Raw genomic sequence first — 110,214 nt, 5'->3', positions numbered from 1 at the left:
TCAAAACATTGGCTAATAAAAACTCTGCCGCAGGGGCATATTACATTCTGTTAGTCCTACATCAAAGAACTGCTGTCAGCTGCGGCTGGTTTATCCATTAATTAGCATCGGAGTGGATGGAGCACTCCTAGAAAAATAGAGACAGGCTGTCATTTCCTTTGGCCAATTGACTTTTTTGGAGGGATGCTGGTGTCAAAAGAATGACCGGATTTAAAATGTGAATGAGTTGCAGCTCCGGTTCAGATAATGATAGTGTCATGAAGAGTTAGCCTTTTCTGGCTTCAGTTTTTAGCCACGTAGCATTTTTCTTAAAAGATGACCATGCCGTCAATCATCTTTTTAATGAAGACAGCAGCTTCTTAATGGGGGTATGCCAGATATTGATAATTTGTTTATGCTTATTATCATAAGACAACAGCTACTCTCTGCTTTGACATTCATTATGAAAACATTTTCACACTACTTAAACACAGCTGTCATGCTGAGTAGAGAAAGGAGCGAGACAGATGGTTATTCTGAACTAAAAGAGAGTAAGACAGTGCCATTGTCCACACAAGATTATTCGTGATACACATAATTGTAATTCAAGATTTAATTGTGTGTTTCTCTTCATTTTTGTATGCCTCTATTATCAGATTGGCCTTATCCTATTTTAATAAATATACACCTTACGAAGAAGAAGACCCATCTATTGGCCTTCAACAGTGGAACTTCGATCGCTAACTTTTTGCTGCATATCTGACGGATTATTATTCGACTCTTAATCGACTAGTCACAGTGTCTGCTCGGTGCGTCACTCTGATGACGGTGGTGGACTGACGATGTTCTAGCTTTACCTGCAGAGTTTGAACGCACCTCATCTTCATTTATGTTGTGAAGGACTTCCGGACAGAACTTTTTGACGGCTGTAGTCATCTCCGCGCGTTTCTCCGGTTCACACTGTGGCTTCTAATCTCACAGTGCCAAACAGTTTTACCTGCGACGCTCTGGAGCCTGACAGCAGCGTGTTCTTCTTCTCCTTATGTTGTTGAAATAGCGGTTCCCAGACAGCTTTTAGGTACATTACCGCCACCTTTTGACAGGAGTAACACATTACCACGAGATGCGGTAAAAAGGGGAAACAAGGAAGAATGACAGCTGTATGTACAAATCTATTTTTTACATTTCAATGACTATTTGAATATTCAAAAATCATGTCCCAGCCTTAATAAATATTGAAATATACAAAGCTTATGACTGAAAATACATAGAAATTACTGATTACTGATGATGGCAGGTACCAATAGTCAAAATAGAAAAAGTACTATGGGAGCACAAACTTTCCACTCATGTACCCTTAAATTAGAGTAGAATTGGGCACAATGAAATGATGTCATTAAAGAACACAAGTCAAACGTCTAATGGGAAAATTATGTGAATGGTGATATGGAAATATGTCATATTTGTTAGTTTGATCCAGCTGATTTTATACAGATGAATGGAAACAATTCTAAAATGCATGTAACATGATTGCAGTTGGCTAAATTAAATGCCATCAGGCAATCGTGTAATAGTTGTGACGGGCCTAGCCGCAGCAGCACAGCATAGTGTATGTACTGTACCGGAGGAGGCAGCGAAGAAACAGATGCCAGATGCAGACAGCAGTAAACTAGAACAAGCAATGCAAATTTGTGATGGTTTGTTTTGGCCTCAATTCTCTTTGATATCGAGAACGATGCCATACACCCACTGAAAAGCAGTGTAAAGCCAATTTGCATTCTAATGTGCGTATTAGTGCGCACATACACTTTGAGAAAAATTGCAGTTTCAACAGTATTAATCAGTTACAGCCAGATGTTAATCATTTTGTGCACAAAGCTGTCCTATTTTTGAATCATGGTGCAGTTGTTGTATCCAGTGCGACAAACGTCTAAATACTTTGTCTGAGAATTTGTGTTTTTTTTGTGCCATGGCAGCTTCGCTATGCAGATCACACAGGCGCTGTAAAGTGGGCATGAATTTCAACCATTTAGAGCTGGCACACCGAGCAAAGCCGACTACGCCGATGGAGAGTATTACCTTTTCTACTGGAAGGAGCTGAGACATTTATTTGATGATTCCATCTGTGCCAGCAGGAAAGTGTCTAGTTTAAGTCTCTGATCAGTTCAGAAACATTTCACAAAAACAAAGCCCACAAGAACAAGCTTTATATCATAACATTGTGCACTAATTTAAACAAAATGTATGAATGTAGTTCATGTTGATTGCAGTTGAAAGCCCTTCTTATGATTTGTACTTACACCACAATCTTCAGTACCTTCAGTACCATGCTGAAATAAATGTTCATGTCTTGCTGTAAGGAAAAAGCACTATCACACAAAAGAGTGCTTAAACATGAACCAACACTGTGATCTAAATATAAAAAGCAAACGAGCAGGAACAAAAAACACATTATTTTCCTGTAGAAAATGCAAAAGAACAGTGTCACATGCTGTCACCAAGGTTTCACGTGAGCTCATCAAGTCACATGATATTTTCCTGATGATTTTGTCATTGTGCAGATGGCTGACAGCCCCGTCACCCGTAACATCTACCCAGTGGGGATATGTGTGGAGTAAGAATGACATTAACAGGACCCATCAAAAGGCATTTGTCAGATGTAGCACTCGTGTTTTTCAAATTGCAAAATCATGTGACATCACTGTTGCTTTGTCATCATTCAGAGTGCCTCTGTGATGGAGCACAGAAGCCGAGGCAATTAACTGAAAGACATAGCTTTTTTTTTTTTTTATTATTATGGGAGATTAATTAAAAGATATCTGGTTGAATAGCCACAAGATGGTCCCAGATGCACTATGCACCCCGACAGGAGAAAAAGAGGAGGCCTTTCCTCTTTGTCAAATTAACGGCATGGTTGAATAAATCTTAGTGAAAATCAGTTCTCCATTTCTAATTTAGTGAAGAAAGTCCCACTGGAGGTGTGCCTGTGTAATAGCTGACAATACCCACAAATCAAGGAGCCTCTGACAGCTGAGCCCTTACAAAAATACATGCACAGACACACATACACAGACAGGCACAAGCACACACACGCAAACTGTGACAAGGACAGGGCTGGCTGCCATCGGTGCTACGCAGTGAAAACACTAAAACCACTACTTTTCTGTCTGCCAGATTGTATGTGATTTTAGTGAGATATTTTTGAATTCAGTAGAGGTAGATCTGAGGTCTGCATGCTCAATATCAAGCAAACACCAGCAGCCAGTTAGCTTAGCTCGGCACAAAAATGGAAATAGGAAAAAGAGTACTGCTACCGAATACATGGGAACGACGCTCCGCTACGTCTTTTTTACCAAGTCAGGAAATGGAAAGTTTGCAGTTCACATAATTCACTAGAAATTCATTTTTTTGAACGCTTCAAGAGCCAATCAATCAATAAAGTGTATGACATACAAAAAAGCCAATAAAAACAAATGAAATGGTTAATGTCGTCATATTGACATTCAAGGTGTACGAGGTAAACTGATAGATTCACAACAACTTGAGTAATATGTAAGAAAAAAATGACGATTAAAGATAATAAGCGGCAAAACATCCTTTCATTTCTTGGAACAGCTAAAGGGGAAACTAAAAGTTTATGATGATGCAAATAAACAACAATAAAAACTTACTTGGCACCAGACCTATGTTCGGGCTATTTGAGAGGATGGCTTAACTAGTGTGAACTAAAAGGAGCATTGATGACAATAATATCGTATTCATGTTGACGTTTTTCTCATTTATTCATTCCTTATAGAGTGACTGTTTACCTCAAGGTAACGGGCCTTTTCCTCCCCCTCATGTTTCATGACTATGACTGTTTGTATGTCATTGGTACGAAGCCTCGTTTGGATCTGCTCCCGTTTGCCCTGTTAAAGTTATTAGATTATGTTGTTAGTACAAACTCAACATTTCCTGTATCCTTTTCAAATGAAAAGCCTTTTAGCGGTTCAATGGACAGAAACCCTTCATTTCTTCAGAATGCTTTCATTTGCAGGATCGTGATGAGGAACACTCATTGACTTGGAAGGTTTCTATACTGAACTTGGGATGTGACCAATGCTCTTTTGTAGCACTTGTACTTTGCTATAAGATACAGTTTGGCTGAGACATTAACATATTGTCCAGCTGCTGTCACTGAAATCATACAATAGCACTTTAGATGAGTTATCCAGAGCAACTTTTGAAAATAACATTATTATGTTGAATTTATTAAAGGGATGGAAATATAGGTTATTGACTATAAAAACTTGCCACAGTGGTTTCATGACTTTGGAAACAAGCAACACACTCGTGTGTGTGCTTGTGAACATGTGTCATAAGTGCGCTCCAGTATTTAAACAAATAGCACTACACCTCTGATCCAAAGTTTAAAAACCCCGACATAATCAACACCTTCAAGGCTTATGAAGTGACAAGTTATATCTTATTTTTCCATTCATTCAAAAACAAAGTGTAGAGAATGACATATTGTCGTGGATACCTATTTAACGTCTTTATGCTAAGCTTAGCTGACCAGTTGCAGTCTGCAGCTTCATATTTATCATACAGACATATAAGTTTATATCATTTTCTCAACTAAGCCTCAGAAGAAAGCAGAAAAATGTCAGTTTAAATTGCCATTCTGTGTGAAAACATTCTTTAATTTAGATTGCACCCTGCCTCATCAAGAACCAAGGTGCTAATCAAGACGGCAGCATATTACGGTTTCACAAGAAGCAGATTTTGCAGCCCATCACAATTTAGCAGCGGGCCAATGAACAGCACATCAGTGGACTGAAGGATTCACTAAACATTATTCATCATCTCCTGAGGGCCATCACAAGTCTGCTATCAGGGGATTTGTTGCTTGATTAGGTGATGTAGAGTGTGGACGCAGGAGATACGACGGATGAAATGTCATTATGCAACAAATGTCAAAACTTGAACCAGCGTCACTTGATGAGCCCACAATCGCCTTCATCTGACGAGCCACCAGCAAATGACCACTGAGGATTTCTAAGGACTTTTTAACATGAATTTTATTCCTCTCATTTGATGTTCAGGAATACAAATTGCACTGCAGTCCCATGATAACATTGGGATGTAATCATGTGACCCCGAAGAATCAATACCAGGGATGTGACTGCCTGCGGCAAAAAGCAATCTCTATCGCCACAGAGATCCCAAAGTCCGATCTCTATTTGTGAGGAGCGCTTGTGCATCAGTAAAATGTGCTGTTAACCTTTATAACTAAATACATCCTATAATAATGTTTTGTGGATATAAAATTGAGAGGCATGGCGATAAGACAATGAAAATAAATCATTTTTTATCAAAATTAATTTGCATTGAAGGTCTGATTTTGGCTCGTAAAGAAACTTGACACCTAAATTCCTTTCATAGAAAACATCCCACTGCCTCATGGGACAGCCATTGTAAGAATCCTTTTGACCCTCACTGTTTCACAGGGCCTCAGGTGTCTCGGTTGTTTATGTTTTCCAACAAAGCTTTTGTATAAAGGAGGTTTGCAGCACGTTTGACAGCTCTGTAGTTCAACATGAGAGCTATTGCTCTTACTCCCACAGCTCAACAACAATGTCAGGTGAGGTCACATTTGAGCACCTTTTTGAACAAGATCCAAATGGTAATCAAATTCTTCAAATATTTGAGTTTGTTAATTTATGTAGTGAACTTGATAGATCCGATGAAATGATTGGTTTTCCGATAATATTTTCCAATGTTGTCCACTTTGTTTTTAATGGGGAACTCCAAATCCTGTTACACTGCAAATACGAATATCCAAACTTAGCTTGAGGCGACATTAGCTGAGTCTACAACTGAACTCTCAGTGGTTTGAGTTTCATTGTAGGTAATGTACTGTAGGTGCTAGGTTTTGACAGGGAAGAAAGAGGTGTGGAAAAAGATATCTCTTGTATTTGTTAAAACCTAAAGCTAATTTTTGAAATGTTCAAATGAAGAAACATAACTATATTCAGTCAGTAACAGCTCCACAACTGTCAGGACAAAGTGAACAACCTTAAGCTTTGTGGATAAGAGACACTTGGAGACAACTTAAATACACTGAGTCTCCTTGTCCCCATGGCCAAAGTGAGATTTGAAAAAGTCTTTCACCTAAACAAAGCTGTGAATAAATAAATAACAGCCTTACAACAATGAGTCAATTAAACACTGGTGTCATTGAACCTTCTCTACAAATTCAAAAACTGCAACTGTACCAACTTTGATGCAACAATGCTGCGCTCATTTTATCATAATAAAACGAGACGGCCTCACTTCACTGATGGTGCCACACCGGGAAGCCGTTGCAAATTGTAGCAGGTTGCGTTTTGATAGGAACAATGAAACAGATAGGTAGGTAGGTAGGTATTTACTTTATTAATCCCAGAGGGGAAATTTTTTAAATACATTAGATACATTACATACATACATTACATACATTAGATACAGCCTGGTCTCGGTTCAGGGTCCTCCAGGATGCAAAGGGTTAACTGTATATTGTGAGTTTGAAAATGTTAATGAGTGAAGTTAAGTGCTTTGTCAATATAAAAAGGATGCCACCTTTTGATCATGTAATTATTATCTGGATATTATTTCATTCTCCTCAAGATGATTTTTTTTTTCCCCGACTAATGCAGGTGCTTTCACAGAATCGATGCTCGAGGTTTAAACGCTCCTGGAAAATAACCCCCATTGATTTTAGGAAAACTGGGAGCACTGCTTAATGAGAAGCAGTGAACAGCTCTTCCTCTCTGCCCTCAACCAGCACTTAAACAATTTAGGATTGATAATATTGGTGATGCTTTTTAGGGTCAATGACTGTCATTGTCCTTTTGTTTGTTTGTTTTCACTCATCTTTTTGCCGAAAAAGCAGGCAGCAACTTTCTGATTGAACACTGCTCCGAAAAATCAGGTGAAGTATTTTTAGATGAAAAGCCTTTTGCTGTGGTGAAACTGTTGGTGAACTTTCTGCTCCCAAGAGATCGCCACATGAAAGTGACATGACTTAACAGCCTGATCTGAATTAGCAGAAAAAAAAAAGGTACACGAGTGCGAGCATGATTCGCCATGACAGTCGGCAGTGTCCGTACAAGGAGCACATTTCTTATCGCAATCTGAGAGAGCAGTTATGCAAGAGTTTTCTTACTCCGGGGGTCTGCTAAGTGTCAATTTCGAATGCACTTGAGCAACTAATAAACGTGAGAACTCCCCTCACCCTCCGCACCCATAGCCACGTAAACCAGCCGTATGTTACGCAACTCCATAAGCATTTAACAATGGGATCACAATAGGAGGAAGAAAAAGATAGAAACCGAGGGGAAAAAAAAACAAAAAACAGGGATTTGGGGTAAAGATTATGGACTTGGCAGAGCGTGTGGTGGAGGCTGTCAGATATGCCTTCCAGAAGCAAGGTGCTCATTAGCATACTTCAGTCGTCTAAATATAGTCCTAATCCAATGCTGAAGGGCAAACAAACAAATCACAGCATGCGCGTGAGTGTATTTGTGTGTGTGTGTAAAGGGGGCATATTACTGATTCTTCACCCTTGGAGTGTTTCATCATGACAACAACATGCACAATTTGTATAAAAATCATCAGATGCCCACCTCTAAAGGTTGACATACAGTTTATGACCCTTTTGGAAACGTTTACTATGCTGCTTGTGACAGAGCACACTGCAAATGACTGCAGGCTTCAGTGACGCCGGGGGAATCTGTTAAAAGGTCACAGGCAAAACAACTAGCTTGGCTGGAGGGAGGACATGCACTGACAAGGAAGCACGTGTTGAAGATGCATAACGCTTGTGGGACTTCAAGAGTCTTTGAGACTCATTGGCTTAGTTTCATTGAAGAGCTAAGACACGCAGAGCGTTTCTCATCAGCCGCGCGCTCCGAGTGGCATTCGGTGAATGCATGGGAGACGGCGGCGATGTTTATGCAGCGCGGTATATGCTTGATGTGATTATAGTATGACTCAAAGGAAGGCTGCCTTATGCATGAAGAGTTATAGTACAAAGCAGTTCGCAGATGCATGTTAATGCCAGGACCCAAAGGAGACAATAACCCCTGTTGAAAATGCTTCACTTCAGCCCAGTTCAACACGGCATAGTTTAGTCACATCTAAAAATATTTGATATTTCTCTCCGAACCCAAACAGCCCCTCAGAAGCTGAAGTGACTTTGTACTGTACAAGCGATGTGATTTGGTGGCATGAGTAATAACCGTGCATGTCTTTTAAGAGGCAAGGATTTGTTAGGCGATACACTCACTCTGTCAGCTGCCGGTGTTCTGCATTTTGTAACACAGGCTGTAAGCACAAGCACTAAAGAGACTGTTCTGGAGCTCACGGAGAAATTGTACAGTAATAGCTGCTTTATTACATGGCAAAAAATGTACATGGCTTGTTGTTGACTTTTGATATATCTAAATTCTCTCAAAAGCAGAGTCATGATACATTATAAATTCACTATTGATTTCAGTGATGTAGGTGGTAATTTTGCAATTGCCTCCATGCGTGTTTGCGTGTGCTTTGGTGATCTATTTGCCCTGAAACAGGTTCGTCATCCACAGACAGGTAAGAGCCGGACAGCGCTCTTTCCTGTTCTAGTATTGTTTTGGTGCGTAGGAGGGAGAGGAGTCATGAGGGTTACCAACTCAATGAGCAAAAGAGATGGATCGAAAAGAGAGAGAGAGAGATGAAAAGATAAATATAGAGAATACGAACTTATCTCTGCATGAGGTAATTTTGTTTCCCACAGCTGCCTTTTTCAGACACGGGTAAACTGCACAGTTTGCAGTCTCACGCTATCTCATGATTTAAAGTGCTGCTTTACTTTAAGCACAGTGTCATCTCTATTAATTGCACATAAAAGTATTTGCATTGGCTCTCTAGCAATTTGATGATTTTCTCAGATAAACCCAGAGTTAGTTTTGCTGCAACATCACTTGCCATCCTCACTGCGGGGGATCATGGAAACATGAATAACTTTACTTGCAGGATCGGAGACATCTTTCAAATCACTTTTAAGAAGCTGTTAATTAATTCAAGCACATTGTTGAGGGTTCGATCGACAATGTCCCAGGGCCACCAAAATATCATGCGAGGCCATTTCGGGCCAGTGGCTGTTGGCCAATCGGAGTCTGTAATGTGAGCATGTTATAAGAATCGTGATCATGATTTGTTGAAATACTCGTGGGGAAGATGGCTGCATTATAAATTGTGCTCTCAGTCTCTTACTGATGTTCAAAAAAAAAATGTGTCCCTAAAGAAACATACGAGGAGGGCTGTCTACGTTTACAATACTGTAGGGTGGAAAACAGCAACTGTTGTATGTATTGTACACTTTGCTGGTGCTTACTTGCAAAGACAAGCTTTAGTGTCATGAAACGTATCAGGATGGACTGATGGAGCCACGTCAGCGTAAACACCGTGACGAGACGGCTCTTCAGCGGTCCGCCCAGATAAAACCACTCTGTTTCTCTTTAGGTGAATCTTGCGTTAGAACGCCTCGACACTGGTAAATTGTAACAGTAGAAAATAACCCGTCTTACATTCCCCCCCTCGAACTGCATGAGTCTCTGCTTGAACATCGCTCACACATTGTGACACCCACCACCGCAAGTACATTTTCAACTTGTGGGAACCACTGAATCTCTCGGCATTGTCTCCATCCTTGAAAGAAGAGTTTAGTATTAAATCCATACTCACTGAAATGTTATCATAAATTCAGATTTTATATCATAAACAACCAAATCTGACTACTGTTGTTGTTTTGTCTTTGTTTTCTCCTTTTTTTCCATTTTATTTGGATAATTAAATATCGGATTTTATTTTCTTCAATCTTAAAATGTTAAATCATAGTTCTTTCATAAAAGGGACTCTTAACAGTTTGAAAAGTGCTGTAGACATAAAGTTTAATATTATTATTATTATTAAGATATTATAGATTTTATAGAGGCGGCGGCTGCTTCATTAGCTTAAACATTGTTTCATACACTGTTAGTTTCTGAGGTTACTAGATCAATAACCCCTTAAACTGACTAAAGGCATGAACTTTATCCGTTTCCCATTGTATGCTGTTTATGGCATCCTTTAACATACATGAAAGGTTGCACCTTTCCTGAACAGCAGACTGCCTGCTGCTATAACCTGACTGCTGCCATGCAAAAAAAAAGGTTTAAGATCTTTTTGAAACAAAGTGCTTCTTGGTAACAGAGCTCGCAGACAAAGCTAACCGATGCCTTGATTTGGAGCCATTGTGTGCTACTATTGATTTATCTCCATCATTGATGTGGGATCTCGCAGCTCCCAGACTTCTCTCGCTTTCTCCTACACACTCCAAGCTTCTCAAGTGGGCTTAAATCCACCATGAGTTCAAAAGCCCACATCAGTTCCACCCTATTTTCTTCTCTGTACTTACCAGAGCAATATTTCGATTAGAGACAGAGAAAAGTGTTTAATGTCATAACAGGCTAAAGAATGTTTCAGAAAATGAGAAGTAGTATAAAAACAGCCTGACGATGGTGCCCTAATTAAAAAGTATAGCTCTTTGTGTATGTATACTTCTCTCCGCCTGTGAGAGGTTTTTAATGGGTAAAAGAGGAATTAAAGCTAAAAAAGAGATAAACTACAGTGCTTTTCATTTAAAAAATGTCTTTGAATATGCTAAAACTGAAAGGGAGAAAGTCGTCTTTTGCCTTTATCATCTAGATGTTTTTACCCCTTTTTAGCTACTACCCTTGTTCTTACTGAAAACACTCTGGTTGTTCGTCAAACAGCCGAATGAAGGAAACGCATAGAAGTAAAGAAACCTCCATCATAATCTCTCAGCTTTTTCAAATTCCTGAGTATCATAACATCCCGTATTTGCTGTATTGCTCTGTGCTGTACCAGGATGAGTCGGTAAGATTGCAAAGTGGTGGCGGATTACAAACTCCTCTCTCCAGCTCATGCAGGAGCTCTACATTCAGTTCATGTTTCACTGCAGTATTAATGTAGAAGTAATGGCTGACTATGATGCGAAAAGGTCAGTGTTAATTAATCCAACCCTGCATGCTCAACTGGCTTGTACAGCTTTAAACGAGGCCTGGGGTGACATAATTGGCTCACAGAGCATTCAAAGAACAGCAGCTCAACATGTTTCTGACATGAGATGAAGCAAATTGCGTAATTTCCTTAATAGGTCCTTATTGGGTTAGCTTTTTACATGGGAGACTGTCAGAGCAATATATTTTGGGGAATTGGTTTGTGAACTGCCGCTTTGAAGCCTCCAGTCTGGTATTTTGGCTGTCCCCATCTTGGTTTTTTGGAGCCAGAAGTGACCATGTTTAGACGACCAGGTGAGGAGCGAGGGGGGTATTTGATTGAGAATCTGAGGACACTACACCATCTCCTTATACTGAAAGCCTGACGACTGCACCCCAGGCATGTTAATCAAACCAGGCATGCCCCCAATCATACCTCTCTTTGAGGCTAAATATCTTAATTAATTTTGGAATTATTTTCAGAATTACCACCAGAACACTGATCAAAAGGAGTGAATTAAGCAAATGACACCATAATAACTTGCGGAAATAATTTATTGACTTGGTTTATCATGAGAAATGTTGATGTTTTGAATGAGAGTTTTTTTTAAACCAGAAATTTTTTCGAGGCAGCCCTTAGGGGGCCCCTTAGTGGAATTGCTCTTTAAGGCACTTTTGTATCCGCTTCACTTTTCAGACCCAAAGAGCATTTTTTAAATACAGTAAATGGCTTTAACTTTACACCTGACTATGCAGTTCCTTTAAAAGTCAGGCTCTCTGTTGTCTGCCTGTGCTTTTCAACAAGTGAAACTCAGCCAGCTCAATTTGAAGCCACAGCCACTCTACAGCCATAGAAATCCTCATCAAAGGCTGCCATCGTCGACATCAAAGAGCAGACCTCTGTCTGTTGGCTGAGAAAAGGCAAAGGTTTCTCTCTCTGTACCGCTGTCTGCCTGTTCCATTCAAAACTCAGGAAAGACATCCTTTATCAAGCAACAACCCAACAGACCTGGCTCGCAGTGCTAGTGGTTTTCTCTTTGCATGCTTTTAGCCACCATTTTAACATTTTCTGCTCTCACACGTCAGTCTGCGACGTGTGTGGTGACAATGCTGTCCTGACTAACGTTGATGGATGAGTTGCTCCCATGTGGCTTCTGAAATAAGCTCTGAAAAAATGTTTCTTCATTCACTTTACTGCAGCTGCTTCAGACTATTTAACCAACCTGCTCCACAAAAAATGTCAGCATGAGCAAACAGCAGACTGAAACATGTCACCTCACAGCTTGTTGGTTCGTTTGCTCTGTGTGAAAGCTGTATTACATAAGGTTTTGTAACATGTTCACTGCTGGATTCCTGGAGGCTTACAGCTTCTCTTCAGAGAAACACTGCAGGGATAGATTCTCAGGAAACCAACCAGGTCTTTGCAAAGCTGCATCTGAACATGCGTGTGTAAAATTGGCTAATACAAACTGAGAGGAGTTAAATTGCAAGCTTTAACTAGAGAGAGAGAGAGAGAGAGAGAGAAGAAAGAAAGGAAATAAATGACAGACATTAAACCTTCTGTTTCCAGTGGGAGCTGTAAGGGAATGAAGACAGGGGGGACCATTACATTACTATGTAAGAGGAGATTTGAATGCTTAATAAGATATCATTCCAGCACGGAGGCAGAGTTGTTAAAGAGGGCACAATGGGGGTTTAGGAGCTTGCCTTTTACTGTTTGGATGGATGCTGAAGAAAAGCATTGCCAAGCAGCAAATTAGAAAAAGTACTCAATCACTTTGCTCATCAGTGGCACGTTCCAGGGGAGCACGAAATGTTTGACTTGGGTCAACTCGCAACAAGAACAAAATATGTAGAGGCCAAGATGGATGTAGCAAGAATATGGAATACTAATGTGCAATTCCTCCCACCTGCTTTTTTCCTCTGAGTGTAATTCCCTTTTTTATGCAGGATGTTTTACTCTGACTACACAGTTGTTAATGGCCTTTGTCTTTCCTTCTTCGTCATAAGCATACATTATTTAACAGAGAAGGGAAGAGTATGAGCTAGCCATGACAAAGGAAAGAACAATAGCTAGTTACTCTGTTGGTGTGGTGCCATTAAATCAGCTTTAGAAATGTTGTCGGTCTTTGTCCTCTGCCTTTCAGAATTTTCTCTCGGTAAAAAGGGCATGTTTAACTTGGCAAAGGCCAAAATTGTTTTGTGTTTTTGTGTGTCATTGTGTGGACATGTGGCCTGTTGGCTTGAGGTTGTGATGACTGATTGTGTCTGTCCCCCTCTCTCGCACACACACACACACACACACACACACACACACACACACACACACACACACACACACACACACACACACACACACACACACACACACACACACACACACACACACACACACACACACACAGCCATGCACCTGCCTTTGGTACCTATTTCAATGCACCATTCAATGGATGCATTATATTCATCATCGTACATTATTCAGATTTGAATCAGGGTCTGTCAGCTTGCTGACGATTCAGCTTCCAAATTTAATAGCTCGGACAAGAATAGCCTTGACAGCACATTGCTGTGATTCAGTGAATGTCTGTGGCACACCAAATGTAACATCATGTTTCATTTTTCTGGTACTGCCGGTGCTTTGTAGACGCTGGATAAATGCGATCACCCCTGTGACTTGTACAGTGTTTTCTCTGTCGCTAGTTAATAGCCGCGGTGGTTGTCTTAATCAGTCTGCCAGCTGTTTTCTGTAATGCGTCTTCCTCTGTGTGCACAATTGTGTCTTGTAATTGCAGGCTGTAAACACACAAAAGCAGATTCAGGGATATAGTTTAGGTCCTGAGGACTCCAGCAGCCACAGTCATGTTCATCCATGACAAACCAGTGGTTATTTTAATTCAATCATTTTAATTCACAATGAAGGGGTGCAGCACAGTGCTTGATATTATCTTTTCCTGTTTCCTTATCATGCGTGAAGTAGTTTTTGCCTCGAGCTTTAGTGCAAGACAAGATTGTTCTGTGCTGATAATTAAAGGTTGCTGAAGTTTCCTTTTCATGATTTGATGCACAGCTAATCAAGCTTAAATGTTGCATTTGAATAAGTTGTTTCATCCACAGCCACGTAGGTTCAACTGCTCATTTTGTGAGGATACAGCTGATAGAGTGCATTGTCTCACTCTGAATAAAGCTACTTTCAAATCCTTAGTTGCAAAGTTATGTGTAAAATGACCACATTCACACACCTTCGTATACTCGTTCATGCATGTACACATTATCTTAACAGAACATGTTGTTCTTTCGGCCATATTATGTTTATTCCCATGAGAACACAGAAAACAGATGACATTCCAGCAATGAAAGATGATCTTTCTCTAACGACAAACGTATCGTTTAGCAAATAGTATACATAGTAAGGTGCTAAAATGTCACAGTGAAAATAAAAACATTGAATGGACAAACACCTGTAAAAAAAACAACAGTCTAATACTAAATTAGAGAAGGGGAGCTTAAAGTATCAGGAATCTCATTTTCTTTCAACAAATGATAATTTGGTGTTAATACATCATCTGATAATATACTGTAGAAATCTCATAACTTGCATGCCTAGAAAATACCCTGTATTTCTTACTGTATTAAACTTACTCTAACAATAGGGGGGAATAAGGGTTGATTCATGCATGCAAGCTCTGTGTCCTTCAATCAAAAGTCAAAGAATATTGTAGGTCATGGCCCTCATAGGTGAAGTGTTAGCTTCCTAAATGAGAAGCCAAGGGCCTTAAAATACTGTATAACAAGCAAAAATATCCAAAGGGTGGTTTGTGTAATAGGGCCAAAGTGCAGATCGAACCAAGTGTGTGTGGACAAAAGAGACTTCAAATCATCAGGCTAAAGGTGACGTTCAGAAGAGATAATAACAAAAAAAAAGACAAGCTGTGACTTGGCCAGATATTGAACCCATGAGAGAAGATAGCAAATCTGTTCCAATCATTAGTACACTCAGGTTTTATGCAACTGAAAAAAAATATCAAGGTTGAATACCTCTTTAAACATTTAAAACAAAACAAACAGAACAACATAGAGTTTCTAGTTTTTGCCTGTGGAACATTTGAAATATTCATATGTATGGTGTATAAAAATCAAGAAAATTTCAAATAGAAGTTGAGCATAAATATTTCATATAAATATTCAAATCTACATTTGAATGTCACTTTTAACTAGGACTGACATGCATCAGCCTGAAGCGGAGGCTAGGTGGGTGGTTAGGCCAGTGTGGAGTCCCCTCGTGGGATGTTGTGCTTTATGTACCAAGAAAAGGGGTCTTGGAATTATTGTTTCAGTTGCTGCAATGAGAAGGGGAATTAAATCTTTAACCAGCCAAGATGTTTTTGTCAGTAGTATAGATAGCTTTTACCAGCATTTGCCTATTTCTTTTTGTTAATTTAAAACCTTGAAAATAAATGAATATAAAAGGAGGTACTAGCTGGCTTCTTTTGGGTCAAGACTACCATTGTGTTGGGGGCATAATCAGACACGCACAATGAGAGTACTTATGACAGCACAACCATAAGGACAGGTGTGAACAAAGAAAGCCAATCTGGATTATGGTTGCCAGTTTTGTGTTGCCTTTTTATAGAATAATTTCCTACATCTTCGCCTTGCCTACGCAGACTAGAAGCCTTATATCTTTCCTCCTAGGTGAATGGGATTTCTGACACAGAAGAACAACACAGACAGAGAAAGGAAATCATAATCTCCCACATTTAAAAAAAACAAAACATTATCAATAGCAAGGTTCCATTTGCACGCAGAAGCTGCTGTCAGACACATGAGCTGAGTTGAGACTCTGGTCGGATGAAGCTGAGTTAACACACTCTAAAATGAGAATATTGGAGTTTCCATAATAAGCCCATGGTATGCTGTCATGGCTACCAGTTCCAGCTCAAGTTTACATAATACAACTTGAGCTGCTGAGTTATAGCAGTAAGTGGTTGTTACGATTATAAAAAGACAATCTGAACCACCAACCTTTGAGTATAGATATAGATACTGTACAAGTGTGTCTGTGTATGTGTACTTACTTGTCTACAAAACCAATCTATTCTATAGATTGACACCCTAGTAGAGGAGTATTGCATGATTTGGGGGGCTGGAGACGGATGCCTGGTATCTCCAAACACTGCAATGGAACAAGCTGGCCATTGACTAAATGAAGCATTATACTGTCACATCCTCTTGTCCAGTCTTTCCTGGGTTTGTAGCTGATGTGGCCAATCAGTCAGGCAGTCCATCAGCAAGAGGCAGCTCCTCCAAAGCAGCAGCCGAGCCATTGGTTGCCCCTCTGTCGTCCCCTGAATCCTGCTCCTCCTGCTCCTCATCCTGGCTTAGTGGATCCCGTTTCGATAGGCGATTTAGGGGGTCAAAAGTATGCATTTTGGGCTCTGGGCTGAGGAGCGAAAGCTGTGGCAACAGGGGCCCGTCCCGAAGCTTAGCGGCTAGCTCCCTTGCGCTGCAGGCTGGGGTGTTGGTCTCATAGATATCGTGGAAGTTGTTGTAGTCTACCTCGTAGAAGCCCTTCTCCAGGGATAGAACCGGTGTGAAGCGGTAGCCCCACAGCACCTCTGTGTCCAGGTAGGAACTTCTGGCCTGACACGTCATCCCTGTCACAGGTATATGCATAGGCGTATGTGTCCACACACACACACACACACACACACACACACACACACACACACACACACACACACACACACACACACACACACACACACACACACACACACACACACACACACACACACACACATCATCAAAATGTAGCACGTATACAGAAGGTATGAAAAGATGCACGCATACAATCAGAGTGGACGGGTAATCAAACACACAAAGATGGAAAGAAGTGTAGGGAAAAAGAGAGAGTTAGCATTAGTTATTCATTCGTGGTTGTACAGGAACTAAACACAGTAAGGGCTTCACTGTGTTTTTTTTACAAACCTCCATCGTGTTTGTGAAAGCTACACTAATAATGTAAAAAGACAGGTTTCCTTTTCATTCTTTCTTTTCAGACGGCATGAACTGTTAAAATATGTGCCAAATTTGTACACAAATGTCAGTACTTATTTTCTTGGGTGTGTTTTTGAGTAAAAATAGCACATTTGTCAGCCCAGTCTCGCAACTGCAATTTCTTTGGATGTGGAAAGACAGAAAGGCTTAGCCTCGAGTAATGTAAACACTAAAGGCACAGCTTTACCATAAGATTTGAGTTTTTTTACTCAATCACATATGCATTTTAACACATTAAACAATGCCTTGGGAAAGTTTGTGGGTGTAACACAGGTGCGTCATTTTGAATGTAAGGTGACAAAAATCAAAGATTAATAATCGCTGAATTGCATTAAGTGTAACAGTATGCCTTGTGAAGCAGACGTTTTGGCTTGTAATGGCTGTAAAAGCATTGTCACATTGCATTTAGGTGAGCAGCGTCTTGGCATTGTGCTTGTTTGGTCATTGGCGTGGTTTACTGGAACACGCAATGGAATGGTGCCATCGTTAATGAAATTTGCGTCACCTTTGCTTTTCCTTTGGTGGTGCCAAATTTTCTGTACGCATCTAAAATTATACCGTAGCTGTGAAATTGGCCAACCTAATCAAAATGCAGTCGTTATTACTGTTATTAATAACACGTGTTTTTCCTGCAGTGACAAAATATCTGGTGTGAAATGGTTTAATACAGCTGAAAGTTAGCTGCGCAGCCAATGGCTTAGTTTGAAACAAACAGAATTAAGTACTAAAGTAACAAATAGCAAATATACAATCACACCATTAATCGCAAATAAGAAAGGCCGTTGTTACTGCAAGGTGTGAATCTAAGGTTTAGTCCAAATAATGGATGCTCTCATTAATGGTTTGCAAGCTTGGTGCTATCTTCTGTCATGTGGTTTCAACATTAGCATGAATTATGTAAAATACATGTAGTGCATACTCTCACCTATAACTTCCTACAAACTCTAAAATGCCTAACTTCCTAAGAAGATACATGACGTTTTTTGTTTTTTTTCCCTATTTTTCACTCTACTTTAACCTGATTATCGCCAGCTCACACAAGGTTTTTTATATTTACCGTAGACAATTGAACCAATAGCTAATAATCTATGTAAAGATATATCTGCATTTGAATGCTGAAGGTGGAGGCAACGGGACAAGATTTTAGTTCCAGAAGAGTTCTGGTTTCTGTTTGGAGTTTGTTTTCCTGAAACATGCAACCAAAGCCCACTCAAACGTGATTGATCAATACTACTTTGACAGTCCGTGTCGACAGCGAAGGTCACCGCATTGGCTAATAGACTGTAAACTGGCCACTTGTGAAACTGTCTGGACGTAAACGTCGTCTCTCAACTTGATTATTTGTCTCAAACTGCTAATTGGACTGTAAACAATGACCGTAGCATTGAAGAGGAAGTCTTTGCCTGGATATCTGATGGCTACACCGGAACCTCTGAAATACCGGCTGTTGCCTTCAGAGGCTAAAGTATCTTCAGACAGATAGACAACAGGTTCTGAGAACTTGCAGCTATTCCAGTTTCCACAAGGTAAACACGGCCACAATGTTATCAGCTGGCTGCCTTTCAAGTGTTGTGATATGATGCTTGATCACTTCAAACCGCAAACACCTTACTTTCGATGGATGCCTTACTCACCCAACTGTTGAGTTACATAATCTGTAAATATGAAACATCCCCACTAACATCAAGCATGTGTTCTCAAATAGATGTAGATGCCAAATTGATATGGTATCTGATGTCACGGTGAGAGGAGGGGGTGTTTGCACATTTTCTTCAGCTTTCCCTCTGGATATGAGTGGCCTAATTTCCACATTTAACTTGCAAAATGTTTGTTATTTGTGTGACTAGATCATCAAAGGCAATATTGAAATGTTCACTTTCAAGTGACAAGGGTGTCTATAGTGTCTATTAAGGTTATTGGCATATTATTTGAGGTGTTGTCTTTAAATTATTAGTAATGAAGCCAAAATACAAAAAGCTGCTTTGTGAGGATCTATAGTATTTTGTCCTATTAGCATTTAAAAGATGAAGCACCCAGTTTGATCATTTTTATGAAGGGTTTGTCACATTATGAGAGTCCAATTTCTTAAAACTTTGAGCGTCGAGACGTCCTGTGGAAGACAGACACTTCAATGAAAATACATTTTAAGGGCAGTTATTTCCTGAGGAATAAGATGGAAAGATGTGCTTGTTTAACTGACTGAACCAATGCACAAAGACAAATAAGTTCTGCCCTGCCATTTACCACACACGCATACACGGGTTAAGTTTTTGGGATACTACAGATCTATAGTTGAAACGCACTCTCCATTTTCACAAGCTGCTCCACAACCCTAAATTGGTGGTTTTTTTTTGTTGTTGTTTTTTTTTTTTTTTTTGTTACTCTTGCATCTTTTGAGAAAAATGTTTTTATTTTAATTTTTTTATACATTTGGTCTGCAGTAGTCTGCTGTGTGCGTAGGAGACGCTTGTACTGTGCTGTGTTCATGTGCTTCAACACTCGAGAGTTGGCATATGAGCAGCAGCCATTGTAATAAGTAAAGGTTACAGAATTCAGTTATATTTATTCCCGACAACCGTGTGTGCGCATGCATGACCTAAGTGCAGTCAGTTTGCTATTATTGCTGCTGTCTTCACCAGACACACAGCGACGAAGCAAAAAAACAATAAGCAAACGTCTTAACCAAGATAAAGTGAATTTGGTTGATTCTTGCATCAGAGAAGGCACAGCTGAGCGTTTCCATAGCACACAGTTTAGTGTCGCCTAAACAATCAGAGCAGCCAGAACACTTTTCTCTACAACAAAAGTACCAGCATAATCCTGCATTCACAACTTCGTAACCAACATGCATTTCTTACAAAAGGCAATTTTAACTTGTCGGACACAAGTGTATTTGTATGCCCTTATGATGGCTGCTCTATGGGTTGTGTTGTTGTGCACACTGCGGCACTGGCACACAAAATGGAAAAGGGCTCTCATTGATGTTATTAGTTCTGCCTGCGTCTTACACATGTTGACATGGCAGAATGTCAGAGCGTCACTGCAGGTGTACAGTATATGCTACCATCACATGCTGATACCATTGTCCTCATTGCCGCGGCGGCTGTTTTTCATATTCATAAAACCCCACCCAGCACCCACCTGTATACCCAGACTCTAAATTCTCCTGGAGCAAAGTTTGTGTTGTTGTTCCCCGATTACTGCAGTGCTGAACTTGGCATTTCCTTGTAAGCAGTGACAAGGTTGGTGCTTTAAAGCAGAATATTACCTGGACATAATGTGCATTCGTGTAATATTTGGGTTCTAGTGAGCTATTATTACATCTGTGCATATTCTGCAATGAAAAATGTTTCCAGACCGTTTTTTGATCATTTGTATCGACACCTAATTCATTATTGTTCATTTGCTGTGGATTACAGAGTTGTTTTTTAGTTGGCTTCCTGTCCATGCTCGCATGTCCTGTGCTGACTAAGTGAGACTTCGCATGTGATCAGGAAACTCAAATCCTTGTACTCGGATACTCGAAACAATGATGCTCTGGGCTTGTCCTGTGACTTTTTTTAAAATGTTTTATTTGTTTTGTTCTATGGACTGAAATGAAACCTGATGATAATAAACAACCATTGTACCCAGACTACATGGGCAGTCTGGGATGACACTTAGATGTGTAAACTCTTCTCAATTTGTGGCTAACAATACGCTATGGTGAACAGAACTCGTACCCTTTGCAAGCTTGAATTGTGAATTAAAATTGCTAAAGAGCAACATTTTTAGCAGCAGTAATTTTGAAATGTTATTCTCAACTTATTTATGTTAAACCTTAATATTTTCATATTAACATTGCTGTTGTTCCGTTTGAAAAGCCTGTTAGCCCTATGCATTTTGGTATCTGATCTGTGGCCAGCTCAGACATTGTATAGTTATAGTTATCCTGACTTTTCTCTTCGAACAATCCTCTGCTAGTAACTAAAGCTTACTTATGTGACCTGCTACAGGTGTCTGTTTCAGTGGAGAGTAAAAAACCTAAAGCGGCAGTGCAGACGCTCTTGTTTACACAGTAACAGTACTGATGCAAGATGCATTCCGTATTCTGAGAAATGGCAGAAAACAGACCTCATTTTATTAAAAATGGAAAAGCTTTAATCAGCCGTCTCCATTTAAGAGACACTTCAGAAAGCAACATTTGTTGTCGGCAACATGGGGCACGTTACACTGCCTCTGGCACAGCAGAGCAAGTACTGGAAACTTTAAAATAACCTGCAGCATAATCACCGTTTGTATTGAACAAAATTGTGATTAGCTAACATTATAAAACAACTTCTTCAGGATTATACTGATAAATAAAAAGCACAGATCAAATAATGTGGGAGTGCCTGTTGTTTGTGATTTCAAACAGCCCGACTCACAATTATGCTAAAAGCCACAGGCTGATTTTCAATGTAGCAAACAAGTAATGGCTAAGCAGAGAATGAAGCCATTTCAACACCCACTTATCTGTCACTTCCAAAACAAGTGACAGCATCCAACTCAGAAGGTGGTAGATATTTGGTTCAATAGTGAGCTTTTACTCACAACATTTAAAGCTTATTCAATTCATGGACATCTTCAGATGCTATTTTTGATCCGTCTTAGCTGAATTTAGTTCATGAGCTCATTACTTGCTTAATATTGGTTGATGTTTATTTCCCCCAGAAAATATATTTTCTGTTGGATCAGATAAAACATTTTTTGTGTACCAAAGCATTGCATCCATTCACAGATATATAGCTCCACTGACCGGGGTATCATCACTTTTGAAATAGTATTAGTATTAGTATAGTATAGTATTTTTGTGACCAGAAGTACTTTGAGTACTTTAGTAGTAAGCTTAAATTCCAAGAGTTTGGGGTATTGTCTTTTTTGTAACATCCTGACTTTCTTATTTGTGTCAGGTGGAAGTATTTTAATACAGCTGATGACAAAATAGTTGACAAATATTATAGCAAAGCCAGTTGAAAATGCTGTAATTTTGTTGTCTTTTAATTTACAGGCGTACACGCTGTATAATTTCTCCTTAGGTTCAGCAGAGGAAGGAGGTGAGTGGACGGTCAGATTAGTTCACTGCCTAGCGGTCAAGGACAGTGACGACATAACCCCTGGGATGCCGTGGGTTTGTGCCAGTGAAGTAAAAGGTGGTTTAAAGCCTGAGTCAAGTATCCAGCAGCATGAGCAGGAAGCATGATGACTGCTGTGGCTTTGAGGGAAGAAAGTTATGTATATATATATATATATATATATATATATATAAATAAATAAATAAATAAAATTAAATAGAGCAGAATTGTTCAGATGAATGCAAAGCCATGCCTGATTACATTTGGGAGTTTGATGGTTTGTTGTCTCCTTGAAAACTCATGAGTGTCACTAAGATTTAAAGCTCCTAATCAACCAGTGCGCCTCATTTACTATTGTAAATTATAATGATATCCAATAAATTAAATTAGTATCATGTATAATGCATTGTATTTAAAATGAGTGGATTGTAATTAGTTCTTCAGCAAAGGAGATTCAACTATAAATGCGTAGGAACATAAACAATACCGGATTCAGCCAACACCAAACAGAAAACCGATTAGAAGAGCAAATCAACAGCTAGCTGTAGGCTGTCAGGCTGTCAAGGTTATCGTAGTCCGAGCATTATAATGACGAGAAAGAGATTAATTTCATTTTTTAATCACAAAACACTAACTTTGGCACATAATCATGATCATCTGCTGTAATCTCCTTTTGAAAGTTGCTACATTTTTCCACTTTGAACTTCGACTAAAGTCTCAAGCTGGGAAACTGGAGCTTTGTGGAACTTTACAGAAACACCTGGTCATGTCTGCCTCTTAAATGTAACCAGCCTGGGGGACTTTCCAGGACTGCTCGGCCTTTACCCAAAACACAGACCAGCGGTGTGGGTAGCTACACTTCATTCATTTGGAAATAAACAATATCAAAGACAACCTTGACGTAGCAACAGTGGAAATGCGAGGTGCACCGAATGCACAGAAACATTAGCAAGGATGTTATAGCTTGGAGTCGTCTGCCTCAGTTATAGTAGCAAATACTTAATGTGTAGATTAAGATAGAATTGCAGTTGTTGAGTGCACTGAAAGGAACAATCACCAACTTCCTCAAAAACATTTGTCAGCAGTTATGAAATAAGTGAAATAAAACTCCTCATTTAAACCTGTTCTAACGCTGAACTGAAATGCATTTATATCTTTTATGTCTCACTTAGAGAGTCAATTAGTCTCTCTGTCTTTCCATCCATTACAACATTTCCAATCTGCAGCACTTACAGGTACCCCATCATTATGCAATGCGTCTTTCCATGGAAGCCTCTCCTGCCTTTCCATGCATTTATCCATCCTCCATTCCTCCCACTCAGCTCACTTCTTGCGTCCAACATTTCCTCAGTCTTTCTCTCTATCCATTTATCTATCATCCATATGTCTTCCCATCCTCTTTTTCTCCCTCCCTTTATTTTGATAATCCAACCCCCCTTCATACCTGTGGCCTCCACCATGCCCTCAAGGATAACCACAATCTCGAACTCCTCCTTCTCCATTTGCGCCAGCGACATCTCCCAGAAGGGGCTTTTCTCGTTAATCTCATGAGAGATGATGAGTGGCGACACCAAGAACAGTCGGTCGTCTCCCGTGTCAAAGCCGATGTTGATGTCAGTCTGGTTGAGCGGGATGAACTCCCCCTCCTTGGTCTGCTGTGAGCGGATCAGCTTCGCTCTGATTGATGCCTCCACAATATGAGAGTTTCTCAGGTCCCCCACCCGAAACATCAGGCACATCTTGTTATCTCGCACCGATATGACAGCCTTGTGTGAGAACATGAGGGTCTCGGCGCGGTTCTTTGGCTGAGAGATCTTGACAAACATGCAGCCTACCATCATGGCGTTAACAATGGAACCCAAGATGGCCTGTATCAAAAGCAGTATAATACCTTCGGGGCATTTTTCTGTGATTACACGATAACCGTACCCAATGGTGGTCTCCGTTTCAATGGAGAAGAGGAAAGCTGAGACAAAACTGTTGAGGTTCTCCACACAGGGGGTCCAGCCCTCCTCATCACCGTGCACCAGATCCCCACGGATGAGCGCGATCAACCACCACAGAAACCCAAAGAAAAGCCAGTTGACCACGTAGACCAATGTGAAAATGAAGAGACTAAGACGCCAGCGTAGGTCCACCAGCGTAGTGAACAAGTCACTGAGGTAACGGTAGGTCTCTTGCACGTTTCCGTGATGAACGTTGCACTTGCCGTCCTTCTGCACGTACCGCTGACGTGGCTTCTTTGCCGGGTCGGAAATCAAGTGGGTTCGCTCTGTCGAGATCTGAGCCTCCCTCAAGTGTTTGGGAAGCTTCTTCACCTATGTTGAAGAGGAGAGATAAACAGAGGGAGTGGCAAAGTAAGAAAAAGAAGGGGGTGAAAGAAACTATCAGCAATTACAATTTTGTATCCACATGGGTGCATTTCACAGTACACACACTGATTCCTTTCAGTAAATATTTTCTTTGCAGCTATGCTGAGTTTGTGCCAGAGGATGTAGGTGTTAACCTTTTTATGTGAATTTCTTTCAGCCATTGCAAAGCTGCTCTGCGCTGCTGGTGGGGAGGCAAATCAAATTAAGAGACGTTATTAAGTCATTTCTCCGTGCTGCTCGACAATGACATTGGCGCTGTCATTGTATGTATGTGTACGTACAGGGCAAAAAGGAAACCGAGAGGAAGGACACAACAAGGACACCCAGGTCTTGGTCGATGTTGGCCCTGCTCCAGCGGGGCGATCTGGCTCCACAACTGTGCCCTGCCTCCCTCCCTATCCCGTGTCCCTCCCCAAGCGCCCTAGGGGACAATGGCAGGCCCGTATAGGAACACATCCTCCACCCTTTCCCAATACACCCTGATGATATCCCTTTAAAAAAAATAAAAAGTGTTATTTGTCTGGGGAGGCCCCCTGCACTTATCTAGAAAGCGGCTTTCATACACATGCATACATGATTATAATATTGTATGTTTTAGTGCATTTAGTGTAGTGAGAAACAATGAATGCCTCGCAGTCTGGCAATGTAGTCAAGCAAGAGCAGCATAGAATTTGTTCAGTTTCTTGGCCCTCTTCTTGGACGGACACATCCATTCATGCAGACATAGTATACCACGACAATCACCAGGACAAAGTTGTAAGGCACCTTTCAGACAGCCCAAGGGCACTTTAGCAATACACTGACACCTTTCAATCTCAGTTGATAATTGAACAGCATTGTGTGGAGAAAAAACCCCCCGATCTCCCCTGTCCTTTAAGTCTCACGCTGCTAATCGGACACCTGTGATCCATTTCTCTCCAGAGCCATGCTCACATCACCGAGAAAGTTACATCCTATTGTGCTTACACTGGCTGCTCCTCGGCTCTAAGACGATCACTCTCACAGTTCAGCCGGGGAGGAACATAATCCAAGACATTACAATGCCCTCGCAGTGGCTTCCATTGTAGAGCCTGCCAAATAAAATCGGACGAGTTCGTTAACGATGGTTTCATTAAGATGTCAGGTGCTCTTTCACTGCTGCCCTGTGTATAAGCATATTCAGTCAGGTCTGCATGTACAGGATTGATCTTTCAGACATTGATTTGGACTGATCCTAGTTTAAGGAACGTTTTGACAAAGAAGAATTGAAAGACGATGCTTATTGACCTGCATTGCAATTAGTGCCTTAATGACAATGCCTTCACTAAATGTCAATGGGCTCCCTTATCACAGACCACGCTCAGGGATACTGGAACGGATATACACTCAGAGCACAGTCCAACTTTCAAACTTCCTCACTGACAGGAACAGTTAATGCGCGCAGTTGTTCTTTGAATTGTTGTTAATCACTATGACACAGCTTTTATAAACGAATGATGGCCAAAATGTGCCCATTCATTTCCACTCTTTGTGCTGTGCTAATTGAGTGATAGATGAAGCTGTCACAAGCAGTGCTGCCCAATCTTTGGCCTTTGCAGTCAGTACCGTCCCTGGGGGTGATGGGCCATAAACAAATTCATTAGCCGTCTCTGCGTGGCAGTAGCAAGTGGTGGAGGTTTTCTCTCATTGAGCCTTTGTGGTCAGGCTTGAGTAAACTGTATAAGTTCCAATCAGCTGGGGAGTCAGGACAGATAACAAGCACAACTTCACCATCCTTTATTGGAAGGGAGTGAGGTGTCTTTTCCTTATTATCTCCACTACCTGTACTTATCTCAACTTCAGAAACAGATTTTGTAACACCTTGTAAGGCTTATTTCATAGTACGCAGTGCGTATTTAATCTATAAAGTATCTGTATGGGAGATCTACTGTGCATCCAACAGTCTTTTTACCTTTCCTACTCCCACAATTTTAATTTTCTTTCACATGCACACATCTCTGTCCCCACTAAGCAGTCTCATCTCTGTGTATCTTCTCCATCTATTTTTCTTCCCTTGCTCCCTCAATGAAGCGACACCATCACACTACCTTTCTCTCTCCTTGTCTCCCTACCTATCACATCTCACAGTTGTGCAAACACTCCAACCTTCTTTCATCTTAGACACTTTCATTTTGCCAAAGTGGGTCTGCGAGCTGCTTGTGTTTAGTTACATTTATTCACATAGCTGGACTCCACCCAAGCCAGCTGAATAAGCTTCTTTTATGTGAACAATAACAAATTGATAATCTTCACACACATTTTGTATTACAACAGCTTAAATTTAGCAGCCTGTGCATACTTTCTTCTATATGCATTTCTTTACATTACATTTCTTCACGTGTGTGTGTGTGTGTGTGTGTGTGTGTGTGTGTGTGTGTGTGTGTGTGTGTGTGTGTGTGTGTGTGTGTGTGTGTGTGTGTGTGTGTGTGTGTGGGGTGGGTTGGGGGGGTTGGGGTGGGGGTGTGGGGTAACCAGGATAATCCAGTGTTTCCCCACATGTCTAGGTCAAAACCTAGTTCATGGCTTTAACTGTGTGAACTGTGTGAAACTAGAGGGGGATTTTAATTTGAAAAGTAGCCGACCTGCAGTGTAACCTTCATCTCTCACTCACTCAGTGACAGACTCTCTTATAGCTCTGCCCCCGCTGTTGCGTTACAGCCAAAAAGATTGCATATATGTTATTTACCTAATTTATGAACACCCGTTTCTTTTCAGCTCAATTTGGGTCTCTGCTCTGTTTCTGTCCTCTGATCTCTGTGTGTCACTCAGGGTGGAGCTCTGGAGGGGATATTATCTACTCGTTAATCGATCACGTTGATAGCGTTGTTCTCTCATAAGTTAAAAAAAATAAAATAAATATAAAATGCTGAAATTGATCGGCAAATATACTTTGGCAGCCATAGACACACCGGGGCCGCCCGCCCAAGTAAGTCTATGTATAGGAAGCACTGTTTGAGCCTTTTGTGAGCTACTCAGAAACGAGCTACGACGGGTCGGAGACCCCCGCTGTAGTAAATAGTGAAGTTTGGGCAAATATAGTGTCTGTGCAGTTTACCTGTGCAGGTGTGACTCCTATCTCCATGTTGTGGTCCATCAGGACTCGGGAATCTCCTGCCATCCTCAGCTGAGGCTCACCTGCAGGACATAAGAAAGAACATTCCTATTTGTAATATACATCGTGGGAATTTTCCGTATCATAATGATGTTCAATTAGTTGATCACCAACATTAAAATGAACCAATATAACAAGACAATAAAAGGTCAAAGCTAGATTGCACAGCAAATATTCAAGCCTCGTCCATTGGGCCTCTCAACCTTTCAACCCCCAGCAATCAAAATTATAATCCTGTTTGAAGTACTGTCTACGCTACCAGCATTGTGTTGATGTATAGCATAACCCACCAAGCACTTTATTTTCTACCTGTCATGTAAATTGCTTCAATTTGTCAATATGTCAATATTTGCCTGCTGCCGTAATCAGAACTCACAGAAACCCCTGAGGTCAGTTTGAACTATGAGGTTTGAAAGGTCAGATGTTTGGATTTGTACTTGTTGTAATATTGTGTCTAAATAAAGATTTTTGTCACACAGGCATGTCCAGGGCCGTAGGCGAATCCAGGAAGTTGCTATTATTGCCACGACAGCTCACTTGTAAACTCAAGGGATAGGATTGTTGGGTAAATAAAGAATTTAGTTTTGAACCCCTTTTCTTTAACTTTAACCAACATCACTTACATTTTATGCTGTAATCAGCTGATTCAACAACAGACACATAAGAAATGCGCAAACCTCCCATAAGCCTCTCTGTTCATCACCACTGTCCATGAAATAATGAGCATATTTAAGCAAATCTGAAGATAAATGGTGGCTGGGACGAGGCTACTAGTCAGCGCTCGCATAAAACATCATGAGATGTAAATGTTAGACCTAAATATTCAAATAGTGCTTCAACTGTGCTTTCATCCATTAAAAGGGGCCATAAATATCAATCCAACTTTGTTGCGTTCACTATTTATGAAACTGTTTTCAATTCAACTCTGTCACCACAGTAACAGGGGTGTCACTCAAAGAACCATTTTAACCAGACATTATTATAATTTTCACCAACATTGTGACAAAACATTTATAGCAATGATGCTTGCATGTCTCTAGGGATAACAGTGGCAGTCTCTCAGTCCAACACTTTGGTCCACACTGAAATACCACAACAACTATTATATGAAAATGCTTTACATTTTGTACAGAAATTGTGTTCAGCAGTGATAAAGGATTTCCTTTATCCCCCTAAAAGCCATTCCCATCAGCCTTAGCTGCACCTTGTTTTTTCAGCTAATCAGCACATTTTCCCATGCTAAACTAAGATGATGAACACGGCAGGCTTTGTACCTGCTTAACATCAATATGTTAGCCCTGTCATTGTGAGCATGCCGACAATAGCATTTAGCTCGGAGCACTGACCAGCCTGACAGAACAATTATCTCGTCTGTCGACTGCTAGTCTTGTTAACGAAGACTGCTCACACAGACGCACAGAACATGCCAAATGTTTACAGACAATGTGCTTTACTCGTTTTCCCAACAATAGCCGCACTTTCTCTGCCATCTGCTTGTAGCTACTCAAGCATGAATGATTTATTCATGGTTATGTTGGTATTGACAGCACCTGTTTTAAGGTTAGGGGACATTTGTGGTCGACACTGACTCCTGAGACAGAATGCGAGCTCTTGTTGTCGAAACCTAAGCATACACGAAACTGAGGTACAAAAAAGAAAGTAGTATTTCCAAGAATTGCATTTCCCTCAAAATCGCATGAGCAAAGCAAATTCGTTTTAGGCTTTTTGGACGCAGAGGGTAGCACTTGAACAACTTTGAAACCCTGGATGACCACTTAATGCATTTACAGCCCATTGTAAAAATACAACTGTATCGCTGAAGAAAATTGAAGTAATCGACTGCACATGATATTGACTTTGACTCGATGTTTGTCCCGCTGCCAGTTTATATTGTATCCAAATAAAACACAACTGTTAACATAAATTCAAAAGTTTCATTCAAATTATTTTTAGCTATTAGAGTGGGAAAAAAATAAACTAAGATCAAACAAAAGCATCATTTTAAATTCAGTATGAAAGTAAATTTTAGCATGTAAACTATAAAACATTAGCTCATTATCGGAGTTCGGAACGGCCGCAGTTTCACAATGCTAAGCAAGACCTAAGTGAGGGAGGAACTAACAACATCACATGGGAGATGACGCAGTGTCCACTGTTGGCTAATTTGCCTGTATGATGAAGCAGGCTCAGCTGCAGCGTTTTTAATGATGTCATCTTCCCAAAGAGCAGTCTCCTCATTGCCAGCTTTGCCAGTTGTTTCGATTACATGTGCCCACATGCACACACAGACACACACCTCTCTTCACGCAAACACACATGGCCGCACCATCCTCACAGTCAAAGGCAGCCGTTGCTTTCTTAATCAGGTGGAGAAAGGGAAATAAACTCCCCCTGTCACAGAAAATCCAGTTGTTTCTTTTACTTTACATTTAGTCTAATATAAAACAAGCGTACATATTATCTTTGTAGTTGTTTTTAGCTCCAGGTGATGTGCTGACAGTCCACACCATACTGTGATGTGATTTTTAAAGAGTATTGCTCTGCTTCAGAGTTGTACGCTGAAACAGGTATTTTTAAACATCTGTTATGTGAGGTCCAAAGTGACAGAAGTAGAAAGGGAACACGTTCAAGGTCTCCTGAATGATGTGGGATTTAATAACAGCCACTGCTACAGTTATAGACGGGAGTGGGGCTGTGAGTGTGTGTGTTTGTGTGTGTGTGTGTGTGTGTGTGTGTGTGTGTGTGTGTGTGTGTGTGTGTGTGTGTGTGTGTGTGTGTGTGTGTGTGTGTGTGTGTGTGTGTGTGTGTGTGTGTGTGTGTGTGTGTGGGAGGGGTGGGGGATTCAGATAAAGCTATAATTTTAGCAGCAATCTTACAACACCTTTGGCGCTTCACAAGAGGCAATTAACTTATAGAGCCCCTTAGTGTTGTGGGAAAATCAACAACTTTTAATTTACTGAAAGAAAAAGGGATACACAGGGCCTTGTTACTAACCCGGCAAAGGAACATGGGTAAATTAGTCTTGTCGCTGGTACCTGACCTGAACAACATCTGACATTTCTTTGTCATCTGTCTTTGATGTTCCTCTGTTTGATCGCTGACAAGTGAGGAGAGGGAATGCAAAAAGCGAGCGCGGAGAAGTGAGAGGATCACGTCACAAATCGGATCCACACAGGAATGTGGTGTTGACATTGATGGTCCAAAGCAAAGGGCAGAGTGACGTGACGGGCATCTGAGCAGGGGAAAAGACAGACAGACGGAGGAGCAGAGGCACGGGACACACAAAGCTTTTCAAAAAGAAGAAAAAAAAAACCTTGCTTGAATACATTTCAGGGGTTGCAAGGTCTCGCTTGCTGACTCATTTTAGGTTTTCTCATGAATTAAACATGACTCCCTAGAGATTTGTGAACTCCAGACCTGTGTGTATTTTCAGCGAGGCCGTAATTGCAGAGTCTGTTGGCAGCAGCAGTCAACAAGCCAACAAGTCTCGATGAGAGGTGTTCGAACATGGATACCAGCTGGCATGTTTTATCTCACCGCTTTAAGAGAGTAACAAGCATTTATCTTGTTACCAGGAGAGTGACAGGATGCTTTGGCTGAATTGTGTTTTGTCCTGATAACAAGAGCACTCATCTGTTGTGCCTAAAGCCAAGGGGTACTACTAACCGGGAAAGTTGCTTCCTAAGGGATATCTACACTACATATATTTCCCTTATTTGCTGACACTGCAGGCTGTAAACAATAATCTGTCCAGAGCACAGCAAAATGTGCCTTTTTTCCATTCTAGCCTGTGGCAAGTGCCATAATTTTCCCTAAGGGCTTGTATTGTACTCAATAGCACTTGCTCTGTGATTTAATTCTCTACATTTTCAGAACTTCAGAAACTTGTGTTGTCAGCTGTGTGCAGTTCTGAGAAGTGAGAGCTGCCTCGCAATTGAACCAGGAGAGGTTTTTTCTTTTATCAATACTAATCACTGCCACACCCATAAAGCAAAGCCCTTGAAACAGATGCATTACATAAATTATAATTTGTACTTTATTATGATAAGTGTAAACCGGTTTGCTTCCTTTTTATATTTCCCATTATATGGAAATAATAGATTTTGTATTGCTAGTCTGGCGAGAAACACTGTTTTCCAGATGTTTTGCAAATGCTGAGGATGCTGCTTGCTGCAGTCGGCTGTAACTTTTCGGTAATAGAAAAAAAAAAAAATAATAATTTTGAAAGATATATTTAAATGTTTTGGTATTTCGGTAACTTCTGCAAACCAGACTCTCAGCTGACAGTAGTGCTTACTGTATGTTTTCACTGTCTGACCCTGCCTCTGAGCATGACAGGGTTACAAATGGCAGTATGATGCCGCACACTCAGCAGTATGCCTTAGTTTGCAATACAAATTTAACTAGTAGCGGGCACTCATCCACAGATTTTTAAGGTCATGGCTTGCAGTTTTCCGTTGGTTCATCACATACAGTGCTGACACCAGAGAAAAAGAGAAAAATAGGAAGAAACTGAAGACGACGAAGTGAAAAACAAATGTTGCAGCAGTGTTAAGGATGATTGAAACAGCAAGCCACTACACGAGATAGATATCTAATACTACTGATAGAGTCAATCCAGCTTATCTGATGTCTCCATGGCCATGGAAGCTTAAGAACTTTCTATTTCCTTGTTTCCCTGCCCTCCGTCACTCCTCCCCTTGAGTCGTGGTCACTGGACCTGTCATGATTATGTCCCAGGCTAAGATTGGCCCATAAAATAACATGGCTTCATCCCTATCTCTGCTCACTTATGACACTTTGAGGTTGGGTGGGTCAAATGACTAAAAACGTCCTGAGCTAGTTTGGCTCCAGGCCCAGCAAAGACACACACCCGCAAACACGCACGCACGCACGCACACTCAGATCCACACACAAACTTCCCATGCCTACCATTTTCCCATTATGCCCGATAGTGAGCTGAGTGTATCCAGTTGTGTTCTTCTCATGAGTGACCTTCTCTGGAGTGACACTGCTGCACCGAGACGTTCGGCTCACACTGGAGAAACAATTTCCCTAATGACATGTCCATCTCTCTCTCTCTCTCTCTCTCTCTCTCTCTCTCTCTCCCTCTCATATACACACTCAAATACTGTCCTCTCTCCATTACAGCACATCCTTGGAAAAAACTTACAGTTGTTCAAGCCACGAGTTGTTCGTGCACATTTTAGGACCTCGATCCTCCACTGAGAGGAATAAGTTCTAACAAAAGTGGTAGCCATGATTTCACATTGCTCCTGAAGTGGGAGTGGATGGGATTAAAACCCAACACCTTACCAGTGCCAAATAGCACCCTCTTCAAATATGAGCATGAGAGATGTGATGGGAGAGAGATGTGAGATGTGCGAGGTTGTGTGGGTGGACATGCTCTCCAACACCGCGTTTCTTCTTCCGCACAAACTAATCTGGTGATTGTTTATATATTAGATCCCCAAGCATCCAACTTAATCCCACTATATAGTGCATGTGGTTCATTAATCTTCTGCGTCAGCTCGCTGCAGAGGACAGGAGAGCGCAGGGTGGGTGGAGGTGGTGGGTTGGGGCGTGGGGGGTGGAGGGTGTAGGGGTGCATGGCAGTGCATGGCAAATGCTGGTGGAGCCAAAGGTCAAATGATCTTCATTGGAATTCCTGACATGCTTCGCTGTGTACCCGTGCTTGTCCCTTTGAGGATCCTCCTTCTCTATAGTCAGCACATACCAAATCGGAATGAAATGAGATTATGACCCGCCAGTTTGCATGTTAAAAATCCTCAGACCAAGTGTGTTTGGCAGAGCAGCCGAGGAACGCACCCTCTGCCCGGTGCATTCACGGCCGAGGTGTCCTTCAGTGATAAGCTTAAGCTTCTGTTGCTGCCAGCAGATGACATGGTGTGAATGAGTCCTATCTGTATGAATGTGAAGTTAGTTGGTGTTGAAGGAAAAGACGCAGCAATCCCTTAATCAGAAAACAGTCTTTCAAGAAACATGTCACTCCACGGGCCTTATTAACCGTATAGTATTTCGTGTCTCCATCTGTGCTAATGAATTGCAAATGTGTGTGAATGTACTTCCCCCGGGTGATAAATGCTCACTTTCCAAAGATGTAAAGCCTGGAAAAAAAAAAAAAAAATCCATCCACATGTGGTGGAGACTTGATGTGTTTGCATCTGATGTCTTAATGATACTGCAGTGAATTTGCCATTTTATTGTATGTGCAGCTAAATTGGCACATTTACAGTGATATGGGTTAACGTGCATTGTCCCTGGAAAAAATAAACAAATATACATAATACAAATACTTTTATCAGTGTGGCGCTGCCATTGTGTCTCCACATCAATCATTAAGTCATTTTCTTAGGCAAAATTAAAGTGACTGTATGTAGTGTTTTGGTTTATGAAGAAACTAAACCCAATGACACTACGCCCCGTCCACCGATAATGGAAACCTGACTGCACAGGCCTGTCAACCAAACAGATACACCCCCAAAAACATGGCTTTTTGAGGCCTATTTTCTAGTTAATGAAAGGATTATTTTTTTAAATTTTTTTTTAGATTGAACACCAGAAAACTACATCAGTAAATTCTCATGATAACTTGTGTGTGAGGTGCTTAGGGGACAACAACTGAAAACAACCTGCGTTCTTGTATGAAAGGTGCTATACAAATAAATAATAAATCAATTAAAATATGTTTATTGTTATTAGACTCACCCCCTCTAAATTGGCTAAAAATCCTTTGTACTGTAATGTTTGATTTCAATTTATTTCTCATACAGTTGAATTCATTTGTTTGAAAAAAAAAAAAAAAAAAAAAAAAGATTGTTCAGGAACCGATATCGAAGTTGAGGAATTGGTACCAAAAATCTTTGAACAATACCCAACCCTAGAGGTGAGGTATTTACAAATGCATGCACTATTTAAATGCATGGCACCTTTTAATACAATATTCTCATCATCATGTGATTTGGTTTAGCTGGCCTGACCAGAATGCTTATCAGTCAGACATGAGACATCATCACATCTCCTCCATATTCTGCAATGCTTAACAAAGGAGTCCTCGTGAACAGTAGAAGGGATCCTTCATTATAAAAATAACTCCAGATAAAAGCTGTTTTAACCCTTCTGGCTAAGCTTGGAGCAAGAGACAGCGTAAAACTTCCATTTTCTGCCACATAACCTGCGCACCAGTGTTGCTGATGAGCTCACTGACAGATGCGAAGAGCTAGGTGACCTCATGCAGGAAGCCAATTTTACTTATTTGATAGAATTATGGATACAGAAGCCAGCTGCAAGAAACCCTGAAAACAGCACATTCTGTCCTTATCTCTCATCCATGATGGGAGGCCCTGGATGTATGTGGAAGTGCCCATGTTGTGCGTCTGTAGGTGTGCTGGACAAACAAGACAGCCAGAGAACAAAGAGGGGTTCCCTGAAGCACTCAGAGGGTGAAGGTTTGTTTGTGCTGCATGCAGGCAGAAGCAGCAGCTCCATGTACTGTATCAACTTTATGTGTGACAGAACTTTAGGTGGAAAAACAGGCATTGTGAAGTTGCAGCAGAAACAGAGAGTGGGCCATCCCATAAATCTGGTACCCAAGCAACGTAGGTGACAGTTGAAAACACAGTAGACACGCACCAATTTGCATCGGCTACAGATTTATGAGGGAATAAACAGAAAAATGTTCCTTGGGGGAAGATGAGAAGAAAATGTTATACTGCTTATCTGTTCCACGCAAATACCACGAGATTGGATTGTATTCATATGCAGCTCATGAAGTGCTCTGACTTTTGAATTATATGCAGAGTTACTCTTGAAGTGCACAGACTAGAACTGAAGGAGAACATATAGATGACAACTAATTTAGAAAAGCTGCATAATTAAAGGATCTGCATGTAGGTCTATCAGCAGCCCTACAAGAAAAAATGGTGCAGTACTCTGACGTGCACACATATTTTCCAGGGGACTAAATTTATTTAAAAAAAGAAAAAGAAAAAAAAAATCTTCACGCCTTACTAAGCTTTTGACACAAATTCACTGCTGCAGTATTAGAGAATGTGGATCTGCTCGAAGAACGGAGCTTTCCCCACATCCCTTCGAGACACGCAGTCTTGACTAACTAAACGGATCCAATTAATTATTCACAGTGTCTTCTCTTTTGAGAGTCTCCTCAGATCCCGCTGAGCATCACATGTGCCCTTTGCCCTCTTTTGTCCTCTTGCTAGGGATATCAGGGTGAGCACGACAGCTTAGCGGGAAGGGAGCGAGGTACACATGCCAGGAGCTCCAATGATAGCGTTGATAATAAGGTCAAAAGGCCATCTATCAAAAGGCGTTACATCCTAGCAGCTCACACTTTTCTCACCTATGCACTTTTCAAACAGCCAATCACGGTTCAGCCAGCTGTGAGCAGGGTCAGGGTCAATTACTGTGATAAAAGTAGCAGGCAGTGTGGCAAATAGGCAGGTTTTTGTCACAAAGCCTGTAGCAAGAAGTCAGTCTGTCTTACTGGCCTTTTCTTTTGCTCCATTTGAGCGTGAGGATGTGTGATGTGTAAAAATGGGCTTAATGACGAGAGCAGAGATGGCTTCCTCCTCCTCGTGCCCAAGAGCAGATATTTAAAAAAAATAAAAAATAATAATAATAAAAAAAAACCGATGATCGAGTCCACACGTCGCTTCGACACTGCCCGATGAGACAATACCGGGATGGACAGGAGCTGTGGGACAACTGCGCTCGATTAATGTGACTGCTGCGTCATCATCAAAGTTTTACAGCAACAACTCCTCGAGACGTGCGTCCTGCGGAGTGCACCGAACTGGAGTAACAGCGAGAGGAGAAAACTGTGGTGTACATCAGACAATTTAAAGCAAGCAGCCCTAATCCTCAGGCCAGAGAAGAGTGTGTTTCAAGGGAATCAATATAAATGATTTTTCTCTCAATGCTTTTCGGTGTAGTCTACAATATGCATGAAAACAGCGCCAACAGCTATCGCTTCATCTCCAGCTTTTATTGGGGGTATGAAAACATGTTTGGAACCGAAACACGCCGCGGTGTGTGTCGGTAGTACGAGACTTCCTCCTCCGGGCACACAGTCACATTGCTCTTAACACACACAGATGCACATTGCTGCGCTTGTAAAAAAAAAAACTCGTGCATCGCACTGACAGAACTACAGCACGGCGCCCGAGGAGGCACATACAGCGGGAGTGTTGACGGGCTTCTCTCTGCTTGCGTCAGAGAAATTCATTGCCTTTTTGATTACCCTGCCCCCGCCGTGAGGGCAAAAGTGACGCATGGTGATGATCTATATATCTCTGCAGCGACATAAGATGAAGCGGGCAAGATGTGGTGATAAAGGTTGATGGAGGAGGGTAATCTGTCCACTTTTTCCATCAACACTTTCCCTTTTCCGGCTCTCTTGCTCTTGAAGTCTCTTTGCGTTATCTCACATCTTCTCTCGCTCTCTGTCATCGTGTCTCTCGTTCTAGATCTCCGACTCTCATAGTTTTCGATCTCTCTGCAAGTAATGCACACTTTCTATCTGGCAAGCCACTCCACATGGGATTTCTGACTCCGCAATGAAACACATAACGCAATCACAGCATGCAGTGCCATCCACAGTCAAATTGAGAGGAGGCAGCCCGGATGTGGTGCCACGGTCGTATCATGCATCAGCGGCTTTAAAAAACCTCCCCTCTCCTCCTTTTGCCATCCTCTCTCTCCAGCTCTTCCTCAATTGTTTTTTTTTTTTTTTTCTTCCCCCTCCGCTGGCCGTGCACAAGGCTTACCTTCAGGTCTCTGCAGGAGTAGCTGGCGGGCTCCCTTCGAGGCATTTCACAGCTGCTCTTCTCCCCAGGACTGCGCACTCCTTTTCCTGGCTTTGTTCAATCAACAACAGCCTTCCTGCTTCCCTCCTGCCATCCAGTTCCCTTTCTGCTCTTCACCGCGCTCTATCTACTCCTGTGTGAGAGGGGGGTCTGTTTGTGCATGTGTGTGAGGGAAAGAGAGAGAGACAGAGAGAAAGAGAGAGCGCGAAAGAGAGAGAGAGAGAGAGAGAGAGGCAGTGTGGATGCGAGGAGCGATGGAAAGGATGTTAATATGCCTGTTCTCTCGAACGTTCCTGTTTTCTCACTTCCATGCAGAGATTGGACCTCTTGTCTCTCGTGATTTTTCTTGCACCAGAGTGTGTCTTTATGCTTCCTTCCACAGAGCGTGTGTGTGTGTGTGTGTGTGTGTGTGTGTGTGTGTGTGTGTGTGTGTGTGTGTGTGTGTGTGTGTGTGTGTGTGTGTGTGTGTGTGTGTGTGTGTAGGTGTGTATAAATATATATATATGTGAATATGTGTGTATACGCATCCCATTGTTTTCTTTTTTCTCTGCTGCATGCCACAGAGAAATATGCTCAGATAAGTCAAGTACAGTAAGAGGTAGGCAAGGAGAGATGTGTGTGTTGTGGCTGCAGGCTTGGAAAGAACAATGGTGAAGAGGAGTGTGATGTAATCAATTGCTCTAAAACTGCAGTTGAAGGATAGCCCCGAGGATTTAAGAGAGATATAACGTGGGAGAAGAGTAAAGAGGCTTTGTAGGAAAAAAAACAACAACAAAAAAACATCCGAAACAAGACAAAGAAAGAGCAGAAGGGGAAGAAAGTCACAAAGACGTACAAGAGAAGAGTGAAAAGTTGAGTTCACCTTCGAATCAGGCCTGGTGTCAATTTCCCGAAATATCTTCCAGCGTGGCAACGTTACAGTCATATCGGCCGAGTGTGATCGTAAGGCAACGTTCAAATAGACAATACATTTCTATATCTTATCAGCAGGGAGTCTGCTTGGTTTTATTCCGCATCTTTTAAGTTCAATTGCGTTGTGTGTGCATAAAACAGGATACACAGCAGACAGAGACAGATAGATGGACAGTTGACGTTGAGACGTTATTAGCATGGCATGGAGAAAATTGAATGTAGACTCGACACAACAGAGGAGGAGTAATGAGAATGAGAGCAAAGAGAGTCAGAGAGAGAGATAGGGAGATGATGATAAGTGGGGGAGGAGCAGCAGAAGCAGCTATTACCAGAAAGGCTCCTCATGTACATCCTGCATTGAATTTGGGAGGAGATTTATGACTCTGCAGGCCCTGTTTTGTTCCTGCATGTCGTTCCCCCCCCACTCCCTTCTCCAAACACCCCTCACCCCCCGCTGAGTCGCAGGAGCACAGTGAGCGAGATTGGCTGGAATATACTTCTTCTTTTTCCCAGCCTCCGTCAGCCAAGGGGAGGCTGATGACAGCAGATTATGGAACATCAAGGAGTGAGGCTGCAATAATGAGAAGCTTGGGATTTGGCTGTGGGGATGGGAGTTTGGGAGCCACGCTCACTCCGACTCCCGAGGTGTAGCAGGGGCTAATCTCAGCAGTGATCATGGCAGTGTTGGCGAGCTTAATTGTAAACAAACAAAAAAAAGAACCCTGCATGGATCCTGTGTATGGATCAGCCCCGCGTGGCTCCAAGTTGTTCAGATCTGGGGCATGTGTAATTATTTCCCCTCCTGAGGTTACACCATTATTGATCCAAGCCAAGCCCCCCGCCCACACACACACACACACACACACACACACACACACACACACACACACACACACACACACACACACACACACACACACACACACACACACACACACACACACACACACACACCCCTTACACATTATTGCCTTTGCCGTTCATCCTGTGGAGAAATCCATTCACTTTAAGGTGGACACCTCACATTCATCCCGTCATACATTAATAAAGATTCCCGGCACATTTATTATGACAAGTGCTCGGAGGAAACCTGTGTATGCTGTTGAGATATTTACATAATGTCACAGGGGTGCAGGTACCAACATAATAGTCTCTTCGTTGGCCCATTAATAGATGATCCATTAGAAGTATCAAACTGGATTATCCTGCTGCAGCGAACTGCAGGGTGAGGACACCTAATAGTGAAGTGTTATGTATGTTCGGAGTCTGATTTAATATTCATCAATGCAGACATTTCCATATGAAATAAACTAAGTGGTATCTCCTATGTTCACTGCGACTATGTGCTATTCTCAGTCGTCTTCGCTACTGGCTCAAAGATAAATATGCACCACCTGCACTGTGTAAACTGGGATTTAAATCTTTAAGAAATAGTCGAGATTGCAAAAGGGAAAATACATGACGTACAAATAATTGGGTTGCCCATTCTTCTGCGACGGGATGACAGCATCAGGGGTCAGCAAAATGCCACAGCAGCCCACCGTAGAATCATGTCATACCATCGAGTGAAGACATATTCATTTCAGAGGTTGTAAGTGAGGGAGGAGGAATTAGTTATTTGTTGGATGGAGTGAAGAGGTGAGAGGGAAGTGTCATTTTTCTTAATCCCCTCTCTGCTCCCTTGGCTCTAGTATTCTTTCTCCTCCAGCAAAACCAACATCCTCACTTTCCCACCGACTCCCCCGTTCGGCTCCTCTCACCTCCTCCCAGGCTTCATTAGCTCTGATTGATCCTCTTGTCAGAGCTTATGGCACAGCGATGAACTGCATTGTTACTATCATCCTGGAACAAACAGGAACAGTAGTGAAAATCAAGAGGACAGCCACAATAAACATCTATACAAGGGCATGCTGAGGAAAGTTGAGTGTTGTGATATTCCTTCAGAAAATGATCATGAACGTCTCCCGCTCCTGTCCTCAGCACTGAATGCTTTAGCTGAAGTTTGAAACCGCTCTTTTATACTACTCGAATCTCCTAAAATATTGAACTGTTTTACCAAGTATAAATTTTGTCCTTACAGAAAGAGCAGAGCTGCATCTAATAGTATAGAAAACTAGTGAATGCATGAAGAGGCAAGGTATGTTTGCAATGGAAAATGTGTAAATTATTAAACAATCTGTCGAAGCGACCTGGCGCTGCTTTAAGTTCCACAAATTCATTCGTGTCAACCTTACGTTCGAACACATCGTTACAGAAACAAAAATAAGGATTTTGGAGCGTAGCAGCAACCATTGTACAGTCCTTGTGTTTTATATTGATGGAGTGGTGTTTAAAGAGAAGCGTTAATTCTGGGAACGAACACATCTATAAGTGTTTAAATTATGAATAATGTGAGCGCGAAGATCTACAGCACAGTGCTCCGCCTGTTATATGTGAATACATAATTTAGAAATAAATGCTGTAGCATGTTTTCATCATGTGCAGACAAGTAGTACACGGTGGATGTCCTGAAATAAAGCAGGTCTATCAGAGTACTTTATTAGACCACGTACAGTAACCACTCAACACCTTCCCAAAAGCAACATTTAAATTGATGCACTTAGTGTAATGATGTAAGGCAGGTCTGACATGAAACAGCTACACAGCCTGGACTGCTTCTCATTGGCTTATTGGACAGATGGTTTCATTTACAACATAAAAGCCGAGGGTGGATTTGCAGAATCGTATTTCACAAGAGATGAGAGATTCACAAGTGTTGTAACTGTATTACTGCTACTCACATCTTTATTTGTAGGTCGAGGTATGTAATAAAGACAAGTCACACGTAATAACATTGAAAAATTAGTCTCTCTCATGTAAGGGCCATTGTGACCATTTATGCTAAAATCATAATTGCTCTCATGCTGTTTTTTTTTAAATTAGGTGATCAGGATTTGACTGATCCTTGACTTTATAATCCAGACAGTGACACCGTGTGGAGATAAAGGGTATAACAGGCAGTGATTATCTGACCGCGGCTCTATGATCAGAAGAAGTTTAGTTGTTGCAACTGAAGGCATCCTTAAATGTTTGTCACTTTACAGTATTGTGTGTTACATCTGAGACATTCAGAGACGTAGATCCTTTTATGACGTCCACTGAATTGTTTTGGTAATATCCAGGAACCTGATAACCTGACAACATGTGAGGAGTTGTGGGAACATCATTCAATTTTAGCCTCTGGCAAAAGCCACAATGTGGTGTTGTCAATTGTAGTTAGAGAAAACAACCTGGGTTACACTCTCCCCACTAAACTGCATGAAAACTAAAGATTTGTATCATATTATGTAATGTAACTTTTCTTTTTGTAACAATGTTTTTTTATACGATTAGTATTGAAAAAAGTATCATTATTATTATTATTATTATTATTTTTTAGATAGATAGATAGATAGATAGATAGATAGATAGATAGATAGATAGATAGATAGATAGATAGATAGATAGATAGATAGATAGATAGATAGATAGATAGATAGATAGATAGATAGATAGATAGATAGATAGATAGATAGATAGATAGATAGATAGATAGATAGATAGTTACTTTATTAATCCCCAAGGGGAATTTTTTTTTCGCTACAGCAGCATTTATAGATACAAGAAAGCAATAAAATAACAATAAAAAATATTAAATATAAAAATGCACAGTATATACAATAAATAGAATAAAATAAAATAGAATAATTAAATTAAATTAAAACTAACTAAACAATAGTGGAAAGTTGTTTTTTTTTTTTTTTTTTTTAAACAAACAAGAAAAACAGACAACGGTGTTATTGTGTGTGTTTATGAAATGATTTTGGAAAATATTCAAATACCACAAAGAAATAAAGCCTTGAAAGCAAATGCCCAGTTAGAGCACAAAATAGTCAGTGTTCACTTGACTTTTTCCTGTCTTTTATGCTCTGCATCGGCGCAAGGCCATCAGTTTCATAAAGCGTTGGCATCCACACTGTGGAACAACCTCCACTTCTAATGGCGAGGTGTGAAACAATACAGTCTGCAGGTAGGTGCTATCAGGCCGTGTTCTTACTGAGGGACAAAGCCTTGGACCTTCTGAACATCCAAGACATTCATGCGAAGGGTTTGATACGCAAGTTTAGAGACACTTCTTCTAACAGTGCTACAAATTAGTATGCAGGGGGAGTACTGTCATCATAACCAAAGCATAGCATAGGGATTAGTCTTTGCAGCACAGGGATCATTGTCTTTTCACTCGTGGAATATCAGTCTGTGTGATAGAAAAAAAAAAATTAATGAAGTAGCCGTAAAAGCAGGATAAAGAACTGTGAAAATGCATGAAATGTGATATAATGGCTGTAGAGTGTCCACAGCTGAGAAAAGGTATAATCACTCAAGTGGAACAATAGTTCAGCGTTCTCTTGTGGGCTTTGTCACCGAGAGTCATTTAACATCATACGAAATTAAATCAGTGCTCTTTCCACACATGCCGCTGACCGTGACGCAGCAGAGTGGCGGGCTGAGAAAAAGAAACGATGAATAAGAGAAGTGATTTAAAGCTTTTTAAAAGGAGTTTTGAAATTTCTTTCCCCTTCATTGGGTTTGTTATTCAGGCTACATGGCTGCTTAATCAGGCTGAAGTCCTTTGAGTGGTTGCTGTATGACAAGAAGACAAGATCATAATGTGACCTGAGAATATTGAGTGGAGGACAAAAATGATTTGCGATCCCCGTGAGCTAGGGAGTACCTCTGTTGATTGATCCGGCAGGGGGAAGCCGAGTTTACACACCTTCATGGTTAAGTACAACGGAGGTGCATTTCCAGCAAAAATACGACTCGATATTCGCTGATCGACTTATTCAAAGACACTCTGCCCCCCACACACACTCGCACAGAAAGACAGACTCGTGCTGTAATCCAGGGCTCAACAAACGCCATCACACTTCATAAACCCTCGCCTCTCAAGAAGCTAATGAGAAGCACGTCGCTCGCTGCCATCTTTGAAATGAGGTTTGTTGTTTGCACGTGAAACGCCAAACTTACTTTGTCCGTGTATTTTTGATCGTTTTCTCGGTGCTTCGGTCTCATTTGACTGTGCATAGCTGCGGTAGACTTTTATGCTCACTTTACCTGCAGACTTTTGCACTGCGCCTCATTTTCTGAAGGAGTTCCACGCAGAACCTTTTGATGGTTGTAGTGATCTCGGCATGATTCTGCGGCATCATCGACTCTCACGGCGCCACGCACGTTTCACCGAAACCTGGTCGCAAGATGTTCTTCTTCTCCTGCTCCTGTTGTTTAATGGCGGTTGGCAAACGGCTTTTTGCTGCTTTACTGCCACTTTCTGGCAGTAGTAACCTTTTACTAGCAGGGGCAGGTTAAAATAGGAGAAAAACAATAGTCACATAAAATATGAATTTGTTTTATCTCTTAATGACCATTTGACAATTCAAAAATCACGTTTCACCCATATTTATTACTATTATATATTGCTCTACCACAAAGTAGGTTAAATCAAATTGACTTAGTGTTTTTTTTTTTTAATCATATATTTATAAGACATGCAGCCTTTTCTTTAAAATTCCGACTTTTAAATCTCTGAAATGTCCCTTTTTTTAAAATTTTTTTTTAAGACTAACGGGTTCACACCAGGGTGTTATGGAAACAAAAGACACAAATAGGGTGTCAAAGGTAAGCACTCCAATGTACTTCAGATGTTAGCCATGCCTGTCATTTTACACTTCACTTCCAACAGACAGCAATCACATCCTAAACATCTGCTCCACCTGAAACAGATTATGGTAATGTTAGAGCGCAAACACAAATAAAACCGTAAAGGAGATCATTAGTTATGATGAAGCCCAGCAGTCAGAGGACAATCAAAGTGTGTAAAATACGTTCCGTAGTGGAAAATCCCCACAAACCCTGCTGCCCGGGTTGCATGTTCTCATTTACACCTGACAGCTGTCGTCCTCACCTTCTATTGATATGCACATTTCACCCAAAGCCATCAATAGTGGATGCACTGATTCTCATATCAGCACAACAGCTTGCGTCCCCTCCCCTCCCTCCCGCCACATCTCCCACATCTCTGACATCTCAAACAAGATGCACTTGGACAAATGCATGCTGATACAAAGTCAGCGTAGTGCACAGACATCTTCCCAGAAAGGCTTTGTGGCCTTCGTTAGTATTATCACAAGAGACAAATGCTTCACAAGCACATTGCTCTGCTCGGGATTGCTAAGCTTGGCATTTAGCACTTTGCCATTTTTACTCCGAGAGTGATGGATATGGAATATGAATGCTTAGCGACATGATGACCCAGCAAAATGGCTGCCATCAGCATATGGCCTCCTCATCCCCCTTTCTGCTCACAGACACACACACACACGCACGCACGCACGCACGCACACACACAGATTATAGAATATGAAGCCATGCAGTGAATGCTAAAACTATTTGAGTGTTGCTGAAGCACGTCTGAATCTCAAATCAGAAAAGAAAAAGACAGAAAAAAGTATTTATTTCTTTTCACATCTGAATTAATTAAAAAGTTGTAGTCGAGTACACGCAGCTATTTTCATAATTAATTATTTGTGCAATGGATCTTCTCTGTTGCAATTGAACTGTCTTTAAAAAAAAAAAAAAAAAATGGGAGCAATGGGAATGGCGGGGAACTGAAAATCTACACAAATCCACAAAGCTGACTCGATTCTGCCTTTTCCACTGACCTGGTAACAACAGCTTATCATGGCATTGTAGATTTAATGCAAAAGTTCTTTTTATATTTTTTGTTATTCCTTGGCACCTGGAGCAGTGGCATGAGGCATTATATTTTCGTTGAACGAGATATTTAAAGAACGCCTGTCAAGCTATTCAAATTTGGCACAAATCTTCACTTCGACTTAAGGAGGGACCAGTTAGATTTTGGAAGTCAAAGGGCACCGTTACCACATGTACGTCCCAGTCTTGTGAACGTGCTGCCATGACTCAGGAACAAAAGTGAGATTGTGACCATATTTCACATTTGGTCTGATACTGAATTGATGACACTAATCTTTGGTGCCCACTTTGAGACAAACTGTGGCGATTGCAGAGATTTTCTTTGGTGTCAGGTTGAATATGTGTGGAGCATCCGTGTTTTAGAAGTTGTCGCTTCTTTGTTTTACCATCTATCAATGAAGCACTGTCTACTGTCATGGCTACAACTTTGTTTTCTATTAGAATCAACGTTTTGGGTCAAGAATGTGAACACAAGGATTCCTTTAAAGTCTTCCCTGCATGCTATCATGAGTTGAGACAAACATGTCAAAAATAGCTTGACTGTTTGGAGGAGTCACACGACCGGAAGGCGGTTACTCTTGTTATGTTTTGAGAAATCTTAGTCACTATAATAGAAGACCATGTGACTCTGGAGAACATCAACATTTTATAGCAATGTATCACATGACTATGTATATGTGTGTATTTATTTGTAAACTGGGTCACTTGTCGTGAAAGAGAATTATCACCCGAGAATTATCTGCAGCCCCTCTCAGCTCTATAGTTTTATTGTTTTAGTGTCTTTTAGATTATTGCACCTTCACGTTTGGCCTTACAACTCTTATGTGGTATATATTGCCTCTGAGCACATAATCTAGTTGTTGGAAACCAAACCCAATCCCAGATCCAAAAGGAGACTAAATATTGAGCATTTGTTAATGTCGCTCTGTATCTGCGGAAGGAAAACTGTCGGCTAAACAGGTTCGCTATATTAACTTAAAAAGTGATCAAATGTCAGTGGTCATGACTTTCATCATAGTAACAGGATTATTTTATAGATCAAGACATGTTAGCATTGTATTCAATGAAAAAGAAGTATAGAGCCGCACCTCCTTTTTGATCTGTTATTGTATGTTTGTCAGGTACCTCTCACCGTATGTGGGATTGACTGCTGCCAATCTCTTTGCCCTCATTTTGATTGAGAGATACTGCTAACCGTTGCTTTAATGGCTGCAAGCTGAAGCTACCATTAAGTGTTGAGCCCTCAAACATTTATTTTAAATCAATACAGACATGAGATAGCAGTTTTCTACCAATCAAGTTTGCATAAAAAAAAGTTGTACATGTTGTTGTTGTTGTTTACATATTTTGAACTATTTTGTTTGCACTACCTCAAATTTGTGTGCATACTGATGCTATTGCAACAATGTACAATGTCCTCCTACATATACAATTACATCTATTATTTTGAAATTGTGCTTATTCTATACTAATTACAAATAAATAACTGCATGTGCAAGTTTATTGTTTCATCTAAATTGTTTGCATTTATGTTTGATTACTTTTTTTTTCTTTTTTTTTTTTACTTCCATGATATTAAATGTAGATAATAAAACACAAAATATATACAAAAGTGTTCTGTACTGTACCTTATGACTATATACTGTAGGTAGAGTATACACTTTTTGAGACTATACAAAATAGACTGCAATATTTATATTAATGGCAACATAATGTATGCACCACATTATTTTTGAGTATTTTGAATAAGAATAAATTTTGCACATTATAGTAAAACAATATACTAAAATCACAGTCTGTAATGTGATTTAAAGAACTTGAAGGCTTTCAATGGTGAGGCCAGTTGACACATTTTTTTAAGTGTGAGAACATGTCACTCTATGTGACAGACTTATATTTTGCCATTTTTTTTCATCACTATTCAGTTGCAGTAATTGTCCAAGATTGCATTGCTAACAATCAGATGTAGCCTCTTAAGTCACTAAACCAGCTCCACAAACATCAAAGCTATGCGGTCTGGTCACTATCCATCGGCCTTTTATCTGAAATTAATGTATTTCAACAAAGGGGTTGTTTAAACAAAAGGGAAAATCACCTCTTGAAAACATTGTTTAAATGCATACAGTTCCTTTACAGGAGTGTAAATTTAGAAATAACTGAAGTAAGCCTAATCCCGTTGTGTGTCAACAGTAATGTACTGTGGCTCACAATAGAATACGCATTCTGCAGCATGTAAGGTAATACTGCAGCATTTTCTATCACCTTTATTGGGAACAATAGAGTTGAAAAATGACACCCATAACAATTCACAGCTTTTCTTTGGCTCATGAAACGATGTGGTTCTTAACTGACCCCCTGAGAGCTATCTGTTTGGATCTAGAGCATTTTTTTATTTTTATTTTTTTTTTTTTTTAATCTTTATGGCCTCTAGTCTTCTTCTGTCACCTATTTATGTTCTATATGTTGCCATATTTCATCTCAACACAGCTCTGTAGTTGTGATGAACAGAGGAAAATGTTTTTTGTTGTGCTGCACTTGGTTGTAAAGTAAAGAAAAGAGTCGTGATGTGTGAAACATTTTAATGTTGAGAAGTTTTGAATCAGTAGAGGAATGCATGCTTAGAAACATGTGATTCATATATTTAGGTAGGTATTTACTTTATTAATCCCCGAGGGGAATTTTTTTTATTTACTTTATTAATTTATTTATTTGTTTATCATGATGACATACAGTATGCAGGGCCAACAATATTATTATAACATGCTGACCAGTTGACCGCAACTTTTGGAAAAAAAGAAAGAAAACGATTTCCCCCAAACAGTGTCAATAAGACTGTGTGCGTGTACATATGTCTACAGTAAATAATGCCGCACGATTTGCTCATCTCCGAGATTCGCACAACCATGTACAGATTAGGACACATAGAGGCTTCACATTTACAGTGTCAACATCCAGTTGAAAGTGAATGCGACTGTGCAGAAGCTGCAATTCAAACAAGAAACGAGTAACTGAGCAACTTTGACAAAAGACTTAAACAATAGTAGCCTGAGAGTGTGACGGGATAGAGGGCAGCTTAGCCTTTGGTTTCCTGGCATCTGAGGTAAACACATCTTATTAGAGCCCAGGAAGGGTGTGTGTGTGTGTGTGTGTGTGTGTGTGTGTGTGTGTGTGTGTGTGTGTGTGTGTGTGTGTGTGTGTGTGTGTGTGTGTGTGTGTGTGTGTGTGTGTGTGTGTGTGTCTTTTGGGGCGGAGAGGTGCTTCATGCATCTGTAGGCGTAAACATCACCTGGCTGATTCCAGCACACAGAGACAGGACAGTATAAATGGCCACAGGTGCTGGTCAACAGGCAAAAGAGGGGGACACACCTAAACTGAACAACTAGATCAGTTGTGAACAACAAAGAGAGAGACGGAGACGGAGAAGAGAAGATTGCCATTCATCAACCTTTAGATGTGCCACAAACAGTTTTCGCTTGGGTGAGTTTGAACTAAAGAAACATCCACTATTATTTAGAAATTCTTAGTTTTCTTCTGTACTTCATTACAACAGCTAAGACAACAGAACATTTTTACTTCACCATTTACGTGACTATTTTTTTCTGCTGTAACAGATTATAATGTTAGATCAAGAGGGTCAGCCATAAACAACCAAGATACGTATTTCAAATTCTGAGTTCATTTTTAATAAGAAGACAGGGAACTCCAAAGTGTCCAAGGTAAATCTAAAACCACCAAGGACAGAAACACTGCTGTAATCAGAACCAGTGTAGTTTGTCTGTAACATTTTAATGACAGCAATAATAGCTCCACTTAAGTCAGTGAGGAGGCCCAATACAGGCACATTCAAAAGGTCTGTGCAATTTACACATACTATTATTACTTTGATTGCCTAATTCATTACATTTAAACTGTGATTTTAAATATGATTGTTGTTGAGGTGAAAGTGTTTGGACTCTGTGCTATGGCAGTAAAGAGTCTCTTCCCATTTGTCATTTCCATTCATAAAGTTGTTGTTTTTTCTCATGCAAAACAGTAATTTAAAGTAACTTATCATGTGTCATTGCATCATTAAAACCTGCCGTGTGGAACCACTAGGTTCAGCTTTTCAGGGATTAAAGCTTGCAAACAAGCAACACAGTGTGATTATCACATTTCTCTGGCAGAATAACCCGATTTGAGCTTTGAGAACTGCAAACAACAACATAAAGTCACTGCAGTGATCGTTATGTAGCTACTTCACACTCACTAACAAGCACGCAAATGATCCAAATGGTCGTTTGCGTGACTTGGCAAGAACAGAGGCCACACTTATTTGGAAACCTCTGTACAGCCAATACTGCCAGTTACCATTAATCAAGTACCAGACTGAGGAGAATAAAGTCGGAGATTGTAATGGCTGTGAGCAGCTGCCCTTCTGGCCGGGCTCATTCAAATTATTTTAATGCCATGTTTAGTTTGAGCTGCACTGAGAACCAACAAACAAAGATGATCCTTGTGTTAAGACACTTGCACGGGACCAGAATTCCCAAATTATTTGGTTTATTTGGAGCACTTATATGTGACGATTCGGTGGAAACTTTTGTTTCTCATTAACTTCAGGTCTTTATTGCTGTGCTGCATCCATCCAGGATTATACCCTTTCAGTGATGATTAAAATTGCAGTGGGACAGAGAAGCTTGGAACATGTGAGAGTGTGTATAAGCAGTCCACAGTGAGACTCAGCAATGCTCCCATGAGGAGAGGAGTAAAGCATTTGAAACACGTAAACAGGGATACTTAGATACTTAGTGTATGCAGAAGGAGGACAGTCCTCACTGGAAATATGAAATGTGTCTTCATTTTGTTTTGGTACTAATTTGGCACAAAAATTCAATCATTGAACAGCTTTCACTTCAGCCTCCGATTATTTTGCCCTATTATATATTGTCACATATTCAGTACATTACATTTGTCATCAGCTCAATAAATAGATCCATCTTTTTTCATGTCCATTTTTGGTGATTTTAAAGTGGACTTATACATTTATTTAAAGATAATTCAAAAGTGTGGTGTGGCCCCATTCAACCATTACCAGTAATGAGCAGGTTATGTTTTATCAGTAGTTTTACATGTATTTTGTCATCAACGTAAGGACTTTATCAGTGACTTTATGCTTTATCAACTGCTTAATATTTTCTTTTTCTTTTACTTAATATGCATTATTGTGTGTAAATACACTATATCTATATTTTCCAATCTCATTGTCTTGTAGGTCTGTGGTTTGAAGAAAATGTTTGGAGCCTTGAATAAACGCATCCAGGACTGCATGGCAGATAGAAAAACTTGCAAGACCAGACTAGTGACCAAAGATGGCCGCTGTAACATTGAATATGGAAACATCAAGTACAGCAAACACTTTGCCTTCCTGGCCGACTTCTGGACCACCTTCGTGGAGATCCGGTGGCGTTTTGTCCTTTTCTTTTTCATCGCCTCCTTCACCCTCAGCTGGTTCATCTTTGGCCTCCTGTGGTACTGGATTGCCCGCAGTAACGGAGATCTGACGTGGCAAAACACCATAGATCACGATGTCTGTGTTGACAATGTTGTAGGACTCACCACTGCGTTCCTCTACTCCCTCGAAACCCAGACCACTATTGGATATGGAGGCCGAGCGCTCACCCCTACATGCCCTGGTGCTGTGGCCCTTCTCGTCATTCAGTCCCTCCTCGGAGCAATTATCAACTGCTTCATGTGTGGAGTCATCCTGTCCAAAATCTCCTTACCTAAAAAGCGGGCTAAAACCATCACATTTAGCAACATGGCTGTCATCAGTCCCAAAAAAGGCTCTCTTTGCCTGTCAATCAGAGTGGCCAACCTACGCAAGACCCTCATGATTGGAAGCCAGATCTACGGCAAGCTGTTGAGAACGACGAACACACCAGATGGGGAGACGATCATCATGGATCAGGTGAACATTGACTTCATGGTGGACGCTGGGAAGGACAACCTCTTCTTCATTTGTCCTCTTACGCTTTTCCACATCATCGACAAAAGCAGTCCCTTCTTCGAGATGGCAGTGGACACGCTCCACAAGCAAGAGTTCGAGCTGGTCGTCTTCCTCGAAGGCACAGCAGAGTCCACAAGCTCCTCCTGCCAAGTGAGAACCTCCTTTATTCCTCAGGAGATTATGTGGGGCTACAACTTCCTGCCCATCATCTCCCGAAGCAAAGAGGGCAAGTACAGAGTAGATTTCTCCAACTTCTCCAAAGTGGTGCCGGTAGCCACTGCACACTGCGCCTACTGTTTCCACAACATCAAGGGTCATCACCACCACGCCAGAGATGGACATGTCAACCAGGGCTTTGAGGTCATTGATATCAATGATCCTCCAACTGTCACCAAGATATGAGATGGTGGAGACATTGACTGGCAATAGAGTGGAGAGAGTGGTAGAGGTTTGTACTTCTCATTGATGAACCCCACAAGGACAAACAGGTTCTGCAGGCAGGTGGGGTAACCTACTGGCAGACACGGGCAAATATGAAGCAAAGAAACCCACTCGTTTGTTATTCTTTTGTGATGATGACGGATGGGAAAGCCTTCTGTATGCTCATTTGTATGTAAAAACCACACCTTTCATTTGTCTGCTGACCAAAAACCTGTTTTCAGCTTCAATGCAAGAACAGAAAGTTTTCCCAATGGACTCGAACAAGGAAAATACAAATATGCTCTTGTTTCAGATGAAGACGGGTGTTTTTAATTTACCTCTGGCAGGTTTAGAGTATGGAATGTATCATCCTTTGTATGAATCTTACAATTGTTTGAAGAACCAGTGTTGGGGGCCCTGCTTGTGTCATAGGTGAGAAAAAGTTGTTGTTCAATAATTCAGGCTACTCTAGACTGTTGTGCGCAGATAGATATTTGCACTTGAACCATTATAGTACGCTTTGCTATTCAGCTACTGAGCCACTGGCAAAGGGGTTGGGCTGAGGGGCCAGTCTTTTCAAACAGTGGGTGATGTTATGTTTTTTCTTCTTGAGTGAAGACGTTGTGTGAGACCAAAGCTCTCAGGAAACACTTAAAATATGGCTGCATGCGGCACTGGCTCTTGTATGAAACTCCATTTTGTTTTTAAGGTCTTTTTTTGTATCTGATCTCAGGGGGGAAATACACTGAAATAAAGGATATTTTTGTATTCAAAAAAAGCTCCAATTATTATTCTCTACCTAACCAGACTGAAAAAGTTTTATATAAAGAATGTGATCTAAAAGGTCAAAGCAGCATAATGACAGGTGTCAACCCCTATCGTGGCTTTTCATCTGTAAACGAAGTGAAGTTGTGACAGCAAACAGGGGTCCAAACACAACAGAGTGGCAGTGTTTGGGAGATGAAAGCTGAGAGCTTACAGCCCATTATTTTGCCAGCAGGCTCAGAACGTGAAACCAGAACTCTCCACTTTGGAAAAATGAAGGCACATGTATGCCAGCGAGAAGCTTTAACAGGTTTCGTGAAGGCGGACCTCCCACAACATATGCTTGAAGTCACACCGTGTGTTCAGGCAGCCGAGAAGTTGGAAAGTTGCCATTAGGGAACGTCCCCCTCCCTCGTTGAAAGCATTCATTTCAACGCCAGCACGGCAGCCCCCAGAACACGTGCTCTATTTCCGCTGTACAGAAAATACAGAAAAGTGGCAAGCAACCTCGACATCATCCATATAAACCAACACAGGGAAGAAATAGAGCTCAGGAGAGCAGTGTTATTTTCACACTACAGTTCTACATGTTTTAATGGACTGCCCTTTTTAACATTTAACACAGCGAGCAGACTAGGTAAGCTTGGCTACCTGTGTTTGTCTATAGTCAGAGCAAGTTCATTTGTTCTTTTCACCTCAAACACTGCATTGTCAAGTGCAATCAGATCTACTTCAAAGCTTTCACAAACCTTTCACTTTCCTAGTGGCATATTCCCAGTTTGACAGGCGTTCAGGTGTATTTTCCTACTCGGATGCCAGAACTTTCCCACTTCCCAGTTGCTCATCAACGCACCATTATCAAAGAGGCTGTACCCAGGGATGCTTCTCTAGTGAGTAAGTAAGTGACAGAGTAATAAGTAAAGATTAAGTAAATGATGATGAGTAATATCAAAAAAATATGTGAAATTACTAAAATAATATAAAGATGATGCCTGTTTCACAAGGACATTTAAATTCAAGAAAAAACAACAGTTTTTTGATGACTGTTATAGTCTTTAGTTTTAACACCGGCACCATGCACACCGTCTGCTAAACTGTTTCACTGTTGACTCTTTAAGCTGCATTCAGAAAGGGAATTAAAGGACACAAAGGTTAAACACTGGGCAGTCTTACAAACTGACACGTGTATCAAACCAAAGTGATTTTACACCTGCTGCTCTAAAGCACAGGGTGTGTTTTTCTCATGACTGATGCGCACATAAAACAAATCCGCGTGTGCAGCTTCAGTGACATTCAGTCAGGATGAGGGTTGGGGTAGTAGATAGGTGTATACACAGCAGTAGTTGTATGTTGTCTTAAACCAATGCCGTCAGCACTGACCTTTTTTAATTATTTACACATAACGGTCACTAAATCTATCAAAATGACATGAGTTACCGAACCTTACTGAAGTCACCTCCATTTCAACGGTTTGACCATCCAAAATTCTTGCATTTGTATGTAGAGAAATTATCTGGAGATACAGTTGGCTATATAAAAATATATAATCAAATAATATAAGGCTTTATGTGAGCGGTCAGTGGTGATTGTTTTAAAAATCTTGGTGGTCACAGCATTTCCTTAACCTTAATAAATAAATATCAAAGGTCAGCTATTTCTTTAGTCTGTATAAACAGGTGTCAGCCTCTACAAACAAGGAAAAGCACAAGATCTTTGCTCACAGCTTGTGGCCTTATATGATGATTAGAAAGCCTGATAGAAGCTAAAAGGGTGTTAACACAGTTTCTCATTTCTTTTTGTTCAGTGACAAAACCTAACTTGTGATCTTCATGGCAAAAAGCTGGCGTCAAGAAAAAGTAGCCAGTTTCCTTACCGTCCCATTTAACTCTGTTGCTAGTTTTTTCAGGTACAGCCAGCTGTTTAACCTCATTAGTCCATGGTGAACAGGGTGGACAACAAATCAGAAACATCTACAAGTGTGACACAAGTATTAAGCCTTACATTTCATCAGCACCATGAACTATAACCTCTAAAATGACCTGAATATTGAATCAAGTCTTCACCAAAAACAGATCATTACAACCCTCAGGAAGGTTGGATTTAGAGCGGAGCTTTTGTATGAAACTGCATTTGTAACTGAGGGAATTCAGTTCTCTTTAATAAGACACAATATTTTGGTAGTGCCTGAAAATTAATTCTGTTACAATTAGATAACAAGAGGATCATAAGAATAAAGTTGCCTATAAACAATAGCATCTATTTTATCTTCAGCCCCATGTCACGCCAAAGCGTGAAAAACACTCGTCAGTCTACTAGAGAATACTTTGTCAGTGTCACGTTTTGCCTCACCTAGGTGTGAAAAATACACATGTATGACCAGGGTTAAAGAAGGAGGTCATGTGACAAAAGACAGAAATTTAATTTGGGAGACCGGTGCTTGAGTGCATGTAAAAATAAAAGGTAACATGGATTTATTTTTAGTAACGTAAGTAATTAACTTCGAGGAATATATTTAACTTACATAATGTTGGTTAAGTAACTCATATGACAAACGCTATTTAATTACTCATTTGAACCCAAATTATGATCTTTTTCTCAATCTAACCATGTCGTTCTTACTTTTCACACAATGGCGAGGCAAAACACGACAGTGACATGGTATCCTGTAGGGGACTGATGGGTGTATAAAACGCTTTGACATGATGCAGGGTTGGTTTCTCTGAGCGAAACACGTGTTTCTAAAAAAAAAAAAAAAGGCACACTTCAGTGTCAGTACAGAAATATTACGTGTTAGTATTGTTAGAAGTGATTGTAGTCTGATGCATAACTGATGTGGACACAGAAAGAGCAGGAAAGCTGTTTATCACGAGGCTTAAATATTTTTCTATGGAATAAACAAATGTAACACAATACTGCTGCCCTAAAGAAACAAGTGGGAATAATATACATTGAAAATGTGTAATGAGTTGACACCAACTTTAGGCTGATTAATTTTAAAACTTGACACAACAGAGACAAGTGTTGTGCAAATGTGTAAGTCACTACCAGGATAGCTCTACTATATTAATGTAGATCTGGTTTCTGTGTTCTTTGTTTTCAGCTGTCCTGACATTCAGGTGAAGCCACAGGCAATGGGAGATTACTCAAGAGGTAAAAACATTTATTTTGTCACATTTTCCTATACAAAATCCCTTTTTCAAAAGGTATTACTTCAGACATTGCAGGAATGACAATAATAATAATAATAATACACTGGTTAATTGTAAAATTATACACACATATATATATATTTATATATTTGATATCCAAAATACATTGCATATATGAAGTAGCACAGATCCCTTTTAATTGATAATGCTTGTGAAACATGAACTTTCAAGGGTACATTTGAATAATTTCTTTATGGTACAAATTATATGTTCCCTTTTAATTTGTTCTTTTAAAGCTATAAATCTTCAAGAGAAGCTGGTTGTGGATATTAATACTGTTGGTATTATTTTGCATAAAATACCTGAAAATCTTTAATGCACAGGAAAAGCTACCAATTCCAGGACTATTTGGCATGAAGTGATCGAGGATGGAAGCGATCCATCATTACCACATGTTGCATAGAGAGTAAAAGAAACCCTGGCTATTGGATTATGATTCAAGCAGGCATTTGTGGTTTTAGGAATACAAAGAAAATATCTTTAACACTGAAAGGCCCTTGGGATGTTACAACCAAATTTCAGAAATAATAACAATAACAAGAAAACTAAAATGTTAAAATGTATTGCCCAAATGTACAGATATAAAAACGCTTAAAATGCTCAACAAACTACTTAGCAGAAATGGACTTAAAAGGCTTGCATTTTTGACCGAGGTCAACTCGTATTAATTCTCTTGACTTTTTATACTGTGTCACATATGAAAATAACTCTGCATAATTTATACAGTAAGTTGCTTTAATGCCTAGTTGACTGATGCTTATAAAATAATAAAAAATAGGTCTGACAAACGCACAGCGTTTGCGAATCTGAGGATTTCTTTGTTTCATCTCGTCATATTTTATTGGTTTTGTTCTCTGATAAACTACTTAGTCCAAAGTAATTTATTTTCAAGTGTCCATTTTCAGTTACTCGAAAAGAATACTTTTGATATTAACAGCTTTGAACACCTGAAGATGGATATGTATTGACATACTGTTACATGTTGATGAGGAAATCCTGACTTGAGATTCATGTGCATTTTGCTGGGCTTTAAGATCAGTGAGAAACTAACATTCAAACACACATGCTGCTCTCAAACTAGGATCCAGCCCTGGTAAAAATGCAACTTGACTGTCTATTAACATGACTTACTGCCAAGTCACTTCTCTGTGCTGACCTGTACGGTCCTGACTGGCCTATACAAAGAAGAAAGAGACACCATGGTAGCCATTATTGTCAGAGTGCACTTCAAAATCAAAAGTTGTCAGATTTTTGGCAAGATAATCTATTGTATGCATTTTAAGGTGTAGTGCTGTCTCATCTCTGATTAATAGACAAGATATGGTATGAATCAGCAGTTAAACCTCGGCACTAACTCTGTCAGGGTTAGGGCTTTGATTCTCATTATAGCACATCTTAAAACTGGATGAACACTCAAGGCACTTTGGATAGACAAAAAACATCCACTAGACAACAGTAGATAATATCGGCACATCTACATAATCACATCTGCAAAAAGGCACTTTCATGTGTTTGATTCATGAGCCGAAGTGTGAAAGAATTAATTTCTTCGTTAAATGTTTTTTACAAAATGAATACATCTGACAAATTTTGATTTTGCTAAAGGGTATCCCTTTTACGCGTGTTTCACAAACCAGAAGACATTCACATTAATACTGACATGGTCGAGCAACAAAACATCTGGAAACAGCATGGCTGAAAGGCAGCAACATGGCAAACATTTAACAGCCAAGTGTGTGGCCCACTGAAAACATCTGACCTGGGTTGAATTATTGTTGAAAATTACCGCAATTATATCTTGACTTAGCTTCCCCAGCACAATCGAGTCAACTGTACACATCGGCCCCTCCTTGAACTCCACACAAAACACACAGAAAACATTTTAAGCAACTGAGTTGACCCAGGACAGCAAAACATACAGCGCTTCCTTCTACGGCATTAAACTCTTCTCTAGCCTTCCAGTTTGGAGGATAATTTAAATGGCATATTGAATGGCATATTCCAGTTGCCAAATTTCATTCAGTGCTGAGAAAAGTCCATCTCGTTGAGAGCTCTTTCTTGTCCAGCGAATTCCAGACGACTCTCCACACACACATAAAAAGATGCAGATGAACAGAGAAGTAGACAGAGGAAAGACAAGGCTAGCTGTGGTGGGAATAAGAAACCCCAACATTTCTTTAGACGAGCAGAAAAGGCAAATACTTTAAAACACAATGTACATAATGTACTGCGAAGGGTGTAGATTGAGACCCATAAGTAATAGGCCCATGTCTGGTATTGTAGTGGGACGAGGAGACAGACAGATTTGGGTTTGTCTGCTGTCTTCAGGCTTTGGTTTGGGAAGGTTTTAGAAGGGAGACCTACTGGCTTGTAGGTGGAGCTTTCAAGAGAACTGGAAAGAAAGGCACAGGAAACTCAGACGCACGTCCATGAAACATAAAAAAAAAAAAAAAAAAAAAAAAAGTTTTCTAGTCTTGTAAAAGTAAGTAGTATTCCATTTTGGACCATAGAATCCAGTTGTTTATAGAATTATACAAAAAAACTCCTTCAATTTAATTGTCCTTCATTCAGGGGTAAAATTTATTCAGAGGACAATATTCCTCTATCAATTCAGTCGGCATCATTTGGAGTGCAGATCAGCAATTATGGTCTTCCTTTTTGGGCAAGAGGAGGTTTTTAAGGGCGGTGAATGGTCATGAAGGGTTGTTTTAATAGTAACTGCCCAGGTGGGATGGCACATGAGTGTTAGGATGGCGGGGAACATTTGGGTTGGGGTAGATGCCTGCAGTGGGTGAGCTCCAGTACTGAGCAGTGGGTCCAAAGAAATTGGAGGAAGTGACTGGCATGGACGGAGGGTGTGGGGATACAAAGTTGACCTTCTGCTGGTGGGCATGGTAGGAAGGCACGTAGGCTAGGTCCGAGGGGTACTTATACATAGAGGACTCGGTAGGGTGCGGCTGCAGTGCCTGAGCGATGCCATGGAAGTCGAACTTGTAGGCATAGCGTTTTCCGTGCACCTTGGTCATGATGTTTTTGTCATAGTAGTAGCGCAGTGCACGGCTCAGCTTGTCGTAGTTCATGTTAGGCTTGCTCTTACGCTCGCCCCAGCGCCGCGCCACCTCATCCGGATCTGTCATCTTAAACTCGCCATTGGTGCCCTCCCAAGTGATGCAGCCTGCGTTGGCGCTGTCAGACAGGAGCTCCAGGAGGAACTGCCACAGTTGGATCTGACCTGAACCTGATAATTGACACAAATACAGTTCTTGATCAGGCACAGATGCTTTCGCATCCAACTGAAGCCCCTTTTCCACTGCTGGTACCAGCTCGACTTCACAGCGTTCGCCTTTTCTGTTGGTTTTTTTTTGGTACCAAGCAACCTGAGCTAATTTTAAACGGTGGCCAGAAAACATTGCAGACCACTGATTGGCAATCACTCCCTCACTGCATTTGTGATACGGGACATCCTGTTTAAAGCAGCCGCTATTGAATAGCCAAGATACTATTGCAGCTGAATTTTTCATTTTACTGGACTATTCAATTAATGGCAACCCGTGAAACCACATCGTGGTTAATCAAGGAGGTGCAGACGTTTCAGTCAGTGAGGGTGTGTATCGTATGGAAAATTATGTCATGGTAGTTTTATGTGGTGTCATTATAGTAACAAAGTTGCATTGAGGGGGTACCATCTGCAGTGGAAAACGCAATTCAGAAAAGTAGCTGGTACCAAAAGGAAATAGAATCAACTAGAGTAGACCCTGTACCTGGAGTGGAAAAGGAGCTTAGAACAATCAGATACCTGACTATGCTGCGAATCTTACCTGGGTTGGCTAGGCGACTACTGGTGGGGCCCAGAATCTGATACGGATCTGTGGACAAAAAGGAGCGCTTTGTTAGTCTACATAATGATTGCTGTGGTGACATGACAATATGTTGCCTGTGGTAATTACTATTGAAGACTGACAGCACATGTCCCTGAGCAGAACAGTTCATGACTTAATTCAATGCAAATCAAGTTCTTCTTAGAACCTTTTAGCACAATCTCACGTCATATGAAGTAAATAAAACTAAATATGCTAAATGCTGTCAAAATGAATCGTTTTATGTTGTTAAGTTTTTCACTAGGTTGTTTGGATTATTGTATTCTGCACACCCTCTAAATAATGAAGTGACCAGAAAACCAATTACACGTGTTAATAAATGTGTGGTTGAGAGGCAAAGAAAAAAAAGAGGAGTAAACACTCTGCTTGGGGTTAAGCTGCATTATTCAATTGTTCTAAAAGAAGCTTCACTAGAATCGATCTGGCAACCAAATACAAAGAGCTGAAATTCCTGGATGTTTCAATCGAGATTACAATCCTATTATGAACAAAGAGTAATTAAGCTCGACTGCATCAACTATCAACAGAAAGAAGAAAAAGAAACCTCTGTCAAGACAACCAAAAGGAAGCTAATATCCGCAATAATGAATTAGCTTTGAGTCTGTGCTGTGATTACATAGACCGAGAAAAGATACGTAAGCCTTTACCTGGCTGAGCTCTGGGCTGCTCGGCGGACTTGGTCACATTTTGAGTAACCACTGGTGAGCCTGCAGAGAGAGAGAGAGAGAGAGGACAAGTGAGAGAGACATAAAGAGGTTCAGAGAAAACATCAGTGGGGTGGCGACAGATAAACAAAGCTACACATCTTGAAGGCATGCCAGCAGAGGTCCAAAGTAAACAAGGCAGTGGCTGGTGGCTGGACTGACTTCTTCAGCCTGTGTAATCTTTAGGAGTCTGTCCCACTCATCTAGACTCTGTTGATGTTGGAACAGCCTAGATTGTGCAGCAGACTTTGGTCGAGCAGTATTTTTGAAATGATTTGGTGGTTTTAACTTTTTCGGCGTACCAAGTAATGAGGTACCCCCCCCCCCCCCACCCCCGTCAGGTGAGATGTAAAATCACACCCCACCCTCTCAAGAGGTTACCAGCACTGTCCAGTCAAAAAATGTAAAAGCTCTCTGTGTATTTTTGCGTCCTCACCTTTGCCACTGTGCATGTTGTTGGACCATCCTGTCCGCCGTACAACATCATATGAGGGGTCTGACGAAGAGAGAGGAAAGTTTGAGTGTATTTAAAAAGAATAGTTCACAGAGAAATATGTACAACTTGTAAAATGCCAGTGGATGCACTTAAGTGCTCAAGGAATCTTGAGTTGTGAGAGTGCTGCATATTTAGTCCATACGGTAGGGGTTTCGTCTCATTCAGGGCAAGCCAATCGCCAGAATGCAACAGTTACAGAAGCCCAGTGCCAAATAAATCAATCAAAACATGGGTAAAGATATTCTTCACAGGAAATCTGGACATGGTGATGTGGTTTTGTTTGGCTCGTTGTGATGGGTAAAGTGTCGATGGCACAATCTTTGACAGAGAGTACAGTTGGTTGAGCAGCTTGCAACACCCTGACCACAAATAAAAGGGCTGATGCAAATTAACGTACAACAGGGACTCACTCACACACATAAAGACAATACATGCACATAATATCCAGCCTCATCCCATCTCCCCACACGAGCGGCTTTCATGAAACCTTGACAAACAGCCAAACTGGCCCAGTTTGGATGAGTTCTACCTGCTGTGTGTGTGTCTGCTGTTCAAACCTGACCGAGTGTGAATCTGGACAGCTTCCAGTAGCAATCAATCACTGACAAAAGCAGATAAAACAGAAGCTGTATCGTTCCCCTGGCAATGTCTAAAAAAAAAAAAAACGCCCAGGTATACTCAAAGTGCACCTGGCCAGCGCCCTTGATGGGTTGTATTATTAAGAGCTAAAACAGCTTAAACAGTTGTCAGACAGCAGGGAAATATAATGCGTACTGTGGCAAGATACGCTTTACTCTCTGTTGTGCCCAACACGCTATTCAGTGTTATCATGAGCTGCAAATCTTTTTGTCAGCAGTGTTGCTCCCAGAGAGCAGCAGATAGACAGTGTAATGGTGACGACAAAGAGGTCGTCGATCGGTTCAACAAGCTGTTAGAAGGGCAGCAGGCAAATCCATTTCCCATCAAGGCAGGCTGAATTTTTGAGAAACAGGCTAAGTGACCAAGTTGAAAGGTTCAAAATCGTGACCTATGTACTCACAGTGGATGTTACCTTACCACTAGGACCTCTCCTAAAGGTCAATAAAAGCTCCTGGCCTAGAATTTGCATTAAGATCTATTCACAAGACAATTCCTGTGCTCACAAAAAGGGGTAGAGTTGACCCTATTGGTATGGGTGGCATTGTTTAATACACACAACCTGATATATCATACTTTAATAGGGTAGTTCTACATGCGGCACCGGTTTTACCAGGAAATCCATTATTTAGTAGTCCTCTGAATGACCTCTAACTTCTTTTAGACTCAAGAGCTACTTTTAGTAACACTTTGTGGATCAGAACACAAATGCAGAAGTGATGCACTCATCAGCCAGTTAGGCGCTATTGACCGTTAGGATGATCCCAGGTAACTGGCTAATATAGAGCATCAGCTCCTTTTCTTAAACATATATATTGTATGATCTGCAAGATTAATTATGAGCCTGAATAGATAATTAGAATAACATGATTTAACATTTTGTAGGTGAGTGAGTGGGCTGATGTCAGACTACAAATGCACTCTCTGTGTGGATTGGTGTGCAGGTGTTTGGTTGTCAGACAGGAATATTTATGTGTTTAGTCTAGTGCATTGATTCAGATGCTGATAAGATATCAACCACTAACAAAAAACTATTGAATTCACATACATATTTCCCTGTATTATTCTTGACTTCATTGATTTATATTCATTTGTGTGAAATTAAAGCCTTTTGTGGACAAGGCACGCTTAAACAGTTACTTAATATAAGTCTGCCAAGTACTTTTAATGAGCCTGAAATACATGAAAGTGATCATATTCACTTCTTTGGGTGCCAGCTTAACCTTTATGACCTCATACGCCCACACCAGATCCAAATCAGTTTCCACTCCATGCCCAACATTTCCAAACACTGTACAACACTGCCCTCCTGTGGATCAGGAGAGCTTCACAGTTTAGTTTTAATTCAAATAAAGAGGAAATAACAAAATATTTCACATTAATGATTATATCTCCTTTTGACATAATTGAAATGGATACTCCAACCTCACTGCAACCATAAAAACAAAGTATTTTTTTTTTTAACTCATTTCATAATCCACCATTGAAAATGCAAAAATAAATCACTTTGAATTCATGCGTCTTGTGCTACTCTCAGAAGATGTTTTGTTTTAATCTTTCTCTACTCGCAGAATATTCTCCATTGGAAAAATGTCCTGCTGCTCAGGGAAATCTCAGTCTCTTTACTAATTTCTAACTTTTCAACTTTTAACGCCTCAGCAAAAGAGTCATTCCTATCTGCAGGCAAGAGAGAGGGTTTTTTTTTCCTGGTCCCTGAATCAGTAGAGGAATTGAGTGAATGAAGAAAAAGTGGCAGGCTGTATCAGTGACAGCATGAAAAAAGTAAAATGAAGGATGCGGACTCCCAACTAAAAAAGAATAAATTAGAATATGATCAAACGTATAAAAGAAAAGAGACGCGTAATCGAGAGAAAGAAAAAGAGGCAGAGGAGGGACAAATAACAAGCGGGCTGCCGTGGCTCAGCGGGGCTGTCAGGTTCAATCTGGTGTGGGCCGGCAGGATAGCCAAGGAGCAGTGACTGGGGGAGAGTCCTGGGAGACTTGCGTTTCCTGCCTGCTTCGCCTGCAGACAACCTCTCTTTGTTTTACTGGCCCTTTTTTCCCCTCTACTCACCGCCAGTCCCCCCCCCCTCCCACCCCCAACCATCCACTCTCCACCACCCTGAAAAAAACACAACAGGGCTACCTCCATCTAAGGGTTAGGGACATGGTGGGGGGGGAGAAGCAGAGACGAATGAGGGGGAGATAGAGAGACTGAGAAGGAGACAGATATGTAGACAGAGTGAGTAAGTGCATGAAGAAGGAGAAAGAAAAAGTAAAGAGAGAAAAATAATGAAAAAAAAAAAAAAGTCAGAGTCAGACAAAACACAACTTTGGAATTTGAAAAGAAAACAATGTCAGCAAACCCAGCTACTGTCTGGTATGGGCAGGAGGAGATACCCTATTATATGGGCTCATTTAAGACGCCCTCAGTGGTCGGTGGTATTAAAAAGCGATTTTCCCTTTAGCCACATGCAAACAAAAATGAGGACATAAGAAAGCCCAAAATTCTCAAGACACGTGCATGATTCAAACTCTTCGCCCAAAACAGTCCCTTCATTTTTGATTGAGTGAAAGGTAGGGAAGTGGAAGTGAAAGTGCAGAAGAAGGAAGAAGCAGCAACTACAATGTACAATGCCCAAGTGGTCGGGAGTGGGGGGTACGGCCGTGGAAGCCAACCACGCAAACACAGACCCGAATTTGTGCACACAGAGCCGCCACCACCCTCCACCCCCTCAACCCCCCCCCTCCCCTCCCCTCCTCCAGCCTTCATTTTTCCAGGCCTAGCTCTGACTGAGACTTGAGCCAGTTTCCACTCTGGTCTGGGGTGTGGTGCACGCTCCTGGGAGACTTCAACTGCAGGACCAGTTAGTCAAAACAAGGCCCGACGTGCTAGACAGAGAGGGAGAGAGCGAGAGACGAAGAAGAAGCCGAAGAAGAGTGAAGAAGAAAAGAAGTAGAGGAGACTAGAGTGGGAGAGAGAAACTGAGCAACCGAGCAGAGAGAGGGTGAGACAGACTGAGAAAGAGAGGTGAAGGAGAGAGTCCAGCCCGTGGACTGTTTTTAACCCAGAGCCTGAGCCAAGGGGAGAGACCCAGACAGGGTAAACTTTTTTTAATACCCATAATACAGGTGCTTTAAAAGCCATCTGTGTGAGGAAGGAGCCATAAGGGGAGGAGAATGATGGCAGAGTACAGGAGTTAGACACAGGAGGAGACAGGACAAACAGCCATCGGGGAAAAAACTGGAGACAACACCTTAGCACCTTTGTTAGCTCACCTTCTTAAGAAAGAATTTCATCTTTCTTTGACTGTCTTTTGAAAGTGAAAAATCATAAATGTTTGACAGTTTGTACATATATAAAGGTCTTTGACTTGGCAGTAAAATAAATACATTATTTCCTCATTCAGTGAGAAGCAGGGTGAGAATCTGAGCATCCTTGCAGAAAACTATAAAGCTTCAAAATTTCATGGCAGCAGTAGAAACGGGACATAAACCAAAAATGAGAAAAAGGAACAGAAAAAGAAGCCTTCAACCAGAACTAGGATGTTTAAATGCAACACCCACACACAATATGATATACATACACTGCCCAACACAAGAACTGCCCTAAACTTTTATTCTCCTGAATAACACAGTACACCCTCCAAATGGAGAAGCATTCTGTAATACATGCTTCCCCAAGATGTGCAGGAACACACACACACACACACACACACACACACACACACACACACACACACACACACACACACATACCCTTTCATAGCTGCTGCATTCCGTGTTTTATATGCTCTCTTTTATTCATAACATTGCATTTTACACCACAGAGTCTGGAGCAGATTAAGGGTTGTCTCCTGCTGTATGCTCGTGCTTACTCTACCCCAAAGAGCCTGGATGGTATTTGACTGTTCTCAGAAGGCAATATATGAACTTGAACATCTGGCAGTGCTGATCTGAGTGAAGGCTGATAAAGGCTTCTCCTGAAGCAAGACACCTTTTACTGTTGAGTCACAAACTCACAACTCCAGTATTGAAGTTTTTTCTTCTTCACTTTTCACTTCAAACTGCATGGAAGTAACATTTTGGTTATATTTAATGTGACTGTTAAATTGCATTGCATTAAAGTAACTAGTTTTCATTGGGTGAGCATACATCTGATAACATGGCAAGTTATTATGTTGGAGATAAAAGCCTTTTCTCAGCTTTAGACTGTACAGAGGACACAACTCGAGGCAGAGTTGGTGTTTCAGGAGCCCATAATAGAAAATCACCTCTTGCGAAAGGGAAATGCTGTTGAAGGGAGTGACCCTCTTTTCCTGCCAGTCCAAACACCTGGCACTGAGAACCAGGAAGACCGGGGGTCGGGGGTGACCGAGCAGAATCTTATCTGGCCTGCCCATTGGTCTATTAGTTTGAGGTTAGGCGAGAACAAGTACATGGCCCTGGTAACTCTTACCACTGGGGCAGATAGAGAGAGGCAGAGGGCATTCTCTGACACTTATCAGATCTAGTATTTCCTCTGCCGCTGTCTTGATAGGGCCCCTCATCCTGTGAGCGAGGCTATCACTGTTATTGCAGTCCTTTGTCCCGTCTCTGGTGGTGACACTGTATAGCCGATGTAAAGGATGTGGCGCTTTTTTTTCTTTTTCTTTTACAGATACGCAGCCTATTCAAGTTGTGTCAGCACAAAATAATGTTTGTAGAGTGAAAAGGTATCCAGAGGAAAGGGACAGTCATCCTGAGCTGCAGTGGGTATTGTTCCTAGAAACTCAGTGTAGCTTTCATAAGAATTTCAATTCAAGCTCAACCAATTTATCAGTTGGCTGATTGTATCGCCCGTTATCAGCCAAACAAAGATGTATCAGTAGTAGCAGCATATATCATCCAATATGCAGCAATAAGAAAACTTTTTTTTACAGAATAGTGCAACATGACCAACACAGTTCTCATTTGACGGCTGCTTTCCTACTTCATGACAGATATCTTAATGTAAATGCTGATTGAATAAATTAATTGTAGCTTGTAACTTTCATAAAACACAATCACCAAGCAGCTCACCCGGTAACACGAAGCAAAAGCTCATCTTAATAGTTTCTTTAGTCATATATTCGCCCCTAAAATCTCTACAAACACAATAAATCTCCCAGTAAGCTGAGCTAATGTCTTTTGTTTCTATTTATTTCAGGTAATCTAGCTTTATGAGAAAGTTCATATCAAGTAAAATAACACATAACAAATACTTACAGAATAATACAAATGAACAGACAAATAACAAAAAAAGGAATTTAGATCAAAATAAGTGACCAATTTTTGTTCTTGGTTTTTTTTAAAAATGGAATGAATGTCACATGGAATTGTGTGTTAAGATGAATATTTTGCCAGCCTATATTCAGCTTTCATGATTGAATGTTTGATTGAATAGTATTTTATAAACTGATATAGCAATCTCATGGAAACAGCTCAACTACATGAGATGAAATTTATATTTGTATATATACAAAATGTGTAAGAGTCCAAAATTACAAGCAACATCAAAGCCAGCCTCTCCATCACATGTTTTATGGTTAGTCTCACTTTAACCTTCTGTCATCCCCTCTGCCATTAATTCACTCAGTAGAGACTCACAAACACACACGCTCCTTTTCTCTGCACACCAGATGAAGCAGCCAATCAGCCTCTTCTTCCATGTTTACCATCCAAATTGTTGCTTCAGCACCTGTCTGTGATGCCTGTCTTTCCCATAAATAGCCTCATTCACATACTGTCTTTCCTGTAATCACATTTGCACTCTGTTCATGCCCCTGCTGCTATGGAAAGAACTCATCAGCACTCTGCTTTTGTTACTGGCCCTCAGAGGTGCTGTGTGTTGTCCCAGCATTCAGGTAGCACTCCTCAATACTGCGGTCTGCTCTGGCAGCTACCATTTTAACAACACAAAAGGTGCACCTGCCCAGAGCTTTGTTAGTGGCAATCGGCAACTGCATATGCTTATGAGCGGTCTGTATTTTCAAGTGTGTGTGCACTATGTGTGTATTTGTTTTTATTTTCATGTCTGAAGCTTGCACATATTGAGTTTATTTATTTTTTTTTTGCCTTCCCTTTGTCTTTAGTAGTAGCATTCTCACCTCAGTATACAGCATTGACATCAAATATACACCCAAACAGACAGATGGTAGGATAAATGATAGGTGTTCCTACCCTCTTTGATAGCCAGGCGTGGGGACGGGTCTGTGTGAGATGGTGCATTGTAGGATAATGATGAGCTACCTGCAAAGACACAAAAAAACAGAGCACAGTTAGATCCTCATGTTCTTTAATGAATTAAGGTGGGAAGGAAAGACACCCAAAAACAAGTACATAAAAAAAACACAAATCAACATTTGTTTACATAAAAGCACCAAGTGATAATTAGTATACATACAATTTTTTCAGAGACAGTTCAGCATGGCTTTTAGTGTTTGGTTCATAATACTTGATCTTGCAGATTATCGACGTGTTTATGTGGAATTTGTTTGTTGATCATAATACATTTGCTGTTCAGGAAATTGCATAGAAACCCCAGCGTCCCCCACACTGTGACAAAACGCTTAAGGGGTTTAACAATGGCCAGCAGGTGGCAGTAGAAGGTTCAGCTCATTACTGCCAAACAGCACAATACTGTATAGCCCTTCTCATTTCTTGTCTTTCAAAAAATAATCTCAAATGGAAAATAATTCATGACATATAGTTCTAAATAGATTAAATCTAACACCCTGTCAGTCCTATAAATGGAGGGAAAACGTAGCCTGTCAGTATTACAACTGCAAGTGCTACTCCTGAAATAAGGCGAAAAGACAGGGAGGCGAGAGTCCTCATATGGCTGCCTATTCATTTCACCTTATGGAGCAGAACTCGGCACTGCATTCCTCCACTTACACAGGCACCCTGGGCGGCACCAAAATGCTCTCTTAATTTTAGCTGCCCCCAGGCATAAATCAGCGAGTGGAAAAACAGACCCAAAAATGCACAGAGAAAACACAAGAGCAGTTACATGGAGAGTGAAGAGAAGATTTAGCACTGAGACGGCTGCTGAGTGTAGGGAGGATATCTTTTTTGAATGGAGCAACCTGAAAGACAACCTCAAACACAAATGGAAAGAAAAACCCGGCAAGTTAGTGATGTTTTCTTGAGACTTGATGCAGGATCCTTACCTAACTAGCTGTGCTGCTGCTTTTTTTTTTTTTTTTTTTTTTTTTTTTTTTTTTTTTTTTTTTTTTTTTTTTTTTTTTTTTTTTTTTTTTTTTTTTTTTTTTTTTTTTTTTTTTTTTTTTTTTTTTTTTTTTTTTTTTTTTTTTTTTTTTTTTTTTTTTTTTTTTTTTTTTTTTTTTTTTTTTTTTTTTTTTTTTTTTTTTTTTTTTTTTTTTTTTTTTTTTTTTTTTTTTTTTTTTTTTTTTTTTTTTTTTTTTTTTTTTTTTTTTTTTTTTTTTTTTTTTTTTTTTTTTTTTTTTTTTTTTTTTTTTTTTTTTTTTTTTTTTTTTTTTTTTCCGGGGTTGGGGCCCATGGTGGCAAACTAGGGGTCTGTTTTTTTAGGGGGTTGCTGGCGGGAGGAGTGTGGGGTGCTACACAAATGTACTCTAACCTCCCCAACACCCCACCCCTCCTGGATCAACCTACTCCATGGCACCCCCAAGGCTCTGGGTCTAGTTTAGAAAGCTGGGGGCCTCAGAACAGGGGAGCCATTGTATGAGGAAGGGTCCCTGCACAGCAATCAAACGCAGCCCCCCATACAAAAATAATTCCACACGCAGAGTGTAAGCGCACGGGGGCAAGCGAGCCACCAAGTCTTTGCAATGAGGGTAGAAAGTGTGAGGGAAAGATGAACAGACGGGGACTGAGGGAAGGAGGAAGGGGCTGTTAACCCTTTTCCTACTGTGTGCCACATATGTGGGCTGACCCAGACAGGCAAACAGGCAGCATTGCTGAGAAAACCTCAAACCATCCCACAGAGAAATTCAGGGCTGCTGTACAGGGAGAGAGTGAGAGTGAGTGAGAGCGTAGGGGTGAGGGAGGGAAGGAAAGAGAGGGAGGGAGAGAGACACCACAGCTGACAGTTTGGTGGAGGGAGCCTTGGCTGCGCTGCCTATTTATTTGGACGGCCTCTTCCTCTCTCGGAAAACAAACATGTCCCGGTAATCTGACAGCACAGTGGGAGGACTGGCCAGTGTTCAGCCTTTAAGACCCTCATTCTCTCTTTCCATCTCCAGTCACATCTGCTCAGAGTCTGTTCGATTACATAACATCCACAAACAATTTTCTTTTCTCTCCTTCCTATGACTGGTGGCTCTTTCAAAAGCCCCGTCCTCCAGTTTGACGTGCCCGTAATATTGATGGATATTTTGTTCAGCATTGTGATAGAATTCTAGTGGGCTCTGCTGTTTATTCTGCAGAGCTATGTGATACCATTGCCTCAAACATGTGGTTTGAGCTTTGTCAACAAACTGAGGGTCCAAGTCACCCAGTTTTGGGCATCTAGCCACCTAAAGTGGGGCAAATGGACTCCAGTCATCCTTTCAGCGCTACAGGATAAGGCTGCATTAGAAGTCCCGCTGCCAGCCTTGCATTGTACACAAAGTTTCTGAAAGTTCTCAAAACAAAACATTTGTCATTGCGTACGAAATTATAGCCTGTTTTTTCCAGTCCCAGGGTCACGATGTGAATATACGAGTCTGGTCACGCTTCATTGAGGATTGTTTCCAGGCCTTGCTTCCTAATGGGCGTAGAGCTCGGGTAGATTTAGAATCTGTTGGAGGAGCCTTCAACCAATCGACATTGACCACCATACCATGTATGTTGTGCACCAAAACTTACCAAGCTGTAAACAACAGAGAACCTCCCACATTGTGAGCAAAGTGCAGCATCATGGTCGGTAAATGACCGATGCACCATTTTAGACATTGGCTCCAGCTTCATTTCCTCGATATTTGCTAAGATATTTGGTACAACAGGTCATATCTCTTCATCTAGCTCGACCATCGGCACTATATTTCGAAACAAGCGCTTGACCTCAACATTCTCACTTAGCCGCCTCCACTGGCTGCTGATTCGGCCGCCCTTCAGAGCAACTGAGGGAATATTCACGCAAACAGGGTTTCCACACTATAATCACTGTGAAGACTGAAGCTGTCAACAATAGGCGAGCAGAGCCAGGCAACTAAAGTTATCCATGTGAGTGTTTTCTCAGCTGATGACCAAGCTGTCAAAAAGGCATTGTTTGTCAGCCGTGTTGGGCAAGTCACTTCATACTGAAAAAAGTAAACATATTACTTGATAAATTCCAGAAGCGCCCCTGATAAAACCAGGACTTAAATCCACTTTTTCCACAGATTTTCTAGCTTTTCAGCAACAGCACGACAAACTCAACTCTACTGTTCTCTTCACTGCAGCTCAAGCTTTGCTCTTCGTTCACAGGTAGCGACTGTGAAAACCCAGAGCGAACTTCCTCCCCACACCTTCGTCCAGCTAACTCACATCCAACGAGTCTGCCAACTGAAGGAAGACAAAACCAATTTGAAACTGGTAAGACACGGGGCAACTAAAGGTTAGTAAGAGGAGGACACGACTGAATTTCTTTTTTTACTACTGTAATACATTACACATTGTTTTCATATATATATATATATACGCATCACTGAGTGCTGTTTTACTGCCCAATGGTAAGGTAAAAAAAGATCTGTGTTTTGTGACTGGGCACAAACTTGCATATGAAATCCAAATGTCCTACACATATGTCCCACATTGTGACCGTTACTTTACTTTTTACCTTCCCACATAAAGGACACGAGCCTGGTGGTTCCAGACCCAAATTCACTGCCTGAATATATGCGCCAGCCTCAATAGAGAATTCTTTCCAGTCGTTGCATCCTAATGGCCATAATTTTGGAACTGACCAATCAGCATTGCGCCAAAACTCTAACGCCGCTGTGACTATGTTTAGAAAAAAAACTTGACTTCAACTTCATTGCATACAACCCTGGTTGTATGTATCGCTAGTCTCTGATTGGTCTGCCCTTCAGAATGGCTGAATAAATGTTAGGGCTAACAGAGTTTTCAGACTAAACTCAAAGGGAAGTAGTTTTGGACACCCTACTTCCTTCCAAATCCTGTGTTGCACAAGGCTGCCTTCATCATGCAGAGAAATGGTAAAACAGGCTGTTTGTTTAAATGCCTAAACTGAGAGATGTTGTTACAGCTCAACAAATTCTTTGATCTGGAGGATCTGGTGGATGGATGGATTGGCAAAGTGTGTGCACTTGAGGCTGATATTGCATGCCTTTTCCTACGAACAGTTAACATTGTTTTCAAGGGGCTTCCAAAGACCAAAACTAAGACCGCCTTAACCTTGCCCTTAAAGATTGAGGTATGCTTCAAAAGAAAGTGTTGTGATGACGCGTCGTCCAACCTGTTCTCCTTCCAGGGCCTTAAATACTGCTGTTTTGTCACAGCCTGCTGCTGTGTCAGAGACGCCTTAGGTCTCGGCACCAAAAATCACGTAGCTACGTTTAGGCTTAAAATAAGTCATTTTTATGCAAATAACATACGTACCCAGTGTAAGTTACTGTTTTGGGGTAAGTTAAATATATGATGTATTTAACTTATTTGTGTTGCTTAAAACAATCCATGCTAACGTTTACTTTCTCGCACCCTCGAACGCCAGTCTCCGGTGGGAAAGTTCTGTCTTTGTTCCATCCAACCAGCCCTGACCACCTCCTAATTTGGACTTGATCACTCTTCCTCCTCCATCACGCCAACAGCTTTGACAAAACAGGAGTAGCTAACATTCTGGGAATGAGAACTGACTGTGTCGTCATTACGACACATGCCACATGAAGTGTTTATTGCATTACGGTGCACAAATTCATGCGGACTCCCCTGGACGGCTTTTACTGTATCGTTGTAAAATGTGCCAAAACTAGTTATAACGAATCAATGAACCCCGCTTCCTTTCTCACCTTCACACATCTGACCAATAGCCGCATGAAGTGGGTGTGAATTTTGAATTTTCCATTCGGAAAGTTGAATGCCCACATCTGACTGAAAAGGTGTTCGGAGACAGGGTCTCAGAGACCGTCAATCACCCGACAAGAACTTCTGTTGGAGTATACCGACCTTTACCTATAGTTAATTTGCCATGACCACGATCTTCCCGTAACCATGTAATTTCCATACACAATTATTGTAGAAAGAACACATTTTCATAAAAAATGTCGGCATTACTGTTAATACATCTCTGTAACCCAAGTTATGCAGAATTGCCTATCGGGTTGCAAGTATCTCGCTTCAATTACAGCTGAGCTCATCTCAGTGTTTACATGAATACCAACTGCTTATTACCCACGTCCACTTATGCTAATGTGATGTGTACATAAATTCCTGTAGCACTTTGTGTTTGAACCCCAGAAGTCAAGTGAGCAGCCACAGACTGCTCTGTAATGGTGGCTAACAGCAGACAGCTAGCAGTAAAGGGCGCGGGGCCAGGCCGTTGAGCCCCTATGCACCAGTGATAATCTGCCAATAGAAAGAACTAATGCAAGGGGAGCTCAATAAAAATGTTGTGAGGGGAGAAAGAAGAGAGAGAGAGAGCGAGAGAGAGCGAGAGAGAACGAGAGAGCTCTCCAGACCTCCTTTTTCCCTACTCAGCCTGCGAGCCCAGATGTTTATGGTCTGTATAAACTATTGAGGGCTCGAGAATGTCCCCCACTCTGGAGAGAGCAGCAGCGGCAGTGCAGAAGCCCAGACTTATCACACACTGCCTCTCTCTCTCTCTCTCTTTCTCTTGACTCCCTCATTGTAAATCCATCCAGACACACACAAGCAATGGCGACAGCTGGGAAACAGAACTATTGCTATTCTCCAGCGGCACTCAATCACAACCATCTCAAACCGTTTCCACACTCACTTCTAAGAAATAGTTCAGCCCCCAATTGTGTTTTTTTTTTTTACATTTTCACACTTCCTTTCTATAACAGCTTCTCTTGCTCACACCTTCGTGCATTTGTCCTCAAATAACTACTGTCAAGGATATATTTCTCCCTTCAATTTCTATACGTTTCTTTAGATCTGCAGCATGTTTGATCTCAGTTCTCTGTCTTGTTACGTTCCCTCCTCACTCCCTCCTCTCATCGCTGCCGTCTCCCCTCTCTCTTCTTGCATCTCTGAGTGTCAGAAGATACAGCCTCTCTTGTCTGTGGTTTGTTGCTCGGCTCCGTTTCCAGCACATGTGGTATCAAACCGACCTACATGGGTGCGATAAAGCAAACAGTCCGCGGTCCCCTCCCTTGACAGACTAATTTGAACAAATTCTCAAATTGCACCCCAAATTGAAAGCACATTGGGGTGTGGGCGGCCATCACTTATAAAAATCTGGATAAGTGACCAACAATGAGGCCAAAATAATGCACGGGCAACTACCCTTGTTACTGCGAGCAGCTTGGCAGGCAGACAGATGTTCAGGTTGTGCCCGTGGTTGCACCAGTGTGGGTGTCTGAGCGATATTTCTGTGCATGACGTGGCAGGAATGTTTTGTTATGGTATGGCTGTAGGGTGGGGAAGTGTGTCCCTGCCCTTTGCCAAGTGTACATACAAGGCTTAATGACTGTGAGGAATGTTAATCAGAGGTTCAATAAACAGAGACAAACGCACACATGGTGCACACAGATGTGTATGAAATGATTGCAGTACCCCGTGGCCCATTCATTTTTTTTTTTGGCAGAGGATGGGGGGGTAACACAGGAACAAATAGTGAATGGGGTTGGAGGAGGACATCACGTGACCTGTCGTCACTAATACTTCCAGAGCTTGGCTCAGTTTTTCCCTTTCTCTCCCTTTTTCTGGATTCTTGATGCTCGCCCCAGCTCCAGCTCTTACGAGTGAAGCCAGAGGTCTATTTTCTGTACGGGGGTACTCCTCGTCTATGATTGTGTTTGTTTGTGCTGAGAGGGGAGATGTGAGAATGGCTTTAGTTTCCAAATCGTCAGCTCTACAGGGTGTGCATAAAGCCTCAACCCTCCTCCTGGTCCTCCTTCTCAGTCTTCTGTAGACGTTCAATTACTTCCATGGCTTCTCTTGCCATTAGGCTCCCCGTGTCAATAATGCACACTGCTTGCGTCCCAGAGAGCTGACCCCAAAACAGGTCACTCTTCACTATTCATGTTTTTGATTTTTGGGAACAAATCCAAAGCAATTTCAACTGGTAAGTGCAAAGGATTCCCAAAACCATCTCTTCTGTCTCCAAAATACACAAGGTCTAAATAAAAAAAAAAAAAGGGCAGCAATGGGCAGAGTCGCGGTGCAGCACGCCTAAGCCGTGGCTAAGTCCCGCACCCAGTGGCCATAATGAAAACTGCTCTGCGGAGTGTGCCCAGTGGCGGTCAGACAGATCCACCCGCTGCAGCGCTGCACAATGAAGCTGTTATACTCATGACAAGCATCTCTCGCTGCCCAGACGCAGTGCGTAGAGAAAACTGTTGACACCCACAAAATACAGTTCCCATTACATCACATTGAGGGCCATCGCAGTTTTTTTCATTTTTTTTTTAGAGTAATGTTAAATTTAGTTGAGCCATCAGTCACTCCACCCAACGTGCTGTCATGATATTATGCAGCTGAAGAAACTCTCACTCTTCAGAAGTACAGAATCCAAAGTATTCAAAGATGGGACAAACTGTTCTCTGCACGCACAACAATTACATAGATTTTTTTTTAACAGTGAACAGTGGACATACCCAGTCTCTGAACTAGACACTGTGTATTCAAACCATAGCCACACCAGATGTTACATCTTACATTAAAATGTAATTTGCATACTGCCTCAGAAAATTGGCTTCGTTTCTTCACGGAAACATATGAAGCAGGATTACACCGAGGTATTCTTCAAAGGTAAGAGGCTCAAATTTAGTGGCCTCCATTGCAAATTGCAGATCAACTTTCTTTTGCTGTGCTGGACATGCAGGCCTAGCGTGATTCCCGAGGCAATGCACCTGGGCTTCATCTTTCTGTGGACCATGTGGAATAAGGCACTGCAAAGTGTAGTGGGGGACGTAGTTGATGGTTATCTTGAGAGAGGGGAGAAACCCACTCGGTTTCCACAGCTCGGCTTAAGACAGGGTACCCATTACGGATAAATGAGTTTCCAGTAAAAGCAGTCTCATTGTTTATTGTTGGTAATATGAAAATACCGTGGCGACTAAAAAAAAAAGTGTCATGATGTTTTCCTAGGTCTGGCAAACAGGGTCTTTTTCACTCTCCCCATCTAAAAGTAGAGAAAAATATTGGAAAAGAGGCTTGTGCCTTGACTTGAAGTTGGTTTTGACTTCCATTTTTTGGCAAAGATAAATGCTGGTGCAGATTTCAACTGAAGCACAAACAGCAGGGCGAGCACAGTGCAGCAAAATCACCAGTCTTCAATTTATCTATAATGTTCTGTTCTGTTTTCTATCAGTTCTCAAACCTTTTTGTCTGGACTCTAAAGTTTGTTCCAGTGACCAGTTAATTGATTACAGTCTGTTGTTTCATTAGCTTTGCCCTTGTGATAACCCGCTGTGATGTCACCCATTAGTTTGTAAACTAAAATCTCCAGTCTGCCATTTTCTCTGTCGCCATCCTAGTTTTTTGGAGTCAGAAGTGACCACATTTGGACGAGCTGGGGAGGAGCGAGGGGTGCATCTCACCAACAACACTACGACCGCCCACCTATACGGGAAACCTGACTGCCACACTGGAATGTCAGTCAAACCAGGCACGCCCCCAAACATACCTCTATTTTACTCATAATTATGGAATTATTTTTTTAGAAGGATCATCAGAACGCTGATTTAGTTAATGACATCATGATGATGACATTGCTGAATTTTTTTTTTTTACTGGCTTTGTATTTCATGAGAGAAGTTGATGCTTTTTTTAATGGGAGCCTGTTGGAGCCAGAGGTCTTTTGGAACCAGCCCCTAGTGGCCCTCATTGGTATTGCACTTTAAGGTAATTCCACACTGGCTTCACTTTACTGACCTGGAGGTTACGTTCATGTTTATATCCAGTCTATGGATTGGCCTCTTATCTTTACCTTTATACTTAAATTTGCACAAAGCGTACTTACTTTCCCTGAGGTAATTGAGATGAGAGAGAAGCACTTCTGCGTTGTACATGGTGGTGAGCCGGAGGAAGTCGTCCTTGCTCATCTTGCAGAGCTCTTTGCCGTCTGTGTTTTGAAACATTGCCATGTCGATCTCCAGCAGGCCGTATTCCTTGATGGCCCACTCGAGCCACTGGCGCACGTGGTCCTGGGACCACAGTGACGGGTCTGTAGGAAGACAAGAAGAGAGAGGAAGTTTATTTACTGCGAAAAGCATAGTTGTTGACAATCAGGGAAAACAGCTGGGAAAGTCTCATATCTCACCAAGGTAAAGGGGGTGGGAGATAAATTTAGGATCAGTATCTGGGTCAGATAGTCAGTATAGTATATCGTTCTTACTTTTTTAACTACATGAACAGTTTGCCAGTGTGGGATGCCTTAAATGAAGTTTTTAGGTATTTCATTTATTGTAAATCCATACCTGTGATTGTAAAGATTGTAAAGATGTTTTGCATTGTCCCATATGGCAACAATGTAAGCTGAAGCTTACACAGTCAATATTGCTTGACCCAAGTCTGATATGCTGCACAGCCAATTTGGAAACCATACCCCAAACTTACCACTAGTGGTTAAGGAGTGGCATTCGTGTGGAGCTCCTATTAAGCTAATAGATGAGTGACCTTTTGCGTCAGTTTAGCACTTGAATAGCCTTTAAAATGGAACATTTACCCAGGCTCCATTCAATTTCTATTAAATTAATTACATGTGGTCATTTTTGGGAAAATACAGTCATTCTCTCTGGCTTTGTGGCTTCTGCGTAATCAACAAAGAAATTACTTTTCGAAAGGCTTTAACCCTAAAGCTGCACTTGTTCTACCGTGAACAGTATTATTTAATCTACTGACAGACTGAATTTGTGGAAACGAGGGAGGAAATAAATAGGGCTGGCAGACGAACAAACATCTCTACCTCCATGCAAGTCGGGCCCCCCGTGAGTGATGTAAAACGCTGGAACAATACTTTACCTCATTACACCAAAAATAGGACTCATAAAACATTTACGGTATTGGTAAAATTATACTAAAAGGGTAATATATAGTATAATAATGCAGTGAATATACTGTACAGAGAGGCTACTTTATGAATGCAGACATAATCTATATTATTTATCACATTGATGGTGGTGAAAACCACTTTCTTACCTGCAGGTACAATGACTCTCCGCTCATTGGTGGTCATGTTGGGTGGAGGAGCGTTCTTCTCATCCATGTAGTTTCCATAGGTCATCTGAGACGTGTCGTTACCCCCCACCAACTTATTACATTTACCCACACTGCAGTCCACTGGAGACTCCCTGCTGCACGAACACACACATACATACAATGTTGTAAAAATATTATCAGCAGATAAATTGGGTGTTGTTGGCTTTCCTTTCTAGCCATTGACTTTGGCATTCATATTTAAGCCCTTCACTTGCCCGGGCCAAGCATATCAAAGATTAGAAACAAGAGTGAAGGTTTGTTGCGGTCAAGAAACGACTTGTCGGATGACAAATGACGACAGCAGCAACTCTTTAACATGTCTAATAAAGATTGATTTAAAAAAAAAAAAAAAAAAAACCTCATCTCACAGAGCACTAAAGACTGTGAGAGGCAGGAAGTGGTTGTCACGTCATACCTGGATCCGTTCATGTGTTCATATTCTCTCTTGACGTTGACCCGCACTGGCTGGTTGATCCACTCCTGCTGTGGGGGTAAGGGGTTTATTTTGTGGGTCTGGCCGTAGTCCTGTGTGCCAGATGCAGTCATGTCTGTTTTGGGGAGAGGGGCAGCAGCAGCGTATGGAGGCTCAAATAAGGACTGGTCTTCACTCACCACTGATAGCGCCTCCTGCAGGTGAAAGGAACAAATATTTGGTATGTCTTTCTCGAGTCATGTTACAAATATGAACAAAATTGTAAAATGACATTGTAATCATAATTAATGCAAACATTACAGGGTTAGTTAAACATTTTAGGAAATACGCTTATTTGCTTTTCTTACTGAGATTTAGATTAGAAGGTCAATACTGCTCTCATATATGTACAATAAACCTGAACCTACAACCAGCAGCTTATCTTAAAACAGAGGCTCCTAAACTTTTCATACCATGTACCTCTATTCACCAAACCAACTTCCCGTGCAGATACCAACTACTTCTTTCTTAAAGTAAAATTCCCTCAATATGCAACAGCCCCAGAGGGCTAAATATCAACAATATTAGGCTACTGTTTCATTAATCTGAACACTAAAATAAAATCTCAAAATGAACAGCGGCAGGAATAGAAAGAGCTGTTTTTTTAATTTATTTTTTTAGCTTTTGTAGACATTCCACTTGCTAAAATCAATGACTGAGGATTCAGTCCGATATCATGCCCCAGTGTTCGTATTACACCTGTCGGTCCACTAGGGGGCACCGTGTTAGTATCGCGTTTGCAGCAACACTGTTGCGTACCAGGCGGAGCCTGGCGTACCACAGTTTGGGAATCACCGGTTCAGGATAAAGTTTGCAAATAGCTATTCTAAGTCTGTCTGAAAATACAGAACATCTAAAATGCCACTGAGCACCTTTAGAGCTCTTGCATTAGTCATCTTTAAAGGCTTTGATAGGCGTGTGTTGTTTTTTTTTTTAATCTTTAGACAGTTTGGCCACTTACTTACTCTGGATACCTATTAACTAACCGTCTTCTAGCAATAGGTATAACTCATAGATATCAGTGAACTCGATTTATCATCTAACTCTCATAAACATGAGCAAATACAGCTCAAGTTTCTCATTTGACACTACCCAGAAACTTGTGATGTCAAATTGCAATCTCTTGTGTATTTGTGTTTACAGTAATTATGTGCAGTTATGGGTCATATCGCAGTCTGGCATCCTCAGTAGTTTGTGTGTTCAGCCCACGTAGTAACTGTAGCTTCCTGTTGATGATAGGCTAACTTCAATCATGCCCGCAGCAGTGGAGTTGTACGATACGGTGCTACAGGCATCCTAATTTACACACATTATAACCCAATACATACGGCTACCAGAAATGACCCATTGGTTTGCAAATTGAACAAACAAAAATGGCTTCTAGCTGCCAATTAACATTATTCTAATAATCTAAACGTCCCTGATTCCTGGGATGTAATAATTTTCTCTTATGATCAGTATCTGTAATTTCACTGGCCCCCAAAATCCCCTGTCGGGCACTAGTGTTTCTGTCTTGTCTGCGCGTGCAGCTTCCCTCCACAGCTGAAGACTCAACAGAAGCAGGACGGGTCACGACTACACTGACCCCTCTGCTGTGGCTCAGCTGGAGCAATGTAAGTTTATTAAAGAAAACAAACGCAGAAACTCGGGGCCCGGCCAATATATTGCGTGGTTTCAACATGCTCCTCGTGTAATGTCTTGGAAGTGGAACATGGATTACAGTGTGCCGTTGATGGGTCACATTTTAACATGCAGATGTCACCGCTTAGTGTTTGAGTCAGGCGATGTCACCAGCTCAGATCTGTGCCAGTCATTAACTTTTAGCACAGAATGTGTACTCTGCTTAACAATGACTTGATGGGTCAGCCTTTGTCTTAATTGTTCCATACATCATTGCGAAAAACAGTACAACAAACAAATACAAAAAACAACAAGTCAAAAAGTTAAGTGAAATCATTAGAGTCATATGGCTCGGAGGATTAGGCTCGAGTCCGATGCACATCTGGATCTGATAGGATCTGATGGCACAGCTTAGACGGAGACGTGTCTAATCCCGGAGGACATTTCATTCCAACATGCCACATATCTGCTTCAGGGGGAAAATGCTACTTGATATTCACTGATCAATATTTCCAACATGCATTCTCTAAAATGTTGCTTTTATGAAAGTGAAATCCTCCTGATCTCACATAACTTAAGTACAATTCCTTTCAGGGACGTTTCATGCGAGTGGAAAGTTTTCACTCATCCTTATTTGAATGATAAATGTATTTTTTTGGTAGCAGACACTTTCAAGGGTGCGGCTGGATATTTATTACATATATATGGTAGATGAACACGTAAACACTACAGCGACTAAGTGGCAGAAATGTTCCCTCACCAGCTCCACTTTAACACTGAGTTGAATAATACAGCATGCCACCGTCTCTTTAACTTCAGTATTCATGATCTGAATATCTTTTTTGTCAGTTGTAGCTGCTTTCTTTATTATAAACACAAACAAAATCCATGTTTGTACTTTGAATCAATATATGTAAAAAAAAAAAAAAAAAAAGGGTTAGTGATTCTGTGCGTTTGTTGTAAATCTTCTGACTTCTGACTTCTGAAACATGAAACATCGGTAAGACTAAAAATATTTTGCTCATATTCAGACTGGAAATATGGATCATACATCGATCAGCCAAATCATTAAAACCACTGACCGGGGAAGCAGAAAGAATAATGCAACACCCCAGCAATAAATCCTCCCTTCATAAGGATTATAATGTTCAATTGTAATTCAATCTGATTGAGAGGTGTTGATTTATTTTAATGGTAATTTTGGTGACTGTAATTTATGGTACTATTGAACTGTGTTCAAAGAGTTGTTCCAAATATTTTGTTCTTCCCATTTAAATGAATTGGGTTGACAAAATATTAGGAACACCGCTCAGTATAGCCCAGAGTAGTTCAACAACATCATAGATTACAGTCTCCAAAAGGACGATTCAAATAAATCAACACCTCTCAATCAGATTTAACAACAACTGAATATTATGATCTCCATGAAGGGAAAATGTATTGCTGGGCTGTTGAACTTCTTTCTTCCCCTCCAGTTTTTTTATTGCTGTGGCTGATCGTTGTATATTTTCCTATTGACTGACATCTGCCCATGTTGTGCTTTTCTTCACTACAGTGAAAAAACTGATGTCTGAAACAACTGTAGGTACTTTATATAAATCTGATCGAATATTTGTGATGTTCACTGCGTTGGTAAAAATCTTGAAATTTGCACTGTAGTGTCCTCCGTCATGATGCCTCACTACGAACTGTTTTTAAACAAGTAAAGTTAAAGTATGAATATGAAGATTTGTGGGGTAGTGGGTGAGAAGCTGTCTCACCCACTACCCCACAAATCTTCGTATAGTAGTTTCACTCATCTTTAACACTGGTGTAAATGCTCTCTGTATGTATTGTGTTTTAACAGCGCGGTGAATTAGATTATCAAGTCAAACTTCCTCTTGATTTATAGTTTCATATTGTTTCCTTTTTGCAGTTTGAAAATGGTCTTTGGCACATGACAAATACAAAACAAACGATTTGGGGTTTCATAAAATACTACTCCTTAGGTTAATGGGTGGATAATTTTTTTTTTTTTTTTTTTTTTAAATAGCTGAACCTCTCCAGAGCATTTAACCATCTGCCAGAATTAGATTTTCCAGTGATTTCATCAGTGGATCCATCATTGTCTGAACACTGGCAGCAAAGCCCACTATCTGAGCAGAGCACAGCAGCTCGTCTGTGAATGATAAAGCTTAAAAGAGTGAGGGAATGTCTCATTATGGCCCGATAAGGGTTTTGTGAACTATTATGACTGTTGCACGTTATATTTACACTGACATATCAGCCTGAGCAATTTGAGCCATGATTGGCAAGTGGTGTGCGCCTATCAAGATTGCAGTGGTTTTCTTAAAAATAGAGCACTCTCAGAGGAGAAGCTGAAAGGATGACAGAGCAGTGCCAAATTGCTGTTTTCTTTCCAGTATCTGCGAGGAACACACACATACTGCCAGTTAGAGCTGAAGGCGGTTAGACTCAGGTTTCTGTCAGCCTCACAACATCAGAAGATAATTCGTGAAATGTGTGACACTCTCATGAACGTCTCCTGAACACTGTGTGTAAAACCAGGATCACAAAAAGCTCAAAAAACTTCTGAAATAAACACATTTTAGTCTCGAAAACTATTTAAAAATAGGGTTCTATTTTTGCAGTGCCCCGAACAAAGAGGAAGAAAAGCAGCAAATAAATCATAGCTCAGCTGTGAAGCACCATTATAAGCATTGTGTGAGTGTGACACCTGCTGGGAGCCACCTCTGCTCTGTTTACATCAGCCAAGTCTATCTCCCGTAAATGCGTCACGACGAGTCTGGAGCAGACTGGATATATGCAATAGCTCCACATCCAGACTACACGTGTATCTGTTTGGCGTTCACACACAGCCTTCTAGCAGGAGCCACCCAGAGGGGGGGGGGGGGGTCATTCCTGTCTTTTGTTTAAGGAGGAAGAGGAAACCTGTCAGGAAAAGATTGTGTGGAGCAGGAAGCTCTCATGGCTAGAGAGTCCTTCCTTTCTTTTAGCGAGCATGAATGCAGCTAGCAGCCAGTCATTTATACCCAAGGATCCAATTACGATTACGTTAATTGTCACAACTTGTTGCTTTGTTACAAAAAATAAATCCAGGCTGAGACATTCATAGCTCTCAGCATTCAGATGAATGCAGCATGGCATTCATCCCCAAATGCGAAACAAAACAATCACAGCCATGAACATGTCAGATGTCAGAGACTATATGTAACTCCACATTTTTGTCTGGCCAACGTTTACACGCTTCCAAAACTCACACCACACCCAGCCGCCACAAACCAGCTACTTAAAGTTTCCAAAAGAAAACAAATCGCATCACTTTTCAGCAACAATAAGAGCAAATACAGATGCTGCATTCTTGTGAGCTTACACTTGTTAACCGGAGGACACAGACTGAACGCATCACAGGGTGAACTAATAGGGACTTGCCATCCAACATCTGGTGGCTGCCATAATGCATCTGGAATTTGACTGTCGGGGGGCCAGTAGCCGATGTTAATGTAGACCAGCGTTCTGCCACTACCAGCATACCGTTTCAAAAATAGTTGTGTAACTATATAAAGAGCAAGCCCAAGATATCGTTGTGAAGCTTTGCGGTTGAAAAGTGTTGCAAACTGTGCAGTTACCGCGCGAAGTTACCAAATGACAGCTTTCCTTGCACTTTGACAAAACTTTCCGTTCGGCAGCGGAGGCTCAGCAGTTACAACCACCAACAGAAACACACACAGAGAAAGATGATTTCTTTTATAAATACCAAACCATCATAGTGTTTTTGACCCGCGACAGGATCTTCGGACTGAGCCGGGCGATGTGCCACACCGCTGTTGCGCAGGTCGACACATCGTATCCAGTCATGGCTATTGCTCAATCTCCGCTGACCAGACTCAACCAAGTCGTTGAACTCACGGATTTGCTTCTACATAGATGGAAGTACAGTCTACACTGTGTTGTCTGAAACAATTAATCACTCCTTTGTGCCTTTCCAAACGTGCGTAATCTGTGCGCTTGGTCCCCCCAAAATCCAAAACGTGATTCTGATTTAGCCTTGAATCCACAATAGCGTATCCTCACAGCCGGGCAGCTTTTTGAAAAAAAAAAAAAAAAAAAAAAAGGAAGAGGGATACTTTGAAAGAAAGAAGAAAAGAAAGAAATCTGGTTACCGCTTTCAGACCGAGAGAAAAAAGCCGCTCATCGTCGCCAGATTGGAGGTCCCAGCTCACAGACCGACACAGAGGGGCATTTCAACCCATTGCTTAAAAAAAGGAGGCGCAACTCCGAAAAAGCAGTCTCCCACAAAACTCATACACCCCGTTCTCCACCCTTACCTTAATAGTTCCGTCCATTTTGCGCAATTTTCAGCGGACCCCGACAATATCCCAAACATGACACGCTCCTGAATTAATTCCAGTCCCCGGTATGTAGCGGAGAGAAAGACACTTTTACCGGATTGAGTTTTTTCTTTCCTCTAAATTTGGGAAGTGAAGTCACCGCTGTTGAGAAGGTTGAGAAGGAAGCTGTGTGTCACCGAAAGCCCTGCCTTCAAAAAAGCAGGATACTGTCCCAGAGAGATAAGCAGGGAAAACAATTGAGTGTTCGCTCCGCTGTTATGTTTTTCTGCTCGGAAATATTTACAGGATGGCTGCCTGCGTTGTGCACAGCCATTGCTGAGTAGCCTGCTGGAGAATAGTGTTGTGTGTTTTGCTTTTCCCAGCGATGTCACATATGGTGTGGAGGGGTTTACTATTTGCCCGGTTTATGAATTATTTCTGCACACATTTAACTGAGGTTTTCTGGAAGCAGCTTTACTGTCTCAGGACGCTCAAAATTACGTGATCGCTTGTTTTAGAGCGCTTTTGGTTCACGCCTACACTCCAGACTTGCATCTGGCCATGCCTCCATCCCTCTGTAAATCCTGCTATTCACAGTTTTATTCTATATTTTACAGTGAAAGCGATACGTTAAATAAACTTGATCTTTGAATGCGGGCAGATGTTTCTCTCCAACTCTCTGCTGATGGAGCTCTAAATCAAAACAGGAGAGAAACCTGTACTCCCATGACAGGAGTTGTTGCAACCTTGTCTCCTTTTTTTTTTTTTTTTTGTTACAGCCCTCTATGAAGCCTCTGTGAAGTTTTCCTGAGACACCATTAATAAAAGCCAAGCATTCAGCTCCTAACCACACTATAATCTGAGGGTCTGCGCTACACGTGTGCGTCTGGTGCGCCGCACAGGGCTGAATGAGGGCAGTCTGCATCAACTGAAGCGCTCAAGAAGGGCGACACAAATGTTTTATTTTTGTATTAATCATCCGAATTAATATAATTGTTTTTTCTATTGTTACTCAAAGGTTTCTTGCTACACTCTCTAGTCGTTTGAGTGTAGAAAAGAAATCCCCTAATCCCCACCCCCACATAGGTATTTTTTTTCCTCTCTTCGTCTACCCTATGAAATTGCCCTCATCAATTCAAGCACAATTTTAGTGCAGATGCTAGACATGGAGCCAGGTCTGAACGTGAACAGACCTACAACACTGCAAGAAAAGTCCATTTCCACTCATGTATTGCTACATTCACCATTTCTGGAGACAAATGGAACATACGTATATCTGTCTAAATGAGATGAGGAGGCTTTAAAACATCCCCTTTAACCCACATTGCACTATTTCAGTTGTCTCTGGGATTTTAAAATGCTTGAATAACCTTTGTAAAAATACACATCATTCTACTAGTATCCAGGAAATCATATATAGAAAATAATTTTTGGTTGTTGTTTTTTGTTTTTTTTCGAGGCAAAGGTGAATTCATCTCGTTAGACTGCCCGTTTATATCATGTCTGATACTATAGTAAGACTCAATTGATGAGGATGAATATTTCTTGCAGTGTTGGGGTTCTGCCTTGGGGAGCGGCCTCAGAGTAGCCAAACAGAGACTGCTCTGCAGCAACGACTGACAGCAGGGCCGGCCTGTCTGCTCTAGACTTGGGGGTCTAGTGGGGCTGTGGGCCCCCACCCTTGGGACCACCACATCTGGATCCTGCTAAGGGTCAAGGCTTCTCCTGCCTGAGGCCAGTTCAGGCTCGTGTAATTAAGGGAGACACCTTGTTTAACTCTTTCAGTGGCTGACTTTTTTTTTTTTTTTTTTTTTTGGTTGTTGTTGTTTTTCTTATACATTCCAGACTCTGGAGTTTTCAGATACTTTTATTGTTTGGAGGCTGGTGATAAGGTGGTAAATTAAGGACGTGCTTAAGCTGTGACCCTGTGCTGGTGATCCACCATGCAGAGCTTTATGATCAGTAACTTATAAAGCACTCCATCCCGCAGTGTGATACAGCGATGTGCTTCTTTGGATTTATGTCCTTTAATAAAAAGGCACTTTTAACCTCCATTCCTCTCAAGAGGCCAACATTAGTTTAGGCGGTGTTAATAATTGCAATAAGCATTGATATATATACGGCTGCAAATTCATGGGATGCTTTTTAAATAACACAAACCCTCATGTTTTACAAAAAAAAAAAAAAATCTGATTTTCTAACCAATAAATATCTCGCCAAAAGCAAGCCTCATAGAAGATGACAAAAATAGTTGCCTGCTCAGTCATGAAGCTTTATCAGTAGGACTTGTGGGGGGCCAGGATCTACCAAGATCATAATGAATACAGTGGTAACAAACATTTTGGAAGGCCAATAAACAGATGCAAGTTGGTTTACACAGGGAACCACAGAACATCTGGCTTGACGCTGGAACTAGACAGCCAGACATTTCTTCTTACACCACGAGCCAGTAGCTCCTCTGTCTCTCCGCTGGGGCAGCGAGCCAGAGGAGGGCGGACACTATGGTGAGTTTTTGTTCAGCAGCATTTCGATTGTTTAGGCCCATCCTGTCTTCTTTAGCTTACATGAAGATTTAAAGCATGGAGAGTTAGGTTTACAGTATTAGATGAGTTAACGTGAGTATTGAGGTTCTTATTTGCCACAAGTAGCAATCTTTCCAGAAGGAACATTATATTCTTTTATACATTTCTTTGTCATGTGCTCATAAACCAAAGTTTGGCCTTATTATCACAACCAAATCACATTTCTTTCTTGCTTTATGCTTGTATAAAATTATATTTCTGCAGTCTATAAATCGACAAGCTGTTAAAAAATTTTTAACACTAGTTTGCTCTTTGTCTAATCTGCACATGGAAACCTCATTTGTTCATTCCTGAAGTGGGCAATTACACATTTCAGCGTTGTGAGAAACTTTTCGCAGTGTTATTCCACTGAAGAAATAGTCCCAGTCTGTGTGAGCCTGCAAACGCTGCTGTTTATTAGACTGCAGACTCATATTCAGATCATTCCTCCTCTCGGGCTAAAAGACAGCCCGAGTCAAAATACTGAGGGCAAGAAGTTGGGAGTCTGCAGCACACATAAGCACGAACTGTCTGGCCCCTCGCTCTAGGCCATAATTAATTTGAGATTTATTTTTATTGGAGAGTTCCAGTCTCGCCTGGCCTTAACCAAACAAAACCAAATGCTGGGCCGTGGACTCACTTGAATGAGGAATATTTCTTTTGAATTTCGTATTGAGGCGTGCCACATTCTGACCAGCATCTCCCTGCATGTGAGGGAGCCAGGGAGTGAAGGACTTGCACGCAAAAAAAACACACGCTAACTCTGAATCCAGGCAGAAATTAAAAAAAAAACATTATTGGAAGCAGAACAAACAGAAATAAACCAGGCTGCATTTCCAAAACAGACTGAAGAGGCTATGACATGCAAGCACTGTCAAATTGAAATTTAACTCCAGGAATCGCCTTTCATCTCCCTCATTGATCTCTTGTCTTTTTTACGTGAGCAGAAAGACTCATTCAAACTCGTATTTTCTCCTTAAACATTCCCCGCTATTCAACTCTCTCACAACAGATCGGGAATTGTTCTGCTGAGTCTCCCAGCAGAGGCACAAACGCTGCCTGGATGAAAGGAGCCCTTATTCAAAAGGTGAATAAGTCTTCAAAACATGAACAAGTCGCAAAAATACCTTGATTATGAAGATATTACCATAACGCGCCTCTGCACAATGGCTCATTTTAATGAGGCACAATCTGAGCAGTCAGCCTCTGATGGATGTGCGCAAACGTCACCCGGCCACCCAAATCCACTGACACGTGTTGACGTTACATTCATTTAGATATATTTTATATCAAAAATAAATATTGAACGGTTTTAGTGCCTCGGATATGTAGCAGTCGCGGGTATCACGCGGCGCAATGTGACGTGATGCAGGTTTGATGTGAAAAGCAGATGTGCGCTGTTTGCTTTATTTACTTTCTCAGGAGCGGGAAGAGGGAGAGCGAGATTTATGACGTCGAACGTGACCGTGAGCCATAACAGCGGCATTTTGTGGATAAAAGGCAAACAAAAGTCAAGTCAATTGTCACATCGGACAAACTACAAGAGGCCACATTTCAACAGCGACTTTACAGTGTAAACATAGAGGCGTTTTCAACGAGTAGCAGAAATACCGAGGTCAACAACAAATGCAAAAAGCCTGCAGTAATGCTACAGGTGTAGTGCTCCAATCAGAAGCCTTTCTTTCTGAAAATGCACCGCAAACAGGCCAGTCCAGTTGTTTCCAACCAAAAGAAGTTGCTTTGCTGTTTGATTTTACAGTCAGGATCAAATATTCACATTTTGAACATCACAGCCTGAGTACAAAATGAAAGGACCCCAGTTTGTCCCACCAACATTACCTGATCCAAGAGACGGTGGTGTCTTACCTTGACGTAAGACGACGTGTCAGGGACAGTTTGAAACATGTCTACTTGACAGACAGGCCCAAGGGTGCTCAGTGTCCAATGGGCCCTGAGAAAAGAAGAGAAAGAAAATCAATTTTAATTGTACATTATTATTATCATCATTATTATTATTATTATTTCGTTTTTTTCTCGTTGTCAGCAGTTACACAGGACATGACGGCTTCTGCAAACCTTCCCAAAGTCCGCAGGTTTTGAGAACTCCCCCACTGGGTTACCACTTCCACAATAAAGGGTCAGATGTGCTTCATGGCCCCCTCCTCGGTACGTCAAACTCCACACATAAAGCCCAGATTCATTCATAAAGCCCTCACTTTTCTTTTTTTTTCCAGCAGCGGTCAGTGGTATTAGATACGGGTAGGTTTTAATTACCGCAGTCCGTACATTTAACAGCACCAATAGATGGAAATTACACCACTGACCTACTGCTAACATGGATGAATTACCCCCCAAGTCTCCCAATAGGAACTGGGCAGCAAGGGGAGAAGAAGAAGAGGAGAGGGCCCCATCCCAACCCCCATCACGTTTTCCCCTAAAGCTTACCACATATTGAAACACTTTTCGCTTTAATAAGTGCAGCTTACAAAGTCTAGGGTGAAAGGGCACTTAGAGGACGGTGGTTTTAGTCCTCCCCTCCCTCTGCAATTATTAGGAAGGCAGTGGCATATCAGCTTTGTTATTTAGACGAAGAAAATGAACGTACATGGGTCTGTATATTGGCGATGCAGGACGCACCATTAAAATTGAACATATCTTAAGAAGGCCTATGGGACATCTTTGTGCCGTTCAGTAGCATGCATGCTCTAACCTGTCAGGATTATAAATAGTTGTTCAACCGTGGAGCTTTGCAGTTTTTTTTTTTTTTTTTTTGTATAATTAGTGCAGCACGAAGCTTTGTGATCTGAAGCCAACAACTGACAGGGAACTTTGGGGAAGAAACAGAAACGAAAGAATAAAAATACTTTCGCCTCCCTTTACAATCAGAGGTTTAATAGGGCCACTTTTTCTTTTTTTTTTTTACAGCTCAATTTCAAGTCTTTTTTTGAGCATTGAATTCCTGCCCTATGATAAATTAGCCAAGAAAGGAGGGATTATATATGAACGTGGCACGGTTTAAATACTTGTAGGGGACCACTGTTTTTGGGGGTGGAGGGGGGGGGGGGGTGTTTTCTCAGCTCCTTCAGGCAAACGCAAAGGCTCGCCTCATAAAGTTCCCCAAATGCATCCAATTTCCACGCGGTAAAAAGAGCATAGGATCCCCGCATCTGCAGCCAATTAAGGCAGAGGAGGACTGGTGAATAACGGCGTGAACCTTCCTCCGAGACAGCCCCGTGGGCCGGGACCCCTCTAGTGTTACATTTTAAGCATCTTACCTAGCTGTTATCCATCATAAAGGAGAGCCAACTGAGTTTGAGATAATACGCATTCCATTTTAGCATTATTTTTTTTTAAAAGACTGAAGACGTGAGCAGACAAAATGCACTGTGGGCGATTTTTCGATTGCAAAACTCACACTAAACACAGCCCTTAAATATATTAAAACGGAGTCTGATGCAATAAGACGGAAACACGAACACTAAGATGCAGCTGCAGTTTCATTTCACTGTCGGAGTCACTCCGAAAAGTGCGCTCTTGTTTTGATCGATCGATGCGCAATCTGCGGCTTTTTACAGCTTGTCTGAGCATCAACAAAACCAATAAAACAAGTGGAAATGATTTATTGTCCTCCTGCATGCACACGATACTGCAGCATTTTGACAAACGCCGATCACTTCTTGTGACTTTTCCTCACTCACCTGTCGTTATTGCGCCGGTCGTTTGATATATCTGCGTGGGTTTTTTTTTTCGATTCTGGCTGATCTCTCCTCCTCCAATTTAGAATAATTAGTCCCGTCCAGGCAAAGCCGTTTCCCAATGATGATGACAGTGAGTTATTTTTTGAAAGGGGCGAAAAGGAACGCCGGGTGTATGAATGGAAATGTTGGTGAGACGGGAAAGTCGCGACCAATGAGCAGCGAGATAAAAACCTCCCCTTGCATGCAGTGAGGCCACTGAACCATGAAATAAGGGAAAAGCAGAAAGAGAGAGAGAGAAAGAGCGTCATAAATCTGATCTATAAAGGATTTTAGTGACGAAAAATGTTGACTAAAACAATGCAAAAGATATTTTTTGTGCAGTTTTATGATTTATTAGAACAAACGCTGCAAGTATGTAACTCGACTGTGACCAGAGGACTTCAAAAGCACCACAAGCATTTCGATTTCCAAGAAACTGATTGTTTTCTCACCTGTAAAGCAAAATGAAGTGGTGAAAAAAGGCCTGCTCATATTTGGAATTAATCTACAGAAGGCTTTTCATCTGACAGATACGACCAAACTCATAAAATATATTTCAAAATAATCAAACTTGGTGTGAAATATTTTAGAGAATCTCTTCGGGGTTTTTTGTTTTTGTTTTTCTTAAAAATAAACCATCATTCCCTTCATTTATAAGCTGACGATGAACGAAATCATTTCATTTTAATAATCAACCATCTATCAAGGAGTTTCTCCTGCCTGCCTGCCTGTCTTCATGTTGACAGTTCCCGCAGGAGTACACCAGAAGCAACACGAGTTCCTTTGCAGCGGGGTCTGTCTTTTCCTGCTCCTTTGACCCCACTCAGTTCACTAACTTCATTTCCTTCTCATTGCTGCCCTCATCTTGGACCAAGAGTCAACCCAGAGGATGTGGGGCAATTCACGGTGAGGAAAGTCGCCCAAGCATACAGTTTTATAGCCTCATCAAGGTCGCTATTTCACGCAGAGCAACCACAGTGGAGCAGAGAAGTCGCCTGTAACTCGTTGCTTTGGAGAACCTGGAAGAGGATGAGTGTGAACTGGAGGATCTGCTGCTGTAATCCGGACATATTTCATGTGCTCATTGGAAAAATAAAAAAATAATCATTTTTTTCTCTCTCATTCATGGTTACTTTGTAGCATATTTATAATTTCAAAAATAATGTTGAGGCAGTGATACACTCGCAGTTGTGTTTCTTTTCAGGAGATAATTGCTTGCAGCGATTAAAAAAAAAAATAGTTCGGAAAAAAGTTCTTTTTTTTGGTAATAAAATCTATAAACTAATGCAATATTATACTGATTGACTTCTCCGATTGTTTTTACAGCGTTGGCTTCATCTAGAAAAAAGGCCGTCTTTCATCAGCTGCTCGACCTTCTGTTTGTTGCACCCTTTCCTAATGCAGTGATTAAGAACAACAACATTGATAATAGCGTTCCCAGCGTGAAACAATGGACGGAAATCCCAACATCCGTTTTACTGAAAAATGGCATTCATGCGCCTGCTGTGTTGCCTTCCTCAGGATACATTGGAAGAAGTTGTCTAACACATTTGAACAGCAACTATTAAATTCTCTAAAAAAGAACAAAACAAAGAAAAGAATATATTACATTTGAGCTCATATCAATCACAATCTAATTCAATTTAAAAGCATTCAGGTGTCTTAATGGAACACCAGGGCGAAGCAAAGTGTCCAGATTTAACTAAAGGCAGCTTTTAATGGGAAACTTAAGCTGTGAAATCATCAGCTTTCTTTATATTCACCCTTAAATGTGTCAACAGAACTGAAAATATCAAGTCCATTTCAGTGGATTAGAGTTGGGGGGGGGGGGGGGGGGGGAAAGGAAACAGCGGTTATTATTTGTAAGCTAAAACAGACATCCACTGTTCTATATGATGGTAGACATACACAAGTTAATTAATATATGCAATAGATTGTTAGTGTTTGTTTAACCTCAAATAACAGCAGGAATAATGGCATTTCAAAGAGCACCATGTCAGTTTGCAGATGTTCTTGAACTGATTTATTGTGATTGGCAAACTTTCAGACAGTGATTAGTTTATCCTATGTGGCCACACCCTCGCCTATGTTTTTTTTAAGGAGGTAAAAAAAAAAAAAAAAAAAAGGGAATATCTTTTTAAAGGCTTCAGATGCACTCTCTGGCTCTGTCATCAAATCTCGAGCCATCCGGCACGTCTTGTTTTGTTTTTGTGCTTTTGCATTGGTGTTCAATGTGGAATGCGGCCTTGAGATGATTACGCCTCTTGTTAAAGGCTCACACGAGCATCCTGACACTTTTGCGTGTCTCGCTGATCTTTTAAAGATGATTTAGCAGGCACGGTTTTTATACTGTCACAAACACAATCTCTGTGTGTGCTTTAGTAAGCAGACATAATCCCGCCGTGTAGCAATGCCAAACAATCTGCAGTTTGCCACATGCAGTCACAAACTGCCAGTCTCTCCTCACTGCTGTGTTAACCCTGCACAGTGCCTTCTCTTGGGATCCCACCAAAAGCACTTGGACTTGGGATGATGTGGGCAACCTACAGACAGGCCGTGATTATATCGCCTAGAGTAAATGAAGCCCCTCACTCTGAACTCTAATGACTTATTTATTTAGTTAAAGGGGCTACCGAGAGATGATCTGGAGATGGAGATTGGTCCCATTCCAACCTTTTTTTTTTTTTTTTTTTTTTTATTTTGTTCCTCTGGGAGAGAGAAAATGGCAGTGTGGCACCAGTGAAGGCAGGGCAGAATATCACATCTTTTCACGCAAGCTCCTTGGCAGTTATGATCCAGACATGGAAGAGCATGTGCAGCACAGAGCTCATGTTCAAAAGAGTGGAAGTCCTCTCACCTTACCAGTTGTATCATTTTTATGTACTGAATTACAGTTTGAACAATTTAAGAGAGGTCTATTCGAGAAATGTCACGCCTGTGGATCATGCAGGAAGGTCTTAACATATGTACCCTCTTTTATATACAACAGACTGCAGCAACGTCAGAGCCTAAGCTTCTTTTGTTGCCCCTTAAATAAGTGTCAACACAGAGTAACACTACTGTGGAGCAACACAACTCAAAGCAACGTATCAAAAGTTGCAGCCACTCTGTAGGTCCATTAAAAGTAGCTCACACAACGCAGAGTGCAGACAGCAGCCCACTTGTGTGCACAGTGATGATTAGCAAGGGGAAGTATTAAATTAAAGCAAGGCAGTCATTTTATGAGGCGAGCATTTATGACGGTAATAGCATCCCTATAAATTAACGACCTCCCAATGCCTCCTGATGTGTTGCCACTCATCAGGTCTGCAGCCAAGCACTGATATGTCCACTCTGTGACCTCATCTGCGCAGTCTCTGGTATTTTTGCCCCCGGGGATAACGCTGAGATGAGGGCTTGGGAGAGTGGGGAAGGACATGTGGTGTCGAGACAAAATGCATGTTACATACAATATGCTCTGGTATGCACTTAATCAAAAGATGAGTGTGTGTGTGTGTGTGTGTGTGTGTGTGTGTGTGTGTGTGTGTGTGTGTGTGTGTGTGTGTGTGTGTGTGTGTGTGTGTGTGTGTGTGTGTGTGTGTGTGTGTGCGTGTGTGAGAGAGAGTGTGAGAGAGTGTGTGAGTGTGTGTGATATATATATATATGCACCTACTGTGTGTGTGTCTATGTAATTACTTTTCACAACACCACAAATTGCTGTAAATGTCTGATGGCATATACGCGGGGTCTTTCCGACCACCTATCTTATGTCGGTTCAGCTGTTAGTGTGGACACACCCTGCCTCTCTGGTCCAGACTGGGCATGGGAAAACGAAGGTGCTCACTTTACATTTTAAATCAGTCTCCTTTGCCAAATGGGGGAGTCATCCCTACATGAACAACACGAGGCTGAAATAAAGCCCCTGAAAATGACTGCTCCTGTGGAAAAACGCAGGGAGAGCAAGAGTAGCAGGAAAGCAGTGCCATTTAGAGAGCCTAAATCATCCCCCTGAACTATAAATCCACTGACCGCTCATCATTCAGCAGCATTTTAAAAAGCCCTTAAAGAAAAACACAGAGTGAAATGAATATGCTGTCACCTCTCATTTGGGTCTGGCCTGCCGGCTCAATAAGAAAAGTGTTGTTCCCTGGAAGGCTGCGAGCCCGAGCTGAGCTCTCAGGTTTAGGGTTTACCCCCGTCCCGCATTCTCAAGGCTTTTACTTTGAGGCCCGAGTCTCTCCTTCCTCCCCCACGTCCCCCCAGACATGTCTGACAGGCTGAACTCGATGTGGGCTGCTCACCAGACTACAAAAATCATTCATCTGTGCCTTCAGACGGTCAAATCTGGATCTAATAAAGGCAGCCTGCCTATTGATCCTATTCATAGGGAGAGGTAGTGCCAACTCTCGCCACTTGAGGGCTCTCTGGCTCAAGCTAGACGTGGCTCATTGAGGACTTTGCTACAGGCTTCTTCATGATGGGGGACAGTATAAGAACACATAAACTTTTGAAATAGCTCAAGTAATCAATTAGTATGGGAACTATTTTCTTCTTATAAGGATGTTGGTGTTAAAGTTACTTTTACCTGAGTTTTATCCAATGATAACAAACCCATTGTACACAAATGTTTCTACGTGTGGAAGATAAGATGCTTGTTTCCTATTCTCAATTGTCTGCAGCTTTAAGAAAAACAGGCCTTGTGTGGGGTTATTGAGGTCAAAGATAACAATGGAACCATCCATTTTCACCTGTGGCACAAACAAACATGCGAAACAAGAAGCATGCTTTGACACCGTGCCAAACAGATGAGGGCAGGACAATATTTACTTTTTGGAGTGAAGCAGAATAAAGGTACAGGCCGCAAAAGCTACAGAATAAATGTCCTCACACAGGCGGGACAAGACTCGCGAAGCATCTCAGAATGAAAAAGGAGAGAGCGAGAATTAGTCTGAGTCACTTTTAGGGTTGTGTTTATGTGTGGGTGAAGGGCACTACCCCAAATGCCTGGGCAAAACCACAGCATTCCACACCAGGTCTTAAAGAGACAGAGCGACGCTGTCATCGTGGGTATCTGGGGAGTAAAGTGTTAACATATGGCAAAGGAGACAGCTGGTGAGATGCACAGAAGCCAGTAGGCTGCGATGGCATTCCAGCAGTACAGTGTCCCACCTTAAACTATTATTGGTCTGGTACTCTGTTAGAAAAAGCAGATTTCCAGATTTTTTTTTGTTAATCCGGCAAGAAACTGATAAAATGTCCAAAAATAGTGCATAATTTCATGAATGTTTCTGACATTTACATCTGGTTTATGTCATGCTACTGCTAAAAATGACAAATTATAACACACTGTATCTGCATTTCAGAGATGCAGTGATAGAGGGCACAGTTGAGCTGTGGAACAAGTGTGATACCAGCACAGTGTCATGTCAGACTTATTTTTTAACCTCCCTATGTACATCACAAACCTTTGGGTTTAGCAGCGCTGTAAACGCACATGAATTTCAAAGTCTGTTCACATAACTGATACATTGTTACCGTGGTGATATTAAGCAGAATAATAGTTTCTAAAAGTTTCCAATGAACTCGGCTGTGGTGGATTCTTGCATCTGGTTTATAACTTGAGTTAAAACTTTCTCCACAACTTGACAAAAGTCAGTCCACAAGTGCCTAAAAATGTCATATTTCATACTAAAAGCATCTTCCGTCCGCAGACAGACAGCAGAGTGGCTAAACAGTCTAAAAGACGATAGGCCCAGATTGCATGTAAACACATCTCACTGCAAGGAAGAGCACAAGCGAAGACGAGAAAGAGAGAATGAGAAAACGAGAGAAGTGTGTAGGTGTGAGGAGGGAGCTGAGAGCATGTTGGTGGTGTGGTGATCACAATCAGTGGGTTAGAGAGTGGAGGGGAGGGGGAGGGGAGGGAGAAGGAGAAAGTGTGTTGGTTGAGGGGGTGCTATATGTGGAGAGAGGGGATCTGAGAAGGAAGGAGAGGATGCAGAGAAGGAAATGAATGGAAGTGAGGGGGGCAAAAAGAGAAACAAGCCTGTTTCCTCGTTGAAAATCCAGGGCACAATATGAACTTTACATCCTTGAACCATCAACAGACCTCTAAAAATAGCCCCCTTTTTCTGCTCAGTAAGATTCGGTAGTGGGAGTAGGGGTGAGAGAGGTGTGGGTGAGTCAGGGTGGCTGGCTGTGTGAAATGGGACTGAGAGCTTTGACAAGCTGGAGAGAAACAAAGACCAACCAGCCAGACAGCAGTGAAGAGAGATGGGTTGTATGTACGTGTCGGAGAGTTCGATTTACAGAGATTGAGAGTGTAGGAGGAAGAAAGTGGAAGCGAGATAACTCCAATCAAGACCCCACAAACTCAGTCGTCACCATCCTCTCACTCGGTAAACCTATTTGGTTTTACGAATCCCCAAGTAATTTGTTGCTCTTGAAAACTGAATTTGGCTGCCATGACAGCTTTTCTTTACTGGTTCTCCGATTTGTAATGATGTCAGTAAGTTCATTTACTGAATTCAGAGCATTTCTAAGACACCTGTAGTTACTATTAACAGTTCAGTTTCTGATTTCTCTCACAATACGTTCGATGAGCTAATAATATATGTTGCACCGTTATTTGCACTTTTCTACTGCATACTTGAAACTACCTCAATCACCTACAGACTTAAAATGCTCCTTCATTGTCAGAGCATCAGTGATTGTATACGTAGTGTGTGTAACTTGATGTGAGTGAGCTCTACCAGACACCACTGAAACTTGCAGGTTAAACAATCCCTTGAATCTGTGTTTTGTTGTGTTGGGCGGAGGAATGATGGATGGAAAACATATGTCTGGTTCTGTGCAGCTGCTTTTTGTCCTAATAAGAACCGGATATTCAGTATATATATATCGGTCAGTTATATGATTTGCTCGCCACAGTCGTCTCAGACACAGCACATTTGGACCATATCTTTGTTGAGTCAGCACAATGTGAAAATGATAATAAATTTAACCCGAAGGGCACTCGGACTGCGAAGGTCTCCACAAAAAGACAGGAGTACCCTTTTCTATGAGATGCAAATCTTCAACTACAGCCACTATATATGTCTGGATATATTTACAAAATATTAAAATTATGTCAAAACACTCTTGTGACTCACTGAAGCCTTTCATCACAGCTGTAGTTCTGGTTCTCCCCAATTAAATCACTGTCCCCAAGTGTTCAATAACAACTGCTTGCCATATTAAGATTGAGCAAGTACATGTGTTTCCTCAAGGAATACTGGTCACCCTAAATGTGAATAGTAATACAGAGTCAACACATTTCTAGAATTGTCAATAGAATTGTCTGTTGTGTCACTATTGAACTTTTCTACCACCTAGTGGGTTTTAAGATGGATGGCATCTATTAGGCCAAATTGCCTATTTTGCAATTTTAATGAAAGTGAAAAATAATTTGTGGTTCAGTGCCTGTGATTTCTTTCTTGGCCCATGATCCCTCTTCCCTGTTTGTGAAAATCAGGGCAGTATTTCTTCCATATTCCTGCTGACGAACATAAAAACAATCACACAAACAAACCGCACTGAAAACATAACCTTGTTGGCGGAGGTAATAACACTGGATTGGAATAGAATATGTTAAATATATAGCGGTCACTCACACAGTTGCCTCTCTAAAATCAGTTTAGACCCACTTTAAAAGATCCAGAAGTTATTTTAGCAAGCTGCTCGGTAGCTTTTATATGCCAAGTGCATTGTTTCATATCGTGATACCAAGTATCAACCAAGAATGCTTTGTTGTAACCACAGACTCTACGTAAAAGTGGACTTAGCATCCGGGCCTTACAAGTGTCACTGTGGAAGTGCTGTAAAGTGCAATGCCACAGAGGGCCACTAGGAGTTTGGTCCAAAAAGCCTCTGTCTCCATAAACTCCCATTCAACTTCTCTCATGACATACAAAGTCAATACATTTTTTTCAAGAAAACATTATGGGGCCATTTGTCATTAGTTCTCTGGTGGGCCATCTGAAAATAATTCTGTCATTAATTCGACATTAGCCCTCAAAAAGCAGTGTTTTTGGGGGGGTGTCTGTTTGACTGACAGGCCTATGGCGCAGTCAGGGTTCAGCTATCAGTGGGTGGATGTACTATCCTCGGGTTCCCATTCAGATTGAGTCAGATTCACCGCTCTCTCCTTCCCAGCTCGTCCAAATATGGTCACTCCTGGCTTCAAAAAAGAAAGATGGCAACAGCCAAAATTTAAAACTCGAGGCCTCATAACGGCAGTTCACTAACCAATGGGTGACGTCACGGTCCGTTGCTGCCAGGTCACAATTCTAACATGTACAGAGGACATAATGGTCAGTGGACGGTTAATAGGAAGACCAGGGTGAAATCATTTCTTTCATGATTAGAGCTCCAGGTTGGTTGGGCTGATTATATCAGTAAAAGTCTGGAATATAGGAATATTAAAAAAACCAGTTTTTACATTTACATTTAGTTTTATTCAAGCTTTTAGCCACCTGTCACTTGAGTGGGCTAAAAACAATACACAGCAAGTTATTTTCAAATCCTTTTTTTGATCCGGATCTTGTGTCATGGGACTGAGGGTGAAGTAAAGGAGACCAGACTCCAGACACAACCCAGACTGCATTGAAAACCAGCTACTGACAAACAGCTCCTTCTTCCCTCTCATCACCCTGATAAGCCTTCCTCTGCAGCCAGAACCACACCTCATCACAGGCTGAATGAACTGAACGAAGCGGACAGGTCTGCTCGTGGCACCGACGCTGTTATCAGTGTGAACACAACAGGGATGTAGTGGAGCTAATGATCTAATGATTCCCCTGTCTCAGAGAAAGCTACCAGAGAAATACTCACACTGACTTTTTAATTACCTACCACAAAGAAGTGAAAAGCCAAAGTGTAGTTTTAGCAGGCTAATGTGGGTGTTTAGAATGTGAAAGGAGACAAAGGAGGACACGTTTTGACATCATCTGTAACTCCACAGATGAGATGTAATACTCCGCAGGGAGAGCACGACATTTAGAATTTTATCTATTTGTCTTAGCGATCTCTCTTTACTGTTTTTTGTCTTGGTCATCACATGAATCTGATGACTGCGAGAAACATCCACAAACAACATGGTGAGCTGTGAGGCACCTTATTTTATGTGACTGACTGTGGATACATGAACTTACCTGAACAGATGTTTCCTCAGGTTTGACATTGAGCACTTTGATTTTGACAGCATTTTCAAAGTTGGTAAACAAGCTTTACCCTGTGCAGTGATGCTGGATTGTTTTTCCTATTTCAAAATGAAAATATGCTTGAATTTCCAGCATTGGAAGGCGTTCATGTGCGACAACAATGGACAGGTCTTTCAAACTGGAGGCTTTTTGCTCTCACAATCTTGCTGTTTTGGAGCCAGAAGTGACCATATTTGGATGAGCTGGGGAGGAGTGAGCAGTGGATCTGATTAGATCTCAGAGGACTGTTCGCAGGCCCAGCTATAGAGACCCTTTACTGCACCATGGACCTGTCAATCAAACAGACACGCCCCCCCCCAAAAAACAAACAAAAAAAACAAAAAAACATTACTTTTTGAGGCCTTATATCTCATTAACGATGGGATTATTTTCAGAAGGACTGAAAACTGATACAAAATTAAATGGATGACACCAATATGTATGTGGAAAAAAAATGTATTGACTTCGGAGAGTATTTCATGAGAGAAGTTGAATGGGAGTCGATATGGAGCCTTTTTGGCGCCAACCTCTAGAGGCCCTCTGTGGTATTGCAGTTTATGGCACTTCTGCATTGGCTTCATTTTTCAGACCTGGAATCTACTTCCACGTTTATACACAGTCAATGGTGCATACTGAATGGGGTCTGTCGAGACGTAGACAGAATATATACAGATGTATCCCCTTTGTAATCAACAACATTTTGAACAGTAACTGTAATTTTTTAATTTTATTTTCTGTAACGCATTACAACTACCTTTATTAGTAATTTAAATGCGTAACTTGTTACAAGTTGCTCTACAACTGTGGTCCAGATCAAGTAAATGTCACCCCCGTCCCTAGCTGCTGTACTAAAGTCAGAGATCTCACCCCTCCACATGCAACTTTCTGTTTTCTTGCTCCTCTTAACACTTTTTTCTCCCATGTTCGCTCTGTCCCTCTGTCCATCTCTCCCCCCATCTGTCTCCCTGATTGCTTTCCCTCTATGTGCCTCCCAGGCCTGCCTCCCCCACCTCTCCTCTCTCTCTCTCGCTGCAGCCTTCTCTCACTTCTCTAATGAGCGTGTGTGTTACACAGGCTTTCAGAAAACCTCCTCTGCTAATTACATGACAAGCATCTCGTTCTGGGACACTAATGAAGAGGAATAGCGAGCTGGAGACACCACTGGAGTAGTGGTGGTGGTGTGTGTTTATGTGTGTGTGTGTGTGTGTGTGTGTGTGTGTGTGTGTGTGTGTGTGTGTGTGTGTGTGTGTGTGTGTGTGTGTGTGTGTGTGTGTGTGTGTGTGTGTGTGTGTGTGTGTGTGTGTGTGTGTGATGGGAGGGGGGGGGTGGGGGGTAAAGCTCACAACTGGGTGGGGTGTTTGAATGTGTGTTTGTGTAAATGTGCATGTTTTTTCAAGGGGGGAGTGTAATGGCGCCAGGCCAGCAGCTTATCAACCGGGGAAAGTTGTACTCAGCATCCAGTTCTCTCCCTCCGTCCTCAAACTGCACTTTCCTTTCATCTTACTCCAATCTTGTAATTTTTTTTCTTTACAAAAGATCAGTGTAAAACATCAGTGTGTTTTTCTAAGTAATGTTCCATTTACACTTATTAAAGATAGTATAAGCACTGAATACTTTGAAATACTTGCAAAATCTATGACCTGTCACCGCTCACTGTCCTGTGTGCTGCACTGGCTTTTCAGCCCGCTATCACGCCAAAGCATTTAATACACCTATCAGTCCACCAGAGGACAGCGTGTCAGAGTCATGTTTTGCCTCGCTTAGGCTTGAAAAGTACACATACACACATGTATGATCACATACATTACTTACATAATGTAACATATTTAAGCCCGTAACGTAGGTTAAGTAACTCTCATGATGTATGAACCCAAACCATTACCTTTTCCTAATCACATGGTTTTTGGTTCCTAAACTTGAGTCCAGTAACACTGACACGGTATCCTCTAGTGGACAGATGGCTGTATTACACGCCCCTGTGTGAAACTGGGCTACTTTTTCTTTCCATCTTCCTAGACTGTCTTCTTTCTTTCTTCACAAAGTGTAAAACATCAGTGTGTTTTTCAAAGTAACGTTCCATTTACATTTATTAAAGATGGTGTTAGCTTCGAAAAGCTTTGAAGTACTGTATATGATACATGCAAATCCATGATCTGTCACCATGTGCTGTCCTGGCTTTTTGCATAAAATACTGAATGTGTAGTGTTATTTCCAACAGTAGAATCAGTTGGTCATGGGCATGCCTTTAATTAATTTAACACAGTATTGACTGACAAGCAAAAAGCTACAGTTCAGGCGCACACACATAGCCTACAGATAAACCCGTACACAGAGAAGACAAAGCTCAGAAAGGCAGAGAGAGAGAGCGACCTAGGCAGAAATCCAACGACTCAGCATGTGATTTGGAAGAACTCGCTCTGTCAAGAGGCACACTCGAACAGAAGATCGCTGTCCCGTACCATCCCTCGTGAAACGCTTGAGAAACACAAACCATCTGGAGGCTATAGTGCACACTCTCAGCCCATCAAATATTGAGGATGTTTGTCTGATTTACAGAGCCTATTTAGAACTGTTTGGACAACTTGGCTGAGGGATTGGAGCTTTAATTAAAAATAATATCAAGGGCTAATATTGCCCCCAAGACCTTTGCCTCACAGTCAACAGTGCAACAAAGTCACGGTTCTGTGGTTGAGGGTGAGAGCCTGAACCACAAACACTTCTAAATGAATATAGTCAGGCCCGATACAAAGGCATCTCCATGTTCTTGATTTCACTGAGGTTACTGCCCCACACTTCCCCCTTTTCTCTCTGCTCATGCCAATAGCAACGTAGACTGTTTCAGGCCCAAGCCCACCGCAGTGATGGCATATTGATACTGTCATAAAATATTACATCCTCATTTTATTCATTAGAACTGGGCTTTAATCTAAAAATAGCACGGGCAGGGAATAAAACAGAGTTTTCAGCAGCAGAAAGATTAGGCCTGCACTTCTCTCACTGAGCGCCACAGCTCGGAAACACTGAGGCCCAAAATAGATGTTCTTCTCATAAAGGGCTCCTTCTTTGTAGTCGGCATACAGCAACAACATCTGCAGGGCAGTTTCTAAGGGGGGAACAGATTCGGGCAGGCTATCAAAGAGAGAGGCGATCTCCTGTGAGAAGCGGTGGGTGGAGGACTTCCATATTCTCTCTCTCTCTGTCTCTTTTTCTTGTCTTTTTTTTTTTTTTTTTCCTGTGTCTTGCTCTTTCCCTCCTTCTCGTGCTTCCAAAAAATCTGTAGCAATCAGGACGATGCTAATAAAAGACCATTAATATCACCTGTCAGTGCTATCTTTGGAAGATCCAAAATGAGAAAATGAGACAAAAGGATTCACAGTCTGGAGCTGCTCAACGAGACGTAGGGTACCAGTGGAGGACAGGCGGCGGTATGGTTCAGTCTGCTGATTTAAATAGAGCAGTGGGGTGACAGAAATCCATCAAGAAAACAAAGGGACTGAGGAACAGCTCCATGTATTGTAACTTTTCAAGAATATCATAGCTGAAACATGAGGTTTGAGTCAGCAACTTCAAATTATTATTTTACATGTAGAAGTTCCTGTTGGGGTTTGAATCTAGCAGTAAATATATGGTGATCGGTAGGATTGGGACTTCACATAAGAATATGACCCCTACATGACTCCAGATACTGTAGCTTTTACAGTAGAGAATCACCCTGTCACCATAACTTTCTCTAAGTTATATGGTCAAGATTTTCATCCGGAATGTGGCTGTTGAGTAAAATTGAAGCCTTATTTAAAAAAATGTTAGATCTTTAGGTGGAAATAAACCCACATCAGTCTGACTCAGAGCTGATGTAGATGCGAGAACAGCTTTTAGTGACGGTGAAGCCCATAAAACCCTGCAGTGTCTCCTGACTGATGGCTTTTACTGGCTGTGATGGCAAGGCGTTCACTATCTGTTTAATGTAAAACATGAGCACAGCCAGCACACAGACAGAGGGCTCTTGAACGGTAAAAGATGGCACCATAATGGGGAGGTGAAAGGCATAGGGGCAATGCGATGATAGCGGCTTCATGCAGAGCAGAAGTGTATCGAGGGCCTCGCCTTTGAACCGGTTGAGCCGGCTAATTGAAACAGCATTGCCGGGGCATCGGCTGAAGATCTGGATCGCATTCATCCCCACTTTTATTCAATTTGGTCTCATCACAGGGGCGCGCCCCCGTGCTTTTCTCTCCACATGGCAATAAGTCATACCCTCGCCTTTTGCCCTCGACGTGTTGCCCATCTGTGTCCCCTGGGGGCCCGAGGGGGTTGCAGAGGCCCAGAGAACGCCGAGGGATTCAGATGAGGTCTTGAGAAAATGCAGGCGGCCTGCCACTGAGCCCCTTATGGTACTTCTTCACGCCTCTCACCTTGGACTTGACCCCCCTCCTTTCCTCTCTCCCTCCTTCCCTTCCTCCCTCTGCAGCTCTTCACACACACACACACACACACACACACACACACACACACACACACACACACACACACACACACACACACACACACACACACACACACACACACACACACACACACACACACACACACACACACACACACACACACACACACCCCTCCTCACCCCCAGACTGAAGATTTACTGGTAAGAGCAGTGGCTGTCAGGAGGTTTGAACCGTGCACTTTCTAATTCAAACAAATGCTGCGCTGAGGTCACGGAATTATCATGGAGCCACAAGGTGTTTCAGATGACTCGCAAGTGTTGAGTGCTGATAGAAAGCAAGAGAGAGGGGAAGAGATGGTGCTCCATGCTGTTCGGTAGCAAAGCCTTGGAAAGCTTGTGAGCTTGCAGCATGAAAATAAATAAACAAATAAAGCGACAAATAAGCAAATAGACAGATAAAGCTGCGCACTCTTTTCCGGTTATCACTCACCTCCATCAGAGCAGGTGGATGTAGATCCTGCGTTGTGCCGGGGGAACTTCTCATTTCGCAGAAGAGTGGCCATCGTTTCTGTCACAGCTTTAATCAGTGTCCCACATGCATTGGTTGATGCTTGCGGTCAGGAGGTAGGACGATGATATGATAGTCAGTGATGTACAGGAACTAAATATGCAGAAGCAGATGCTTCTCAGGTGCATTCTGGTAAGACCTGAGACAAATTGATTTGACAGTTGCTTTAAAGGCTCATGAACAGCCTGGTTTGATGCCAGATTTCACAAGTTCACATGTTCACAGGAGATGTTCACCAGCAAATTGAAAATTCTGCTTGATGTTCAGAAAAGTCCGATTGGTGTTCAAGAGGAACATCCAGTTGATTTGGCACACACAAATGTTTTCTTTTTCTTTTTCAGACAACATCACAGGAAGATCAGCCATTGTCATTAATCAGCCCCTTCTCCATGTGATGCTTTCCTGCCTCTTTCCTGCTGTTTTTCCTCAGTAAGACTCCGGCTATTTGTCAGAGGGAACACAAACAATGAAATAAACAGACTTCATTCACTTCGTTCATTTAGATTAAACAGATTTAGCAGTTTTTTTGTGGGGTATTGAACTGAATACAGTAATGACTTTAAAATGTTGTGTCATTGTTTATTGACCTGTAAAAAGCATTTAAAAAAAAATACAACTCGATGTGGAAAAATTGACCCACGGGATTTTGCAATAATACAGTAAATGGGATCATTTGAGGGTTGTGAGAAAAGTTGCATCAAACCTCTCTACAAGTTTCCACCTGTACTGCGGCTGCATGTGAACCACATGCTGCGCCGTGAAGTCCAAAAACTACATGCAGAGGAAAAATAGGATTTGGAAAGGATCACCGTGCGATGGAAGGGAGGGAGGGACTAAAAGTGTGCATAATATTCCTTCCTTTGTGGGACTCGCTGCGAGCAGGTACAGCATCTGTGCAGTCCACCGCTCAGCTGTCACACTCAGCTGTCCAGCGCTTCCACTTCACAGGAAACTTCTCCGACCGCGGTTGGTAAGTGCAAAGTTTTATTCCACTAACTAGAAGTCAGTGATAGGAGGAGAAGATTATCCGAGCTCGGCGCTGCTTTGATGTACACGGCTGAAAAGTGTTGGCTTTAAAATTTCCCGTTTTTTCCCCGTCGGGAATTCTCATAAAGCGTGAAGCGCGCTTTTTTAAAAAAAAAAAAAATTCAGATGCGCTGTTTCATTTTTGCTTATTTTTGTGCACAAAACGTCTGAAGAAGCAAAAGAATGCATGCACTTTTTTTTTTTATCCCCTTTTAAAATGAACTTTATCTGAATATAATTTCCTTCAATTTATTGGCTTTAAACTGCCTTCAAATGGAGCCCTACAAATGTATATGAATGGGATATATATCACAAAATGCATAATTAGGGCTGCGGGAATGCTTTGCTCCTTTATCCAGCACTGACTTTTCACCTAATCAGTTACATTTTGTCAAAGGCTAAAGGTAGTGCATGCATCTGAATGACAGAAGTGATTTGAGCATTATTCACTGTGTGTATGGGTACTTTTTTCTCTCAAACAAGATCATCTGAATCTTTTTGAGCTGCTGAACATCTGCAAGCATTGAGCTCTGGTGCGTCTCTCCCGCAGTCTGTCAGCAGCTGCCATCAAACTAGATGTGCCAAATTGCTTAACATATGAATGTGAGGAGGAGCTGGGACCTGTGTGCAACATGCCACTGCCCACATACACCGATCCCCAATCCCTAATGCCACCCTTCAGCTTCGGTTTCTAGTCTCTTTTGGTGATGCTGCTTCAAGTTAACAATGTTAGGTGATAGGCAAAGTGTGTAAGGGGGTGGGGAAGAGGAGGAGGAAGAAGTGAGGCAGATGAAAGGAGGAGGCAGTTTAGCATAATGGGAAGGGAGGGAGACAGTGAAAGGATTGATGAAAAGACTCTGAATGGATGGATTTGCTTCAGTTGAAATAAATTATTATGTACTTAAAAAGAAACTCCTGTAAGCTCTAAAACATAAATCAGACATGTGTCAGATGTGCAGACATGATATTTTCTTTTTTTAAAAGCCCCAATTTCCACCCTTCTGCACTGGAGAGCTGATATTGCAGGTTATTAAAACTCATCTCAAATTTATTTCTCTCCCTCTCTCACTGTTCAACCCCCTTCTGTCTCCCTCCTTCTCCTTCTTCTCTCTCACACACACCTACACCTACACACACACACACACACACACACACACACACACACACACACACACACACACACACACACACACACACACACACACACACACACACACACACACACACACACACACACACACACACACACACACAGACATACAGACACAGACACACACACAGTGTATACCACACACTCGCACACACAAAGTGTAAACAGTGTGTGATAAATAGGTCGCTCCACCCTGCCTCGGCTGTTTGCGTGTTGATCCCTTCAGCAGGCCCTGCTCCTCCTGTCCGCAGCGTCCGTGATGAGTTACTACATGGATCCAGTTTCTTCCTACCCAGCCCTTCACCCCTGTGACCGTCTGGGCGCAATGGTAAGACCTTCCTCATAAATTATCTCTCTGTTCAGGCTGCCTCAGCTACCTATCACACCACAGGCCAGGAGTGTGAGGGAATGAGCTGTGTGTGTGTGTGTGTGTGTGTGTGTGTGTGTGTGTGTGTGTGTGTGTGTGTGTGTGTGTGTGTGTGTGTGTGTGTGTGTGTGTGTGTGTGTGTGTGTGTGTGTGTGTGTGTGTGTGTGTGTGTGTGTGTGTGTGTTGACCGCTCAGACAACTCTGGTTTCCATCACCTCACAGGAGCACACACACTATCTGAACACTTTCCTGTTGGGTTTCATCCACAAGTTGCACTAATAGTGCCTGTAGCTGTACATACTGTTCCTCACCATTTCGTCAAAAGTTAGGAAATAGAGCTGTTGAACAACAACACTTTCTACAAGGCTGTGAAATCACCCTTCTGAACTCTTCTGTGTTGCACAACCACCTTGCTCCATGCACTTCTCTTTAGCGAGTAATCTTGTAAATAACGAGACCCGCAGGCCTCCAACCTTGCCACTAACCAATCACGCTGGAGTCAGACAATCCCCGCCGACTAACACTTTTCTCAGCTGAGCCACCTGCGCGGTGCTTTGCAGCAGCCTGTTTGCGAAAACAGCGAGGCTCTTAACGCTCTCCAAATGAGAGAGCTGAATACAGAGTCAGAGGCGGTGATAGCCAGGAACATTGGGATTCCTGTCAGGTGAGCGTTAGAAGGGTGAAGGCCAAGGAGCGGCAAAATAAATGCCTCCATTTGTATGCAGAACGCCGGCACATTAGGATAATAGACCGAGGTTACATGCAAATAGCAACCCCAACCTGGACCGATAGAAGACATATAAGGATGCAGCTCCCTGGCTCCTAATTGGCTCAGGTGGTGGGGCTTGCCTTTCAAATTGAGACTACAGTATACCAGGGCAGCTTGGTCAAAAGGTGAACCCGTGTCACCGCGGTACCTCTATTCTCTTGAATTTACATGCATTATCAGCAAAAAGCAGAGGGTCTGATGTGTTTTCTTCTTTTTTTATGTTTGCAATTAAGACGCCGTCAGTGTCTTAATTGCTTCACAAAGACAGTACGCAGCAAGCAGGAGAGAAAAATCCAAGCTTCTAGCAGCTTGTAGCAAGTGAAAATGGCACCTCACTGCGGGGGTAATTAGTTTAATTTATAAAAAATTACACTGCGAGGCTTCCCTACTGTACTACATGTAACATAAGCATTCTTTCTTGCTCAGTTTTCTTTTGAAATTACATACGTGCAACTTTCTTTCCACACACAAATTGTGTTCTAATAATAAACATAAACACCATCAAAGAGTCCTGCAGTACAGCAAAGACAGGCAGGAAGAATCACTCTCTATCACCTATTCAGTACAAGACAGTCGCCTACTCAACAGTGAGGATTCAGGACATTTATGAATTACAGTCCTTTTGCGATATTTGCATTTATAAAATGTGTCACATTGCATTGTGAGATTGATAGGAGGAAGTTGTGGAAATGCAACGAGCAATATTCAGTGTGATTTTCTGAGTGTTCTGTATTGGACAGGGGTAAATGTATAGTGCACTGTATAATAAATAGAAAGTGTTGTCAGGCACAGCCAACAGGAGAAGTTTTTAATTTTGTCATTGCAGAGCAGCACAGGTGCAACGCATTAAATTGACAACAACTCATCAACACCAGTTTAACTGCTGCCAATTGTCACTGTTATTCACTATGCTTGTGTAACACAAAGGTACATTATATCACACCTACTCTAACACTGTAATTCCTTTCAGAACCAATAGGGGGCCGATAGACGAAACACCTCACGATTTCCATGATTATATGTAATCATGACTAGAGCCCTAGAGACTATGATTGTGTATGAAAATTTTCTTGACGGAAGGAAATACAGAAAACGATGCTACGGTCATTTAGAAATGTTATGTTATAGCTTTGTATAATTATTACATTCAGTGAAGTTCACTGTTTTAAGCCACTGATGTAATAATAACTACATTTCTTTCAATATATGAGCTGGGCTCTAATCATGACACAGTAAAAAGAGATGGAGGCACTGATGTTGAATCAAAAATGGTTTCTTGTTTTGCACGTTTTATGTTCCCATATTGCAAAATGTGTTATGTACCTTTCTATTACAGTTACTTTGTGGGTAAACTGGAATGAGACCTAAGGGTTTATTACACTGAGAAAAAGTATGTAATATATCTACCAGTTGAGATCTTAGTGCCTGCTACTCTTCCTATTCAGAAGCCATCCTATTGCTGTGACATATCAAGGTCCCAGAGCTTTCTGTGTGTTCTATCCTGGTTTTATTATCAATCAATTAACTTCAAAAGAAGCTGGCCTGTAATATACTCTGATAGATTCTAAATGTATTTATGGACAGTGTTACTTATGGCTGTTATCATGTTTAATGCTTGTGTCTGTGTTTTGTTCTGTTCACTGAACAGTAGCACTAACGAGAATATAAGAAAAACATGTAAACTTAACAAGCAAAAAAAAAAAAAAAAAAGTCAAATCAAAAGACATTATTTGGCCAACAACCAGAGCCGATGGAGATGAAATTTTGATATGAATATACAAATATTAAGATGTTTATTTTGTCGACTGGAGACTTTTACAATATTGTGTCATACAGAAACTATGTATAGTACTGTATGTAAATGAATTCACAAGACTCCCCCAAATTGTAGCCTAACCTCAGCATTTAAAGTTATTCTACACATGAACTGATTAAAGAATATGATGGTGTCGATGTTATCGCCGCTGTTATCTATGATGGTCTGTCTGTCTAATCCATAAATCATCCATGTGGCTCCTTCTCTGCATATCTAACTTTCCCCCCCTCGCTGACTGACTTGATAGGAGATGGCAGCGTCCCATGCAAACCTTTAAAGAACCTTGTAGACTGGCCTCCCTGATCCTCTAGTCCCGTTAGCCATCCATAAAGCTGGATGGCTACTGATAAATGCTGCTGTGGTTAAACAGGGGGCTGCTTATCAGATCGACAGTCACTCCGTCTGCCGGGCTGTCAGTTACACAAATGACATA

At 41.4% G+C, this 110,214-nt stretch overlaps 3 protein-coding genes and 1 long non-coding RNA gene across 6 annotated transcripts in view; 2 read left to right on the top strand and 2 right to left on the bottom strand.

Annotated features, from left to right (window-relative positions):
• Positions 1 to 14,328: 14,328 nt before the first annotated feature.
• On the bottom strand, positions 14,329 to 37,811 carry kcnj5 (potassium inwardly rectifying channel subfamily J member 5). Its single transcript, XM_069716549.1, has 4 exons — positions 37,501 to 37,811; positions 27,638 to 27,717; positions 23,637 to 24,510; positions 14,329 to 16,696 (listed from the first exon to the last, which is right to left on the bottom strand). The coding sequence occupies exons 2-4, from the start codon at positions 27,698 to 27,700 to the stop codon at positions 16,311 to 16,313; spliced, it is 1,323 nt and encodes a 440-aa protein (XP_069572650.1). The 5' UTR covers positions 27,701 to 27,717; positions 37,501 to 37,811; the 3' UTR covers positions 14,329 to 16,310.
• Positions 37,812 to 48,601: 10,790 nt separating this feature from the next.
• kcnj1a.1 (potassium inwardly rectifying channel subfamily J member 1a, tandem duplicate 1) lies at positions 48,602 to 52,424 on the top strand. Its single transcript, XM_069691231.1, has 2 exons — positions 48,602 to 48,717; positions 50,492 to 52,424. The coding sequence occupies exon 2, from the start codon at positions 50,510 to 50,512 to the stop codon at positions 51,626 to 51,628; it is 1,119 nt and encodes a 372-aa protein (XP_069547332.1). The 5' UTR covers positions 48,602 to 48,717; positions 50,492 to 50,509; the 3' UTR covers positions 51,629 to 52,424.
• Positions 52,425 to 55,554: 3,130 nt separating this feature from the next.
• fli1 (Fli-1 proto-oncogene, ETS transcription factor) lies at positions 55,555 to 90,468 on the bottom strand. Of its 3 annotated transcripts, XM_069712604.1 has the most exons (10): positions 90,385 to 90,468; positions 88,553 to 88,637; positions 78,118 to 78,329; positions 77,643 to 77,797; positions 76,465 to 76,668; positions 67,536 to 67,604; positions 60,639 to 60,698; positions 60,146 to 60,205; positions 59,439 to 59,486; positions 55,555 to 58,858 (listed from the first exon to the last, which is right to left on the bottom strand). In XM_069712604.1, the coding sequence occupies exons 2-10, from the start codon at positions 88,589 to 88,591 to the stop codon at positions 58,329 to 58,331; spliced, it is 1,377 nt and encodes a 458-aa protein (XP_069568705.1). In that variant the 5' UTR covers positions 88,592 to 88,637; positions 90,385 to 90,468; the 3' UTR covers positions 55,555 to 58,328. The 3 variants fall into 3 exon arrangements, with proteins under 3 accessions (XP_069568705.1, XP_069568784.1, XP_069568864.1); XM_069712683.1 differs by lacking the exons at positions 88,553 to 88,637; positions 90,385 to 90,468 and adding an exon at positions 84,123 to 84,280; XM_069712763.1 differs by lacking the exons at positions 88,553 to 88,637; positions 90,385 to 90,468 and adding an exon at positions 84,123 to 84,280 and having other exon boundaries at positions 77,643 to 77,794.
• Positions 90,469 to 105,566: 15,098 nt separating this feature from the next.
• LOC138629390 (uncharacterized) overlaps positions 105,567 to 110,214 on the top strand; it is a 5,698-nt gene continuing 1,050 nt past the window's right edge. The window contains exons 1-2 of the long non-coding RNA XR_011311552.1: positions 105,567 to 105,623; positions 106,935 to 107,157. This is a non-coding gene — a long non-coding RNA (uncharacterized lncRNA). The remainder of the gene's footprint in view (positions 105,624 to 106,934; positions 107,158 to 110,214) is intronic.

This window comes from Brachyistius frenatus, unplaced genomic scaffold (assembly GCF_029030835.1).
Source record: "Brachyistius frenatus isolate BFR_SWC_R1_liver_20210118 unplaced genomic scaffold, ASM2903083v1 Contig_1, whole genome shotgun sequence".
Lineage (NCBI taxonomy): Eukaryota > Metazoa > Chordata > Actinopteri > Embiotocidae > Brachyistius > Brachyistius frenatus.
Note: the sequence above shows the minus strand (reverse complement) of the source record. Positions and strands in the feature narration are given on the sequence as shown.

Coding starts and splice junctions, on each gene's coding strand:
- kcnj5 (XM_069716549.1), bottom strand. CDS start 27,700: ATGGCAGGAGATTCCCGAGTCCTGATGGACCACAACATGGAGATAGGA. Junction 24,511..27,637: donor TAGGAGTCACACCTGCACAG/GTAAACTGCACA, acceptor TCTTCAACATAG/GTGAAGAAGCTTCCCAAACA. Junction 16,697..23,636: donor GGGCATGGTGGAGGCCACAG/GTATGAAGGGGG, acceptor TACCTGTGACAG/GGATGACGTGTCAGGCCAGA.
- kcnj1a.1 (XM_069691231.1), top strand. CDS start 50,510: ATGTTTGGAGCCTTGAATAAACGCATCCAGGACTGCATGGCAGATAGA.
- fli1 (XM_069712604.1), bottom strand. CDS start 88,591: ATGTTTCAAACTGTCCCTGACACGTCGTCTTACGTCAAG. Junction 78,330..88,552: donor ACACGTCGTCTTACGTCAAG/GTAAGACACCAC, acceptor TTTCACCTGCAG/GAGGCGCTATCAGTGGTGAG. Junction 77,798..78,117: donor GAACACATGAACGGATCCAG/GTATGACGTGAC, acceptor GTGTTCGTGCAG/CAGGGAGTCTCCAGTGGACT.